Here is a 144,179-nt window from a genome sequence, read left to right on the forward strand (position 1 = left end):
GGACTACCTCATTATTTGCACTCCTCAAATCAATGGTTTTCCTTTTGCGATCCACCAACGCATCATGTCTGGTCACCAATCCATACCAAGAATAACATCGAATTCATCAAATGGTAGAAGCATCGGATCGGTAGGAAACAAGCATTCTCGAATTATTAGGGGCATCTCTTGCACACTTTATCAACGAGTGCGTATTGACCCAAAGGGTTTGACACTCGAATTACGAACTCGAGAGACTCAACGGTAGAGTCTTCTTGGATGCTAAAGTTTCACATAGTCAATCAATGCAATCACACTAGTATCAAAGAGAGTAAAAGTACCGGTGATAACGTCGGGGAGGATGCCTCCTCTCGTCTTGCGGATGGCATATGCTCTAGCAGAGCTCGGGTCTCGGATCGAACAGCCGTATTAGTGGCTCCCCTCGATTACCACCCCTACCTCCTGAAACCCTCGGGGTCTACCTCTAGTCATCGCCCCCTTGGATCTCGCACCTTGCATCTTATTCTTCTCATCTAGCTCGTGCAATCCCTAATGAAGTGGTCCTTCAAACCACATCCGTAACAGGCCCGGTTAACAGACTTCCCCAACATTCACCTAGGTGTCATCTTCCACATTGGGGACATTCAGGTCTCTCTTGACGATTATTGCCGACACTAGCTACCGATGTAGCTCGGGAGTCCGTCAATGGTCGGGCTCTAATGGAAATTCCCGATCGCCCTCGACTTCTTGGTGTCCTCCACGAACCTCTTTACTGATCGAGAACGGAGCTTTACTCGTTGATCTTTTACGGTAATCTCTTGCTTCAAATTCAGCCTTCTTCTTCTCCTTCCCAAGTTCTTCCGCCTTGCGAGGCTCGTTCGACTAGTGTCACGAACTCCTTTATCTCCAAAATTCCCACTAGTAACTTTAACTCTTCATTCAATCCTTCTTCAAATCTTTTGCACATAGCAACCTCATCAGCCACACACTCCGAGCATACCGACTAAGTCTTACGAACTCATGTTCAGATTGAGATCTGATCATACGGCCTTGCTTGAGTTCCAGAACTCCTTACGCTTCGATCGATGAACCGTTGACTAATATATTTCTTCCGAAATTCGTTTGAAAGAAATCCCAAGTAACTTGTTCCTTTGGGACTATGGAAATCAAGGTCCTCCACCAATAGTAGGTGAGTCTCATAACAAGGATATAGCACACTTAAGACATTCATCGGGTGTGCATGGCAGTTCATCAAACACTCTAATGGTGTTATCAAGCGAACTTCGGCCCTTTCGGCATCGTCGGTAACTATGGCCTTAAACTCCTCGCCCCACGCTTCCTAATCAAGTCCACAGATGGTTTACTCGGCCTCACGGGATCGATGAATCGATGGCATTACGGGCTCTTGGGGTGGATTATTTAAATTCGGGAATGGTTGGACAGCCGGATTGGTTCGGGCATATTCGCGACCCACTCATTCATCATGGTGAAGAAGGCTTGTTTCGCCCCTTCATTTTGATTATTCGCGGATGACCGAGGCTCAACAGCGGTGTCCCTTGCGAGGAGCAGCCGCTACACTTTCAACGTCATCCGCCAAGGGTCTCTCTATCCGGGTTCCATCGCTAATCAAAACAAAAATTTCAACCGTCGAAGTCATCACATTATTAAGCACTAACAATTTGGCATGTATAGCTAGACTCACACGCTCTATGGTAGTCCTAGAACCGACTAAACCATAGCTCGATACCAATAAAATTGTAACACCCTAACTCGTGACCGTCGCCGGTGTCGGACACGAGGGTTAACGCCAAATCCTCTCAAGGTACCAACCAATTTGACATTTCCAGTCAGGCTGGAAAACTGCGTCACCGTCGCCTTAAAAATCATATCTCGAGTTTCAAAACTCGGAAACTAGTTTCGTAAATTTTCCCTGAATTTAGACTCACATACCCATCCATGGATTTATTTCTAGAATTTTTGGTTGGGCCAAATGGTACAGTTTATTAGTTAAAGTCACCCATGTTACAGGGATTGACTGGTCTGACCTTCGCGCATTACAACTTGAATATCTCTCTGTACAGGGCTTTAATACTGGTACCGTTTGTTTCTAATGAAACTAGACTCAAAATGGAATCTGTACATATAAGGAATTACTCCTAATTCTTTCTGGATAATTTATGGTAAATTTTCAAAGTCGCGACAGGGGACCCAGAAACCGTTCTGGCCCTGTCTCACGAGAACTTTAATATTTCTCAGTATACTGCTCATATGGTCGTTTTGTTTTGTCCATATAAAAATAGATTCATCAAGGTTCAATTTCATAATTTACTCACTATTTAATTCTACTTCTACTATTTTTAGTGATTTTTCAATCTCATCTCACTGCTGCTGTCCGCAACAGTTACTGCAGTAGACTATGCCAATTTCATGAATCTTTCCTTGGCCTTAATCATCCATCATACATGACACAAATTATGGCCACCTTATCAAAATCAGAGTTTCTAAGACTCGTGGCTATAGGTTCTAGCATCCCACTCGACGACCCCATAGGCCATTTTCACATGGCTTAAAGTTTACAACCCACAATTCGACAAAATATAATAGCCTATACATGCCAAATGTTCTTCAACAACGAAAACAATACCACAAGATTTCAGCGGTGTGATGACTTCAACGACGGTCCCGATCACGCAAAAAATAAGAGTCCGAGAGACCTAAAATGGGTGACAAGAAAAACACCGAGTGAGTTTACAACTCAAGAAGTCATAAGCATTCATCAATCCACCGATAAAGTTACTACAACATGTACAACAAAGCGAGGCTAGGTACTCATCCATATCGAATCTATACCATAATACCTCGGACCTTTCGGTCCAATCTCGCACCAAGTCATACATCCACATTTCATATTCTACACAACAAGATAATCGAAGCATTTTACACATTAACTCATTTTCCAGCACAACCATACAATTTAAATCATCACATAGATTTAAAGCTTACCAAATTCAATCCCCAAGCATGAGCGAATTCTCTATTCGTCATGAGCTCGAGGTACTTACCCGATCCGCTGTCCATACTCAATTCAATGGAGACACACCCTCCATATATATAGCGTCACGCACACACAAGTGCTTACTACTCGATTTCGCACACTTAGTGCCACGCAAATTTAAGCCCGCACACATAGTGCCATACCCTTCGAGCTCGCACACCCAAAGGTCGTATTTTTCCAGCATGCACACTTAGTGTCATATATTTCCAGCACGCACACTTAGTGCCATATATTTCCAGCACGCACACTTAGTGCCATATATTTCCAGCACGCACACTTAGTGCCAATCTCGTCACCATACACACGTATTGCCAGACACATAGTGCCGAAAGCAAACTTTCTACACATTCCACTATTTCTTTTACATTCAACAATTATCCTCATTCCATACACATACAATTTCATTTATACATATATAGCATTCCATTAAACACAATTGCATAGATTTTCCAATCATTTAAGCAATATCAAACATATGTGCTTAATGACTTACCTTGTTTGGGGTAGAACGGTTCCAAATCGGCTACTCGTTTGCTTTCTCCTTTCCTTTGTCCAATCTAGTTCCCTTTGCTCTTGAGCTAAATCAAACAATTTACCTCTCCATCAAACACAAACATACGGCATTCACATGCATTATTATGGTTATTGCGAATACTTAACACAACTAAGCTGAAAATTTACTCAATCTCATCTTAATTTATTGCTACTTATTTGTCAAAGTTTCCAATACAAGGTATTTAACACCTATGCCCATTTATACCCCATATGGCGAATGCTTCATTCCTTACCCAATTAACCATCCAACAATTTTTTCAGCCTCATTACCACCCTTTTCATGTCTAATTGTTTAAATACTCTCAAGCTCATTCACAAGTACTATTATACTTCTCATTAAGAATTAATCATTTTGCAACATAAATTCTATAGCATGGCGAATACTCATGCACACACACACATAACAACAAGAACTCAATGGCACAAAATTTCCTTTTGTTAAACATTCGAACTCACTCATCTCCATGCTTTCATCACAACAACATTAAAACACTCACCAAGGAAGACAACATGCATGGCCGAATGTTCTAGTCACCTCAAAATCACAATTTCTAACATGGGTCACCTTATTTATGGCTTAGAAACCACATGGTTGCTCTCTTTTCTCCCTTGAATCGGCCAAGAAGAATCAAGAACAAGGACTTGTTTCTTTCACCCATTTCTAATTATTCCTTACATCATAAAGGCAACAACCATTTCCTTAAACATCCTCCATGGCGAACACTTGTATTACTACCACCTTCAAATTTTTTTTTGACATGAGCAAGTAAAGGACTTAGTAACTAGCTTCATACATGCAAAGATTTCAAAGACTAACATGGATTCCATACCTTAGTTCAAGCTCAAGTGACCGAATGCTAAGTCTTCCCTTTTCTTCTTGAAGGATCGGCTAAGCTAGGAGGAAGATGAGCCAAACTTCTCTTTTTTTTTCTTTGCTCAATACACGGCAATGGGGAGGGGGCAACCACACATACCCCTTTTTTTTTTTCTTCCTACTAACACCAATATAATAACCATTCTAACATCATCCATTAGCAAGACATGTTGGGAACATGTTTCCCCTTGCCCATAATTTGTCATGGCCGGCCATCCACCTTAGGAAATGGGATAATTGACATGCAACTCCATTTATTTCACTTCATGCATTATTAGGCCACTTCAACATTTGTCTATCTCATTTCTAAGTTTTCTCACACAAGTCCTTTCTAGTGAAATTCACCTTTATAACACTAAATCAATCATCATAAAATGTCATACATGAGCACACACATATTATAGGCATCAAAATAAATTTTTAATTATTTGTATGCCTCGGTTTTGTGGTTCTGAAACCACATTCCGACTAGGGTCAATTTTGGGCTGTCACATTGTAGGTGCGGGGGTTGCATTAGTCGGGAATGGAGGTTGTGGAACAGCCGTGTTAGTTCGAATGTATTGGTTAAACCAATCATTCATCACACTATAAAAGGCTTGCTTAGCCTCATCATTCGGATTGCTGGCAATAGGTTGAGAGTCCGCCGGCGCTGTCCCTTGCGTGGGAGCAGGCGCCACACTCTCTACATCATCAGCTATTGCTCGGTTGGGATCGGGATCCATTGCTATACACAAACACAAAGTCAAATGGTCAGAAATCACCACACTATCAATTCATCACTTAATGGCATGTATAGCTAGACCCCAAACATATCACGGTAGTCCTAGAATCGACTAAACCGTAGCTATGATACCAATAAAATTGTAACACCCCGAACCCGAGACCGTTGCCGGTGTCGGACACGAGGGGTTAACAAGCCAAAACCACTTATGGCACCGACCAATTTGACATTCCCAGGCAAGCTGGAAAACTTTGTCGCTGTCGCCTTAAAAAGCATATCTCGAGTTTCACAACTCGGAAACTGATTCCGTAAATTTTACCTTAATTTTGACTCATATATCCATCCATGGATTTATTTCTAGAATTTTTGGTGGGGCCAATTGGTACAGTTTATTAGTTAAAGTCGCCCATGTTACAGGGGTCGACTATACTGACCTTCGCGCGTTATAACTTGAATATCTATCTGTACAGGGTTTCAATACTGATACCGTTTGTTTCCAATGAAACTAGACTCAAAAAGGAATCTGCACATATAAGGCATGACTTCTAATTCATTCTGGATAATTTATGGAAAATTTTTAAAGCCGCGACAGGGGACCCAGAAACCGTTCCGGCCCTGTCTCACGAGAACTTTAATATCTCTCAGTATACTGATCATATGATCGTTTTGTTACTTTCATATGAAAATAGACTCGTCAAGGTTCGATCACATAATTTATTCACTATTTAACACCATTCCTACAAATTTTGGTGATTTTTCACATCCACATCACTGCAGCTGGCAGCCTCTGTTTTTAAGGTAGGCTTTACCTATATTGTAGTTCCCATGGACCAACTATAGTCTAGTCATACTTAGGTCCACATGTGATCATATTTAGCCATTCCAATGGCTGATCATGTGACCAACTCTCTCATTCCAAACCATAATCACATCATGAAACCAAATATAATTACAAACCACATATGGTCAAATTCCATACTCCACTTTTACGAACCATTTTCGCATGGCCGTACACATATACATCACAAGTACTTAAAAACAACCGAGGGTGGTCCTATAAATGCCATATCCGAACTCAACTAAAGGAGTACCAAAAAGGGTCTTTGATAGTGTGGTTGACTTCAACTTCTATGATCCCGAATCCGATCGCTAACGAGCAAAATCTATAACAGAGAAACAAAGAAACGGAGTAAGCAATTTATGCTTAGTAAGTTTGAGCCATAATATACACACAACCAAAGCATAGCATTCAAGTAGCTAAACAATAATTCATATGCACAATTTCTCAAAGACATGCTTACTTCACAATCCCAACTCTTATTTTCATACACAAACAACGGCTTAGTTAAGGCTGATAGCTCGTTTATCATTGGAGCGAATATTCAACGACTTACTCATAGTGTGCAAAGCACACACAAAACATACCTTGTTGGGAATTTCACAAGTGCATTAACTGAAAATTTTCCAGCAGCTTATAAATTTCGAATCACATACCTTGGAGTTTATCTGGATATAGCTACTCGTTCAAAACACCTTGGGACATAGCCCGGTTATGGTAACCCGCACAAATGCCTTGGGACTTAACCGGATATCACAACTCGCACAATTGCCTTGAGGCTTAGCCGGATATCATAGCTCGCACAATTGCCTTGGGCTTAGCCCGATATCTGGTCGCACAATTGCCTTGGGCTTAGCCCGGATATCACTCGAACATTCATGCACATCTTTGTTTCATTTTCACAACAAAACTTTTATGCACAATTCACTTAACAAAAATATCATTTCGGCTCAATGGCCATATACAAGGCAGAATTTCAATTGCTTATTACTTCATTCAATCGAATCAAAATCTAAGTTTCGATACTCAAAACTTACCTCGGATGTTGTCGAGCGATTCGATGGCTATTCGCTACTTTTTCCTTCCCTTTATCGGATTTGGTCCCCTTTGCTCTTGAGCTTAATTTAACAAATAATTTGATTCAATCATTTGAGTATCGAAAAGAAGAACTCAAGGCACTTAGCCCACATATATTCACTAGACATTAAAGTCACATAAGTACGGAATTCATGAATCGACTTAACACACAAAGCCTTCAACATGCTTACTCATGGATGAACAACACAACCTCTTAGGCACTCATTCATGGCCGATTATGCATGTTGATGTTGAGGCCAATTACATGTTTAACACCACACATGAATGGCACACATTTTACTAGCTAATGCTTTACATATTGTAGCTCAATACTTATAATATAGCATCAAGCACTCATATGTCCGATTATACTTAGTCATACTTGCACCAAATCAACAATAAATTCCAAGATTTTCACATCATATGTGTACTAGGCCGAATGTACTTGCAATTTCACAACCATTCTTCAACATTTTCTTCTTTAAGCAAACATATTTATCACTTACTTCATAACCAAAACATCATGTGCAAACTTATACACATATAGGTGCATGGCCGAATCTCAAGGTGTTCATAACCATCTAAAACACAAATTTTTTTACCATTCAAGTAACAAGCATAAATTATGCTCATGAATGCACCATGGCCGAATACATCACAACCATACCCTTTCAACTTTGGTCATGGTTAAACAAAGATTTCAATGCCCTACTCAAGAATACTAAAAAGAAATTTCAAGAGTAGTCAATCCATCATTACATGCATCATCAACAAGCTTCACATTTAGCATGCAATGGCTTTAACACAATATCAACCTTGGCCAAATACCATTTTCATGGCATAACAAGGATTTGAACCATGGCTAACATGCACATCAAGTTAGCAACCAAAACAAGAATGAACTTCATGACACAACCTCAAACATACCTTAATCTTGATACAAATATAGCCAAATCTCCTTCTTGTTCTCTTCCAAACCAAGCATGAAGCAAAACTCCTATCTCCTCCCTCGGTATTTTGGCCAAAAGGAAAGAACAAGGATGAATAATTTTTTCTTGTTCTTCTTTCACTTGCACGGCAATGGGGGAAATGCCACACTCACACACATTTTTTATTTCTCATCCAACATCATTAATTTTTTATCATTTAATACATCATGCATTAACAAAACATGTTTCAACATGTTTTCTTTGCCCATAAACCATGTCATGGCGGCCACTATGCCATCTTTGGGGAATTTGACATGCAAATCCCTTAATTTTGCATGCATTTTCAACTAGTCATCACACATTTCCCCATCATACTTTCAAAGTTTACTACTAGGTCCTTTCTAGTGAAATTCACCTTTATAACACTAAATCGAACCATCAAAAATGTCACACATGAATACACACATATTATAGGCATCAAAATAAATTTTAAATTATTTTTACGCCTCGGTTTTGTGGTCCCGAAACCACATTCCGACTAGGGTCAATTTTGGACTGTCACAACTCTCCCCCACTTAAGAAATTTTCGTCCCCGAAAATCTTACCGGTAAATAGGGTTGGGTATCGCTCTTTCATAGAGTTCTCGGTTTCCCAAGTAGCTTCTTCTATCCCGTATTTGAGCCATAACACTTTCACTAGCGGAACCGCTTGTTTATAACTCTTTCACTTCACGTGATAGGATACTGAACGGTTCTTTCTCATAACTCATATTGGCTTGAATTTCAACCTCCGATGGACTAACCACGTGCGATGGATTAGATTTATAGCGTCGAAGCATCGAAACATGAAAGACATCGTAAATCTTTTCGAGTTCAGGGGACAATATCAAATGAGACGCAACTGAACCGACTCGCTCGGATATCTCATTTGGCCCAATGAACCTCGGGCTCAACTTGCCCTTACGGCCGAATCTGAGTATCTTTTTCCAAGGCGAAACCTTGAGAAACACTTTATCTCCCCGATGCTCGATGTCTTTACGCTTGAGACCGCGTCGACTTCGGCGATCGAGGCTATCTTCGAACTTTCACGGATTACTTTCACTTTACATTCAGCATCTCTAATCAAATCCACCCGAAAATTTTGCTTTCACCGAGCTCGGTCCAAAACAATGGTGTACGACATTTACGACCGTACAAAGCCTCGTAGGGTGCCATCTTAATACTTGATTGAAAACTATTGTTGTAGCGAATTCAATCAAAGGCAAACACATTCCCATGAACCATCGAACTCGAGGATGCAACATCTTAACATATCCTCAAGTATCTGAATTATCCGCTCGGATTGACCATCGGTTTGGGGGTGAAAGGCGGTGCTAAAATGCAACTTGGTACCCAATGCTTCTTGCAACTTCTTCCAAAATCGCGAGGTAAATCTCGGATCTCTATTCGACACGATGGAAGTAGGCACCCCGTGTAATCTCACAATCTAAAAGCGTCTGATTCGGCTAGTTTGTCCATTGAAAAACCCGTACGTACGGGGACAAAGTGAGCCGACTTAGTCAATCTATCTACAACGACCCAAATCACATCCTTCTTACTTGCTGACAATGGCAGTCACAATAGACCTTGTATCCTACTTCCACTCGAGTATCGTGATCGGCTGAAGTAATCCTGAAGGCACTTGATGTTCCGCTTTCACTTGTTGACATATTAAACATCTCGAAACAAAGTCGGAGATGTCTCGTTTCATACCATGCCACCAAAATCGACGTTTCAAATCGTTGTACATCTTCGTACTCCCCGGGTGGTTCGCCATTCGGCTACAATGGGCTTCGTTCAGTATTATCGAAATAAGTTCTGAATTCTTTGGAACACACGACGACTCTCGAACCTTAAACAATCGTCATCATCGATTTGAAACTCGAGTCCTTGTTCGAACACACTCGGCCCGTTTTGCGACCAACTCGTCGTCGACTTTACGAGCTTCACGAATTTGATGTATCAATAATGGTTTGGCTTTCAATTCACTCTTGACACATTGTCGGATCGAGCGGACAAGTGCATATTCATCGCTCGTAAAGTGAATAATGATTTACGACTTAAGGCATCCTCAACCACATTCGCCTCCGGTGATAGTCAATGACCGATTCATAATCCTTTAACAGCTCGAGCCAACGTCTTTGTCGCAGATTTAAGTCTCTTTGAATCATCAAATATTTGAGACTTTTATGATCCGAATACACATGGCACTTCTCACCAAATAAGTAATGTCGCCATATCTTTAAAGGCGAATACGATGGCGACCAATTCGAGACCATGGGTGGGATAATTTTCTCATGTGGCTTTAATTGCCTCGACGCATAGGTCACAACTCGACCTTCTTGTATCACGCAACCTAACCCAAGTAGGGAGGCGTCACTATAGATGACAAACTCTTTGCCGATTCGGGTTGCACTAGAATTGGGGCTTTAGTCAAATAAGTCTTGATTGATCGAAACTTTTCGACATTTCTCCGTCCATTCGAACTTAACATCCTTTTGGAGTAGCCGTCATCGGGTGGCTATCGTTGAGAAACCTTATACAAATCGTCGGTAATAACAAGCAAGCCCCAAAAACTCGAACCTCGATAATATTTCTGAGGCTTCCAATTAAGTATGGCTGAAATTTTGTTGGGTTGGTTGGAATACCCGATGCGAGATATCACATGCCCCAAGAAGCTAACCTCTCTTAACGAACTCACACTTGCTTGAACTTAGCGTATAATTGCTTATCCGTAGAATTTGCGGCACTAACCTCGGTGTTCAGCATGTTCGGTCTCATTTCTTGAATAGACCAAGATGTCATCAATGAACACGACTACAAACCGATCCAAGTATGGTCTAAAGATCCGATTCATTAAATCCATAAATACCGCAGGGGCATTAGTAAGCCGAATGGCATCACTAGGAACTCGTAGTGACCATATCTCGCTCAAGGCGGTCTTGGGTACATCCGAATCTCGAATTCGCAATTGATAATAGCTCGATCTCAAATCTATTTTCGAGAACACCGAGGCTCCTTGAGTTGATCGAACAAGTCATCGTCTGTGATATGTATTTGTTCTTTATCGTCGCTTTATTAAGTCGACGATAGTCGATCTACGACCTCATGGTTCCATCCTTCTTTTCACAAACAACACTGGCGCACCCAAGGTGAAAAACTGGGTGAGCAACACCTCTATCCACCAATTCTTGCAAGCGAGCTTTCAACTCCTTTAATTCGTTGGTGCCATATGATACGGAGCTATCGAAATTGTAATGGTACCGGTACCAATTCGATGCCAAACTCTATTTCCGAGCAAGTGGTAAACCGGCAATTCTTGAGGAAAACATCCGGGTATTCACAAACCACGCGCAGATTCGGGTTTCTTTTCTAACTCCTTGTCATCTAGAACATACGCAAGGTATGCTTCACACCCTTTCTTACGTATTTCGAGCCAACATTGCGATATTACGGTGGCAATCCCTTTAAGTCCGTAGACTCAACCCGAATTAACTCGTTATTCGTGCACCTCAGATCAATAATCTTGCTTTTGCAATTTACAACCGCATCGTGCATGGTCAACCAATCCAAACCAAGAATAACGTCGAATGGCAAAAGCATCAAGTCCGCCGGAAAACAAGAACCTCAAAATACTAGGGGACTTTTCTTACACACTTTGTTGACGAAAGCACGTAATGACCCAAGGGTTTGACACCCGTATTACAAACTCGATGAGACTCAATGGGCAAAGTCTTCTTTGGATGCTAAGGTTTCGCATATATAAGAATGAGTAGAACCGGGGTCAATCAAAGCAATCACATTAGTATCGAAAAGAGTGAGGATACCGGTAATAACATCCGGTAAGGCGGCATCCTCGCGTGCGGCGTATGGCATAAGTCCTAGCAGAGCACGAGCCTCGGATCGATGGTGGCATCTCTAGATCCTCTCGACCGCCACTAGCGTTGCCGTGTTTCTAGACGGCCTACCTCGAGTTGTGGTAGCACCGGGTTCCCACTTTGATTTACGTTTTGTCCGGATAAGCTCGGGCAATCCTTAATGAAATGATCGACCGATCCGCACTTGTAACAGAGGCGGTCATGGAATCTACAACTCCCGAATGCCATTTGCCACAATATTGGCACTGTTCGTCTCGACGATCATTGCCAACACCGGCGATCGAAGTGACTCGCGTGCCCATAGGGGGTCGATTGCGGTCTCATCTAGAAAAGCCGAAATGTCTCTAGACCGGCCTAAGCCATCTCTAAATTTCTTTGATGAGTGTGGGAAGGGCTTCCCAAGACCTCTTCTGAAACTCCCTTGCTCCCACTTCACTTTTCTTTTCTCCATCTTGAGCTCCTCGGCTTTGCACGCTTCGCTCGACAAGAGCCACAAACTCTCGGATTTCCAAAATGCCAACATACGACTTTATATCATTGTTCATCCATCTTGAGCGTTACACATCATAGCTTCGAAGAAATGCACTCAGCAGCGTCTGGCTAAGCCTCGCAAATTTTTGTTCGTAGTCGATGGAATCGACACGGAACCTTGCTTAAGATCAAGGAATACGTTTCGTTTTGGTCCATAAATCTCGATCGATATACTTCTTTGAACTCGGTTAGAAAGAACTCCCAAGTTACTTGCTCTCTAGGCACTGTGAAGTCGAGTACTCCACCAATAGTAGGCGTAATCGTAGCAAGGAGATAGTACACTTTAAGCGTTCATCGGTGTGCAAGATAGCTCATCGAGCACCGGAAAGTCTTGTCCATCCAAAATTCAGCTTGCTCGGAATCGTCATCATCCGTAGCTTTAAATTCAGTGGCCCCATGTTTTGAATCTGAGGTGGGGCTTACTTGACCTTACTTGGTCGATTCTTGGAGGTATTGTAGGTGCGGGGTTGCATTAGTCGGGAATGGAGGTTGTGGAGCAGTAGTGTTAGTTCGAATGTATTGGTTAAACCAATCATTCATCACACTATAAAAGGCTTGCTTAGCCTCATCATTCGGATTCTTGGCAATAGGTTGAGAGTCCGCCAGCATTGTCCCTTGCGTGGGAGCAGCGCCACTCTCTACATCATCAGCTATTGCTCGGTTGGGATCGGGATCCATTGCTATACACAAACACAAAGTGAAATGGTCAGAAATCACCACACTATCAATTCATCACTTAATGGCATGTATATCTAGACCCCAAACATATCACGGTAGTCCTAGAATCGACTAAACCGTAGCTATGATACCAATAAAATTGTAACACCCCGAACCCAAGACCGTTTCCGGTGTCGGACACGAGGGGTTAACAAGCCAAAACCACTTATGGCACCGACCAATTTGACATTCCCAGGCAAGCTGGAAAACTGCATCGCTGTCGCCTTAAAAAGCATATCTCGAGTTTCACAACTCAGAAACTGATTCCGTAAATTTTACCTGAATTTAGACTCATATATCCATCCATGGATTTATTTCTAGAATTTTTGGTGGGGCCAATTGGTACAGTTTATTAGTTAAAGCCGCCCATGTTACAGGGGTCGACTACACTGACCTTCGCGCGTTATGACTTGAATATCTATCTGTACAGGGTTTCAATACTGATACCGTTTGTTTCCAATAAAACTAGACTCAAAAAGGAATCTGCACATATAAGGAATGACTTCTAATTCATTCTGGATAATTTATGGAAAATTTTTAAAGCCGCGACAGGGGACCCAGAAACCGTTCTGGCCCTGTCTCACGAGAACTTTAATATCTCTTGGTATACTGATCATATGATCGTTTCGTTACTTTCATATGAAAAAAGACTCGTCAAGGTTCGATCACATAATTTATTCACTATTTAACACCATTCCTACAAATTTTGGTGATTTTTCACATCCACATCACTGCAGCTGGCAGCCTCTGTTTTTAAGGTAGGCTTTACCTATATTGTAGTTCCCATGGACCAACTATAGTCTAGTCATACTTAGGTCCACATGTGATCATATTTAGCCATTCCAATGGCTGATCATGTGACCAACTCTCTCATTCCAAACCATAATCACATCATGAAACCAAATATAATTACAAACCACATATGGTCAAATTCCATACTCCACTTTTACGAACCATTTTCGCATGGCCGTACACATATACATCACAAGTACTTAAAACAACCGAGGGTGGTCCTATAAATGCCATATCCGAACTCAACTAAAGGAGTACCAAAAGGGCTTTGATAGTGTGGTTGACTTCAACTTCTATGATCCCGAATCCGATCGCTAACGAGCAAAATCTATAATAGAGAAACAAAGAAAGCGGAGTAAGCAATTTATGCTTAGTAAGTTTGAGCCATAATATACACACAACCAAAGCATAGCATTCAAGTAGCTAAACAATAATTCATATGCACAATTTCTCAAAGACATGCTTACTTCACAATCCCAACTCTTATTTTCATACACAAACAACGGCTTAGTTAAGGCCGATAGCTCGTTTATCATTGGAGCGAATATTCAACGCACTTACTCATAGTGTGCAAAGCACACACAAAACATACCTTGTTGGGAATTTCACAAGTGCATTAACTGAAAATTTTCCAGCAGCTTATAAATTTCGAATCACATACCTTGGAGTTTATCCGGATATAGCTACTCGTTCAAAACACCTTGGGACATAGCCCGATTATGGTAACCCACAAGCGCCTTGGGACTTAACCGGATATCACAACTCGCACAATTGCCTTGGGCTTAGCTTTGGATATCATAGCTCGACAATTGCCTTGGGCTTAGCCCGGATATCACAATTTGCACAATTGCCTTCGGCTTAGCCGGATATCACTCGAACATTCATGCACATCTTTGTTTCATTTTCACAACAAAACTTTTATGCACAATTCACTTAACAAAAATATCATTTCGGCTCAATGGCCATATACAAGGCGAATTTCAATTGCTTATTACTTCATTCAATCGAATCAAAATCTAAGTTTCGATACTCGAAAACTTACCTCGGATGTTGTCGAGCGATTCCGATGGCTATTCGCTACTTTTTCCTTCCCTTTATCGGATTTGGTCCCCTTTGCTCTTGAGCTTAATTTAACAAATAATTTGATTCAATCATTTGAGTATCGAAAAGAAGAACTCAAGGCACTTAGCCCACATATATTCACTAGACATTAAAGTCACATAAGTACGAATTCATGAATCGACTTAACACACAAAGCCTTCAACATGCTTACTCATGGCGAACAACACAACCTCTTAGGCACTCATTCATGGCCGATTATGCATGTTGATGTTGAGGCCAATTACATGTTTAACACCACACATGAATGGCACACATTTTACTAGCTAATGCTTTACATATTGTAGCTCAATACTTATAATATAGCATCAAGCACTCATATGGCCGATTATACTTAGTCATACTTGCACCAAATCAACAATAAATTCCAAGATTTTCACATCATATGTGTACTAGGCGAATGTACTTGCAATTTCACAACCATTCTTCAACATTTTCTTCTTTAAGCAAACATATTTATCACTTACTTCATAACCAAAACATCATGTGCAAACTTATACACATATAGGTGCATGGTAGAATCTCAAGGTGTTCATAACCATCTAAAACACAAATTTTTTACCATTCAAGTAACAAGCATAAATTATGCTCATGAATGCACCATGGCGAATACATCACAACCATACCCTTTCAACTTCGGTCATGGTTAAACAAAGATTTCAATGCCCTACTCAAGAATACTAAAAGAAATTTCAAGAGTAGTCAATCCATCATTACATGCATCATCAACAAGCTTCACATTTAGCATGCAATGGCTTTAACACAATATCAACCTTGGCCAAATACCATTTTCATGGCATAACAAGGATTTGAACCATGGCTAACATGCACATCAAGTTAGCAACCAAAACAAGAATGAACTTCATGACACAACCTCAAACATACCTTAATCTTGATACAAATATAGCCAAATCTCCTTCTTGTTCTCTTCCAAACCAAGCATGAAGCAAAACTCCTATCTCCTCCCTCAGTATTTTTGGCCAAAAAGGAAATAACAAGGATGAATAATTTTTTTCTTGTTCTTCTTTCACTTGCACGGCAATGGGGGGGGGAAATGCCACACTCACACACATTTTTTTATTTCTCATCCAACATCATTAATTTTTTTATCATTTAATACATCATGCATTAACAAAACATGTTTCAACATGTTTTCTTTGCCCATAAACCATGTCATGGCCGGCCACTATGCCATCTTTGGGGAATTTGACATGCAAATCCCTTAATTTTGCATGCATTTTCAACTAGTCATCACACATTTCCCCATCATACTTTCAAAGTTTACTACTAGGTCCTTTCTAGTGAAATTCATCTTTATAACACTAAATCGAACCATCAAAAATGTCACACATGAATACACACATATTATAGGCATCAAAATAAATTTTAAATTATTTTTACGCCTCGATTTTGTGGTCCCGAAACCACATTCCGACTAGGGTCAATTTTGGGCTGTCACATGGCTACTATATTTTTGAATTCGTTTCGACCAAGTTACGACGTCCTAAAGCCCCGTATGAACCTTAGGAATAGCTAGGATACATATGTCATGACATAGGATTACGATATGTGATGTGTGAGTATGACCATGGCATCAATATGTGATTTGATATATGTGTGCCAGTAAGACCCTGTTTGGGACAGTGGCATCGATATGTGATTACACGTAAGACCACGTCCGGGACGTTGGCATTTTACGATATATGTTTGATAATCCGAGTGTCCTATCCAATTCTGAATGGTTTATCGGGCAAAGGTAAGTTGTGGTCGAAGGTGTAATATGAGCTAAATGGCCAGGTATGAATTAGCTTATTGTCTACTTGAAATAAGGTAAGTAAATAACTTGATATTTGTTACAAATTGTGTGTGCTGCAAATGAAGAATATATGTGAATTTGGTAAGTGTATCCAACCTTGTGAATATTATTGAAATGTATTTTAAGTATGTGCATATATGATCATGTGTATTCGGTCACATAACTAGTATATGTATATGAAGTTATATTGTGTTACAGGAGTTTATGTATTTGAGTGAAAGTGGACTAGGTTTTATAATGGCTATTTGGCTTTGGAAATTGAATAATAACATGTTAGATACTATGTGGGCATTCGGCCAAGGTAGAAATAGTGTATGAAAATGTATTACTTATGAGATTTGTAAGTTTGAAACTAAGCATGGTAACGTTAATGTAATTCGGTTTAGCTTAAATGAGTTGATTATATCATTGGTTTGTTTATTTGCTTATGACTTACTAAGCTGTGATAGCTTACTCTGTGTGTTTACTCTATTTTATAGATTTTGGATCAAGTTACGAGCTCGAGGATCGTCAGCAAAGTTTATCACACTATCTACTGTTTCGGTATTTAATAAGTTGAACTTGAATTATGGCATGTATAGGCTGGAGCATATTTTTGGAATGTTGGATTTTGGTTATATGTAATCTAAACCATGCGAAAATGGCTTAACTTTTATGTTTGAATTTAGTTATATTGCTTATGGTTTATATGCATGCTGGTTATGATGTCATGTACTATGAATGCATAGTATTTGTGGTAGGTATTATATGTTTGAAATGGTTGATGACTTTGGGTATACATGAGAATGGTTAGGCTAAGGTTTTGTATGGATAGAAGCATATGTGAATTTGTTTACCATAGTGTCTTATATAATTTGTGTATTTTATCATGCAATTTGGCTTGAAAATAGTAAAAGATGTGCCTTTATGTTCGGGTAGTGAAGGGTGAAACATATACATATGCTATGACATTGTAACACCCCTTGTAACCGTCCGGTTTTGACCCTAGTCGGAATAGTGATTTTGGGACCACAAATCTGAGTTCGAAAAATATTTTAATATTATTTTCTATGTCTGTGATATGTGAATTTACATCTGTGAAAATTTCTGTGATTTAATTTGTTTGTTTCTGTGCTTAATTATGAAAAAGGATTAAATTGCGTAAAGTGTAAAAGTTAAGTGCTAGATTCTAAAGCACCTATTTGGCCTGGCTTTTAAAATAAAGGTCGTTGCATGTCAATTGGACCATTTTACTAATGCATGGACAAATATGGACATGAGTTGGTAGAAATTAATGTTATGTCATTAAGGGTAAAATGGTAAAAGGTGATTATAATGTTATAATAATAAAATGAAAACATGAAATTGGCCATATTTTCATGCATATAGCCGAAAATAAAAGAAATAGAAAAAGGAGAAATCTATTTTAGGTTTCGACACTTTGATTGCTTGATTGAGGTACGATTTTAACTTGGTTTTTGATAATTCTATGTTTCTGTGATCGTTGCTTCATGTTCTTCAAAAGCCATGTCTGAATTTCTGTTTCTGTTAAATATTTCATGAAATGCCATTGTTGATATCATGAGTTTTGTGATGTTTTTGAATGAATTATGAAGGCTTGGTAGATGGTTCATAAGTTTTGTCTTTGAGTTTTTGATAAAATTGAGCTATTTGGGTTAAATTTTGAAAATAAGATTTAGGAGGACTAAATTGTGAATTTAACATGTTGTATAGGCTTACATAAAAGCCATGAAAATTCGGCTAGCCCTTGTTGCAAAGAAATTTTTCATATTGGTGATTTTGTGAAAAATGGACTAAATTGTCAAAGTGTGAAAATGTAAGGGCTAAAATGTAAAGTGCCCTAAATATGCGTATATGGATTAAATTGAATGAAATGAATGATTGAATGGTTGAATTTGTATTGTATTAGATCAAGAACAAAGAAAATCAAACTTAGATCCGGGGAAGTCCAAAACAGTTGAATAGACGACTCGTTTTATCCGAAATCCGTCCGAGGTAAATTAAATTACAATTACGTGTTAATTGAAATAAATTCTACACCTGTAAATTGTAATCTGTATTGGATGGCCTTGAGTGCCTGATGAATATATTTGGAGTAAAGTAAGATAATATGTTAGTATCTGAAAACCTCTGTATGTTTCTAAGAAAAGTTGACATCTGTCTGAGACATTGTGTAAGACTGTGTCTGAGACACAGGTCTCGATTGAGATTTACGTATAAGACCATGTCTGGGACATTGGCATCGTATTTGATTTCGTGTAAGACCCTGTCTGGGATAGAGGCATCGATATTGAATTACATGTAAGACCACGTCCGGGACGTCGGCATTGTACTTGTTTATGAGCCTCTATATCGTTTCTGACCCGTCTGATGATAGCGTACAAAATCTGAGACTGAGTATATGAAATGTATAACCTATGCAGGTACGTTTGTATCGTACTAAATTTCTTAATATGAAAAACTCTGTCTCTGTGAAATATGTATAGAATTGGAAATGAAGCATGACATATATGCAAACAAAGGTGCATGGTTAAGTATGAATTATTCTATGAAATGGTTATGAATCTTTATGGTTAAATTGTACTTATATGTTTTCATAGTTAGACCAATTGTATTTGGCATACTAAACTCTTTGTAGCTTACTCTGTGTGATTACTATATGTTTTACAGTTATTGTAGCTACTGAAGGCTCAGGGATAGTCGAGGATCGTCACCACACAATCGAACTCATTTTGGTACTTTTGAAAGTGTAAATATTTTAAAGTATGGCATGTATAGGCTAGAAGGTCTATGTATATAAGTTTTGATGTATATATATTATGCCATGAGAGTTTTCTAGCAAATGAAATGTTGTATATAGTTTTAGTATTTGGTTGATGGTGCCAAATGGTGTATGGTTGTGGTGTTTTATGAGCTAAAATGTTTTTGTTATAATGAAGCATGTTATGAGTATGGAATTGGTTGAAAATTTTAGGTACAAATGTTGTTTATTATGGCTTGTAGGGATGACCTTTAAAAACGGGTGGCAATTTGGCTTAAATCAAGCCTGCATGGTGCCACACGGTCAGGGGACATAGGCATGTCATGTGGCTGTGGGCTAAAGTCAATAGCTTGCTAAGTATCACACGGCTGCAACACATGGGCGTGTTTGTTGGCCATGGGTGAAAGTCAGTATGGTTACCCTGGTTTGGCACGGCTAGTTCACATGGGTGTGTCTGATGCCGTGTAAGGCACACGGCCTGGACGTACGGGCGTGTGACCTTAATAGAATTGTAATATTTTTTATGTTCTAAATTTTATGAATTTGTTTAGTTTAACTCTAACCGTTCTTAAACGTATGTTTTAGGTCTCGTAGAACATATTTAGAGATGATTGCTTATGAAATGATGTTAAATAATACCTGTGATTCTGAATTGGTCCCAATTGTTCTATTTGTTTGGTAATGACTCGTAACCCTAATCCTATGTCAGATACGGGTTAGTGGTGTTAACCCCTAACCCGTATACATTGCCGAATTAGGGTTATGACGCATTACCAATCAAAAGCACAATTCTAGATATTGATATATACACATGAACAAGTCTCGAAAATCAATCAAAATTTATTTCATGAACTAACATAGCACTTAAATTTGAAACATTTCATATCATATAGATACATACAGTCATATCATTCACATACAATAAAATGAATTATAACATTCAAATATTAAAGCATTTACGGACTCTGACAAGGATATGATATAAACTTAAATGATTATTCAACTATTATAAATACATGAGTATATAGTAACTTTCCAAATTCACTGCTAATGATATCATTACTCAACCCTAACTCAAGCATCATTTTAATATCTAATATCAATTGAATTTATACTTAAATTCACATGTAACACATTATACAAACAAATATCTTAATAAATATTTGCAGAATGATTAACCTAGTTAGTACCGAATATCTAATTTCAAAGAAAACAACCACATAAGTCACATAATTTTGCCAAGCATTTATGCATGCTAATACCATGTAATAGTTCATTTATGAAACTAAACTTTATGACTTAAATGGATGTTTTATCATAGTAACCAAATACATATGACTAAATATATATATATACATATATATATTTCATACTTGTCAATGAACATAGACTACAACCAAACTCCCAATCCCTATATTCTAAATCATTTTATCTTATAAAAATTTAATTCAAATAATACATCAAACCACTTCATTACATGTATAATAAAAATCTGAACCCTAGGTAGCTCAAAATAATATTCAGTATCTCCCATCTCATAACCGAATACCATTTCTACAATAATATTCATTTAACTAATTTATATAAATATTTTAGTAACATGAATTTTCCCATATCATAATAATAAACATATTAAGACAATGGTATATCATATTCGGACATGATCAACCAACCTGTAATATCAAATCATGTTATGTCAAACCACTTACACAACAAAAATTACCATCACTAAATTATCAAAAACTAAACTCATTAGATATTATAGCTAAGAACTTATTAGATCAAAACTAAGCATAATAAGAAAATTCACATGTATACTATATCTTAGTATAAAACACATCCTAACCAAACAAACATATTTAGCCGATTCATTCATGCCACTTCCAAAGTCATTAACCAACTTTAATACCCTAACTAATGTCACTATCCAACCATTTCCATAATGTATAACATCTATCACCTATGCCATTCACTCATAACTCATAGCATCATCACCAAAAACAATTTAAACCATAATTGAGCAGAATCAAAAACTAAACTTAAAAGTAAGCCATTTTTGCATGGCTTTAAATTTACATAACCAAAATTCAACATCTCAAGCATAGTTCAGCCTATACATGCCTGAATCCGAGTTTAACTTATAAAGGTACCAAAATAGATGATAGTGTGATGAAACTTTGCTGATAGTCCCTGAGCTCGTAGCTTGACTCCAAAATCAATAAAACTGAAACACACATATACATAGAGTAAGCTATTTGTAGCTTAGTAAGTCATAAGGAGATGAGCAACCCAAAAATATCATCAATTTAATTAAACTAAGCCAAAGCACATTATTATAAAACATTTAGATTTAAACATATAAAATCTATATTATATATATATTCATTCATATTTGTCACTTTGACCGAATTCTTATATAGCCATGTTAACATATTATCAATTAACTTCCAAAGCCAAATAATTAAGATCAACCTAGTTCACATGCACAAAAATACACAAACTAATGTGTCATCATATAGTTTCATATACATTTTAGTTATGTAGCTATATTCATGTATTCATACATATGTATAATTTAAACTCATTTTAATATATTCAAAAGGCCGAGTACACTTACCTAATTCACATATAACCTTCAATTGCATTATGCATAATTTGAAATAAGTACCAAATTACCCACTTACCTTGTTTTAAATAACAACAAGCCAATTTGTACCTAGACATTTAGCTTATCTTACACATTCAAGCACAACTTGTCTTTGCTCGATGAACCATTCGGAATTGGATAGGACACTGAGATGATCACACATAAATCGTACAATGTTAACGTCCCAGTCGTGGTCTTACATGTAATCACATATCAATGCCACTATCCCAAATAGGGTCTTACTCGAACACATATATCAAAATCATATATCGATGTCATGGTCTTATTCGCACACATAAATCAGAATCCTATGTCATGACATATGTATCCTAACTATTCCTAAGGTTCATACGGGGCTTTCGGACGTCGTAACTCTGTCGAAACGAATTCAGAAATATAGTAATCAAGCTTATTCACATTCGACTATAGCATATAATAATTCATACATATCAATTCAGCATATATACTTTGCATTTATTTGAAATTGAGTACGAGTATTTGTTTATAAACTTACCTTGGACTATGTATAACGGAACGGGACAGCTAGTCGACAACTTTTGCTTTCCCCCAATCCAAATCTGATTTCTTTGTTTCTTGATCTAAACATATTCAAATTAAGCTCATTTAAATATATTTTCATTCAATTTAGTCCAAAAACACATGAATGGAAAATTACAACTTTACCCTGACATTTATAATTTTTACAATTTAGTCCCTATTACACAAAACACAAAATATGCAAAATTTCCCTATACCCATGTTTGGTCGAATCTTATCCCTATCCATACAAGTCCATAAATTTCATTTATTTCACATTTTAGTCCCTCTAATTATTATTTTTGCAATTTAGTCCTAATTACTCAAAATCATCAAAAACTCCAATGCAGAAGATGTTAATCTAAAACATATCTTTCATATTTCATCATCAAACAAAAAAAAATCAAAAGCTCTCATCAATGGCATAACTCAAAATATTCATCAAAATCAAAAATTCAATCATGGGTCTTGAAGATAACTTAGCAAAGATCTCAAAAACGTAAAAATTATAAAAAAACCGAGCTAGACTCATACCTTGATTAAGCTTTAAAGATGGCCGAAACCTAGCTCATGTTATTTCTTTTTCTTTTGTTTAGTCTCGGTCAAGAGAGAATGAATGAACATGTTTTATTTTAATTTTTATTATAACATATATTAACATTTTTACCTAATTACATTTTTAACCTTAATATAATTATAATAAAACCATATAATATATATGCCTATTACCGTCCGCCCTTTCTTTTAATGGGCTAATTGTAAAATAAATGCTTCCATTAATAAAGCCAATAGCAATTAGGCCCTTTTTAGAAATAACCACCAAATTTTCATTTTACGCGATTAAGTCCTTTATTTAATCAGACGTCCAAACAACAAAATTAAATCACGAAAATTTCACAAATATAAGTTCACACAAAATAAACACAAAAAATAATTTTTAAATGTTTTTTGACTCAGATTCGTGGTCCCGAAACCACAGCTCCGATTAGGGTCTAAAGCGAGCTGTTACAACTCTCCCCCTTAGGGATTTTCGTCTACAAAAATTTACCGGTAAATAGGTTCGGGTAACGTTCTCTCATTACCTCCTCTGGCTCCTGTGTTGCTTCCTTAACTCCGGGTTTATGCCACAATACTTTATCTAATGGAATGTTCTTATTCTGCAACTCTTTAATCTCGCGGTCAGAATATGAATCGGTTCTTCCTCGTCTGTCATATCGGGCTTAATCTCAATATCAGACAGACAAATCACATGTGAAGGATCAGATTGATATGTACGAAGCATGGAAACATGGAATACATTGTGGATCTTTTCTAGCTCAGATGGAAACAATAGTCTGTAAGCAACCGGCCCGATGCGTTCTATTACCTCATACGACCCAAAAAACCTCGGACTCAATTTGCCTTTGCAACCAAATCTTAGTATCTTCTTCGATGGTGCGACTTTCAAAAAGACTTTATCTCTGATCTGAAACTCTATATCTTTATATTTCAAGTCTGTATATGATTTATGAAGTTCTGATGCTGCTTTTAGACTTTCACGGATCACTTTCACTTTCTGTTCAGTTTCTATGATCAAGTCAACCCCGTGTATCTTATTTTCACTAAGCTCAATCCAATATAATGATTTACGACATTTACGACCGTACAAAGCCTCATAAGGTGCCATTTTGATACTTGCTTGGAAGCTTCAGAGGTAGGTATCATTTTCACGTACCTTCGAACTCGAGAATGCAGCATCTCAACATATCATCAAGTATCTGAATGATTTGCTAAGACTGACCATCTGTTTGGGGATGGAAAGTAGTGCTAAAATGTAATTTCGTACCTAGTGCATCTTCCAGTTTCTTCTAAAACTGTGATGTAAACCTCGGATCTCTATTCAAAAAAATAGATATAGGCCCACCATGTAATCTCACAATTTGAAAAACACACAATCCAGCCAGCTTATCAAACGAGTACTCTGTACGTATCGGAACAAAATGAGCCGATTTAGTCAATCTATCCACAATAACCCAATTGCATCTTTCTTGCTCTGTGTCAACGATAAACCAGATACAAAATCCCTAGTAACTCTGTCCCATTTCCACTCAGGTATCATAATCGGCTGAAACAATCCAGAAGGTACCTGATGCTCGACTTTTACTTGTTGGTAGATTAAGCATTTTGAAACAAAGACAGAAATGTCTCATTTCATACCATGCCACCAGTAAAGCTATTTCAAATCATTATACATCTTCGTACTACCTGGGTTAACAGATAACCGACTGCTGTGAGCTTCATTCAAAATCATCCGAATCAACTCTAAATTTTTCGGAACACATATTCGGTTTCTAACTCTCAAATAGTCATTCGCATCAACTAGAAACTCAGAATCAGCATTTGAATCACATTGAGCTCATTTTGCTATCAACTCATGATCAACCTTCTGGGCATCACAAATATGTTGAACAAATAAAGGTCTTGCCTTTAATTCAACTATTATCGAACCATCATCAGACATAACCATATGCACATTCATCGCACGCAAAGCAAGCAGTGATTTTCATCTTAGAGCTTCAGCAACAACATTAGCTTTTCCCGGGTGATAGTCAATCACAAGCTTGTAGTCTTTTAACAATTCTAACCATTGACGTTGTCTCAAATTTAGATCTTTCTGAGTCATCAAGTATTTCAGGCTTTTGTGATCAGAATAAACATGACATTTCTCACCGAACAGATAGTGGCGCCATATCTTCAATGCAAACACGATAGCTACTAATTTTAGGTCGTGTGTCGAATAGTTCTTTTCATGTGGCCTTAACTGTCTCGAGGTATAAGATATAACTCTTCCTTCCTGCATCAAAACACAGCCCAAACCATTTAAAGATGCATCACTATAGATAATGAATTATTTACCCGATTCTGGCTGAACTAGTACTGGAGCTTTAGTCAAAAGGGCTTTCAACTAACACTTTTCTGACCACTAGAACTTTTCTGACACTTTTCTGACCACTCGAACTTAACATCTTTCTACAATATCTTTGTCATCGGAGATGCAATCAGAGAGAACCTTTCGAAAATCGCCTATAATAACCAGAAAGTCCCAGAAAACTTCAGACTTTAGATACATTCTTCAGAGGTTTCCAATCAAGTATAGATGAAATTTTATTCAGATCAACCCGAATACCCGATACTGATACAACATGGCCCAGAAAACTAACTTCGCTTAACCAGAACTCACATTTACTGAACTTTGCATACAACTATTTATCTCGCAAAGTCTACAACACAAGTCTTAGATGTTCAGCATGTTCGGTTTCATCCCGTGAGTAGATCAAAATGTCATCTATGAACACAACTACAAACTAATCTAGATACTGTCTGAAGATCCGATTCAGCAAATCCATTAAAATAGCAGGTGCATTAGTAAATCCGAAAGGCATAACCAAAAACTCATAGTGTCTGTACCTCATTCAGAAAGCATTTTTTGGCACATCAGAGTCTTTATCTCGCAATTGATAGTAGCCTAATCTCAAATCTATCTTCGAAAACACTGTAGCCCCTTTTAGTTGATCAAACAAATCATCGATCCATGGCAATGGGTATTTATTCTTTATAGTCACCGTATTGAGCTGTTTATAATCAACACACATTCTCATAGTTCCATTTTTTTTTCACAAATAAAACTAGCGCACCTTAGGGTGAGAAACTCGATCGCACGAAACCTCTATCTGTCAACTCTTGCAACTGAGCGTTCATTTCTTTTAATTCAGTAGGTGCCATTCTGTATGGAGCTATGGATATCAGAGTCATCCCAGGCATTAACTCAATACCAAACTCTACTTCTCGAATAGGTGAGAAACCCGGTAATTCTTTAGGAAACACATCCGGATACTCACAAACAACTGGTATTGATTCAATGTTTCTTTCGGCCACTTTACTGTCAAGAACATAAGCAAAATAAGCTTCACAACCTTTCCTCACATATTTCTAAGCTCGTATCAAAGAAATCACTGCTAGTAAACCATTCAAACCACTAGATTCAATTCGAATAAACTCATCATTCTAGCTCAGTAGATCAATGGTCTTCCTCTTGCAGTTCACAACGGTAGCATGCAAAGTCAACTAGTCCATACCTAGAATTATGTCGAACTTATCAAATCGCAACAACATCAAATCAGCCAAAAAGCACAAATCTCGAATCATGAAAGGACAATTCTTACACACTTTATCAACCATAACACACTGGCCTAAGGGGTTTGACACTCTAATCATAAACTCGGTAGACTCAACAAGCAGAGTCTTACTGAATACTAAAGACTCACAAACATAAGAATGAGTTGAACCAGGATCAATCAATGCAATTACATTAGTATCATAAAGAGTGAATGTACTAGTAATGACATCTGGGGATGAAGCCTCTTCTCGTGCGCTTATAGCATAGGCTCTGGCAGGTGCACGAGCCTCAGATATGGCTGTTGTATCTTTAGTCCCTCTCTGACTGCCACTCACATTACCCTCATTTCTGGGTGGTCTACCTCGAGCTGCAGTATTACCCGATCTCGTATTCTACACTGGATTTTCTTCAGCTAACACTAGGAAATCACGAATATAATGATCCATCAAGCCACATTTAAAATAGGCCCAATCATGCAATTTGAAACAATTGGGATGTCTTTTGCAGTAATGTTTACACTCGGGTTGATTTGATCTGACATTAACCACACTAGCTACTAAGGTAGCTCTCGAGCTCATAGGTGGTCTACTCTAATCCCGTCTAGAATAACCCAAAGTGGCTTTGGAATGGCTGAAATCATCTTGGAACTTCTTTGGTGCTGACTGGAATAACTTACCAGATGTTCTTTTATGTGCATCTCTAACTTCAAAGTCAGCTTTTCTTTTCTCTTTCCTGAGCTCTTCAGCTTTGCAGGCTCCTCAACTAGCACTACGAACTCTTTTATCTCAAATATGCCAAGTAATAGTTTAATGTCTTTGTTCAGTCCATCTTCAAATCTTTTACACATTATAGCTTCGGTAGAAACACACTCTCGAGCATTCTGACTGAGTCTCACAAATTTTCATTCATACTGTGTCACGGTCATTCGACCCTGTTTTAGCTATAGAAATTCTTTACGCTTCTGATCAATAAATCTCTAGCTAATATATTTCTTACGGAACTTAGTCTGAAAGAATTCCCAAGTCACCCTCTCGAAACCACTGATACTAGGGTATTCCACCAGTGATATGCTGTGGCTCGGAGCAAAGATATGGCACATTTCACACACTCATCTGGGGTACAGGATAACTCATCAAATACACGGATAGTATTATCAAGCCAGAACTTAGCCCGCTCAGCATCATCATCATCAGTAGCTTTAAACTCTTTAGCCCCGTGTTTTCTAATTTTATCAACAAGTGGCTTATATAATCTCAACGAATCACTTACTTAAGGTACAACAGGCATCAAAGATGGATTATTCTGGGGTGGAGGTTGTTGTGTAGCCCAATCATTCATCATTTGATAAAAGGCTTGTCTAGCCTCTCATTCTTGATTACTCGAAATCGGTCGAGAATCAACCGATGCTGTCCCTTAGGCGGAAGCAGGCGCTACACTATTGACATCATCAGCTATAGCTCTGTCCGGATCCATTTACTATATGAAAACATATTTTCAAATGTCAGAAGTCATCACACTATCGTAGTATATAATATGGCATGTAGAGCTAGACTCACACACGCTACGTTAGTCCTAGAACCGACTAAACTGTAGCTCTAATACTAATAAAATGTAACACCCCTAACCCGTATACGCCATCTAATTAGGGTTATAAGGCATTACCGATCAAAAGCACAATTCCAAATATTGATATATACACATGAACGAGTCTCGAAAATCAGTCAAAATTTATTTCATGAACTAACATAGCACTTAAATTTGAAGCATTTCATATCATACATATACAAACAGTCATATCATTCAAATACAATAAAATGAATTATAACATTCAAATATTAAAGCATTTACGGACTTTAACAAGGATATGATATAAACTTAAATGATTATTTAGCTATTATAAATACATGAGTATACAGTAACTTTCCAAATTAACTGCTAATGATATCGTTACTCAACCCAAACTCAAGCATCATTTTAATATCTAACATCAATTGAATTTATACTTAAATTCACATGTCAACACATTATACAAACAAATATCTTAATAAATATTTGTAGAATGACTAACCAAAGTAGTACCGAATATCTAATTTCAAAGAAAACAACCACATAAGTCACATAATTTTTGCCCAACATTTATGCATGCTAATACCATGTAATAGTTCATTTATGAAACTAACCTTTATGACTTAAATAAATGTTTTATCATAGTAACCAAATACATATGACTAAATATATATATACATAAATATATTTCTTACTTGTCAATGAACATAAACTACAACCAAACTCCAAATCCCTATATTTTAAATCATTTTATCTTATAAACATTTAATTCAAATAATACATCAAACCACTTCATTACATGTATAATCACAAATACCAAACCCTAGGTAGCTCAAAAGTAATATTCATATCTCCCATATCATAACCGAATATCATTTCTACAATCATAGTCATTTAACTAATTTATATAAATATTTTAGCAACATGAATTTTCCCATATCATAATAATGAACATATTAAGACAAAGGTATATCATATTCGAACATGATCAACCAATCTGTAATACCGAATCATGTTAATTCAAACGACTTACACAACCAAAATAACCATCACGAAATTATCAAAACTAAACTCATTAGATATTATAGCTAAGAACTTATTAGATCAAAACTAAGCATAATAAGCAAATTCACATGTGTGACAGCCCAAAATTGACCCTAGTCGGGAAGTGGTTTCGGGATCGCTAAACCGAGTCACCGAAATGTTTGAATGTAATATGTATTGTCTAGAATATGTATTTATGAATGTGTGAAAATTTCAAGCTTCGATTTAGTCGATTGCATGTGAATTCAGTTACTAGGACTTGTGTGACACTTTTGAAATGTGATAGGCTAATCTATAAGGACCTAATAGTGCATGTAATCAAAGCGGGGACTTGCATGTCAAATTTCCCCCTAATAGCTAGTGGCCAGCCATGACAAGGATTATGGGTAAAACATGTCATAAAACATGTTGGGACAATGGTGTATGTAAGAAAAAAATAAAATAATGAGCATGGGAATTTAATAATGAAAGGGAACAAAAAAAAAAAAGGAGAATAGTGAGTGTCCCCCCCCTTTGCCGTGAGTTGAAGAAAAGAGAAGAAAAAAATTTGTTGTTCATCCTTTTTTTCATTTCTTTGAGCTGAAATTCTAAGGAAGAAGGAAGGGGTTCTTGCTTCATGCTTGGTTTGGACGAGGATTAGGAGGAGGTTTGGCCATACTTATGTCTAGATTAAGGTGTGTTTGAGGTTGTGCCATGAGATTCATGCATGTTCTTAGTTGCTAGCTTGAGTTCTAATTAGTCCATGGTTCAAAACTTTGCTATATCATGGGGATGATATTCGGCCAAGGTAGATTTTGTGTTAATGTCATTGCATGTTAAATATGAAGCTTGCTAATGATACATGTGATGGTGGATTGATGGCTCTTGGACTTTCTTTTTAGCATTTTTGAGTAAGACATTAAGTTTTGGAATTGATGGAATGGAGAGTATGCTTAAGTTGTGTTATGAACAACTATGTGTTAAATCGAGGGTTGCTAAGCTAGCTATTAAGGTGAAGTGCAATGTTAGTGATTGATTAATAGTGTATATACATGTATGCATATTCGCCATCAAATTAAGCGCATAGGTGATGATGAGTCTATGCTTTGTACATTCGGCCATATATATATATATATGCATGTGTGATTGGATTATTGATAGTAGGGCTATAGCATATGGTTATGAGCCGAATAGCTAAGAGCATGAGGTAGCAAGATAAAAATTTTACCATGCCGTTCGTATGTCATAAAATCATTAAAATGTGAATATCAATATGTGTAGCAAAGCGGTTGAATGAGTTAATTTATTTGTTTAAGCTCAAGATCCTAAAGGAGAGGTGTCCAACAAGGGGAAATCGAAGGTCATCGAGTAGCCGACTTGGAATTATTTTACACCACACAAGGTAGGTCACTAAGCATATATTTTGTATTGATTTAAATAGACATAATGTCTATGTAATTATGCCAAAAGGAATGATAAATTTATATACATGTATGTATGTGGTGATGAAAGTATTGAATGAAAAGAAAATAGGTGAGATGTATTGAGTTGTTGATTTCGGCACTAAGTGTGCGGGTATAAACATTTGTGATCATGAGAATGGCACTAAGTGTGCGGGTTTAAAATTTGTACAGCACTAAGTGTGCGAGTTTGATCATATAGCACTAAGTGTGCGAGTTGATTATATAGCACTAAGTGTGCGGACTCACTATATGCTTCTGAATCACTATTGACACTGAGTGTGCGACATTATTGAGTCGATCACGGACAGCGGATCGGGTAAGTGCCTTGAGTTCATGGCTAATAGGCGCTATGTTTATATTTGGAGTTGAGCTTGGTAAGTTTCAAACCTATGTGACAATTTAAATTGAAGTCACGTACATAAGAATTATCGTGGAATAAGTGAAAGGTCATGTAGATGTATGATTGTAACGAAAACAAAATGGTGTATAAAATGCTTCAAATATCCTCTTGATTAGTATATGGAATGTGAATGTGTAACTTGGTATGAGATTGAATCGAAGGTCTAAGGAACTATGGTATAGTTCGGTTTGAATGGAGTAATTAGCCTCGTTCCATTTTGTTTCCTCTTGCGATAATGTTATTAATGGTTTGTAGTGCATTGCTTATGACTTACTGAGTTATATACTCATTCGGTGTTTGCTTGTCACCTATTTTAGGTTTCTTGGACTCGACTTTTTGCGTATTCAGGACCGTCATCGAAGTCATCACACCGGCTAACAACTTTTGGTATTTTCTTCATAGTTGGTCTAGGAGTACATTTCGGCATGTATAGGCTGTTATGCTTTGTTGAAATTTGGTATGTAAACTTTTAGCCATGCGAAAATGGCATAAATTTTCGGTTGCAATTGGTTGTGTGATGTTTGGACACAAGTCATGGTTATAATTTGGGACATGCATGATGAATTATTAGTTAAATCAAGGAAAAGTCATGAAATAGGCATAGTTTGTTTTAGTAACAGATGCTGACAGCAGCTGTGGTGTGGACGTGAAAAATCACTAAAAATAGCAGGAATGGAATTAAATAGTGAATAAAATATGTAAATGATCCTTAACGAATCTAATTTCATATGAAAGAAACGAAACGGTCATATGAGTTGTATCCTAAGAGATATTTAGGTATTCGTGAAATAGGGCTAGAACGGTTTCTGGATTCCCTGTCCCGACTTTGGAAATTCATTATAAATTAACCAGAGATAATTAGGAGTAATACCATATATGTATAGATTCCTGTTTGAGTCTAGTTTCTATAGAAATAAACAGCATCAGTATTGAAGCCCTGCACAGGGAGATATTCAAGTTGTAACGCACGAAGGACAGTGTAGTCGACCCCTGTAACATGGGAGAATTTAACTAATAAACTGTACTAATTGGCTTGACCAAAAATTCTAGAAAAAAGTCTGTAGATGGAAATATGAGTCTAGTTTCAGGGAAAAATTACGAAACTGATTTTCGAGTTTTGAACTCCAGATATGATTTTTTAAGGCGAAAGTGATGCAGTAACCAGCTTGTGTGGAAATTTTTTTTATGGACTGTGAAAACAATTAAGTTAAGTCTGTGTGCACCTTGTATTCGACTCCGGTAACGGATTCGAGTACAGGGTGTTACAATTTTATTGGTATCATAGCTATGGTTTAGTCGGTTCTAGGACTACCATAGCACGTATGAGTCTAGCTATACATGCCTTAATGTTAATGTTTAAATGTGTGATGACTTCTGACGGTTAAAATTTTTGTTTTGATTTGTAAATGGATCCCAGTGTAGAGAGAACCTTGGCGGATGACGTTGAAAGTGTAGCGGCTGCTCCTGCGCAAGGGACGCCGCCTGTTGAACCTCAGTCATCTGCGAATAATCAAGGTGAGGGGGCTAAACAAGCCTTCTTTACCATGATGAATGAGTGGGTCGTGCAATATGCCCGAACCAATCCGGCTGTCCAATAGTTCCCGAATTTGAGTAATCCACCCCAAGAGCCCGTAATGCCATCAGTTACTGATCCTGTGAGGCTGAGTAAGCCACCTGTAGACTTGATTAGGAAGCGCGGGGCTGAGGAGTTCAAGGCCATAGTTACTGATGATGCCGAAAGGGCCGAGTTCTGGCTTGCTAACACCATTCGGGTGTTTGATGAACTGTCATGCACACCCGATGAATGTCTAAAGTGTGCTATATCCTTGTTGCGAGACTCAGCTTACTATTGGTGGAGGACTTTGATTTCCATAGTCCCAAACGAACGAGTTACTTGGGTTTTCTTTCAAATAGAATTTCGAAAGAAATATATTAGTCAACGGTTCATCGATCAAAAGCGTAAGGAATTCTTGGAACTCAAGCAAGGCCGTATGACAGTATCTGAATACAAACATGAGTTCGTAAGACTCAGTCGGTATGCCCGGGAGTGTGTGGCTGATGAGGTTGCTATGTGCAAGAGATTTGAAGAGGGATTGAATGAAGATTTAAAGGTACTAGTGGGTATTCTGGAAATAAAAGAATTTGTAACACTAGTTGAACGAGCCTGCAAGGCGGAGGAACTTTGAAAGGAGAAGAAGAAGGCTGAATTTGAAGCTAGAAACTATCGCAAAAGATCGGCGGGTAAAGCTCCGTTCTCGGCTGTAAAGAAGTTCAGGGAGGACACTAATAAACCGAGGACGACTGCGGGAATTTTCATTAGAGCACGACCATCGACGGACTCCCGAGCTACTTCGGTAGCTAGTGTGGGCAATAACTGTCAAGAGAAACCTGAATGCCCCCAATGTGGGAGAAGACACATAGGTGAATGTTGGGGTAAGTCTACCAACAGGGCCTGTTACGGATGCGGTTCGAAGGACCACTTCATTAGAGATTGCAAGGAGCTTGATGAGAAGAATAGGATGCAAGGTGCAAGACCTAGTGGAATGACAGCTAGAGGTAGACCACCGAGAATTTCAGGAGGTAGGGGTGGTAGTCAGAGAGGGGCCTCTGATACGGCTGTTCGATCCGAGACCCGTACTCCTGCTAGAGCATATGCCATTCGCGCACAAGAGGAGGCATCCTCCCCGATGTTATCACGGTACTTTCACTCTCTTTGATACTAGTGTGATTGCGTTGATTGACCACGCTCTACTCATTCATATGTATGTGAAACCTTAGCATCCAGTAAGACTCTACGTGTTGAGTCTACTGAGTTCGTAATCCGAGTGTCAAATCCCTTGGGTCAATATGCGCTTGTTGACAAAGTGTGTAAGAGATGCCCACTAATGATCCGAGAATCCTGTTTTCCGGCCGATTTGATGCTTTTACCATTTGATGAATTTGATGTTATTCTTGGTATGGACTGGTTGACCGTATATGACGCAGTGGTGAGTTGCAAAAGAAAAACCATTGATTTAAGGTGCGCAAATAACGAGATAATCCGAGTTGAGTCTACGGACTTAAAGGGGTTGCCAGCTGTAATATCATCAATGTTGATTCAGAAATATGTAAGAAAGGGGTGCGAAGCATACCTTGCGTATGTACTTGATGACAAAGAGTTAGAAAATAAACCCGAATCATGCGGTGGTTTGTGAATACGGATGTTTTTCCGAAGAATTACCGGGTTTACCACTGTTCGGAAGTAGAGTTTGGTATTGAGCTTGTACACGGACTACGCCAATTTCGATAGCTCCGTGATCGTATGGCACCAACCGAGTTGAAGGAGTTGAAAGCTCAGTTGCAAGAGTTGACGGATAGAGGTTTCGCTCGACCAAGTTTTTCACCTTAGGGTGCACCTGTGTTGTTTGTGAAAAAGAAGGACGGAACCATGAGGTTGTGCATCGACTATCGTCAGTTTAATAAAGTGACAATAAAGAACAAATATCCGTTACCGCGTATCGATGATTTGTTCGATCAACTGAAGGGAGCCTCAGTGTTCTCAAAAATAGATTTGAGATCGGGCTATTATCAGTTGCGAATTCGAGATTCGGACATACCCAAAACTACCTTCAGAACGAGATATGGTCACTACGAGTTCTTAGTGATGCCATTTGGGCTCACTAATGCCCCTGCGGTATTTATGGATTTGATGAATCGGTTCTTCAGACCATATTTGGATCGGTTCGTAGTTGTGTTCATTGACGACATCTTGGTCTATTCAAGAGATGAGACCGAACATGTGGAGCACCTGAGATTAGTGTTGCAAATTTTACGGGATAAGCAGTTATATGCTAAGTTCAGCAAGTGTGAGTTCTGGTTAAGAGAGGTTAGCTTCTTGGGTCATATGGTATCTGCATTGAGTATTCGAGTCGACCGAGCAAAATTTCAGCCATACTTAGCTGGAAGCCTCAGAAATATTCTTGAGGTTCGAGCTTTTTGGGACTTGCCGGTTACTACCGACGGTTTGTGAAAGGTTTCTCGATGATAGCCACACCCATGACGAAGCTACTTCAAAAAGATGTTAAGTTCGAATGGACGGAAAAATGTCAGAAAAGTTTTGATCAACTGAAAACTTATTTGACGGAAGCTCCAATTTTAGTGCAGTCCGAATCAGGCAAAGAGTTTATCATCTATAGTGACGCCTCCCTACTTGGGTTGGGTTGCGTATTGATGCAAAAAGGTCGAGTTGTGGCCTATGCGTCGATACAATTAAAGCCACATGAGATAAATTATCCGACCCATGATTTCGAACTAGCTGCCATCGTATTCGCTTTGAAAATATGGCGACACTACCTATTTGGGGAGAAGTGCCATGTGTATTCGGATCACAAAAGTCTCAAATATTTGATGACTCAAAGAGACTTGAATCTGCGACAAAGACGTTGGCTCGAGTTGTTAAAAGATTATGAGTTTGTCATTGATTATCACCCGGGAAAGGCTAATGTGGTTGCGGATGCCTTAAGTCGTAAATCACTGTTTGCCTTGCGAGCGATGAATGTACACTTGTCTGTTCTATCCGAAAATGTACTAGTGGCGGAATTAAAGGCCAAACCCTTGTTGATTCGTCAAATTCGTGAAGCTCAGAAAGTCGATGATGAATTGGTTGCAAAACGGGCTGAATGTGTTCCGAATGTGGAATCAGAGTTTCAAGTTGATGATGACGATTGTTTGAGGTTCAGAAATTGTTTGTGTGTTCCAAGAAATTCAGAACTCATTTCGATGATTCTGAATGAAGCTCATTGTAGCCGAATGTCAATTCACCCGGGGAGTACGAAGATGTACAACGATTTGAAACGTCAGTTTTGGTGGCATGGTATGAAACGAGACATCTCCGGCTTTATTTCGAGATGTTTAATATGTCAACAAGTGAAAGCGGAACATCAAGTGCCTTCAGGATTACTTCAGCCGATCAAATATCTGAGTGGAAATGGGATCGAGTCACAATGGACTTTGTGTCCGGACTGCCATTGTCCGCAAGTAAGAAGGATGCGATTTGGGTTGTTGTTGATAGACTGACTAAGTCGGCTCACTTTATCCCCGTGCGTACGGATTTTTCATTGGATAAACTAGCTGAATTGTACGTTTCTCAGATTGTGAGATTACACGGGGTACCGATTTCTGTTGTGTCGGATAGAGATCCGAGATTCACCTCGCAATTTTGGAAGAAATTACAAGAAGCTTTGGGTACCAAGTTGCATTTCAGCACCGCCTTTCACCCCCAAACCGATGGTCAATCCGAGTGGATAATTCAGATACTTGAGGATATGTTGAGATGTTGCATCCTCGAGTTCAGTGGTTCATGGGAACGGTACTTACCATTGATTGAATTCGCTTACAACAATAGTTTTCAATTAAGTATTAAGATGGCACCTTACGAGGCTTTGTACGGTCGTAAATGCCGTACACCATTGTTTTGGACCGAGCTCGGTGAAAGTAAAATTTTCGGAGTTGATTTGATTAAAGATGCTGACAGAAAGTAAAGGTAATCCGTAAAAGTCTGAAGGCGGCCACAGATCGCCAGAAATCGTACGCGGATCTGAAACGAAAAGACATTGAGTATCAGGTGGGAGACAAAGTGTTTCTTAAAGTTTCACCTTGGAAAAAGATACTCAGATTTGGCCGTAAAGGCAAATTGAGTCCGAGGTTCATCGGGCCATATGAGATATCCGAACGAGTCGGTCTAGTTGCGTATCGTTTGATTTTGCCCCCTGAACTTGAAAAGATTCACAACGTCTTCCATGTTTCGATGCTTCGACGTTATAGATCTGATCCGTCACACGTAATTAGTCCATCAGAGGTTGAAATTCAAGCCGATATGAGTTATGAAGAAGAACCGATTCGTATCCTAGCTCGTGAAGTGAAGGAGTTACGAAACAAAAGGGTTCCGTTAGTAAAAGTGTTATGGCTCAAACACGGGATGGAAGAAGCTACTTGGGAACCCGAGAACTCTATGAAAGAGCGATACCCAAACCTATTTACCTGTAAGATTTTCGGGGACGAATATTTCTTAAGTGGGGGAGAGTTGTGACAGCCCAAAATTGACCCTAGTCGGGAAGTGGTTTCGGGACCGCTAAACCGAGTCACCGAAATGTTTGAACGTAATATGTATTGTCTAGAATATGTATTTATGAATGTGTGAAAATTTCAAGCTTCGATTTAGTCGATTGCATGTGAATTCAGTTAGTAGGACTTGTGTGACACTTTTGAAATGTTATAGGCTAATCTATAAGGACCTAATAGTGCATGTAATCAAAAGGGGGGACTTGCATGTCAAATTTCCCCTCCTAATAGCTAGTGGCCAGCCATGACAAGGGATTATGGGTAAAAACATGTCATAAAACATGTTGGGACAATGGTGTATGTAAGAAAAAATAAAATAATGAGCATGGGAATTTAATAATGAAAGGAACAAAAAAAAGAGAATGGTGAGTGTCCCCCTTGCCGTGAGTTGAAGAAAGAGAAGAAAAAATTTGTTGTTCATCCTTTTTTCATTTTTTGAGCTGAAATTCTAAGGAAGAAGGAAGGGTTCTTGCTTCATGCTTGGTTTGGAAGAGGATTAGGAGGAGGTTTGGCCATACTTGTGTCTAGATTAAGGTATGTTTGAGGTTGTGCCATGAGATTCATGCATGTTCTTAGTTGCTAGCTTGAGTTCTAATTAGTCCATGGTTCAAAACTTTGCTATATCATGGGGATGATATTCGCCAAGGTAGATTTTGTGTTAATGTCATTGCATGTTAAATATGAAGCTTGCTAATGATACATGTGATGGTGGATTGATGGCTCTTGGACTTTCTTTTTAGCATTTTGAGTAAGACATTAAGTTTTGGAATTGATGGAATGGAGAGTATGCTTAAGTTGTGTTATGAACAACTATGTGTTAAATAGAGGGTTGCTAAGCTAGCTATTAAGGTGAAGTGCAATGTTAGTGATTGATTAATAGTGTATATACATGTATGCATATTCGGCCATCAAATTAAGAGCATAGGTGATGATGATTCTATGCTTTGTACATTCGCCATATATATATATATATGCATGTGTGATTGGATTATTGATAGTAGGGCTATAGCATATGGTTATGAGCCGAATAGCTAAGAGCATGAGGTAGCAAGATAAAAATTTTACCATGCCGTTCGTATGTCATAAAATCATTAAAATGTGAATATCAATATGTGTAGCAAAGCGGTCGAATGAGTTAATTTATTTGTTTAAGCTCAAGATCCTAAAGGAGAGGCGTCCAACAAGGGGAAATCGAAGGTCATCGAGTAGCCGACTTGGAATTATTTTACACCACACAAGGTAGGTCACTAAGCATATATTTTGTATTGATTTAAATAGACATAATGTCTATGTAATTATGCCGAAAGGAATGATAAATTTATATACATGTATGTATGTGGTGATGAAAGTATTGAATGAAAAGAAAAGAGGTGAGATGTATTGAGTTGTTGATTTCGGCACTAAGTGTACGGGTATAAACATTTGTGATCATGAGAATGGCACTAAGTGTGCGGGTTTAAAATTTGTACAGCACTAAGTGTGCGAGTTTGATCATATAGCACTAAGTGTGCGAGTTGATTATATAGCACTAAGTGTGCGGACTCACTATATGCTTCGAATCACTATTGACACCTTGAGTGTGCGACATTATTGAGTCGATCACGGACAGCGGATCGGGTAAGTGCCTTGAGTTCATGGCTAATAGGCGCTATGTTTATATTTGGAGTTCAGCTTGGTAAGTTTCGAACCTATGTGACAATTTAAATTGAAGTCACGTACATAAAAATTATCGTGGAATAAGTGAAAGGTCATGTAGATGTATGATTGTAACGAAAACAAAATGGTGTATAAAAATGCTTCAAATATCCTACTGATTAGTATATGGAATGTGAATGTGTAACTTGGTATGAGATTGAATCGAAAGGTCTAAGGAACTATGGTATAGTTCGGTTTGAATGGAGTAATTAGCCTCGTTCCATTTTCTTTCCTCTTGCGATAATGTTATTAATGGTTGGTAGTGCATTGCTTATGACTTACTGAGTTATATACTCATTCGGTGTTTGCTTGTCACCTATTTTAGGTTTCTTGGACTCGACTTTTTGCGTATTCGGGACCGTCATCGAAGTCTTCACACCGGCTAACAACTTTTGGTATTTTCTTCGTAGTTGGTCTAGGAGTACATTTCGACATGTATAGGCTGTTATGCTTTGTTGAAATTTGGTATGTAAACTTTTAGCCATGCGAAAATGGCGTAAATGTTCGGTTGGAATTGGTTGTGTGATGTTTGGACACAAGTCATGGTTATAATTTGGGACATGCATGATGAATTATTAGTTAAATCAAGGAAAAGTCATGAAATAGGCATAGTTTGTTTTAGTAACAGATGCTAGCAGCAGCAGTGGTGTGGACGTGAAAAATCACTAAAAATATCAGGAATGGAATTAAATAGTGAATAAATTATTTAAATGAGCCTTGACGAATCTACTTTCATATGGAAGAAACGAAACGGTCATATGAGTTGTATCCTAAGAGATATTTAGGTATTCGTGAAACAGGGCCAGAACGGTTTCTGGATTCCCTGTCCTGACTTTGGAAATTCATTATAAATTAACCAGAGATAATTAGGAGTCATACCATATATTTATAGATTCCTATTTGAGTCTAGTTTCTATAGAAATAAACGGCATCAGTATTGAAGCCCTGCACAGGGAGATATTCAAGTTGGAACGCACGAAGGTCAGTGTAGTTGACCCCTGTAACATGGGAGACTTTAACTAATAAACTGTACTAATTGACTTGACCAAAAATTCTAAAAAAAATCTGTAGATGGAAATATGAGTCTAGTTTCAGGGAAAAATTACGAAACTGATTTTCGAGTTTTGAAACTCCAGATATGATTTTTAAGGCGACAGTGATGCAGTAACCAGCTTGTCTAGAAATTTTTTTTATGGACTATGAAAACAATTAAGTTAAGTCTGTGTGCACCTTGTATTCGACTCCGGTAACGGATTCGGGTACGGGGTGTTACAACATGTATACTATATCTTAGTATAAAACATATCCTAACCAAACAAACATATTTATCTGATTCATTCATATCACTTCCAAAGTCATTAACCAACTTTAATACCCTAACTCATGTCACTATCCCACCATTTCCATAATGTATAACATCTATCACCTATGCCATTCATTCATAACTCAAAAAATCATCACCAAAAACAATTCAAACAATAATCGAACATAATCAAAAACTAAACTTAGAAGTAAGCCATTTTCGCATGGCTTTAATGATACATAACCAAAATTCAACATCTCAAGCATAGTTCAACCTATACATCCCATAATTCGAGTTTAACTGATAAAGGTACCAAAATAGCTGATAGTGTTAAACTTTGCTGACAGTCCCCGAGCTTGTAGCTTGACTCCAAAATCTATAAAACAAAAACACATATACATAGAGTAAGCTATTTATAGCTTAGTAAGTCATAAGCAGATGAGCAACACAAAATTATCATCAATTGAATTAAACTAAGCCAAAGCACATTATTATAAAACATTTAGATTTAACCATATAAAATCTATATTATATATATATTCATTCATATTTGTCACTTTGACCGAATGCTTATATAGCCATGTTAACATATTATCAATTAACTTCCAAAGCCAAATAATTAATATCAACCTAGGTCACATGCACAAAAAAACACAAACTCATTTGTCATCATATAATTTCATATGTATTTTAGTTATGTAGCCGTATACATGTATTCATGCTTACGAATAATTTAAACTCATTTTAATACTATTCAAAAGGCCAAGTACACTTACCTAATTCACATGTAACCTTTAACTGTATTATGCATAATTTGAAATAAGTTCCAAATTACCCACTTACCATATTTTAAATAAACAACAAGGCAATTCGTACTTGGACATTTAGCTTATCTCATACATTCGAACACAACTTGTCTTTGCCTGATGAACCATTCGAAATTGGATAGGACACTTAGATGATCACACATAAATCGTACAATGCCAAAGTCCCAGACGTGGTATTACATGTAATCACATATCGATGCCACTATCCCAGACATGGTCTTACTAACACACATATATCGGAATCACATATCAATGCTATGGTCTTACTCACTCACATAAATCAGAATCCTATGTCATGACATATGTATCCTAACTATTCCTAAGGTTCATACGAGGCTTTCGAACATCGTAACTCGGTCGAAACGAATTCGAAAACATAGTAATCAAGCTTATTCACATTCGGCTATAGCATATAATAATTCATACGTATCAATTCAGCATATATACTTTGGGTTTATTTAAAATTGAGTACGTGTAACACCCCGAACTCATGGCTGTTACCGGAAATCGAACACGAGGTGTTACCGGCTTACTACATTTATTTCCCCCTATTTTTTTTGTTCCAGGCAAGCTGGCTACTGTATCGTGGTCGCTTTAAAAATCATATAGTGAGTTCTGAAACTCGAAATCCAATTCCGTAAATTTTCCCTGAAACTAGACTCATATATCTATATGGGGGAATTTTTGTAGAATTTTTTTTTTGGGCCAATTAGTACAATTTATTTGTTAAAGTCTCCCCTGTTTCAAGGTTCGACTACACTGACCTCTGTACCTTACGATTTAAATATCTCCCTGTACAGGGATTCAATGCCTATGAAGTTTGTCTCTAATGAAACTAGACTCGATAATGAATTTGTACATATAAGGCACGACCTCTAATTATCTCGATAAAATTTACGGTGAATTTTCTAAATCAAAACAGGGGATCCAGAAATTGCTCTGGCCCTGTTTCACAAGAATTTAATTAACTCCTAACATACAGCTCATATGGTGTTTTCGTTTCTTCCATATGAAAATAGACTCATCAAGCTTCGATTTAATAATTTATTCATTATTTAATTCCATTTCTACTATTTTTAGTGATTTTTCAATCTCACATCATTGCTGCTGTCAGCATCTGTTACTAAAACAAACTATGCCTATTTCATGATTTTTCCTTGATCTAACTAATAATTCATCATACATGTCACAATTTATGACCATGACTAGCCATGCCAAAGGCTAATCATCACCGAGCATCTCCCCACTACACTATTATCAAATCATGAATTTAACACCGAAAATAATCAGCCATGACATATGGCATAATAATCGAGTAGGCCTCTACCAATACTCAACCAAAACCGAATTACCAAGACTTGTGTCCAAACATCATAGATTTTCAAGAATCATTCAATACATACCTCATTCTAGCCATCTTCCAAGCCAAAATCAAATAACCAAATCTCCCTTCCTTCTCCTCACTCACGGCAATAGCCAAAGAAAAAAAAAAGATGAGCACTCCCTCTTCCCTCCTTATTTTATTCATCTTTTCCTTTTTAATTCCTTTCTTTAATTTATTTTAATTTACTTACCAATATTAAATAATAAACAACATAAACTTGGAGGAATGGAACCATGCTTGGCTGGCCACTTAACATGAATTGGGCACTTTGACATGCAAACCCAAACTTTCCTATTTTACTACTATTTGGTCCTTACTTATTTACCTATCATAATTTTCTAAGTCTCTCAACTAGATCCTTTCAAGCAAAATTCACATTCCTAAGATAAAATTAAAACATCAAATTTTTATACAAGTATTATCACACATATAAGATGTGCAATTAAAATTTTAACTAAATTTTATGACTCGGTTTTGTGGTCCCGAAACCACATTCCGACTAGGGTCAAATTAGGGCTGTCACAGTACGTCTATTTGCTTATAAACTTGCCTTAGACTATCCATAACAGAACGAGACAGCTAGCAAACAACTTTCACTTTCCCCCGATCCAAATCCGATTTCTTTGGTTTCTGATCTAAAAATATTCAAATTAAGCTCATTCAAACATATTTTCATTCAATTTGTCCAAAAACGCATAAATGGGCAAATTACAATTTTACCCTTAACATTTACAATTTTTACAATTTAGTCCCTCTTGCACAAAACACAAAATATGTAAAATTTCCCTATACCCATGTTTGGTCGAATCTTACCCCTATCCATACAAGTCCAAATATTTCATTTATTTCACATTTTAGTCCCTTAAATTATTATTTTTGCAATTTAGTCCTAATTACTCAAAATCATTATCAAAAGCTCCAATACAAAACATGTTAATCTAAAACAAATCTTTCATATTTCATCATCAAACAACATAAATCAAAAGCTCTCATCAATGGCATAATTCAAAATATTCATCAAAATAAAAAATTCAAGCATGCGTCTTGAAGATAACTTAGCAACGATCTCAAAAACGTAAAAATTATCAAAAACCGAGCTAAACTCATACCTTGATTGAGCTTTAAAGATGGTCGAACCCTAGTTCTTGTTATTTCTTTTCTTTTTTTTTTAGTTTTGGTCAAGAGAGAATGAATGAACATGTTTTATTTGAATGTTTATTATAACATATATTAACATTTTTACCTAATTACATTTTTAACCTTAATATAATTATAATAAAACCATAAAATATATATGCCTATTATCGTCCAACCTTTCTTTTAATGGGCTAATTGCAAAATAAAGGCTTCCATTAATAAAGCCTATATCAATTAGGCCCTTTTTAGACATAACCACCAAATTTTCATTTTACGCGATTAAGTAGTCCTTTATTTAATCAGACATCCAAATGACAAAATTAAATCACGAAAATTTCACAGATATGAATTCACACAAAATAAACACAGAAAATAGTTTTTAAATATTTTTCTGACTTGGATTCGTGGTCTCAAAACTACCATTCCGATTGTGGTCTAAATCAAACTGTTGCAGACATGATGTTTATGGCTGAGTAATAAAGAGCCAAGTTGCCAGTGGAATGATTTATAATTATAAGTACTAAAAATATGTAGTAGTAAATTCGGTTTGGATGTGTGATTTATTTATTAGGCATGTGACTTGGTATTAGTGTGACCAAATGAGGTTATACTTGATAACCGATCAAAGGATTAGTTAACATGTGCATTATGAAGATATAAACTTGTTATTATATAAGCAGATTAGGTATACAACGATAGGTTAATTATGGTTAAGAGTCGGGTTATGGATATTATAATTTACGCATGATTTGGTATTGAGTTATTATATGTGTCCAAAAATGGTTTAAGTCAATATGGTGAAATGTGTTTGGGCTTGGTGAAACATAGTTGCATCTCTTAGGTGTTGGTTGCTTATTACCATAAATATGACTTGCTATAAAGCTTTATTCGAATGTGATTAAGTGCCTTTATATATATATATTCGAATGGATGTATTAACTTGTATTAATGTATGAAATAAGTAAATTCATGTTAACTAATGTAATCATGCCGCAGAAATGAAATTTTGAAACTTGTTTTGTTTGACTTGTAATTTGCACATACATAAGTCTTTTAAAATAAAAATATAATAGGTCTGATATTAAATTAATAAAGTTGTTGGTTTGTTTTAACATATGTTAGATCATGTTTCAATTATGTTGTGTTATGAATGATATGATTGGTAATGCATCATAACTCTACTCCGACGATGGATACGAGTTAGGGCTGTTAAATTTTATTGGTATCAGAACTACAGTTTAGTCAATTCTAGGACTAACGTAGTGCGTGTGAGTCTAGCTATACATGCGATATTATATACTATGATAGTGTGATGACTTCTGACATTGGAAAATGTGTTTTCATACAGTAAATGGATCCCGACAGAGCTGTAGCTGATGATGTCGGGAGAGTAGCACCTGCTCTTGCGCAATGGACAGCACCGGTTGATTCTCGACCGACTTCGAGTAACCAAGAGGGAGAGGCTAGACAAGCCTTTTACCAAATGATGAATGACTGGTTTACTCAGTATATCCGGACTAACCCGACTGCACAACAACCTCCACCCCCGACTAATCCATCTTTGATGCTTGCTATGCCTCAAGTAAGTGACGCGTTGAGATCACATAAGCCACCTATTGATAAAATCAGAAAATACGGGGTTGAAGAGTTCAAAGCTACTGATGATGATGCTGAACGAGCTAAATTCTGGCTTGATAATACTATCTGTATGTTTGATGAGCTGTCCTATACCCCGAAGGAATGTTTGAAATGTGCTATATCTTTGTTACGAGACACTGCATGTCACTGGTGGAATGCTCTAGTATCGGTGGTTCCGAGAGAGTGAGTGACCTGGGAATTTTTTCAGATTGAGTTCCAAAGAAATATATTAGCCAGAGATTTATGGACCAGAAGTGTAAAGAATTTTTGGAGCTGAAACAGGGTCGGATGATCGTGACAGAGTATGAGCGAAAATTCGCGAGACTCAGTCGGTATGCCCGAGAGTGTGTTTCGACCAAAGCTAAAATGTGGCAAAGATTTGAAGATGGGTTGAACGAAGACATTAAACTATTAGTTAGCATACTTGAGATAAAAGTGTTCGTAGTACTGGTTGAGAGAGCTTGTAAAGCTGAAAACCTTGGAAAAGAGAAGAAAACAACTGATTTTGAAGCTAGAGATTAATGTAAAAGATCATTTAGTAAGTCATTTCAGTCAACACCAAAGAAGTTCCAAGATAATTTTAGTCGTTCTAAGGCTACATTGGGTTATTCTCGACAGGATTAGAATAGATAACCTGTGAGTTCGAGAGCTACTTCAGTAGCTAATATGGGTAATGTCAAATCAAATCAACCCGAGTGTAAACATTGTGATAAACGACATCTCAACAGTTGCAGTTGCATGATCAGGCCTGTTTTAAATGTGGATCGATGGATCATTATATTCTTGATTGCCTAGAGTTAGCCGAAGAAAATCCAGTGTAGAATACAATATTGGGTAATACTATAGCTCGAGGTGGACCACCTAGAAACACGGGTAATGTGGGTAGCATTCAAAGAAGGACTAAATATACAGTAGTCATATTTGAGGCTCGTGCACCTGCTAGAGTTTATGCTATTCGTGCACGTGAGGAGGCTTCATCCTTAGATGTTATTACTGGTACATTCACTCTCTATGATACTAATGTAATTGCATTGATTGATCCTGGTTCGACTCATTCTTATGTGTGTGTGACTTTACTATTCAGTAAGACTTTTCCTGTTGCGTCTACTGAGTTTGTGATTAGAGTATCAAACCCTTTGGGCCGGTGTGTTATGGTGGATAAAGTCTGTAAGAATTGCCCTTTGGTGATTCGAGATTCGTGCTTTTCGGCTGATTTGATGTTATTGCCATTTGATGAGTTTGACATAATTCTGGGTATGGACTGGTTGACTTTGCATGATGCTATTGTAAACTGCAAAAGAAAGACTATTGATTTACGGTGCCAGAATGATGAGATTATTTGGATTGAATCCAATGATCTGAATGGCTTACCAGTAGTGATATCTTCGATGTTAGCTCAGAAATATGTGAGAAAAGATTGCGAAGCTTATTTTTCCTATGTGCTTGATAGTAAAGTGGCTTAAAGAAACATTGAATCAGTACATGTTGTGCGCAAGTATCCGGATGTGTTCCCTGAAGAATTATCTAGTTTGCCACCTATTTGGGAAGTAGAGTTTGGTATTGAGTTAATGGCAGGGACTACTCCGATATCGATAGCTCTGTAGAGAATGGCACCTACTGAATCAAAAGAATTGAAAGCTTAGTTGCAAGAGTTGACAGATAGAGGTTTCGCGCGATCGAGTTTCTCTCATTAGGGTGCACTAGTGTTATTTATGAAAAAGAAAGATGGAACTATGAGAATGTGCATTGATTATAGACCACTCAATAAGGTGATTATAAAGAGTAAGTATTCGTTCCCATGGATTGATGATTTCTTTGATCAACTAAAAGGGGCCTTAGTGTTTTCGAAGATAGATCTAAGATCAGGCTATTATCAGTTGCGAGTTAAAGACTTCGATGTGCCAAAGAATACTTTTTGAATGAGGTACAGACACTATGAGTTTTGGTTATGCCTTTCAGACTTACTAATGCACCTGCTATTTTCATGGATTTGATGAATCAGATGTTCAGATAGTATTGGATCAGTTTGTGGTTGTGTTCATAGATGACATACTAATCTACTCTCGAAATGAAATTGAACATGCTGAACATCTGAGACTCTTGTTACAGACTTTGCAGGATAAATAGTTGTATGCAAAATTCAGTAAATGTGAGTTCTCGTTACAAGAAGCCAGTTTTCTAGGCCATGTTGTATCAGCATTGGGTATTTGGGTTGATCCGAGTAAGATTTCAACTATACTTGATTAGAAACCTCCGAGAAATGTTTCTAAAGTCTGAAGTTGTCTGGGACTTGTCGGATACTATAGAAATTTTTTGAAAGGTTTCTCTATGATTGCAGCCCCAATGACGAAGCTGTTACAGAAAGATGTTAAGTTCAAGTGGTCAAAAAAGTTCCAGAAAAGTTTGGATCAGTTGAAAGCCCTTTTGACTGAAGCTCCAATGCTGGTTCAGCCAGAATCGGGTAAAGAATTTGTTATCTATAGTGATACATCTTTAAATGGTTTGGGTTCTGTTTTGATTCAGGAAGGCAAAGTTATAGCTTATGCCTCAAGACAGTTAAAGCCACATGAAAAGAACTATCTGGTACACGACCTAGAATTGGTAGCTATTGTGTTTACATTGACGATTTAGCGTCACTATCTGTTCGGGGAAAACTTTCATGTTTTTTCTGATCACAAAAGCTTGAAATACTTGATGACTCAAGAAGATCTAAATTTGAGACAACGGCGATGGTTAGAGTTGCTAAAAGACTACGAGCTTGTAATTGACTACCATCCGGGAAAGGCTAATGTTGTTGCTGATGCTCTAAGCCAAAAATCACTATTTTCTTTGTGTGCAATGAATGCGCATATGGCTATGTCTGATGATGGTTCAATAATAGCTGAATTAAAAGTAAGACCGTTATTTGTTCAACAATTTTGTGACGCTAAAAAAGTTAAGGATGATTTGTTACCAAAATGAGCTCAATGTGATTCAGATGTTGATTCAGAGTTCAGAGTTGATGTTGATGGTTGTCTAAGGCTCAGAAATCGAATATGTGTCCTAAGAAATTCAAAGTTGATTCAGATGATTTTGAACAAAGCTCATAGTAGTCTGTTATCTGTTCACTCAGGTAGTACAAAAATGTATAATGATTTAAAACAGCTTTGCTGGTGGCATGGTATGAAACGAGACATTTCTAACTTTGTATCGAAATGTTTAGTCTTTCAGCAAGTAAAAGCCAAGCGTCAGGTACCTTCTAGATTACTTGAGCCGATTATGATACCTGAGTGGAAATGGGAAAAAATCACGATGGATATTGTATCTGGTTTACCATTGACACCGAGCAAGAAAGATGCAATCTGGGTCATTGTGGATAGATTGACTAAGTCGCCTCATTTTGCTCCGATTCTTACAGATTTCTCACTTGATAAGTTAGTTGAATTGTATGTTTCTCAGATTGTTAGATTATACGGAGTACTTATTTCTATTGTTTCGGATAGAGATTCGAGGTTTATATCGCGGTTTTAGAAGAAACTACAATATGCACTAGGTACTAAATTACATTTCAACACTACTTTCCATCCGCAAATAGATGGTCAGTCCGAACGAATCATTCCAATACTTGATGATATGTTGAGATGTTGCATTCTCGAGTTCGATAGTACGTGGGAACAATACCTACCTCTGACTGAATTTTCGTATAATAATAGCTTTCAATCGAGTATCAAAATGGAACCTTATGAGGCTTTGTACGATCGTAAATGTCGTAAACCATCGTATTGGACTGAGCTCAATGAAAATTAGATACACGGGGTTGATTTGATTAGAGAGACTGAGCAAAAAGTAAAAGTGATCCGTGAAAGTATAAAAACAGCGTCAGATAGTCAAAAATCGTATGCGAACTTAAAACAGAAAGATATAGGATTTTAAATCGAAGACAAAGTCTTTTTGAAAGTTTCACCGTGGAAGAAAATACTCAGATTTGGTCATAAATGCAAATTGAGTCCAAGATTTATTGGGCCATATGAGATTATAAAGCGTATCCGGCCAGTTCCTTATAGACTGTTGTTATGTGTGAATTTCTTTGTGTGAAGTTTTCGTGAGTTAATTTTGTCGTTTAAGTGCCCGATTAAATAAAAGGACTTAATCACGTAAAATGAAAATTTGATGGTTATATATGTAAATTAAATGTTAAGTTATATTATATCATAAAACATAAAAAAATAAAGCCATGTTCATCTTTTATCTCTTGACCGAATAACAAAATAACAAAGAAAAAAAGAAAAGAAGCTAGGGTTCGACCATAAACAAGCTTGATTAAGATCAAGAACCAAAGAAATCGGATTTGGATCGGGGGAAAACAAAAGTTGTTGACTAGTCATCCCGTTCCATTTTACATCATTCGAGGTAAGTATAAGCAAATAGACGTACTTAATTTTAATTAAATACAAATTATATATGCTGAAATGAAATATGTGATTTTATATATACAATAGCCGAATGTGAGTAAGCTTGGCTACTACATTTTTGAATTTATTTTGACCGAGTTACGATGTCTGAAAGCCCCATATGAACCTTAAGAATGGCTAGGATACATATGTCATGACATAAGATTACGATATGTGATGTACGAGTAAGACCATGGCATCGATATGTGATTCCGATATATGTGTGTGAGTAAGACCCTGTCTGGGACAGTGTCATCGATATTAAGACCAAGTCTGGGACGTTGGCATTATACGATATATGTATGATAATCCGAGTGTCCTATCCAATTCTGAATGGTTCATTGGGCAAATATAAGTTGTGATCAAATGTGTAATATGAGCTAAATGGTTAGGTATGAATTAGCTTATTGTCTACTTGAAATAAGGTAAGTTAATAACTTGATATTTGTTACAAATTATGTGTGATGCAAATGAAGAATATATGTGAATTTGGTAAGTGTATTCGGCCTTGTGAATATTATTGAAATGTATCTTAAGTATGTGCATATATGATCATGTGTATTCGGTCACATAACTAGTATATGCATATGAAGTTATATTTTGATACATGAGTTTATGTATTTGAGTGTATGTGGACTAGGTTTTATAATGACTATTTGGCTTTGGAAATTGAATAATAACATGTTAGATACTATGTGGGCATTTGGCCATGGTAGAAATTGTGTATGAAAAAGTATTATTTATGAAATTTGTAAGTCTGAGACTAAGCATGGTAATGTTAATGTAATTCAGTTTAGCTTAAAATGAGTTGATTATATCATTGGTTTGTTTATTTGCTTACGACTTACTAAGCTATGATAGCTTACTCTATGTGTTCATGTTTACACAGTTTTATAGATTTCGGATCAAGTTACGAGCTTAGGGATCGTCAGCAAAGTTTATCACACAATCTATTGTTCCAGTATTTAATAAGTTGAACTTGAATTGTGGCATGTATAGGCTGGAACATATTGTCTTATTGTCTTAAATAAGATGTGTATTTTATCATGCAAGTTGGCTTGAAAATAATAAAAGATGAGCCCTTATATTCGGCTAGTGAAGGGTGAAACATATACATATGCTATGGCATAATGTTTATGGTTTGGTAATTAAGAGTCAAGTTGCTAGTGGAATGATTTATGATTGTATGTACTAAAAATATGTAGTAGTAAATTCGGTTTGGATGTGTGACTTATTTATTAAGCATGTGACTTGGTATTAGTGTGACCGAATGAGGTTATATTTGATAACTGATCAAAGGATTAGTTAACACGTGCATTATGAAGATTTAAAATTATTATTATATAAGAAAATTAGGTATAAACGATAGTTTAATTGTGGTTAAAAGTCAAGTTGTGGATATTATAATTTGTGCATGGTATTGAGTTATTATATGTATGCGAAAATGGTTTAAGTCAATATGGTGAAATGTGTTTGGGCTTGGTGAAACATAGTTGCATCTCTTAGGTGTTGGTTGCTTATTAAACCATAAATGTGACTTGCTATAAAGCTTTATTCGAATGTGATTAAGTGCCTTTATATATATATATATTCGAATGGATGTATTAACTTGTATTAATGTATGAAATAAGCAAATTCATGTTAACTAATGTAATCATGCTGCATAAATGAAATTTTGAAACTTGTTTTGTTTGACATGTAATTTGCACATACACAAGTCCTTTAAAATAAAAATATAATAGGTCTGATATTAAATTAATAAAGTTGTTGGTTTGTTATATGTTCTGTATATATATATAGTTTGTTTTAACATATGTTGGATCATGTTTTAATTATGTTGTGTTATGAATGATACGATCGGTAATGCCTCATAACTCTACTCTGGCGATCGATACGGGTTAGAGGTGTTACAATCTCTATTCAAAATGATCGACAAGGGCACTCCGTGAAGTCTCACAATTTTGGAAACATACAAATTAGCCAATTTTTCAAGCAGATAGTCTGTACGCACTGGTATTAAAAGAGATGACTTTGTTAGTCTATCAATCACAACCCATACATCATCTTTCTTCCTTGGCATCCAAGGCAACCCGAACACAAAATCCATAGTAATATGGTCCTATTTCCATTCGGGGACCATCACAAGCTGAAGTAAACCCGAAGGTACTTGGTGTTCGGCTTTCACTTGCTGACAATTTAGGCACTTAGAGACAAACTCCGAAACGTCTATCTTCATTCCCGACCACCAGTAAATTTTCTTCAAGTCATGGTACATTTTCATACTACCTAGATGGATAGACATACAACTGCTTTCTGCCTCATGCTGTAACACCCCTAACCCGTATCCGACGCCGGAACAAGGTTTCAGAGCATTACTCGGATTTACATTTCATTTAGCAAAAATTTTCGTTAAATACTTACCGGTTCAATGCATCCTATAGATAAATATATTATCATTCAATCAATAGCTTGGCACTTGTCTTAGCATCAATCAACATTGTTAGTATACTTACGCATATTTTATATAAACTCAACATTGATATACTCATTTTCTCAACACGTCACACTTGAGTTTAATAATTGTCTCCACCTACATAATTTCCTTGTATCAATAAATCAAAGATAATCATATATGTGCATGTCATGAAATATATCATTCTCTTACCATTTAAAATCATTTATTTCTTTATATTAAAATTTCATGTACCATAATTTCCATATATTTCACGTATATTTATTCGATAATAATTCATATCAAACTTAACATAAATCAAATTCTATATGCACATATTTTCCACACCATGTGTCCAGATAACATGTACAAATCATTATATATATACTTCAAGCATATATGGTAATAATTCATTTCAGTATTCATATTGTTTCATATTATATGGATGTACTAATATTTCACATTCAATCCAAAGATAACATACAATTTAACATATTTTCATGCTCAATTATGATACACAAATTTACCTAACAAAATTGCAAAAATAACCAGATTTAGGGGCATTTTGGTAATTTTTCATTTTTCCCGATTTTCATCCGATCTTGATCTAAATTGATATTTCCATTCAATTTATTAATTTAGACAATAAGTCATTTCATTTCCTTCAAATTGGTCATTTTTATATCCTTACAAAATTGCCCCTAAAATTTTACTTTTATTCAATTTAGTCTCTGGGCCTAAAACATACAAATTAGCCATGCTAGCTGAATATTCATACATATTCTCATCCTCCTCCTCTCCATTCCTCATCCTTAATTTATATAACATGCTACAAGTAACATTATCAATACTTTCACTATTCACTTATATGTATATTCAAAAATGTCCATTTGCGTCATAGTCACTAAATTATTTATATCTTGAGCTACAGACCTTACAATTAAGATCAGGTAACTTTCCCTAAAACTAGAATTGTATATCTTCTTACCATAAAATTTTCAGAATTTTGGCTTAGCCAATAAGTACAGTTTATTCTTTAAACTCACTTCCATTCTCTTGTCTCACAGTTCGACCCTTCTTTACTAAAATTAATTATCTCCTCGTACAGGACTCAAATGATGTTCTCGTTTATTCCTCTTGAAAATATACTCATCTAGGATTATAAACATATAAATTTAAGCCCCTAATTATATTTCTCCAATTTTTTATGATTTTCCAAAGTCAGAACAGGGGAACCAGAAATCATTCTGACCTTGTCCCACAAAATTTATCGTATTTCATGATTTAAAATATCATTTCTTACACCATTTCTTCTATAAGAAACTAGAATCAATAAGATTTAATTTCATGTTTTATTCAACCTCTAATTCAACTTTCACAATTTTTGGTGATTTTTAAAATTTAGCCAACTGCTGCTGTCCAAAACTGTTTTAGTGCAAGATATTATTTACCATGTTTATAACACCCTTATTCCCTTTCTCTACAATATTTCCCATCATTTTCTCCTATTTCCCTTTACTAACTCATCAAGATCATAGAGCCTTATATAAGAAGACTCTACTATAACATTATTTCCATGTTTTCTCAATAATAACAAACTTAAAAATATATTGAAATATTGATGTACTTACCATGTTCTATTGATTCCAATCTTTAATTTGATTTTCTCTCTCCTCCAACTTCTATTACTTGAATCCAATTTGATATTCTAACTCCGCATAGTCTCCTTAACATTTTTCTCCCTTGGTAGCTATGGAAATTCTTTTGATTTCTAGGTGAAAATGGTGAATTTTTGGTAGAAGGACTAAATTGTAAAGAATGAAAAGTTTCTTTCTTCTCTTCTCTTCTTCCTAACGTGAATTCATGGAAAATGGATGAAAATTTCCTCATCTTTCTTTCTTTATATATACTAATAAAATAATAATAAAATAATAAAATATCATATAAAAAAATCAAATTAAAATATTAATAACTAATAATTAATTAATTAATTAATCTAAAATATCTCCAACATCATCATTACTTTCTAGATTTCTATCTCTTCAAATTAACCATTTTGCCCTTCAAATTTTTCATATTTGTACTTTAATCCCTCAAATTTTGAGTATTTACTCTTGGGCCACAAAACTTTTCTCACTTCTACAATTTAGTCCTTACTTGAATCAATATGTCATAATATATTTCCCAGTGACAGAACTCAATTATCCTTTTCTTGTCACTTTATTTCCTTATTTTACTATATTAAGAGTAATATCTTACTGTATAAATTTTCGGGGTGTTACATTTCTCTCCCCCTTTAAAGAAATTTCGTCCTCGAAATTTCCTTATTTTATTTTGATCATGAACTTTGTTATTTTTATAATTCTATGGTTTCTTTCTGCACATATTTACCTAGTTTATTATTTATATCTATTCTTTATCCTTTCGTTTCAGAAATTATTTTAATTAATATTTCACATTTGCTTTTTAGAGCTTCCACCAACATAAATTAGATGATAATATCATATGAATTTTAGTATCGAGTATTCTATCACATATGTTGGCTTGGAAAACCAAAGAGAGATAGTGTGATATTGTGAATTAATCAGACTTGCAAAAATTTCTGTATGTTTGCATATTTATACAAACCTTCCGTATAATGGTTATAGCATCCAAACATGAACAGTTATATATACCTCTGAAAATATCAGTACATATAAGACACCCATATAAAATCCCAAATATCTACTGTAATATACCCAATTATAATAGTTATATTCAAATATTTTTGCAATTTATTCACTAATTCCATTTACTAGTATAGTTATCAAAAATTTCATATCATTCAGTTTACTCAAGAAGCTAATTCGGAAGAAATTTTCAGTTAACCATTCTGTAAATACCTTATCTGAATAAATCAATTTTCCTATAATTAACTTCTTTCTTTAGCAGTGGTATTGTATATCCCAAGTAATTTTCAAAAATCTAATATCTCTATCCGAACCCATCTTCACTTATTAACTCATTCTCAGTTTTGACTGCATTATCCATTGCTCAACTATTGAACTTTTTCACTTTTACCGTTTTGAACTTAATCAATATAAATCTCATAAATTTCATTGTATATAAATTAATCAATATAAAGCCTCATAATTTAATTTTCATGTATTTTCACTTAATCGATTTCCCGTTGAACTCATCAGAATATAATCGAATACAACGTAATGCATGCACATAAGTGTTATGCTCGCGGCTAAACCAAACTCAATAGTCCATGAATATGTAGCTCAAGCTACCATGTAACCCGCCCATAAGTGAACTCGGACTCAACTCAACGAGTTTGGATGCCTAGCTACATCTAACGAACTCGAACTCAACTTAACGAGTTCGGATACCTAATTATATCTCACGAACTCGGACTCAACTCAACGAGTTCGGAACTCAAATATCCTAGTGACATGTCAGTTGTATCCTCATCTATTCCTAAGGTTCAAACGGGAAATCTTTCTCTTCAACTTTTAATAATCTCGTTCCTAGTCTACGTCATTTTGCAAGTTTCATTAAATAATTAGTCTATAGGCGACCGCATCTCATATGATAACAAAATATAACAACATAAAAAGAATCGATAATTTATTTATATACAAACTTATTCATTTTATTTATTCAATCAATGCAGATTTCAATTAATCACACATATTCTTAATTCAATGCATTTCACTGTACCTTTCAATAACAAATATTCAAATTTCACAATAATCACTTATTCATATTTATCAAGTAGCTCACATAATTTGCACATTACTAAATAATAACCACAAAGCATAATATTTCATGATATTAATCATCATATCATACAAATATCATTAAATTACTTAAAATGACAATTATGTTACCACATTTGCACATAAATTTAAATGTAATATTTATTCATACCTTTACAAGTTCCGACTTGTCATAATCAACTTTTACTCATATATTCAAATATCGGTTTCAACATTATCAGAATTAGCTCGGTTAGGATAGCATCTTTATCTTTAAGTAAAATAAATCTCATCAGGGTTGGAAGATATCATATTATCTTATCATAGGTTACATAGTTGCATGTATTTCCAGACTTCACATATGCTACATTCGGCCCGAGAACCGACTAAACCTTAGCTTTGATAGCACTAAATGTAACACCCCTAACCCGTATCCGTCGCCGGAACAAGGTTTCAGAGCATTACTCGGATTTACATTTCATTTAGCAAAAATATTCGTTAAATACTTACCGGTTCAATGCATCCTATAGATAAATATATTATCATTCAATCAATAGCTTGGCACTTGTCTTACCATCTATCAACATTGTTAGTATACTTACGCATATTTTATATAAACTCAACATTGATATACTCATTTTCTCAACACGTCACACTTGAGTTTAATAATTGTCTCCACCTACATAATTTCCTTGTATCAATAAATCAAAGATAATCATATATGTGCATGTCATGAAATATATCATTCTCTTACCATTTAAAATCATTTATTTCTTTATATTAAAATTTCATGTACCATAATTTCCATATATTTCACGATATTTATTCGATAATAATTCATATCAAACTTAACATAAATCAAATTCTATATGCATATACTTTCCACACCATGTGTCCAGATAACATGTACAAATCATTATATATATACTTCAAGCATATATGGTAATAATTCATTTCGTATTCATATTGTTTCATATTATACGGATGTACTAATATTTCACATTCAATCCAATATAACATACAATTTAACATATTTTCATGCTCAATTATGATACACAAATTTACCTGACAAAATTGCAAAAATAACCAGATTTAAGGGCATTTTGGTAATTTTTCATTTTCCCCGATTTTCATCCGATCTTGATCTAAATTGATATTTCCATTCAATTTATTAATTTAGACAATAAGTCATTTCATTTCCTTCAAATTGGTCATTTTTATATCCTTACAAAATTGGCCCTAAAATTTTACTTTTATTCAATTTAGTCTCTGGGCCTAAAACATACAAATTAGCCATGCTAGCTGAATATTCATACATATTCTCATCCTCCTCCTCTCCATTCCTCATCCTTAATTTATATAACATGCTACAAGTAACATTATCAATACTTTCACTATTCACTTATATGTATATTCAAAAATGTCCATTTGCGTCATAGTCAGTAAATTATTTATATCTTGAGCTACAGACCTTACAATTAAGATCAGGTAACTTTCCCTAAAACTAGAATTTTATATCTTCTTACCATAAAATTTTCAGAATTTTTGGCTTAGCCAATAAGTACAGTTTATTCTTTAAACTCACTTCCATTCTACTGTCTCACAGTTCTGACCCTTCTTTACTAAAAATTAATTATCTCCTCGTACAGGACTCAAATGATGTTCTCGTTTATTCCTCTTGAAAATATACTCATCTAGGATTATAAACATATAAATTTAAGCCCCTAATTATATTTCTCCAATTTTTTATGATTTTCCAAAGTCAGAACAGGGGAACCAGAAATCATTCTGACCTTGTCCCACAAAATTTATCGTATTTCATGATTTAAAATATCATTTCTTACACCATTTCTTTTATAAGAAACTAGACTCAATAAGATTTAATTTCATGTTTTATTCAACCTCTAATTCAACTTTCACAATTTTGGTGATTTTTAAAATTTAGCCAACTCTTCATTGTCCAAAACTGTTTTAGTGCAAGATATTATTTACCATGTTTATAACACCCTTATTCCCTTTCTCTACAATATTTCCCATCATTTTCTCCTATTTCCCTTTACTAACTCATCAAGATCATAGAGCCTTATATAAGAAGACTCTACTATAACATTATTTCCATGTTTTCTCAATAATAACAAACTTAAAAATATATTGAAATATTGATGTACTTACCATGTTCTATTGATTCCAATCTTTAATTTGATTTTCTCTCCTCCAACTTCTATTACTTGAATCCAATTTGATATTCTAACTCCCCATAGTCTCCTTAACATTTTTCTCCCTTGGTAGCTATGGAAATTCTTTTGATTTCTAAGTGAAAATGGTAAATTTTTGGTAGAAGGACTAAATTGTAAAGAATGAAAAGTTTCTTTCTTCTCTTCTCTTCTTCCTAACGTGAATTCATGGAAAATGGATGAGAATTTCCTCATCTTTCTTTCTTTATATATACTAATAAAATAATAATAAAATAATAAAATATCATATAAAAAAATCAAATTAAAATTGTGACAGCCCTAAATTGACCTTAGTCGGAAAGTGGTCTCGGGACCACTAAACTGAGTCATAAAAATAATTAGCCGTCATAGTTGATGCTCATTATATGTACATATGCATGTGTGAAAAATTCATGTTTGAATTTTGTTAATTGTAAGTGAATTTTATCAAATAGGACTTGTGTGAGAAAATTTAGAAATGTGCTAGGCAAATGTAAAGTGGCCTATTAATGCATGATGTGAAAATGATGGGCTTGCATGTCAAATTTCCCTAGATTAAAGCCTAGTGGCGGCCATGACAAAGGGGATGGGCAAAACATGTCATAAAACATGTTGTGTAAGTGGTTTATGTTGGAATAAATAAAATAAGGTGTATGGGTAATAAAGAAATGAAAAAAAGGAAAGAAGGTGTGTGATCCCCCCATTGCCGTGAGTTGAAGAAAAGAGAAAAAAATTTGTTCATCCTTTTCATTTTCTTTTGGCGAAAATTCTAAGGAAGAAGGAAGGAATTCTTACTCCATGTTTGGTTTAGAAGAGGATTAGGAGGAGGTTCGCCATACTTGTATCAAGATTAAGGTATGTTTGATATTGTGCCATGAGATTCATGCATGTTTTAGTTGCTAGCTTGATGTTCTTATTAGCCCATGGTTCAAATCTTTGCTATGTCATGGGGATGGTATTCGCCAAGGTGGATTTTGTGTTGATGTCATTGCATGCTAAATGTGAAGCTTGTTAATGATGCATGTGATGGTGGATTGATAACTCTTGAATCTCCTTTTAGCATCCTTGAGTGAGACATTAAGTTCCTTGTTCAACCATGACCAAAAATTGAAATGGTAAGGTGTTGTGATGCATTCGCCATGGTAGGATATAGAAGAGAAATAAGGTTGTTGTTAGATGAAGTAGAGTCTAACAAATGAGCTCGTATGTGCATTGGTTGCTAGATGGAGAAGAATCGGCTAGCAAGTTGTGTGCTAAGGCGAATGTAATTTGGTATATTATGGGTAATGCATGTGTTGAATTAGTGTAAAGGAGAGGATGCTTTAATAGTGTATATATGTGTATTAGCCAAGTTTTGAACTTGAAACAAATGGTGTTTAGTCAACACAAGTGACCATACTTGTAGAATGTATTAAGTGTTGCAATCGGCCTTAGCATAGATGTGTATGTTCGGCCATTGGTAGCCTATTGATGGCTTTAGCTTGACTTAGAAAATTCAGCTAAGGGGAAATATTAGCTAGTATGTTGAATTCGATTCGTGATTTCGTACATATGTGACTCTAATGTCTAATGTATATATATATGGGCTAAGTACCTTGAACTTCTCTTTTGATGTTCGAATGAATTGTATTAAATTGCTGATGTGATTAAAAATGCGTATGATCATTGTGTATTTGAGCTAAAGGGTGGCCATATGACCTATCAAACTCCTTGTCATATTCGGCCATAAGCTAGCAAAATGAGACTTTGATAAGTTAAATTTGTTTGAATTAGCTCAAGAGCTTAGGGCACCACAGTTGGATAAGGAAAGGAAAAAGTGATCGAATAGCCGTTGAAGCCATTCGACAACATCCGAGGTAAGTTTTCGAGTAATGGAACTTAAATTATGATTCGATTAGATTATGTCTTAAGTAAATCAAAATCATGCTCTTTGTATGTGGCTATTGAGCCGAAATTGTAAATATGATAAGTGTCTTGTGTTGAGCTTTGGTAATGAAAATGAAATATGGATGTGTCATGATTTATTGATATATGTGTGCATGGTTCTTCAAATGATGTCCGGGCTAAGTCCCGAAGGCTTTGTGCTAAGTTACTAAATCTAGACTAAGATCCGAAGGCAATTGTGCGAGTTACTAAATCCGGACTAAGATCCGAAGGCATTTGTGCGAGTTACTAAATCCGGGATAAGTCCCGAAGGCATTTGTGCGAGCTACTATAACCGGGCTATGTCCCGAAGGTATTTGAACGAGTAGCTATATCCGGTTAAACTCTGAAGGTCCGTGATTCGGGAATGAATGAACTTGCTGTAAAAATTTCAGTTAATACGCTTGTGAAATCCCGATAATGAGGCATGTTTCGTATGTGCTTTGAATTAGTCGAGCCCTTACAAATAAGTATTCGCTCAGTTGATAAATGAGCTACCGGCCTTTGGCTAAGTTGATCTTTTGTGTATGAACATAAGGGTTGGTAATATGAAGTAAGTATGATATTGAGAATTTGTGCATATGAAATTATCCGTTTAGCTATCTGAATGCTATGCTTTTGTTGTGCTGAATCCTTGCTCAAAACTTACTAAGCATAAATTGCTTACTCCGTTTCTTTGTTTCTCTGTTTTATAGATTTTGGCTCGTCACTATCGGACTCGGGATATTTGGAAGTCAAGTCTCCCACACTATCAAAGCCCCCTTTTGGTTCAATTTTGGTTGAACTTTGAAATGGCATGTATAGGACTACCCTTTTTGTTGTTGGTCATGTACCCATGGATTTTGTGTAAATTTGGATAACCATGCGAAAATAGCTTATATACATTTTTAGCATAGTACTATAATCGTTTTGTATGTTGATCACTAAGAGGTATGGAAATGTATAGAAACGATTAGCCATTGGAATGGTTAATCATGATTATACTTTGTGCTATGTATGCAAAAAGGGCTAATTGAATCATGGAAACTATGAAATAGGTAAAGTCTACCTTAAAGGCAGATGCTGACAGCAGCAACGATGTGGATGTGAAAAATCACTAAAAATAGTAGGAATGGAATTAAATAGTAAATAAATTATTTAAATGAACCTTGATGAATCTACTTTCATATGGAAGAAACGAAACCGTCATATGAGTTGTATGTTAAGAGATATTTAGGTTTTCATGAAACAGGGCCAGAACGGTTTCTAGATTCCATGTTCCGACTTTAGAAATTCATTATAAATTAGCCAGAGATAATTAGGAGTCATGACATATATGTATAGATTCCTCTCTGAGTCTAGTTTCTATAGAAACAAACGGCATCAGTATTGAATCCCTGTACAGGGAGATATCCAGGTCGTAATGCATGAAGGTCAGTGTAGTCGCACCCTGTAACAGGGGAGACTTTAACTAATAAACTGTACTAATTGGCCCGACCAAAAATTCTAGAAACAAATTTGTAGATGTATATATGAGTCTAGTTTCATGGGAAAATTACGAAACTGATTTTCGAGTTTTGGAACTCAAGATATGATTTTTAAAGTGACAGTGATGCAGTTAGCCAACTGCTTGGAAAATTTTTAAAATGGACTGTGAAAATGAATGGTTTAAGCCGTTAACCCCTCGTGTTCGACTCCGGCAGCGGTCTCGGGTACAGGGTGTTACAAAAATATTAATAACTAATATTTAATTAATTAATTAATCTAAAATATCTCCAACATAATCATTACTTTCTAGATTTCTCTCTCTTCCAATTGACAATTTTTCCCTTTAACTTTTTCATATTTACACTTTAATCACTCAAATTTTGAGTATTTACTCTTGGGCCACAAAACTTTTCTCACTTCTACAATTTAATCCTTTCTTGAAACAATATGTCATAATATACTTCCAAGTGACATAACTCAATTTTCCTTTTATTGTCTCTTTATTTCCTTATTTTACTATATTAAGAGTAATATCTTACTGTATAAATTTTTGGGGTGTTACGCATGCAAAATTTTCAGAATAAGCACCTCATCCATGGATCACACATCCTGTCTCGAAACATTAAACAGCCACCTGAACCAATTTGAAAATCTGATTCTATACCCGTCTCGCACTGAGTTTTCTTAGCTTGCAATTTTTATGACCTTTCTGAGCTTCATAAATCTCTTGCAAAAACATTGTTTTCACTCTCAACTCGGTTGAAATTGAACCATCGCCGGTTACTAACAACTGAGTGTTCATAGCCCTCAAGGCAAACAATGACTTCCTACTTAAAGCATCGGCGACCATGTTCTCCTTCCCCGGGTGATAGTCGATCACCAGTTCATAGTCTTTTATGAGCTCTAGCCATCTTCGTTGGTGAAGATTCAGTTCCTTTTGTGTCATCAAATACTTTAGACTTTTATGGTCTGTGAATACTTGGCATCTTTCGCCATACAAATGGTGTCTCCAAATCTTCAGTGCAAACACTATGCTGGCTAACTTTAAGTCGTGAGTTGGATAATTTTTCTCATGCGACTTCAATTGTCTCGAGGCATACTCTATTACCTTACCTTCTTTCATGAGCACGCATCCCAATCCATTCAAGGATGCATCATTTTACACCACGAATTATTTTCCCGGTTTCGGTTGTAGTAAAATTGGAGCTTCAGTTAACAACGCCTTTTCTTGAAACTCTATTGCCATTCTTTCATCCATTCGAACTTGACATCTTTGTATAGTAATCTCGTCATCGGAGTAGCAATTATGGAAAATCCTTTAACAAATCATCTGTAGTAACCCGCTAAGCCTAGAAAGCTTCTAATCTTCGATACATTCCTTGGTGGTTTCCACTCAACAATAGTCGAGATCTTACTCAGGTCAACTCTAATTCCATCACCCGACACGATGTGTCCTAAGAATCCAACCTCTCAGAGCCAAAACTCACATTTACTAAACTTGGCATACAACTGCCTATCTCTTAAAGTCTGCAAAACAGTTCTCAAATGCTCCACGTGTTCATTCTTGTCACGAGAATAAATTAATATATCATCAGTAGAAACAACAACAAACTTATCCAAGTACGATCGAAAAATATGGTTCATTAAGTCCATAAATACTGCAGGAGCATTTGTTAAGCCAAAGGGCATGACAAGGAACTCATAATGGCCATACGTCGCTCGAAATGCCATTTTCGACACATCTTGCTCCTTAACTCTTAACTGGTAATAACCAGACCTCAAGTCTATCTTAGAAAACAGAGTGGCTCCTTTCAATTGGTCAAACAAATCATTGATCATTGGCAAAGGATACTTGTTCTTCACAATCACCTTGATGAGCTATCTGTAGTCTATATATAACCTCATCGAACCGTCCTTCTTCTTCACAAAAAGTATCAGAACACCCTACGGAGAATACCTCGGTCTCACAAAACCCTTATTCATTAACTCTTGTAGCTGAACCTTTAACTCTTTTAACTCCAACAGTGCCATCCTATACAGGGCAACCGAAATAGGCATTGTACCAGGGACCAACTCAATACAAACTCGACTTCCCTAGTTGGAGGCAATTTGGACAACTCTTCTGAAAACACATCCAAAAACTCACATACCACTGCCACTGAATCAATCTTTACTTTCGACACTTGGGTATTCAACACAAATGTGAGATAAGACTTGTACCCTTTTCTCATATATTTTTCAGCAATCATAGAAGAAATCACTACTGGTAAGCTATCTAGTTCACCTAATTCAACCCCAAGAATATCCCCATTTTCACATTTTAGTTCAATGAATTTCTTTCCACAATTCACTATAACATCATGGGTAGACAACCAATCCATACCAATGATAACGTCAAATTCATCAAACGGCAATGACATGAGGTTAGTTGGAAAACACTGACCTCTAATTGTCAAGGGAAAATTTCTACATACTTGGTCAACTAATACATGCTTACCTAATGGGTTTGACACCTTTACCATAAATTCTGTAGACTTGACAGGCATATTCATGCTAGACACCAGTTTCACACAAGCATACGAATGGGTAGATCCTAGATCAATCAAAGTACCAACAGAAACATCATGAAGATAAAAGGTACCCGTAATCACATCAGGTGACGATGCCTCTTCGCGAGTGCAAATGGCATAAGTCCTTGCAGGTGCTTGGTCCTCTAACCTTACGACAGAATCTCGATGCACACCTCTATTTCTAGCCTTACTTCCTGGTTCTTCTGTGGTCTACCACTCGAAGGAGCATTACTCGATCTCACATCTTAGTTTTTCTCTTTGTCATCCATTTCAGGACAGTTTCGAATGAAATGGTCTAATGAACCGCACTTGAAACAACCTCTATCATTTCCTCGGTACTCACTGAAATGACGCCTGCCACAATGTGAATACTCTAAAAGAAAACATGGTTTTGATGTCAGCCAATCGAAAAAATTTTATTCAATCCACAAATTTGAACTGTTAGAGTTAGAAGTCAAATAATTTGTGCAACCCAAGTTGTCAATCGAATAACCACCTAAACTCGAACTAAAGGTACTTCCTTCCCATTTGAAATACATTTATTTAGGTGACTGTTCTACTTTTCCTGTGATTATTTTAGCAAAACCGATGAAAGATCAAGAGGAGCAACTAATTGCTGTTCTAAAAAAATTTAAGAAAGCAATTGGTTGGACCATAGCTGATATTTGAGGTATAAGCCCTTATTTTTTTATGCATAAAATTATTTTGGAAGAAGGTGAAAGAGCTCGAATTGATGGGCAAAGGAGGCTCAATCCTATTATGAAAGAAGTTGTGATAAAGGAAGTGATCAAATGGTTAGATGCAAGAATAATCTATCCTATTTCAGATAGTTCGTAGGTAAGTTCGGTACAGTATGTGCCGAAGAAAGGTGGAATCACAATTGTCAAAAATGAGCATAATGAGTTAATTTCAACGAGAACTGTTACCAGCTGGAGAATCTATATTGATTTCAGAAAATTAAACAAAGCCACTCGGAAGGACCATTTTTCGTAGCCTTTTATGGATTAGATGTTAGATATACTGGCAGGTAATGAATTCTATTATTTTTTAGATGGCTATTCGGGATATAACCAAATAGTTGTAGCTCTAGAGGACCAACATAAAACAACCTTACTTGTCCATACGATACATTTACTTTTAGGCAAATGCCTTTTGGTTTATGCAATGCACCTGCAACCTTTCAACGATGCATGATGACAATATTCACTGATATGGTTGAAAATTTTGTTGAGGTTTTCATGGATGATTTTTCTATTTTTTGTAACACTTATGATATTTGTTTGAGTAATTTGGCTAAGGAACTAAAGAGATACGAAGAGGAATCTTGTCCTTAACTGGGAAAAATTTCATTTTATGGTCAACGAAGGGATTGTCTTAGGACATAAAATCCCGTAAAGAGGAATTGAAGTCGATAAAACAAAGGTGGACGTATGTAATAGCCCGGTTTAGACCCTAATCAGAATAGTGGTTTTGGGACCACAAATCTAAGTCAAAAAAATATTTTAAATTATTTTTGGTGTTTATACTATGTGAATTGATATGTGTGAAAGTTTCGTGTGAAAATTTTATCGTTTGTGTGCTCGATTTAATAAAAAAGACTTAACCCCTTAAAATGAAAAAGTTGGCTACTAATTGTTTAAGTGTCAAATTGTTATGTGCTTTATATTTTGGGGTCCATATGTTGCAATTTGACCATTGAAATGATGCATGGACGGTAATGGGCTTATATTATAAGGTTTTATCATTAAAATCATTAATGTTAGTTTTGTAAATTAGTTAAATATGTTAATATAATAAAACATAACATAAAAATTATATATATGCTTGTTCATCTTTTGCATGACCGAAACTTGAGAAAGAAAAAAAGAGTTTATAAGCTTTTGTGTATTCGGCCTTTTCCAAGCTTGATTATGGTAAGTGTTTTGCTCAGTTTTTGATAATTTTTATGTTTTTGAGATCGTTGCTTCGAGTACTAGCTAGCCCATGCTTGAATTTTTGAATTTGATAATAAATTTGAGATTTTTCATTGTTGATAGCTTGATGATTTTTGTGTCTGATGATGAAAAATAAATATATGTTGTTAGATTGTCAAGTTTAATTAAGTGAAATTTAGTAAAAATGCCTATTTAGGATTAAAATGTGAATTTTGTAAATTAAGGGGTCAAAATGTGAAATAAATGAAAGAAATGGGCTGCTAGGGACCTTAGTGAAATTTGGCCATGCATGGGTGTGGTGAAATTTTGAATATTTTGTGTTTTGTGAAATAGGGACTAAATTGTGAAAAATGTGAAATGTTAGAGGCAAAAGTGTAGTTTGCCCATTTATGTTTTTTTGGATGAATTTGAATGAATATATGATTAAATAAGTCGAATTTGTATTAATTTAGATCAAGAAAAGAGGAAATCAGATTTGGATCGAAGGAAATCTAAAGTTGTCAAATAGTCGCTCCGGTCCGTTCGTCCTTGTCCGAGGTAAGTTCATAAGTAAATTGTAACACCCCTAACTCGTGGCCGACGCCGGTGTCGGACACGAGGGGTTAACGAGACAAATCCTCTTAAAGTACCGACCAATTTGGCATTTCTGGACAGGCTGGAAAACTGCGTCACCGTCGCCTTAAAATTCATATCTCGAGTTCCAAAACTCGGAAACTGGTTTCGTAAATTTTCCCTGAATTTAGACTCATATATCCATCCATGGATTTATTTTTAGAATTTTTGGTTGGGCCAATTGGTACAGTTTATTAGTTAAAGTCACCCATGTTACAGGGATCGACTGCTCTGACCTCCGCGCGTTACAACTTGAATATCTTTCTGTACAGGGCTTTAATACTGGTGCCGTTTGTTTCTAATGAAACTAGACTCAAAATGGAATCTGTACATATAAGGCATGACTCCTAATTCTTTCTGGATAATTTATGGTAATTTTCAAAGTCACGACAGGGGACCCAGAAATCGTTCTGGCCCTGTCTCACGAGAACTTTAATATCTCCCAGTATACTGCTCATATGGTCGTTTCGTTTTGTCCATATAAAATAGATTCATCAAGGATCAGTTCCATAATTTACTCACTATTTAATTCTACTTATACTATTTTTAGTGATTTTTCAATCTCATCTCACTGCTGCTGTCCGCAACAGTTACTGCAGTAGACTATGCCAATTTCATGAATTTTTCCTTGGCCTTAATCATCCATCATACATGACACAAATTATGGTCACCTTAACAAAATTTGAGTTTCTAAGACTCGTGGCTATAGGTTCTAGCATCCCACTCGACGACCACATAGGCCATTTTCACATGGCTTAAAGTTTACAACCCACAATTCGACAAAATATAATAGCCTATACATGCCAAATGTTCTTCAACAACAAAAAAAAGTAATACCACAAGATTTCAGCCGGTGTGATGACTTCAACGACGGTTCCGAGCACACAACAGTACGAGTCCCAGTGACCTAAAATGGGTGACAAGAAAACACTGAGTGAGTTTACAACTCAGTAAGTCATAAGCATTCATCAATCCACTAATAAAGTCACTACAACATGTACAGCAAACGAGGCTAGGTACTCATCCATATCGAATCTATACCATAATACCTCGGACCTTTCGGTCCAATCTCGTACCAAGTCATACATCCACATTTCATAATCTACACAACAAGATAATCAAGCATTTTCACACATTAACTCATTTTCCAGCACAACCATACAATTTCAATCATCACATAGATTTAAGGCTTACCAATTCAACCCCAAGCATGGACGTATTTTCTATTCATCATGAGCTCGAGGTACTTACCCGATCCGCTGTCCGTGATCAACTCGATAATATCGCACACTCAGTGCCAATAGTGATGCAAAAGCATATAATAAGTCCGCACACTTAGTGCTATATAATCAGCTCGCACACATAGTGCTATATAATCAAATTCACACACTTAGTGCTGTACAAATTTTAAATCCGACACTTAGTGCCAATCTTGTCACCGTGTCCATTTATACCCGCACACTTAGTGCCAAGACCAATACGTTATGCATTTTACTACCTTTATACATTCAACAATGGCATCATTCCATACACATACATTTCCACTTACACATCAATTCATTAAACACAATTGCATATATATATTATGATCATTTAAATCAATGCCAAATATATGCTTTATGACTTACCTTATATTGGATGAAACGATTTCCAATCGACTACTCGATTATCTTTCCTTTGCCTTTGCTTGATTCTCCACCTCTAGCTTCTTGAGCTAAATTTAACAAATAAATTGGTTTTATCATTTGAGCATCGGAAGAGGAATTCAAGATGCCTAGCCAATATATAAATATCTACTCATTAGGCATCAAAGTCGCATATGTACAAAATCATGAATCGAACTCAACACCTTAGTTAGTATTCCTCTTAGTCAATTTTCTAAGCCAAGAATAGGCATCAATATGCTTGCCTCTAACCGAATGCATGCACACCAATTTCCCTCATGTGGCGAATATGCATGCCCATGTTGAGGCCGATTATGCACTTAATACCACACAAAACAGCATGCATTTTACTAACTAACGATTACATATTGTAGCTCAATACACATCTCTCATGTACTACATAACCGAAAACATCATCCCAAGCAAATATATACCTTGAAATAGTATATATGTCATACCAATTCATCATGTGCAAACACATATTCAAAGCTCAAATCTTACCTACCATGCAACATGCATGAATCATACTTGTGGATATACCATGACCGAATACATCACAACACCATCATTTTGGTCATGATTAAGCAAAGAACTTAATGTCTCACTCAAAAATACTAAAAAGAAAGTCCAAGAGCCATCAATCCCCATCACATACACCATTAACAAGCTTCATATTTAACATGCAATGGCATTAACACAAAATCCACCTTGGCCTAATACCATTTCCATGGCATAACAAGGATTTGAACCATGGCTAACATGCACATCAAGTTAGCAACCAAAACAAGCATGAATCTCATGACACAACCTCAAACATACCTTAATCTTGATGCAAGTATAGCCAAATCTCCTTCTAGTTCTCTTCTAAACCAAGCATGAAGCAAAAATCCTCCCTTTTCCTTAGTATTTTCGCCAAAGAAGAGAAAAATGGATGAACAAAATTTTCTTTTCTCTTCCACAATGCACGGCAAGGGGGGGTTTCACTCACACACACATTTTTTTTTTCTTTCTTTATTACCCATACTCATTTGTTTATTGTTTCTCCCTAGTGCACCAACAAAACATGTTTCATGACATGTTTAGCCCATGAGTCCTTGTCATGGCGGCCACTTCATGTTAGGGGAAATTTGACATGCAAATCCTTATTTTTGCATGCATTATCAACTAGTCATCCCACATTTCCCCATCATACTTTCAATGTTTACTACTAGGCCCTTTCTAGTGAAATTCACATTTATAACTCTAAATCGAAACATCAAAATGTCACACATGAATTAACACATATTATAGGCATCAAAATAAATTATAAATTATTTTTATGCCTCAGTTTTGTGGTCCCGAAACCACATCCCGACTAGGGTCAATTTTGGGATGTCACAACTCTCCCCCACTTAAGAAATTTTCGTCCCCGAAAATCTTACCAGTAAATAGGCTCGGGTATCGCTCTTTCATAGAGTCCTCAAGTTCCCAAGTGGCTTCTTCAATTCCGTGTTTATGCCATAACACCTTCACTAACGGGATTTTCTTATTGCGTAACTCTTTTACTTCACGCATCATAATGCGAACCGGTTCCTCTTCATAGCTCAAATTAGGTGAATCTCAATCTCGGATGGAGCAATTACGTGCGATGGATCGACCTATATCGTCAAGCATCGAGACATGAAAACGTTGTGAATCCTTTCGAGCTCGGGGCAAAATTAATCGATATGCGATCGCCCAACTCGTTCGGATACTTCATATGGCCCGATAAACCTCGGACTCAATTTGCCCTTACGACCAAATCTAAGCACCTTCTTCCAAGGTGAAACTTTGAGAAAGACCTTGTCTCCAACCCGATATTCAATATCTTTTCTTTTCAAATCCGCATACGACTTTTGGCGATCCGGCGACTTTCAAACTTTCACGAATTACTCGAACTTTTGCTCGGCATCCTTAACCAAATCAACCCAAGAATTTACCTTCACTAAGTTCACCAGAATAATGGGGTACGGCATTTACGATCGTATAAAGCCTCGTAAGGCGCCATCTTAATGCTTGATTGAAAGCTATTGTTGTAGGCGAATTCAATCAAAGGTAAATACCGTTCCCATGAACCACTAAACTCAAGGATGCAACATCTCAACATATCCTCGAGTATTTGAATTATCCGTTCGGATTGACCATCGGTTTGGGGATGAAAAGCGGTGCTAAAATGCAGCTTGGTACCCAAAGCATCTTGCAATTTCTTCCAAAATCGCGACGTGAATCTTGGGTCTCTATCCGACACGATAGAAATAGGCACCCGTGTAATCTCACAATCGAGAAACGTACAATTCCGCTAATTTGTCCATTGAAAATCCGTGCGTCACGGGGATAAAGTGAGCCGACTTAGTTAGTCTATCGACAACGACCCAAATCGCATCCTTCTTACTCACTGACAATGGCAGTCCGGATACAAAGTCCATTGTGACTCGATCCCATTTCCATTCGGGTATCATGATCGGCTGAAGTAATCCCGATGGCACTTGATGTTCCGCTTTCACTTGTTGACATATCGACACCTTGAAACAAATTGAAATGTCTCGTTTCATACGGGCCACCAAAATTGGCGTTTGGTCATTGTACATTTTAGTACTACCGGGTGGATTGACATTCGACTACAATGGGCTTCATTTAGAATTATCGAAATAAGTTCAATTCTTTGGAACACATGACGACTTCTAAACCTTAAACAATCGTCATCATCAATTTGAAACTCGATTCCTTGCTCGTAACACACTCACCCGCTTTTGCAAGCAACTCCTCATCAACTTTTCGAGCTTCCGAATTTGATGAGCCAACAATGGTTTGGCCTTCAATTGGCTACTAACACATTGTCGGGTAGAATAGACAAGTGTACATTCATCGTCAGTAAAGCAAACGGTGATTTCGACTTAAGGCATCCGCAACCACATTGGCCTTTCCGGGTGATAATCAATAACGAGTTCATAATCTTTTAACAACTCGAGCCATCGTCTTTGTCGCAGATTTAAGTCTCTTTGAGTCATCAAATATTTGAGACTTTTGTGATCCGAATACACATGGCACTTCTCACCAAATAAGTAATGTCGCCATATCTTTAAGGCGAATCGATGGCGACCAATTCGAGATCATGGGTCGGATAATTTTTCTCATGTGGCTTTAATTGTCTCGACGCATAGGCCACAACTCGCCCTTCTTGCATCAATACGCAACCCAACCCAAGTAGGGATGCGTCACTATAAATGACAAACTCTTTGCCCGATTCGGGTTGCACTAGAATTGGGGCTTCATCAAATAAGCTTTCAGTTGATCGAAACTTTTTCGACATTTCTCCGTCCATTCGAACTTAACATCCTTTTGGAGTAACCGTCATTGGCGTGGCTATCGTCGAGAAACCTTTACAAATCGTCGGTAATAACCGCAAGCCCCAAAAGCTCCTAACTTCGGTAACATTCCTTGGTGGTTTCCAATCGACTATGGCTGAATTTTGTTCGGGTCTACCTCGACACCGATCACGGACACCACGTGCCCCAAAAAGCTAACCTCTTTCAACCAAAATTCACATTTCTTGAACTTTGTGATAATCGCTTATCTCGTAAGATTTGCAACACTAGCCTCGGTGTTCAAAGATGCTCGGTTTCATCTCTCGAATAGACCAAAATGTCATCGATAAATACAACTACGAACCGATCCAAGTATGGCTGAAAATTCTATTCATTAAATCCATAAACACCGTAGGGCATTAGTGAGCCCAAACGGCATCACCAAGAATTCGTAGTGACCATACCTCGTTCTAAAAGCGGTTTTGGGTATGTCCGATTCTCGAACCCTCAACCGATAGTACCCGACCTCAAATCTATCTTTGAAAACACCGAGGCTCCCTTTAATTGATCAAACAAATCGTCAATTCGTGGCAATGGATATTTATTCTTTATCGTCACTTTATTGAGTTGACGATAGTCGATGCACAACCTCATGGTTCCGTCCTTCTTCTTCACAAACAATACAAAGCGCCCCATGGAGAAAAACTCGGTCGAGCGAAACCTCTATCCGTCAATTCTTGCAATTGAACCTTCAATTCCTTTAATTCGTTAATGCCATACGACACGGGGCTATTGAAATCGGCGTAGTACCGGTACAACCGATGCGAATTCCACTTCTCGAACCGGTGGCAATCCGGTAACTCCTCGTGAAAACATCCGAATACTCACAAACCACGGTACCGATTCGAGTTTCCTTTCCGTCTCTTTACTCCCAAACACATACGCAAGGTATGTTTCACACCCCTTTTTCACATATCTTCGAGCGGTCATAGAAGATATTATTGCTGGCACTCCCTTTAAATCAGTAGACTCGACTCGGACTACCTCATTATTTGCACTCCTCAAATTAATGGTTTTCCTTTTGCAGTCCACCACTGCATCATGTACGGTCAGCCAATCCATACCAAGAATAACATCGAATTCATGAAATGGTAGAAGCATCGATCGGCGGAAAACAGATTCTCGAATTATTAGGGGCATCTCTTGCACACTTTATCAACAAGCACGATTGACCCAAAGGGTTTGACACTGAATTACGAACTCAGAGACTCAACGGTAGAGTCTTCTTGGATGCTAAGGTTTCACATACATATGAGTGAGTAGAGTCGGGGTCAATCAATGCAATCACAATAGTATCAAAGAGAGTAAAAGTACCGGTGATAACGTCGGGGAGGATGCCTCCTCTCGTGCGCGGATGGCATATGCTCTAGCAGAGCACGGGTCTCGGATCGGACGGCCAGATTAGAGGCTCCTCTCGATTACCACCCCTACCTCCAGAGATTCTGGGGCCTACCTCCACCGTCGTTCCACTAGGTCTTGCACCTTGCGTCTTATTCCTCTCATCTAGCTCGTGCAATCTCTAATGAAGTGGTCCTTGAACCGCATCCATAACAGCCCTATTAATGACTTACCCCAACATTCACCTAGGTGTCGTCTTCCACATTGGGGGCATTCAGTCTCTCTTGACGATTATTGCCCACACTAGCTCTGAAGTAGCTCGGGAGTCCGTCAATGGTGGGGCTCTAATGGAAATTCCATGATCGTCCTCGACTTCTTGGTGTCCTCCCGAACCTCTTTACACCGAGAACGGAGCTTTACTCGTCGATCTTTTACGGTAATCTCTTGCTTCAAATTCAGCCTTCTTCTTCTCCTCCCAAGTTCTTCCGCCTTGCGAGCTCGTTCGACTAGTGTCACGAACTCCTTTATCTCCAAAATTCCCACTAGTAACTTTAACTCTTCATTCAATCCTTCTTCAAATCTTTTGCACATCGCAACCTCATCACCACACACTCCCGAGCATACCGACTAAGTCTTACGAACTCATGTTCAGATTCGATCTGATCATCCGGCCTTGCTTGAGTTCCAAGAATTCCTTACGCTTCTGATCGATGAACCGTTGACTAATGTATTTCTTTCGAAATTCGGATTGGAAGAAATCCCAAGTAACTCGTTCATTTGGGACTATGGAAATTAAAGTCCTCCACCAATAGTAAGTCGAGTCTCTTAACAAGGATATAGCACACTTAAGACATTCGTCGGTGTGCATGATGATCATCTAACACTCTAATGGTGTTATCGAGCGAACTCGGCCTTTTCGGCATCATCAAGAACTATGGCCTTGAACTCCTCGCCCCACGCTTCCTAATCAAGTCCACGGTGGTTTACTCAGCCTCACAGGATCGATGAATCGGAGGCATTATGAGTCTTGGGGTGGAGTATTTAAATTCGGGAATGGTTGGACAGCGGGTTGGTTCGGGCATATTGCGCGACCCACTCATTCATCATAGTGAAGAAGGCTTGTTTCGCCCCTTCATTTTGATTATTCGCGGATGACTGAGGCTCAACAGGCGGTGTCCCTTGCGCAGGAGCAGCCGCTACACTTTCAACGTCATCCGCCAAGGGTCTCTCTACCCCGGGTTCCATCGCTAATCAAAACAAAAATTTCAACCGTCAAGTCATCACATTATTAAGCACTATCAATTTGGCATGTATAGCTAGATTCACACGCGCTATGGTAGTCCTAGAACCGACTAAACCATAGCTCTGATACCAATAAAATTGTAACACCCCTAACTCGTGGCCGACGCCCGTGTCGGACACGGGGTTAACGAGACAAATCCTCTTAAAGTACCGACCAATTTGGCATTTCTGGACAGGCTGGAAAACTGCGTCACCGTCGCCTTAAAATCATATCTCGAGTTCCAAAACTCGGAAACTGGTTTCGTAAATTTTCCTGAATTTAGACTCATATATCCATCCATGGATTTATTTTTAGAATTTTGGTTGGGCCAATTGGTACAGTTTATTAGTTAAAGTCACCCATGTTACAGGGATCGACTGCTCTGACCTCCGCGCGTTACAACTTGAATATCTTTCTGTACAGGGCTTTAATACTGGTGCCGTTTGTTTCTAATGAAACTAGACTCAAAATGGAATCTGTACATATAAGGCATGACTCCTAATTCTTTCTGGATAATTTATGGTAATTTTCAAAGTCACGACAGGGGACCCAGAAATCGTTCTGGCCCTGTCTCACGAGAACTTTAATATCTCCCAGTATACTGCTCATATGGTCGTTTCGTTTTGTCCATATAAAATAGATTCATCAAGGATCAGTTCCATAATTTACTCACTATTTAATTCTACTTATACTATTTTTAGTGATTTTTCAATCTCATCTCACTGCTGCTGTCCGCAACAGTTACTGCAGTAGACTATGCCAATTTCATGAATTTTTCCTTGGCCTTAATCATCCATCATACATGACACAAATTATGGTCACCTTAACAAAATTTGAGTTTCTAAGACTCGTGGCTATAGGTTCTAGCATCCCACTCGACGACCACATAGGCCATTTTCACATGGCTTAAAGTTTACAACCCACAATTCGACAAAATATAATAGCCTATACATGCCAAATGTTCTTCAACAACAAAAAAGTAATACCACAAGATTTCAGCCGGTGTGATGACTTCAACGACGGTTCCGAGCACACAACAAAGACGAGTCCCAGTGACCTAAAATGGGTGACAAGAAAACACTGAGTGAGTTTACAACTCAGTAAGTCATAAGCATTCATCAATCCACTAATAAAGTCACTACAACATGTACAAGAAAGCGAGGCTAGGTACTCATCCATATCGAATCTATACCATAATACCTCGGACCTTTCGGTCCAATCTCGCATCAAGTCATACATCCACATTTCATAATCTACACAACAAGATAATCAAGCATTTTCACACATTAACTCATTTTCCAGCACAACCATACAATTTCAATCATCACATAGATTTAAGGCTTACCAATTCAACCCCAAGCATGGACGTATTTTCTATTCATCATGAGCTCGAGGTACTTACCCGATCCGCTGTCCGTGATCAACTCGATAATATCGCACACTCAGTGCCAATAGTGATGCAAAAGCATATAATAAGTCCGCACACTTAGTGCTATATAATCAGCTCGCACACATAGTGCTATATAATCAAATTCGCACACTTAGTGCTGTACAAATTTTAAATCCGACACTTAGTGCCAATCTTGTCACCGTGTCCATTTATACCCGCACACTTAGTGCCAAGACCAATACGTTATGCATTTTACTACCTTTATACATTCAACAATGGCATCATTCCATACACATACATTTCCACTTACACATCAATTCATTAAACACAATTGCATATATATATTATGATCATTTAAATCAATGCCAAATATATGCTTTATGACTTACCTTATATTGGATGAAACGATTTCCAATCGACTACTCGATTATCTTTCCTTTGCCTTTGCTTGATTCTCCACCTCTAGCTTCTTGAGCTAAATTTAACAAATAAATTGGTTTTATCATTTGAGCATCGGAAGAGGAATTCAAGATGCCTAGCCAATATATAAATATCTACTCATTAGGCATCAAAGTCGCATATGTACAAAATCATGAATCGAACTCAACACCTTAGTTAGTATTCCTCTTAGCCGAATTTTCTAAGCCAAGAATAGGCATCAATATGCTTGCCTCTAACCGAATGCATGCACACCAATTTCCCTCATGTGGCGAATATGCATGCCCATGTTGAGGCCGATTATGCACTTAATACCACACAAAACAGCATGCATTTTACTAACTAACGATTACATATTGTAGCTCAATACACATCTCTCATGTACTACATAACCGAAAACATCATCCCAAGCAAATATATACCTTGAAATAGTATATATGTCATACCAATTCATCATGTGCAAACACATATTCAAAGCTCAAATCTTACCTACCATGCAACATGCATGAATCATACTTGTGGATATACCATGACCGAATACATCACAACACCATCATTTTGGTCATGATTAAGCAAAGAACTTAATGTCTCACTCAAAAATACTAAAAAGAAAGTCCAAGAGCCATCAATCCCCATCACATACACCATTAACAAGCTTCATATTTAACATGCAATGGCATTAACACAAAATCCACCTTGGCCTAATACCATTTCCATGGCATAACAAGGATTTGAACCATGGCTAACATGCACATCAAGTTAGCAACCAAAACAAGCATGAATCTCATGACACAACCTCAAACATACCTTAATCTTGATGCAAGTATAGCCAAATCTCCTTCTAGTTCTCTTCTAAACCAAGCATGAAGCAAAAATCCTCCCTTTTTCCTTAGTATTTTCGGCCAAAGAAGAGAAAATGGATGAACAAAATTTTCTTTTCTCTTCCACAATGCACGGCAAGGGGGGGTTTCACACACACACACATTTTTTTTTCTTTCTTTATTACCCATACTCATTTGTTTATTGTTTCTCCCTAGTGCACCAACAAAACATGTTTCATGACATGTTTAGCCCATGATTCCTTGTCATGGCGGCCACTTCATGTTAGGGGGAAATTTGACATGCAAATCCCTTATTTTTGCATGCATTATCAACTAGTCATCCCACATTTCCCCATCATACTTTCAATGTTTACTACTAGGCCCTTTCTAGTGAAATTCACATTTATAACTCTAAATCGAAACATCAAAAATGTCACACATGAATTAACACATATTATAGGCATCAAAATAAATTATAAATTATTTTTATGCCTCAGTTTTGTGGTCCCGAAACCACATCCCGACTAGGGTCAATTTTGGGATGTCACATAAATAGTTGTTGTTAAATTCATATGAAATTGTATTTAACTGTGCCGAATTGAATTTTAGTAACTATATATGTGTGTCGAATTGATTTATAATGAATATATGTGTATATGCTGATGTGAATTAAGCATGAGAGAATTAATTACGAGCTTGAATCAATTGAAGTACGAGGTCCGTAAGCCCCATACGAACCCTAGGAATAGTTAGGATACATATGTCATGACATAGGATTACGGTATGTGATTTCGTGTAAGACCACGTTGGGACGTTGGCATCGATTTGAGATTTACGTGTATGAACATGTCTGGGACATTGGCATCATATATGATTTCGTGTAAGACCCTGTCTGGGATAGTGGCATCGATAGTTGATTACTTGTAAGACCTCATCTGGGATGTAGGCATTGTACGAGCTTTTCGAGCTATCCGAGTATCCTTATTGATTCCGAATGATTCAACGGGCAATGTTAAGTTAAGATCGAATGTGAAATCGAGTTAAATGGTTCCGGTACTTGCAAAGTTATGTTCATGAAATTAAGGTAAGTTTAGTACTTGAAATGATGATATAAATTATGCATGTTATAAATGGTGATTTATATGTACATGTGATTGTTTAAATTCAGCCAAACGATATTATAATGTTAATATTCATGTGTTGATATATTAGCTTATGACTTACTAAGCTGTTCAAGCTTACTATGTGTGTTTATTCATTGTTATATAGATTTCGGAAAGCTAGTTACGAGCTTGGGGATTGTCAAGGAAGTCTGTCACACTACCGATCGTTATTTCAGTATTTTATAAGTTTGAAACTTTGAACTTATGGAATGTAGAGGCTTGTTATATTATGTTTGATTTTGTGTTGTATATATTAGGCCTTCTGAGACTGGCTTAATCATTATGCTTAACTTCGATTATATATGTTCATGGTTAATATGTTTGATGTATTTGGTTTTGGTGATTTGGTAATGAGTAATGCAAGGCATGATGCATATTAGGCCATGAAATTAGCTTAATTTAGAAGGTGTGTTTTTCTTTGAGTGTTTGGTGTGATGTTTGGACTTATAATTTGGCTTGGTAATGAGATAACAGATGAATGTATGTTCGGTATATGGTATTTATTAAATTGGTTAAGTACTATATATGTCATTGTTGGTATTTGGCTATTAGGTTTGGTTAGTGAAGATAAGAAATGAATATGCTACTTGCCTATTTTGGTTAAGTGTTTTAGTATAATTTCAAATGGTAATTTAGGATTATGATTTAGGTATGTTTTGGTTAGCTTATAACGAAATATTTAAAAGTGTAAAATATGATGTTTGTATTCGATTAATGATAGGCAAACTATGCATAAATAAATATATGACATGTTTTGTTTGTGATTCGGTTTTTCCGTCAATTTGATTAGTTTAAGGTTTGATTATAATTATGTGTAAAGCACTAGATGAATTAGTAATAATATGGTCCCATGGAATCGGTTTTTTATTAATGAAATTATAAATGGTGCACATTCATATTCGGCTAAAGATAAGTAATTGAATATATTTATAAATGATGCATATGACATGTTTGCATATGATTCGGTTTGTAATGACAAGGAAAATATTTGTGTCATGACTGTTGGTTGATTATTTGAAATATTATAATGTACGTACATAGGTATATATTCGATTATGGAATAAGATGATTTGGTTTGATTACGTGAATGATATTTGTAACGCCCCAAACCCGGCCTAGATATTTGGCCGTATCCGGCATGTTACATTGGAGTGTTTTAGTGAAAACCGTGTTTTCATTGAAAACCCTTCTTAAAATAAAAGAACATCTTAAAAATAAACTCCTTTCAATCACTTGTTTGAAACATAAGATTTGATGAAAACTTGTGACTTAAAAATTTAGTTGTAGAAACATAGAAAAGACATACTATAATTTAATAAATCCATGTTCAACTTCTCGTAATTACAATGAAAATAATAATAATAATTCAAGTAATAATAACATAATGAAACCCTTATTACAATCTAATCTGAACACACTTAAAAAGAAATGAAAACTGAAATGCTTAAAAAAAACCAAGTCCGGTAGGATTCCAGAGAAGAGGAGGTGAGTCATTAAGACCGCTTAAGTACTAAGCTCTCCCTAGATCGAATCCTAGACATGCATATACCCGTTGCCACACCTTAACCATATGACTTGTCCATGGTCGCAATATATTAATTAAGTTTTATGTAGTTATCATATACTAGGCCCAAAACCCCTACATACATGCATATGGCCAACTTGGCCCAATCTCATTTATATGGCCCATCAGGCCCAATTCACATTTCATATGGCCCATCAGGCCCAAATCACCTTTATATGGCCCATTAGGCCCAATCTCATTTATATGGTCCATTTGGCCCAAATCACATTATATTCATGCTCACGCACAAATTTTCTATCACATAGCATCACTTATCAAATTTTGGCCTATTATGGGCCCAATAGCCCATCGGGCCCATTAGCCTATTTCGACCCATTTGGCCTATTCACAACCCAAGTCCATGGAATCGCCCATGGGCCTTAGGCAACCTATCAGTTTCCCCCTTACGAGTGTTCGTGCACTCGCAAGACTGCCATAGCCAAACTTTCAGCTTTTTGACATTTTGGCTTTTGCCGATCTACTTGTCTTTGTAGTGTATGTACACACCTGGTAAGCAAGCGTGCCGCGATTCCCTTAGTCACCAACCTACAATGATATCACCCTTCCATTAATCGTATGTTTAATCCGTATTCTACCCAAAAACCGAAACCTCACCTTAACCTTACCTTGAACACCAATCCTTAATAGCTTTCCTTGATCACGTACTCCCTATGTAATATCCTGGTAAGATTTTCGGGGACGAAAATCCCTGAAGGGGGGAGAGTTGTAATATCCTGATTTTGGGCCTAGTCGGAATAGTGGTTTCGTGACCACAAAATTCGAGATATAAATAATTATTTTATGATTATTTTAAGGTCTATGATATGATTGCATGATTGTGTGAAAATTTCGTGAAGAAATTTTATGCATAAAGTGCTTAATTTGAAATTTGGGACTAAATTGAATAAATTGCAAAACTTGTGTTCTAGAAGTATTTTGCATAAAATTGAATTAGATTATTAATTAGAGGTCCTTAAAGAGTAATTTTACCAATTTCTAAGTCTATGGACAAAAATTGGACATGGATGGAATTTTTGGAAAGTTTAGTAGTAAGGGCATTTTGGTCATTTAGGGTAAAATGAATTAAAATACAAAATTAAAAGCCAATTTTGCTCATCTTCAACCCCATGGCCGAATATAGCAAGGAGAAACCATGGCTAGGGTTTTCAAGCTTCCAAGCTCGATTGTAAGTTCGTTCTAGCCTCGCTTTTAATGATTTTACGCTTTTGGAGTCTCGGTAGCTCGATTTAGCTTATGCTAGCAATAATTTAACCTAGGGTTTATATTTGGAAAAATACCCATAGGTGAAATTTGTGTATTTTGGTGTTTTATGATAGAATATGAGGCTTTAAATTATGTTAGATAACTTGTGCTACTCGGTTTTAAGTGAAAACGAGCAAAAGGGCTTAATCAGTAAAAATACCTAATAGTCATAAGTACATGTTAGAGTGAGAATTTGATGTTGCCATAGAAGGAAAAATTATCAGCATGTCATAAAACATAAGAAAATAGGCTGAATTTTAATTTACGAGCTTTGGGGCAAAAGTGTAAATATGCAAAAGTTTAGGGCAAAATTGTAATTTTTCAAAAATATGATTTTGGGTCAATTTGAATAATGTGAGTCCTAATTAGACTATATTTTAAATGATAGAGCAAGGAAAACTGAAATTGGCTAAAATGGGAAAATACCAAGTTGTGGACGAAATGGTAAAATAGCCATTTTCGCATACGAGGTAAGTTCATATGTAAATGTTGGTAACATAGTTATTATTTTAAACGTTTTAATGTTTTTTAAATGATATGATAATTATTATGAAATATTATACTTGTGATAATTGTTTGATAATATGTCAAATTATGTGATATACTTGGAAAATGTGAAATACTACCGAGTATCCAGATCGGCATTCCGTAGGAGATGGTTGAGACACATGATTGGGAAAAGGTCCCGTTGAACCTTAGGAATGGATTAGGATACAAGTGACATGTCACTGGGATATTTGGGCATCCGAACTCGTTGAGTTGAGTCCGAGTTCACTTATGGATGCGAGCGTCCGAACTCGTTGAGTTGAGTCCGAGTTCGTGAGATGTAACTAGGCATCCGAACTCGTTGAGTTGAGTCCGAGTTCACTTATGGATGCGAACGCCCGAGCTCGTTGAGTTGAGTCCGAGTTCACTTATGGGCGGGTTACATGGTAGCTTGGCTACATATGTGGCACTTATGTGCAAACTTTCCATGTATCCGAATTATATTCCGATGTGTTCAACGGGTAAAGTTCTACTCAAATGGAGGAATACTCAAGATGAAAGGGACGATTGGTAAGTGTTGTGAAATGGATACTTTGAACAGGTATGTACTTAACCCTCGGGTTGAAAACTCGATATAACAACAATATGGTAAGATGATAAATGAAAAGGTGATATGAATGTCTTGGTGATGATTATGCAAATGATGTTTTATGTTTGCTTATATGGTTATGTTACTTGCTATTTGCATGTGAGCTTACTAAGCATTTATGCTTACTCCTCCTTTTCATTCCTTGTAGTGTTGACAAGCCAGCTCGAAATCGGAAACGGTCGGAGGCACGCCACACTATCCGTATACCATCTTGGCATAATGGCTTGTATATTTTGAGTATGGCATGTATAGCATTATAATCATTTTATATGTATGGTCTTATGATATGGTTATTGAGTGGTATGGAAATAGAAATGCTTGGTAATGATTAGCCATTGGAATGGCTAATCATGATCATATTTGGTATTATGTATGTCAAATTGCTAGCTAATCCATGGAAACCATGAAATAGGTAAAATTTACCATAAAATAGATTCAGACAACAGCAGTGACGTGAGTTTGAAAAATCACTAAAATAGTAGAAATGGAATTAAATAATTAATAAGTTATGGAATCGAATCTTGATGAGTCTATTTTCATATGGAATAAGCAAAACAGGTATATGAGCTATATTTTATGAGATGTTTAAATTTTTGTGAAACAGGGCCAGAGCGATTTTGGATCCCCTGTTCTGAATTTGGAAATTCACCATAAATTTTACAAAGATAATTAGAAGTCATGCTTTATATGTACAGATTCCTTATTGAGTCTAGTTTTATTAGAGATAAACGGCATAGTCATTGAAGCTCTGTACAGGAGATATCTGATTCGTAATACACTGAGGTCAGAGTAGTTGAATCCTGAAACAGGGAGACTTTAACTAATAAACTGTACTAATTGGCCCAACCAAAATTCTAGAAAAAATTAGTAGATATATATATGAGTCTAGTTTCAGGAAAAATTTACGGAATTGGATTTCGAGTTTCGTAACTCGAGATATGATTTTTAAAGCGACTGTGATGCAGTTAGCCAGCTTGTCTGGAAATTTTAAAATGAATTGTATGAGCTGTTTAATTAATGAATTAAGTCCGTTAACACCTCGTGTTCGACTCCGCAACGGTCTCGGCACGGGTGTTACATTTAGTGGTATCGAGCAGGTTTAGTCGGTTCTCGGACTAACCTAGCATGTGTAAAAGTTTAGCTATACATGCCAACGATCCGTGATAGTGTGATGTCTTCCGACGCGTATAAGTACCGCCTTATTTAGACAGGTACTCTCCAACCGAGCTGCGCCAACCATGTTTAATGTTAAGTAAAGGTATTTGAGTAAAATTATGATTATGATAAGTCTCGGTTCAGAAAAGTATGAATAAAGGTTTATGATACATATGTGATAATATGTGAGATGAAAGTTCATGTTGTGATAAATATTCATATTTGCTTAATGCTCATATGATGTAGTGTATGTGGCTTACTTGATAAGATGAACGGAATAAATAGAAAGTAGTAGAGGTATGAATAAAGGTCATAATATTATGATACTGAATGAAAATGTCCTTGTCTTGATTGGATGTCGAATGTTGATGAATGTTAATGGTATATAATTTTATGAGGTAAAGGATTATAATGAAATGAACTTATCTATGTTAAATTGTTGGACTGAATTATATGATTGTAATGATATGTACATGATGATGCACGAAATGAAAGTTGTGATTGTGATGCAAATATCTATGTTTGTTTGGCCTTATATAATGTCATGAGCATGAATTAATTTAATTAATTGAATGGATAAGTAAAGCTATCTAGAAAACATAGAATGTATGCATAAGTATATTGTCTAAATGGGACAATAGGAAAATTGGTGTAAGCCAACATGAATGAATGATATGATTTTGATGATGTTACTATGATGATGGAAGTTGTGTCATATGTGTATGTATAAGAAAGTCGAGTCAGAGGTCCTACAACCCCTCCCCCTTACCAAAGTGGTGCTTATAATGGAATTTCATGAGATTTGTATTGAATAAGTTTTCGGTTGAGAACCCAGAGAGTTCAGTGATAGAATAATTATAAGTATGATCCGAGATTGAAAATGAGCTGATAAGTTAAGTCAGAGCCAGAAAGTATCGGATTGACGTAAAAATTATTGGAGTTATGCATCGTCCTAGTTAGAAAAGGAATTCTCCTTGGTAAATCGAATTACTCAAGTGCAAGGTCGAGAAAAGTGTAAATCAAATTTATTCAGAATTGGCCTTTTTAGTGAATGGTTTAATATAAAATTTGTGACGGCAGAACTAGTTGGGGAAATGATATTTCAAATGTGAATTATCCGAGTGTGACAGCTTATGACCGGACAGATTTAAGATCTCTTTTGAGATGTTCTATGTGTTCACCCGTTCTCGTAAATATTTCTATGGCTATTGATCTTCGAAGAAATTCTTGTTATATGGGAATGTCTTCTAATTAGGTGTTGGATGAAAGCATTGGTAGTCCTGATGGTTTATAATTTATATTGCTCTATTTCATCGGGTATTCTATTTCATTTCGTTCGATAAGAATTGATGAGAGAATTCATATGATATTATGATTCTGCTTTCTTCTACTTGATGCTTCATCCGATATATATGTATGGGAAGATATATTGATCTTGTTATATTTGATTTCAGTGGGATTAAATGATGTTTTCTTTTGGACTTTCTTTCTTTGAAGAATTATCGTGGTATTCTCGTATTTTCTCTATGAATTTGGTTTTCGATTCTCCGGCATAGTATCGTATCTTGGGTTTCTTTATCCCGGATCTCTTTATTCGGATTTCTTTATTCCGGTTTTCTATCTTGGATTTCTTTATTCGGTTTTCTTGTTATCTTTGTTCCATAATTTGTCAATTACGACTCATGTTCGAAGTACGTTCTTTAGCTCGTGATAATCATGTCAAATATGACTATACTTCTAATTTGATCTTGGTAATGTGGTGATTTTAGTATTGGGATTTTTCTAATTTCTATGTAAGGATTTGACATCAAGAAGGCATAGGTGATAAAAGCGCGAGTTTTAGTCGGTATGGTAAATTATTTATTTGAAAGATTTCATGTGACAATTATGTCGGATTATTTTCCCAAGTCCGATAATAGAATTTCATTTTGTACGTATAAAAGAGTAAATAGTTTGAACGAGAAGTGTATATTTATTAGAAAGAGTTGAATATTAGTTTAAGTCACTACGAATGATAAGGTTTCCATCTTGTGAAAGCTGAAAAGTTTATTACATGTTGACAGAGTTCGGATAGATGAGAATATTGGTAACCAAAGCGTCTGAACTAGACTAGTCTACATTGAGCAAAGACTTCCTGACTTTCAGTAATGTATTGTTGTATGAATTGTGATGTGTTTCAAGACAGTGAGGTAATGTGATAGTTTAGAGCATCCGATGTTACATAAAATCGGAGTTGTTAAAGGGTTAAAGCCGAGCATTGGGATCTATCAAAATTATCCTTGTCAATGTTGATATTGGGATGGAAATGAGAAGGATTATTCTTGAGGCCATATCGTAATTATTTCTATGGCGGAAAAAGGAAAATGGGATGTATCCTATTGTTAAATGTTTGGCGAGATCTATAAATCACATCTCAGTATTGAATGAATTCCTACTCATCGATTCATGGAATTTCGTGTCTCTTTAATTGTCGAATTTCTTGGAATTCGGTCTCCATTAAATCAAGTTGAGATCCGTGTTTTATGTCATGATATCATGGGAAATTGAGAAGGGTTGAAAATTTAAGAACAGCTTGAGAGTTGAGACTGTAAGCTTTTAGATCATATGAGAAATTGAAGAGATGTATTGGAGGTACAGTCTAAGTGCAAGTTCTTGGCACCAAATATGAGATTAAAAGTGAAGACCACTTTTTCCGGTAAGATTTTCGGGACGAAAATCCTCAAGGGGGGAGAGTTGTAATATCCTGATTTTGGGCCTAGTCGGAATAGTGGTTTCGTGACCACAAAATTCGAGATATAAATAATTATTTTATGATTATTTTAAGGTCTATGATATGATTGCATGATTGTGTGAAAATTTCGTGAAGAAATTTTATGCATAAAGTGCTTAATTTGAAATTTGGGACTAAATTGAATAAATTGCAAAACTTGTGTTCTAGAAGTATTTTGCATAAAATTGAATTAGATTATTAATTAGAGGTCCTTAAAGAGTAATTTTACCAATTTCTAAGTCTATGGACAAAAAATTGGACATGGATGGAATTTTGGAAAGTTTAGTAGTAAGGGCATTTTGGTCATTTAGGGTAAAATGAATTAAAATACAAAATTAAAAGCCAATTTTGCTCATCTTCAACCCCATGGCCGAATATAGCAAGGAGAAACCATGGCTAGGGTTTTCAAGCTTCCAAGCTCGATTGTAAGTTCGTTCTAGCCTCGTTTTAATGATTTTACGTTTTTGGAGTCCCTAGCTCGATTTAGCTTATGCTAGCAATAATTTAACCTAGGGTTTATATTTGGAAAAATACCCATAGGTGAAATTTGTGTATTTTGGTGTTTTATGATAGAATATGAGGTTTTAAATTATGTTAGATAACTTGTGCTACTCGGTTTTAAGTGAAAACGAGCAAAAGGGCTTAATCGGTAAAAATACCTAATAGTCATAAGTACATGTTAGAGTGAGAATTTGATGTTGCCATAGAAGGAAAAATTATCAGCATGTCATAAAACATAAGAAAATAGGCTGAATTTTAATTTACGAGCTTTGGGGCAAAAGTGTAAATATGCAAAAGTTTAGGGCAAAATTGTAATTTTTCAAAAATATGATTTTGGGTCAATTTGAATAATGTGAGTCCTAATTAGACTATATTTTAAATGATAGAGCAAGGAAAACTGAAATTCGGGCTAAAATGGGGAAAATACCAAGTTGTGGACGAAATGGTAAAAATAGCCATTTTCGCATACGAGGTAAGTTCATATGTAAATGTTGGTAACATAGTTATTATTTTAAACGTTTTAATGTTTTTTAAATGATATGATAATTATTATGAAATATTATACTTGTGATAATTGTTTGATAATATGTCAAATTATGTGATATACTTGGAAAATGTGAAATACTACCGAGTATCAGTATCGGCATTCCGTAGAAGATGGTTGAGACACATGATTGGGAAAAAGGTCCCGTTGAACCTTAGGAATGGATTAGGATACAAGTGACATGTCACTGGGATATTTGGGCATCCGAACTCGTTGAGTTGAGTCCGAGTTCACTTATGGATGCGAGCGTCCGAACTCGTTGAGTTGAGTCCGAGTTCGTGAGATGTAACTAGGCATCCGAACTCGTTGAGTTGAGTCCGAGTTCACTTATGGATGCGAACGCCCGAGCTCGTTGAGTTGAGTCCGAGTTCACTTATGGGCGGGTTACATGGTAGCTTGGCTACATATGTGGCACTTATGTGCAAACTTTCCATGTATCCAATTATATTCGATGTGTTCAACGGGTAAAGTTCTACTCAAATGGAGGAATACTCAAGATGAAAGGGACGATTGGTAAGTGTTGTGAAATGGATACTTTGAACAGGTATGTACTTAACCCTCGGGTTGAAAACTCGATATAACAACAATATGGTAAGATGATAAATGAAAAGGTGATATGAATGTCTTGGTGATGATTATGCAAATGATGTTTTATGTTTGCTTATATGGTTATGTTACTTGCTATTTGCATGTGAGCTTACTAAGCATTTATGCTTACTCCTCCTTTTCATTCCTTGTAGTGTTGACAAGCCAGCTCGAAATCGGAAACGGTCGGAGGCACGCCACACTATCCGTATACCATCTTGGCATAATGGCTTGTATATTTTGAGTATGGCATGTATAGCATTATAATCATTTTATATGTATGGTCTTATGATATGGTTATTGAGTGGTATGGAAATAGAATGCTTGGTAATGATTAGCCATTGGAATGGCTAATCATGATCATATTTGGTATTATGTATGTCAAATTGCTAGCTAATCCATGGAAACCATGAAATAGGTAAAATTTACCATAAAATAGATTCAGACAACAGCAGTGACGTGAGTTTGAAAAATCACTAAAAATAGTAGAAATGGAATTAAATAATGAATAAGTTATGGAATCGAAGCTTGATGAGTCTATTTTCATATGGAATAAGCAAAACAGGTATATGAGCTATATTTTATGAGATGTTTAAATTTTTGTGAAACAGGCCCAGAGCGATTTATGGATCCCCTGTTGTGAATTTGGAAATTCACCATAAATTTTACAAAGATAATTAGAAGTCATGCTTTATATGTACAGATTCCTTATTGAGTCTAGTTTTATTAGAGATAAACGGCATAGTCATTGAAGCTCTGTACAGGAGATATCTGATTCGTAATACACTGAGGTCAGAGTAGTTGAATCCTGAAACAGGGAGACTTTAACTAATAAACTGTACTAATTGGCCCAACCAAAATTCTAGAAAAAATTAGTAGATATATATATGAGTCTAGTTTCAGGAAAAATTTACGGAATTGGATTTTGAGTTTCGTAACTCGAGATATAATTTTAAAGCGACTGTGATGCAGTTAGCCAGCTTGTCTGGAAATTTTAAAATGAATTGTATGAGCTGTTTAATTAATGAATTAAGTCCGTTAACACCTCGTGTTCGACTCCGGCAACGGTCTCGGGTACGGGGTGTTACACCCTAGATCTGCATTAATCTTACTCGTTAAAACCAGAATAATAGATGACTCGTATCCAACACAAGTCCCCTTACCTTAACTATGAATATTCGGCCACCTTAGCTAATGGGAGAGGAATACTTACCAATACCGCAACACCTAAGGAGTAATTCGGCAATGAGCTAAGATCCGAGATCAGATACTAATTCCCTACCACAGTTGATTAGAAAGAGTGAGAGACAATATTCGATACTTAGCAAAGAAAACCGATTGGAAGAGTAACACTTCCACTAGATTCTGTCAAAGAGTATTCGGCTCTAGAGATTTGAATGGCAACAGTTGCTTATTCGGCACCAAGGGAGAGAGGAAGAAGAATCGGCTAAACCCAAAAGTGAAAAAAAGAAATCGGCACAAGGAAAATAAAAAGGAGAACAAGGGTTTTTGGCTTTTGGAGAAATCGGCAGAAAGAAAAGGAAGAAAACAAAAAGGTTTTTGGCTTTTAGGGAAGAGGGTTTCTGGCAACAAGGTGAGAAAAAGATTTCAGCATTAGCCTCATACCCTTGTATTCGGCACCTATTTATAACCCTTATGGCCGAACTCCTCAAGCCCAAGTTCCCATTTCAGCTTTACTTGCTCGTCACTTCTCATCCCCTCATTTTTCTCCCTGATAACCCATTGATGCTTTCCTCAAATTTCTCTCCTGAACACTTCCCTTGGAGTCCATTTCCACGCCACTTCCAACCTTCTAGAAGGCCAAATTTAAACTTCTGAAAACACTAAGCTAGGATTGGAACCTTGGACCTCCTTCCTAGCTATTAACGCCACCTCCCTTCACTCTAAGTGGCGTCACTTAGCCACTCCTCCACAAGGCTTTTTGATGCTATTTTCCCCTATCTTTATTTAAAAGCCCAACTACTTGCCAACCCTGATTCTTTTAACAATTAAATTATAATTTCTTCTACCCCTTAATTCGAACTCAAACCTTGCCCAAGACCTACCCTTGTGTAATTAACACTTAACCAGAATTGCTAAGTACAAAAAAAAAATTTAAGATTTCGGGATTTTTGGATTTCGGGATTTTTGGGGCATTACAACTCTATCCCCTAAAAGAAATTTTGTCCTCGAAATTTTACCTGTAACGCCTCCACGCCTGAGACCGTCGCCGGAGTCGAGTATGAGGTGTTACTAAGCTTAATTTAACATATTTAGAACTTTGGATTATTTATTTCTACATTCACAGCTTTTAAGCTACTTGCATCACAGTCACAAGAAAAATCATATCTCGAGTTACGAAACTTGCAATCAAGATCCGTAAATTTTCCCTAAATCTAGACTCATATACCTATCTACTAATTTTTTTTTAGAATTTTTTGTTCGGCCAATTAGTACAGTTTATTAGTTAAAGTTACCCCTGTTTCAGGACTTGACTGGTCTGACCTCTGTTTACTACGAACCACATTTCTCTCTGTACAAAATCTATATGACTATGAGGTTTATTTCTCCTGAAACTAGACTCAATAAGGATTCTGAGAATATAAAATAAACTACCTAATTATATCTTTACAATTTATGGTGAATTTCTAAAGTTGGAACAGGGGATTCAGAAACTGCTATGACCCTGTTTCACTAAAATTAAAATATCTTCTAATATATAATTCGTTTACCTGTTTCATTTGTTTCATGTGAAACTAAAATAATAAGCTTCAATTTGATATGTAGTCCATCACCAAATTCAATTGCTATGATTTTAGTAAATTTTCAAACTCGCATCAGTGTTGCTGCAGATTCATTTATGGCAAATTTCATCCTTTTATGAGTTTTTATGCACTAAGTATCTTAATAGTTTTCCTTAACATCAAACATAATCTACACTAACCATTTTCATAATTTATCATGATCAAGCATTTCCTCAACCATTCCACAACCATACCATAAGATCATTTACACAAAATAGGTATATTGCTATACATGCCATACTTAAATTTACAAGCCATTTACCAAAAGTCTTCCGGATAGTGTGACTGAGCCTTCGACCTATCCCGACTCTTGAGCTGGCTTGTCCAAAACTACAATGAGTAAGAAGGAGGGAGTAAGCATAAATGCTTAGTAAGTTCATATGCAAATAATAAGTAACATAACAAACAGTCATACCAATCAACATTAGCATGTATCACTAAAACACATATCACATTTTTAATCATTTTTCATCATCTTATTACCTTATCGTAGTTGTATCAATACTCAACCCGAGGGTTAAATACATACCTGTCCAAAATATCCATTTCACATCACTTACCAATACGTCTCTTTACATCTCGAATATTCCTCCATTTGAGTAGAACTTTACCCGTTGAACACATCGGAATATAATTCGGATACATGGATAACTTGCACATAAGTGCCATATATGCAATCAAGCAATCATGTAACCCGCCCATAAGCGAACTCGGACTCAACTCAACGAGCTCGGGCGTTCGATCCATAAGTGAACTCGGACTCAACTCAACGAGTTCGGATGCCTAGTTACATCTCACGAACTCGGACTCAACTCAACGAGTTGGACATTCGCATCCATAAGTGAACTCGGACTCAACTCAACGAGTTCGGATGCTCAACCATCCTAGTGACATGTCACTTGTATCCTAATCTATTCCTAAGGTTCAAACGGGCTTTTTCCTCGAACACTTATTCTTGCCGTCTTCCGTAGAATGCCAAATCAATACTCAGAACAATTATTTCACATAATTTACATATTATTTGAAATTAACCACAAAGCATACATTTCATAATGAAATTCAGCATAACACATAATTAATATCAATAACTTAAAATAACAATTATGCTACATTATTTACACATGAACTTACCTTGGTACCAAAATACAAAGATTTTGCAATTTAGTCCACAATCTTTTCTTTTCCTCGATTGAGGTCGATTCCACGCCTTTCTTGATCTAAAATAACACATTTAGCTTATTTAATACTCACATTATCAAGTTAATCCTTTACTCAAATTTTGGCAAAATTACAATTTTACCCCTAAACTTTTGCATATTTACATTTTTGCCCCTAGGCTCTGGATTAAACTTTATTCCTTATTCTTATGTTTTACAACATGCTGATCACTTTTCTCTTCTATGGCAACATCAAATTCTCACTCTAACATGTACTTGTGACTATTAGGTATTTTTACCGATTAAGCCCTTTTACTCGCTTTTTGCTTAAAATCGAGTAGTACAAGTTGTCTAACATAATTTAAAACTTCATATTCTATCATAAAACATCAAAATACACAAATTTCACCTATGGGTATTTTTCCAAATATAAACCCTAGGTTAAATTATTGCTAACATAAGCTTTATTGAGTTACCGGGATCTCAAAAACGTAAAAATCATTAAAAACGGGGCTTGGAATCACTTACTATGGAGCTTGGAAGCTTGAAACAAACCCTAGCTATGGCGAAACCCTTGAAATTTCGGCCTAATGAAGAAGATGGACAAAAATTGGCTTTTAATTTTGTTTTTAATTCATTTTAATAACTAAATGACCAAAATACCCTTACTACTAAACTTTCCAAAATTCCTTCCATGTCCTAATTTTGTCCATGAACTTAAAATTGGTCAAATTTCTATTTAAGACCTCCTCATTAATATTCCAAAACAATTTCATACTAAAACTTCTAGAATGTAAGTTTTGCAACTTATTCGATTTAGTCCCTACTTTCAATTTAAGCACTTTAGGCATAGAATTTCATCACGAAATTTTCACACAATCATGCAATCATATCATAACCCTCAAAATAATTATAAAATAATTATTTCTATCTCGAATTTATCGTCACGAAACCACTATTCGATTAGGCCCTAATTGGGATATTACAACTCTCCCCTTTAAGGATTTTCGTCCTCGAAAATCTTACCAAGAAATGATGTGGGTATTGATTTCTCATAGTTTCTTGGATTCCCATGTAGCTTCTTCTACTCCATGCCTTTGCCACAACACCTTCACAAGTGCAACATTTTATTCCTTAGTTGTTTGACCTCTAGAGCTAAAATCTTAATCGGTTCTTCTTCGTAGGTCATATCTGGTTGTAGTTCAATTTCTGTCGGTGAAACTACATGTGAAGGATCCGAACGATACCGACGTAACATAGATACGTGGAACACATCATGAATCTTCTCTAATTCTGGTGGTAATGCTAGCCGATATGCTACCGGTCCAACTTTTTCAATTACTTCATACGGCCCAACAAAACGCGGACTTAATTTGCCCTTCCGTCCAAATCTAAGGACTTTCTTCCACGGAGTCACCTTTAAAAATACTTTATCACCAACTTGAAATTCAATGTCCTTTCGCTTTAGGTCTGCATAAGATTTCTGTCTATCTAAAGCAGCTTTCAAACAATCTCGAATTACCTTTACTTTTTCTTCAGTTTCTTTTATTAGATCAACTCCATAAATCTGATTTTCCTTGAGTTCAGTCCAATACAAAGGCGTTCGACACGTACGACCATATAATGCTTCATAAGGTGCCATTCTATATGGAGCAATCGAAATCGGAGTTGTTCCCGGTATCAAATCAATACCAAATTCTACTTCCCTGACTGGAGGCAAACCCGGCAATTCTTCTGGAAATACGTCCGCAAATTCACACACAACCAAGATCGATTCAACTTTCTTTTAACTTCTTTTGTATTAATTACATACGCCAAATAAGCTTCATAACCCTTTCTCGATAACTTTGAGCCGACATTGAAGAAATCACACTAGGCAATGCCTCGATTTATATCGATTCAACCCGCAGAGTTTCACCATTTTCACACTTTAATTCTATAACCTTTTCTTTGCAATTTATTTTAGCATCATGCAATGTCAACCAATCCATACCCAAAATAACATCAAACTCATCAAACGGCAACAACATCAAGTTGGCGGAAAGTAATGATCCCAAATCATTAAAGGACATTTCTTACATACTTTATCAACAAATACACATTTACCTAACGGATTCGACACTCTAATCATAAATTCGTGTTCTCAACAGTATATTCATACTAGACACCAATTTCATGCACACATATGAATGAGTAGAACCGAGATCAATCAAAGCAATAACATTAACATTATAGAGGAAAATGTACGGTAATCACATCGGTGAGGAAGCATCTTCACGTGCTTTAATAGCATAAGTTCTAGCCAAGCCCTTCCTTCAGTCTAACGGTGCATCCTCGGCTACATTCTTACTGCTTGTTTCACTTCCAGCTTTTCTCGGATACCTTCCCCTCGAGTCTGCACCACTAGCTTTTACATTATGAAATTTTTCTTTCTTAGCTCTCTCTGGGCAGTCTCTAATAAAATGATCCGGAGAACCACATCGAAAACATTCATTTGCTCGCACGGACCAAAATGATTTCTACCACATCGGCGGCACTCGGGTTTAACAAATCTCGAGTTCCCTACACCGGTAGCAGTATATTCGAGATTTAGGACCCACATTTTGCTTCTTATAATTCCTATATGATTGTCCAATGAAGCTTGGGAACAAGGATTCATATTCCTTGACTTTCTAGGTTCTTGTGAAAATGAACTACTTATCGGTCTTTTCTTCCAATTTCTAGTCTCACCTCTACCTTTTCTTTTCTTTAAGTAGTTCTTCACCTTGCAAACTCGATCAACCAAGACTACCATTTCTTTTGGTTCAAGGATCCCGACAAATACTTTAATGTCTTCGTTGAGCCCGTCTTCAAATTGTCGGCACATCTTGGCTTCAGAGGAACATATTCCCCGCATACTTACTCAATCGAACAAACTCTCTTTCATATTTCGAGACTGTCATATTACCTTGCTTCAGCTCAAGAAACTCTTTACATTTCTGATCAATAAACCTTTCACTAATATATTTGTTTCAAAACTCTTCTTGAAAGAATTCCCAGGTTACCCTCTCTTTTGCTACCACCGAAATCAAAGTCTTCCACCAATTATAGGCTGAATCTCTCAACAAAGATGTAGCACATTTCAAACATTCTTCGTGTACAAGATAATTCATCAAATACCGGATAGAATTTTCAAGCCGTAACTCGCTTTCTCGCATCATCATCAATATTTGCTCTAAATTCTTCAGCCCCTTGTTTACTTAATTCATCAACGGGGTTCTATGAAATTTTATCATATCCATACCTTGAGGCATCGGGGTACAGGTTGAGGAATTGGGGAGGTGGGGAGGTCGACATTTGGGTTCGTCTGAACGAACTCAAGATGTACCATGCACTCATCATTTGGAGAAAGGCTTTCGATCCCTTTCTCCTCCTCCCCGACCAACAAGTAGGGGTGGGTTTTCGTCATTGCTCCTTCACCGGAGCTGGCGCATTACTCTCTACTTCATCTGCCACACTGGATCGAGATCCATTTACTATATAAAAACTTCATTTAAAAGGTCAAGTCGTCACACTATCACAATTCATACATATGGCATGTATAGCAAAATCCGTACATACAACACGAGTCCGAGAACCGACTAAACCTGCTCGATACCACTAAATGTAACGCCCCACGCCGAGACCGTCGCCGAGTCGAGTATGAGGTGTTACTAAGCTTAATTTAACATATTTAGAACTTTGGATTATTTATTTCTACATTCACAGCTTTTAAGCTACTTGCATCACAGTCACAAGAAAAATCATATCTCGAGTTACTGAAACTTGCAATCAAGATCCGTAAATTTTCCCTAAATCTAGACTCATATACCTATCTACTAATTTTTTTAGAATTTTTGTTCGGCCAATTAGTACAGTTTATTAGTTAAAGTTACCCCTGTTTCAGGACTTGACTGGTCTGACCTCTGTTTACTACGAACCACATTTCTCTCTGTACAAAATCTATATGACTATGAGGTTTATTTCTCCTGAAACTAGACTCAATAAGGATTCTGAGGATATAAAATAAACTACCTAATTATATCTTTACAATTTATGGTGAATTTCTAAATTTGGAACAGGGGATTCAGAAACTGCTATGACCCTGTTTCACTAAAATTAAAATATCTTCTAATATATAATTCGTTTACCTGTTTCATTTGTTTCATGTGAAGCTAGACATAATAAGCTTCAATTTGATATGTAGTCCATCACTAAATTCAATTGCTATGAGTTTTAGTAAATTTTGAAACTCGCATCGTGTTGCTGCAGATTCGCTTATGGCAAATTTCATCCTTTTATGAGTTTTTATGCACTAAGTATCTTAATAGTTTTCCTTAACATCAAACATAATCTACACTAACCATTTTCATAATTTATCATGATCAAGCATTTCCTCAACCATTCCACAACCATACCATAAGATCATTTACACAAAATAGGTATATTGCTATACATGCCATACTTAAATTTACAAGCCATTTACCAAAAGTCTTAGGATAGTGTGACTGAGCCTTCGACCTATCCCGACTCTTGAGCTGGCTTGTCCAAAACTACAATGAGTTAGAAGGAGGGAGTAAGCATAAATGCTTAGTAAGTTCATATGCAAATAATAAGTAACATAACAAACAGTCATACCAATCAACATTAGCATGTATCACTAAAACACATATCACATTTTTAATCATTTTCATCATCTTATTACCTTATCGTAGTTGTATCAATACTCAACCCGAGGGTTAAATACATACCTGTCCAAAATATCCATTTCACATCACTTACCAATACGTCTCTTTACATCTCGAATATTCCTCCATTTGAGTAGAACTTTACCCGTTGAACACATCGAATATAATTCGGATACATGGATAACTTGCACATAAGTGCCATATATGCAATCAAGCAATCATGTAACCCGCCCATAAGTTTAACTCGGACTCAACTCAACGAGCTCAAGCGTTCGCATCCATAAGTGAACTCGGACTCAACTCAACGAGTTCGGATGCCTAGTTACATCTCACAAACTCGGACTCAACTCAACGAGTTCGGACATTCGCATCCATAAGTGAACTCGGACTCAACTCAACGAGTTCGGATGCTCAACCATCCTAGTGACATGTCACTTGTATCCTAATCTATTCCTAAGGTTCAAACGGGCTTTTTCCTTGAACACTTATTCTTGCCGTCTTCCGTAGAATGCCGAAATCAATACTCGGTAACAATTATTTCACATAATTTACATATTATTTGAAATTAACCACAAAGCATACATTTCATAATGAAATTCAGCATAACACATAATTAATATCAATAACTTAAAAATAACAATTATGCTACATTATTTACACATGAACTTACCTTGGTACCAAAATACAAAGATTTTGCAATTTAGTCCACAATCTTTTCTTTTCCTCGATTGAGGTCGATTCCACGTCTTTCTTGATCTAAAATAACACATTTAGCTTATTTAATACTCACATTATCAAGTTAATCCTTAACTCAAATTTTGGCAAAATTACAATTTTACCCCTAAACTTTTGCATATTTACATTTTTGCCCCTAGGCTCGGGATTAAACTTTATTCCTTTTTCTTATGTTTTACAACATGCTGATCACTTTTCTCTTCTATGGCAACATCAAATTCTCACTCTAACATGTACTTGTGACTATTAGGTATTTTTACCGATTAAGCCCTTTTACTCGTTTTTGCTTAAAATCGAGTAGTACAAGTTGTCTAACATAATTTAAAACTTCATATTCTATCATAAAACATCAAAATACACAAATTTCACCTATGGGTATTTTTCCAAATATAAACCCTAGGTTAAATTATTGCTAACATAAGCTTTATTGAGTTACCGGGATCTCAAAAACGTAAAAATCATTAAAAACGGGGCTTGGAATCACTTACTATGGAGCTTGGAAGCTTGAAACAAACCCTAGCTATGGCGAAACCCTTGAAATTTCGGCCTAATGAAGAAGATGGACAAAAATTGGCTTTTAATTTTGTTTTTAATTCATTTTAATAACTAAATGACCAAAATACCCTTACTACTAAACTTTCCAAAAATTCCTTCCATGTCCTAATTTTGTCCATGAACTTAAAATTGGTCAAATTTCTATTTAAGACCTCCTCATTAATATTCCAAAACAATTTCATACTAAAAACTTCTAGAATGTAAGCTTTGCAACTTATTCGATTTAGTCCCTACTTTCAATTTAAGCACTTTAGGCATAGAATTTCATCACGAAATTTTCACACAATCATGCAATCATATCATAACCCTCAAAATAATTATAAAATAATTATTTCTATCTCGAATTTATCGTCACGAAACCACTATTCCGATTAGGCCCTAATTCGGGATATTACAACTCTCCCCCCCTTTAAGGATTTTCGTCCTCGAAAATCTTACCAGTAAACAGATGTGGGTATTGATTTCTCATAGTTTCTTCGGATTCCCATGTAGCTTCTTCTACTCCATGCCTTTGCCACAACACCTTCACAAGTGCAACATTTTTATTCCTTAGTTGTTTGACCTCTAGAGCTAAAATCTTAATCGGTTCTTCTTCGTAGGTCATATCTGGTTGTAGTTCAATTTCTGTCGATGAAACTACATGTGAAGGATCCGAACGATACCGACGTAACATAGATACGTGGAACACATCATGAATCTTCTCTAATTCTGGTGGTAATGCTAGCCGATATGCTACCGGTCCAACTTTTTCAATTACTTCATACGGCCCAACAAAACGCGGACTTAATTTGCCATTCCGTCCAAATCTAAGGACTTTCTTCCACGGAGTCACCTTTAAAAATACTTTATCACCAACTTGAAATTCAATGTCCTTTCGCTTTAGGTCTGCATAAGATTTGTCTATCCAAGCGACTTTCAAACAATCTCGAATTACCTTTACTTTTTCTTCATTTTCTTTTATTAGATCAACTCCATAAATCTGATTTTCCTTGAGTTCAGTCTAATACAAAGGCGTTCGACACTTACGACCATATAATGCTTCATAAGGTGCCATTCTATATGGAGCAATCGAAATCGGAGTTGTTCCCGGTATCAAATCAATACCAAATTCTACTTCCCTGACTGGAGCCAAACCCGGTAATTCTTCTGGAAATACGTCCGCAAATTCACACACAACCGGCACTGATTCAACTTTCTTTTTGACTTCTTTTGTATCAATTACATACGCCAAATAAGCTTCATAACCCTTTCTCAGATATCTTTGAGCCGACATTGAAGAAATCACACTAGGCAATGCCTCTGATTTATCTGATTCAACCCGCAGAGTTTCACCATTTTCACACTTTAATTCTATAACCTTTTCTTTGCAATTTATTTTAGCATCATGCAATGTCAACCAATCCATACCCAAAATAACATCAAACTCATCAAACGGCAACAACATCAAGTCGGCGGAAAGTAATGATCCCGAATCATTAAAGGACATTTCTTACATACTTTATCAACAATACACATTTACCTAACGGATTCGACACTCTAATCATAAATTCTGTGTTCTCAACAGGTATATTCATACTAGACACCAATTTCATGCACACATATGAATGAGTAGAACCGAGATCAATCAAAGCAATAACATTAACATTATAGAGGGAAAATGTACCGGTAATCACATCAGAGAGGAAGCATCTTCACGCGCTTTAATAGCATAAGTTCTAGCGAGCCCTTCCTTGAGTGTCTAACGGTGCATCCCGGCTACATTCTTATCGCTTGTTTCACTTCCACTTTTCTCGGATACCTTCCCTCGAGTCGCACCACTAGCTTTTACATTATGAAATTTTTCTTTCTTAGCTCTCTCGGGCGTCTCTAATAAAATGATCCGGAGAACCACATCGAAAACATTCATTTGCTCGCACGGACCAAAATGATTTCTACCACATCGCCGGCTTTCGGGTTTAACAAATCTCGAGTTCCCTACACCGGCTGCATAATATTCGAGATTTAGGACCCACATTTTGCTTCTTATAATTCCCATATGATTGTCCAAATTGAAGCTTGGGAACGAGGATTCATATTCCTTGACTTTCTAGGTTCTTGTGAAAATGAACTACTTATCGGTCTTTTCTTCCAATTTCTAGTCTCAGCCTCTACCTTTTTCTTTTCTTTAAGTAGTTCTTTAGCCTTGCAAACTCGATCAACCAGTACTACCATTTCTTTTGGTTCAAGGATCCCGACAAATACTTTAATGTCTTCGTTGAGCCCGTCTTCAAATTGTCGGCACATCTTGGCTTCTGTAGGAACATATTCCCGCATACTTACTCAATCGAACAAACTCTCTTTCATATTCGAGATGTCATATTACCTTGCTTCACTCAAGAAACTCTTTACATTTCGATCAATAAACCTTTCACTAATATATTTCTTTCAAACTCTTCTTGAAAGAATTCCTGTGTTACCCTCTCTTTGGTACCACCAAATCAAAGTCTTCCACCAATTATAGGCTGAATCTCTCAACAAAGATGTAGCACATTTCAAACATTCTTCGTGTACAAGATAATTCATCAAATACCGGATAGAATTTTCAAGCCGAACTCGCTTTCTGCATCATCATCAATATTTGCTCTAAATTCTTCAACCCCTTGTTTACTTAATTCATCAAGGGGTTCGTGAAATTTTATCATATCCATACCTTGAGGCATCGGGGTACAGGTTGAGGAATTGGGGAGGTGGGGAGGTCGTACATTTGGGTTCGTCTGAACGAACTCGGTGTACCATGCACTCATCATTTGGAGAAAGGCTTTCCGATCCTTTCTCCTCCTCCCCGACCAACAGTAGGGGTGGGTTTTCGGTCGTATTGCTCCTTCAGCCGGAGTGGCGCATTACTCTCTACTTCATCTGCCATACTGGATCGAGATCCATTTACTATATAAAAATTCATTTAAAAGGTCAGAGGTCGTCACACTATCACAATTCATACATATGGCATGTATAGCAAAATCCGTACATACAACACGTAGTCCGAGAACCGACTAAACCTGCTCTGATACCACTAAATGTAACGCCCCCACGCCCGAGACCGTCGCCGGAGTCGAGTATGAGGTGTTACTAAGCTTAATTTAACATATTTAGAACTTTGGATTATTTATTTCTACATTCACAGCTTTTAAGCTACTTGCATCATAGTCACAAGAAAAATCATATCTCGAGTTATGAAACTTGAAATCAAGATCCGTAAATTTTCCCTAAATCTAGACTCATATACCTATCTAATAATTTTTTTTTAGAATTTTTTGTTGGGTCAATTAGTTCAGTTTATTAGTTAAAGTTACCCCTGTTTCAGGACTTGACTGGTCTGACCTCTGTTTACTACGAACCACATTTCTCTCTGTACAAAATCCATATGACTATGAGGTTTATTTCTCCTGAAACTAGACTCAATAAGGATTTTGAGAATATAAAATACACTGCCTAATTATATCGTTACAATTTATGGTGAATTTCTAAATTTGGAACAAGGGATTCAGAAACTGCTATGATCCTGTTTCACTAAAATTCAAATATCTTCTAATATATAATTCCTTTACCTGTTTCATTTGTTTCATGTGCAATTAGACATAATAAGCTTCAATTTGATATGTAGTCCATCACCAAATTCAATTTCTCTGATTTTTAGTAAATTTTCAAACTCGCATCAGTGTTGCTGCAAGATTTCATTTATGGCAAATTTCATCCTTTTATGAGTTTTATGCACTAAGTATCTTAATAGTTTTCCTTAACATCAAACATAATCTACACTAACCATTTTCATAATTTATCATGATCAAGCATTTCCTCAACCATTCCACAACCATACCATAAGATCATTTACACAAAATAGGTATATTGCTATACATGCCATACTTAAATTTACAAGCCATTTACCAAAAGTCTTCCTGATAGTGTGGTGAGCCTTGACCTATCCCGACTCTTGAGCTGGCTTGTCCAAAACTACAATGAGTAAGAAGGAGGAGTAAGCATAAATGCTTAGTAAGTTCATATGCAAATAATAAGTAACATAACAAACAGTCATACCAATCAACATTAGCGGTATCACTAAAACACATATCACATTTTTAATCATTTTCATCATCTTATTACCTTATCGTAGTTGTATCAATACTCAACCCGAGGGTTAAATACATATCTGTCCAAAATATCCATTTCACATCACTTACCAATACGTCTCTTTACATCTCGAATATTCCTCCATTTGAGTAGAACTTTACCCGTTGAACACATCGAATATAATTCGGATACATGGATAACTTGCACATAAGTGCCATATATGCAATCAAGCAATCATGTAACCCGCCCATAAGCGAACTCGGACTCAACTCAACGAGCTCGGGCGTTCGCATCCATAAGTGAACTCGGACTCAACTCAACGAGTTCGGATGCCTAGTTACATCTCACGAACTCGGACTCAACTCAACGAGTTCGGACATTCGCATCCATAAGTGAACTCGGACTCAACTCAACGAGTTCGGATGCTCAACCATCCTAGTGACATGTCACTTGTATCCTAATCTATTCCTAAGGTTCAAACGGGCTTTTCCTCGAACACTTATTCTTGCCGTCTCCGTAGAATGCGAAATTAATACTCGGTAACAATTATATTTAACAAGTAGTTCACATAATTTACATATTATTTGAAATTAACCACAAAGCATACATTTCATAATGAAATTCAGCATAACACATAATTAATATCAATAACTTAAAAATAACAATTATGCTACATTATTTACACATGAACTTACCTTGGTACCAAAATACAAAGATTTTGCAATTTAGTCCACAATCTTTTCTTTTCCTCGATTGAGGTCGATTCCACGTCTTTCTTGATCTAAAATAACACATTTAGCTTATTTAATACTCATATTATCAAGTTAATCCTTAACTCAAATTTTGGCAAAATTACAATTTTACCCCTAAACTTTTGCATATTTACATTTTTGCTCCTAGGCTCAGGATTAAACTTTATTCCTTATTCTTATGTTTTACAACATGCTGATCACTTTTCTCTTCTATGGCAACATCAAATTCTCACTCTAACATGTACTTGTGACTATTAGGTATTTTTACCGATTAAGCCCTTTTACTCGTTTTTGCTTAAAATCGAGTAGTACAAGTTGTCTAACATAATTTAAAACTTCATATTCTATCATAAAACATCAAAATACACAAATTTCACCTATGGGTATTTTTCCAAATATAAACCCTAGGTTAAATTATTGCTAACATAAGCTTTATTGAGTTAAGGGATCTCAAAAACGTAAAAATCATTAAAAACGAGGCTTGGAATCACTTACTATGGAGCTTGGAAGCTTGAAACAAACCCTAGCTATGGCGAAACCCTTGAAATTTCGGCCTAATGAAGAAGATGGACAAAATTGGCTTTTAATTTTGTTTTAATTCATTTTAATAACTAAATGACCAAAATACCCTTACTACTAAACTTTCCAAAAATTCCTTCCATGTCCTAATTTTGTCCATGAACTTAAAATTGGTCAAATTTCTATTTAAGACCTCCTCATTAATATTCCAAAACAATTTCATACTAAAAACTTCTAGAATGTAAGTTTTGCAACTTATTCGATTTAGTCCCTACTTTCAATTTAAGCACTTTAGGCATAGAATTTCATCACGAAATTTTCACACAATCATGCAATCATATCATAAACCTCAAAATAATTATAAAATAATTATTTCTATCTCGAATTTATGGTCACGAAACCACTATTCTGATTAGGCCCTAATTCGGGATATTACATTACCTGATTCAAACAGTTGAGGATATTGACGTTGCATCACTTCCTTGGGTTCCCAAGTAGCCGTCTCAGCCTTATGATTCCTTCAAAGCACTTTGACTAATGGAATGAATGTCCTTCTCAGTTCTTTGACATCTCAACCAATTATTTGTATGGGCTCTTCCTTGAAAGTTAGGTCTAGCCTGACCTCGATTTCTTCAACCGCCACGACGTGTGAAGGATCTGAGCGATACCGTCTCAGCATGGAAACATGAAACACATCGTTGATCTAGCTTAGTTCAAGAGGTAATTCTAGCTGATAAGCGACTAGCCAAATCCACCTTAGAACCCGATATGGCCCAATGAACCTTGGGCTTAGCTTCCCCTTTCGTCCAAACCTTAATACCTTCTTCCACGGAGAGACCTTAAGGAAAACTAAGTCCCCCACTGCAAACTCTATTTCTCGATGCTTAAGGTTAGCATAGGACTTCTGCCTATCCAGGGCCTCCTTCAACCGATCTCGAGTCAATTTTACCTTATTCTGAGTATTAGCTACTAACTCAGGGCCCAAAACTCTTCGTTCGCCCAACTCCGTCCAACATGCTAGAGTTCGACACCTTCACCCATACAGTGCTTCGTATGGAGCTATCCCAATGCTTGCTTGGTATCTATTATTGTACACAAATTTGGCTAAAGGTAAATAGTCCTCCCAGCTACCTCGGAACTCAATCACGCATTCCCTCAACACATCTTTCAATACTTAGATCACCCTTTCCGACTGTGCATCAGTTCAAGGGTGGAAAGCCGTACTAAAGTTCAGCCTAGTACCCAATGCCTCATACAGCTTCTTCCAAAATTGCAAAGTGAAATGTGGGTCCCTATTAAATATTATTGATACCGCACTCCATGCAATCTTACAATCTCTACCACATACAGCCTAGCTAGCTTTTACAATGAATAGTCAGTACGAACCGGTACGAAATGGGCAGACTTTGTTAACCGATCCACTATAACCCATATCGAGTCTTTCTTAGTAGGCGTTAAGGGTAGCCCACTAACAAAGTCCATAGTGATCCTCTCCCACTTCTAGAGTGGAATCTTCATTGGCTGAAGCAATCCCGAAGGTAGCTGATGCTCCACCTTTGCCTTTTGACAAACCAAGCACTTACTTATGAATTCTGTAACTTCGCGCTTAAGTCCAGGCCACCAGTAAAGCTCCTGCAAGTTCTGATACATCTTGTTTCTGCCAGGATGCATAGCATAGAGGCTGCTATGTGCTTCTCGCAGAATAGAGTGTCTTAGATCACTATCCTTAGGTATACACATTCTCCCACGGGAACACAACACTCCTTCACTATTTATCCAAAAGTCTGATGTCTCCCCATTCTCTACTTGTCTAAGACGAGCACCCAAGGTCTCATCCATCAACTGCTCCTTATCTACTCAATCCACACTCGCTTTACTTGAAACTCAGCTAACAAGCTACCATCTTCCAACAAGCTTAATCGGGCGAGCATAGCACTCAAGTCTGACTTAGCCCTATGACTCAATGCATCGGCTACCACATTCGCTTTGGCAGGGTGGTATTCAATCATACAATCATAATCCTTCAATAATTCCACCCACCTATGCTGCCTAAGGTTTAGCTCCTTTTGGGTAATGAGGTACTTCAAACTCTTGTGGTCTGAATAAATTATACACTTCTCCCCGTATAAGTAATGCCTTAATATCTTTAGTGCGAAAACCACTACAGCTAGCTCCAAATCATGGGCTGGGTAGTTTACCTCGTGAGTCTTAAGTTGCTGTGATGCATATGCAACCACCTTTCCTTCTTGCATCAAGACACATCCTAAGCCCATATGTGACGCGTCACTATAAACTGTAAATTCCTTCCCAGGAACTGGCCGAACCAACACAGGGGCCTCAGTTAAAACTTTCTTAAGTTTTCCAAAACTCTCCTGCTGCTTGTCCGTCCAAACAAATGGTATTCCCTTCCTCAAAAACTTAGTTAAGGGTGTAGCAATTACTAAAAAGCCCTCAACAAACTGCCTATAGTATCCTGTCAAGCCCAAAAAACTTCAAATTTCCGACACTGACTTGGGTGTTTTCTAGTCTAACACCGCTTCAATTTTTCAGGGATCCACCTTAATCCCCTCGGCCAACACCACATGTCCTAGAAAAGTAACCTCCCTTAGCCAAAATTCACACTTACTGAATTTGGCATACAGTTGTTTCTCCCTCAAAGTCTGCAACACAATCCTTAAGTGTGCATCATTCTCCTCCTCATCGTTTGAGTACACCAGAATGTCATCTATGAAGACTACTATGAACCGATCCAAGTAGGGTTGAAAGACCTGATTCATGAGATCTATGAAAGCGGTAGGTGCATTTGTCAGCCCTAATAGCATCACCAAGAACTCGTAGTGCCCATAACGAGTTCTGAAAGCTATCTTATGCACTTCTGCCTCCTTAACCCTTAATTGGTAGTACCCCGAACGCAAGTCAATCTTCAAGAACACCGAAGCTCCCCTAAACTGGTCAAAAAGATCATTGATTCTCGGCAGAGGGTACTTGTTTTTAACAGTTAACTTGTTTAACTGTCGATAGTCAATGCACACTCGCAATGTTCCATCCTTCTTCTTTACGAACAACACCGGTGCTCCCTATGGAGACACACTTGGTCGTATGAATCCTCGATCCAACAATTCCTGAATCTGTGCCTTAAGTTCTACCAACTCCTTTGGTGCCATCTGATAAGGAGCGATAGACACTGGAGCCACCCCAAGTAACAACTCGATTCTAGATTCTACTTCTCTGCTAGGTGGCAACCTAGGCAGCTCCTCGGGAAATACATATGAAAATTCCCTAACCATTCTCAACTCCTTAACAGTAGGGCTTTTAGCCTTCGCATCACTAATATAAGCCAAAAAGGATTCACATCCCTTTCGTACTAACTTTTCAGCCTTCAAAGCCGAAATCACATTCGACAGGTAATTCCGGCATTCACCAATTACCACCACCTCCTTATCCTCCGTCGTTCTTAATACCTTTTGCTTTGCAGTGCAATCCAAGGTGGCTCGGTGCTTCACCACCCAATCCATACCTAAGATTAAGTCAAATTCGCTAAATGGCAACTCCATTAGATCTACTAAAAAGGTAACCCCTTAGACTACTAAGGGTACCTCCCTAAACAACTTATTCACTCCTATAGACTGCCCTAATGGACTTATCGCAATCATCTTATTTGCAATAATCTCAAACATATCACCCAAAGGCTTAGTCTTATTGCATGCAACATATGAATGCGTCGAGCCAATATCAATCAAGGTTGTGTAAGGTAACTCATATTTAAGAAACATACCTGTTATCATATCTGGGGCATCCCCGTCCTTTCGGTGACGAGAAGCATAAACCAAAGCTGGCTGTCTTGCCTCAGCATGGCCTATATTTCTGCCTGGTGTTCCACGTCCTCATCCATTACCGTTACCGCCTCTAGCCTGTCCATGACCCCTTGGCGGCAGCTATCCACCCCTTGGTGGCTGAGCACCACCTTGACCCACTACTGGCTCTCGACCTAGCGTTTGAGGGCAATCTTTGATCCTATGCTCTATAGACCTACAAGCGAAACAAGCTCCCGTTCTCTTCCAACACTCGCCTCCATGTTTTCTTTCGTAATCAGCACGAGGTGGTACCCCTGGATTAGTAGCAGGGGGGCCTTGCTCTAACTGGCCCATAACTCTGGCCCTAGCCCTAGGTTTCTATCCAACACCAGACGTCTCAACCTCCCTTTTATCCCTACCACTTTCTTTTTCCCAATTTAAGCGCTCAGTGCGCTTAACCTCCTCCGCTATCTTTGCCTTCTCCACCAACTCTGAGAAAACTCACTCCCTTTGTAGAGCTATCAGCACCCTGAGGCTATCTCTAAATCCATCCTCAAACCTAACTCCACACTCATAGTCCGTTGCCACCATTACTCTTGGATACCTACCAAGGGGTAGAAACTCCACCTCATACTCTGCCACCGATCTGTTTCCTTAGGTCAAGTTCAAAAACTCCTTCCTTCTAGCATCCACGTAGCTCTCACCTATATATTTCCCTTGGAATGCAACTTTGAAAAAATCCCAAGTGACCCGCTCCGGTTGGGTGCCCTCTTTCACAGTCAACCGCCACTTGTAGGCTTCTTCCTTAAGCAGTGACACTGCCCTTTTCAGCTTTTACTCCGGTGAGTAGTCCAAGTCCTCCATTATCCTTTTAGTGGCCTCCAACCAATATTCCGCCACGTTAGGAGCCACATCAGCCACACCCTTAAAGATCTCAGCCCCGTTCGATCAAAGTCGCTCTAGAATGGACCCCCGATTTCCAGTACCATTTTTGGGCCCAGCGACCCTCTTCAAAATCCTTAGCATTGCCTGGGACAATGCATCACCTCATGTGGCCTAGTTGAATTGTCCATTCCCAACTACAGGTGAGGCCGGAGCTCTTCTACTCCAACATCGGGCATATGGCTCAATGCCGACGATTCAGCCCTAACACTTTTGCGGCCTCGGCCACAGCCTCTTGCACCTCTTCTAGCACTTATCGTTGATTTGCGTATTATCTGAATTGGAAATTTTTATGAATTTTTAGTTAGTTTCAATATTTAACCCGATGTCTTATGAAAGTATTTAGGGAGAATATCATTTTCAAAAATCCTCTACAGTTTCAGAATCCTACGGGCTTCGGTTCCACTCTAAATCATCTAAAGTAGCCCTCTAACTATCTACTGTATAACAATTTAAACAAATTTAAGAATAAAATTACTTACTTGGTTCAACGTCAGAGACTCGGTGTGCCGCTCAGCAAGACTTCCCTTTTTCTATTTTTTTTAAAACACAAAAAGAAATCAAGTAAACTTTTGCAACCTGGGCTCTGATACCAGTAAATGTAACAGCCCAAACCTAGCACAGACATTATGGCCGTATCTGGCGTGTTACATTGAATTGTTTTAGCAAAAACCATGTTTTTATTAAAAACCCTTCTTAAAATAAAAGAATATCTTAAAAATAAACTCATTTCAATCACTTGTTTGAAACATGTCACTTAAAAATTTAGTTGCGTTAGGGTAGCTTATTAAATTAAGGCAATATACCCTATAGTTTTGACACAGCCTAGACACATGGGCGTGTGGTCGGTCGTGTGACCCAAGTCAATTTTGACCATGGCCAAGACGCACAGGCGTGTCTCCGGCCGTATGGATAAGTTAGTATGTATACCCTATTTTGCTACGGATTAGACACACGAGCATGTTTTGTGACATCCCTAATTTGACCCTAGTCGGAAAGTGGTTTCGGGACCACTAAACCGAGTCTTATAAGTAATTAAAAGTTATATTCTATGTTTATGATGTTAGTAAATGCATGTGTGAAAGTTTCATGCATTAATTTGATCATTTCTATGTGAATTTATTAAAATGGACTTCTATGAAACATTGTTGAAAGGTGATAGGCTAATCTTACAATGGTCTAATAGTACATGCATGCAAAAGAGTGGTTTTGCATGTCAATTTGCCCAAAAAAAGGGAAGAGTGGCCGGCCATGACAAGTTATGGGCAAGGGGAAACATGTTTCAAACATGTCTAGTTAATGGATTATGTAAGGAGGAATAAAAAAAAAAAAAAAGGAAGCATGGGGAATAAACTAATGAAAAATTAAAGGAAGAAAACAAAGAAAAAAAAAATGTGTCCATCATTCTCATACATGACCAAAAAAAAAAAAGGGAGAAGGAAAAGGCTTCATACTTTGGTTCTTCTTAGCCGTGTAGAAGAGGGAAAAAGAGGAAGAAATTTAGCCACTTTGAGCTGGAAATTAAGGTAAGAATTCAAGTTAGCTCTTTAAATCTTAGCATGGTTTTAAGCTAGATTCTAAGCCCTTATTTAACCATGCGAAATCTTTGAAAATTATGGTGATATGAACGTTCGCCATGGTAGATGTTAAAGAAGATGGTGGAAATGTTGTACACATTTGATTAGTAAGTTAGATGGATGAGATTTGAACTAGTTATCAAGTTCTTTAGGTAACCCATGTTGAAATCTTGGTTTTTGAATAAGTGAGGTTTTCGGCTAGGGTGACTAACAAGGGTGATGATTGTTGTTTCATGCTGAATCTAGATGAACAATAGTTTAAGAGGAGCACTCGGCCATGATATGAGATTGTGATGTTAGTGCGAATATGAAGATGATGAACTTGAATAAGAAATATTCGGCTAGCATGATAAGTATGAATTATTAAGTAGTTGTGATAATTGATGAGTGAAGTGGCTAATGGGGACTCTTAATGAAATTATGCTAAGGCCGAATGTATCAAATGCTAAATGTGCTTATATGTGTGTGTGTGTCGTTAGTAGCTAATGGCATTCGGCATTGTTTAACTAAAATTAGAAATGAATGCTTGAAAGTTAAATATGGTCGCCCTAGTGACCAAATGCGTTAAAAGCTAATATATGAACAAATGATACTGAATAAATTGACCTTTGAAATGTATATGGTTGCCGTGTGTTTGTGTCTCGATTGAGAAGTAAATTTGTTTGATTTAGCTCAAGATCTTAAAGGAGAGGCGTCCAACAAGGGAAATCGAAGGTCATCGAGTAGCCGACTTGGAACTATTTTACCTAACACAAGGTAAGTCATTAAGCACATATGTTTGATATTGCTTAAATGATTGTAAAATCTATGCAATTGTGTTTAATGGGATGCTATATATATATAAATGAAATTGTATGTGTATGGAGTGATGACAATTGATGAATGTAAAAGAAATAGTGAAATGTGTAGAAAGTTTGCTTTGAACTAAGTGTCTTGGGCAATACGTGTGTACGGTGACGAGATTGGCACTAAGTGTGCGTGTTGGAAATATATGGCACTAAGTGTGCGTGCTGGAAATATATGGCACTAAGTGTGCATGCTGGAAATATATGGCACTAAGTGTGCGAGCTCAAGGGTATGGCACTATGTGTGCGGGCTTAAATCACATGGCACTAAGTGTGCGTAAATCGAGTATTAAGCACTATGTGTGCGCACTCTATATATATATATATAAATATCTCCGATCGAACAATTATATGGAGGGTGTGTCTCCATCGAGTTGAGTATGGACAGCGGATCGGGTAAGTACCTTGAGCTCATGACGACTAGGTAATATGTTCATGCTCGGGGTTGAGCTTGGTAAGCTTTAAATCTATGTGTTGATTGCAATTGTATGATTGTGGTGAAAATGAGTTGGTGTGTAAAAATGCCTCAAATATCTTATTGTATAGAATATGAAATGTGGATGTATGACTTGGTATGAGATTGAACCGAAAGGTCCAAGGAACTATGATATAGTTCGATATGGATGGAGTACTTAGCCTCGTTCATTATTTCATGTTGTAATAATTTTGTTAATGGATGGTTGTGGAATGCTTATGACTTACTGAGTTGTAAACTCACTCGGTGTTTTCTTGTCACCCATTTTAGGTCTCTTGGACTCGATTGTTGCGTGCTCGGAACCGTCGTTGAAGTCATCACACCGGCTGAAATCTTGTGGTATTGTTTTGTTGTTGAAGAACATTCGCATGTATAGGCTATTATATTTTGTCGAATTGTGGGTTGTAAACTTTAAGCCATGTGAAAATGGCCTATGTGGTCGCCAAGTGGGATGCTAGAACCTATAGCCACGAGTCTTAGAAACTCAAATTTTGATAAGGTGGCCATAATTTGTGTCATGTATGATGGATGATTAAGGCCAAGGAAAACTTCATGAAATTGGCATAGTCTACTGCAGTAACTGTTGCGGATAGCAGCAGTGGGATGAGATTGAAAAATCACTAAAAATAGTAGAAGTAGAAATAAATAGTGAGTAAATTATGGAACTGAACCTTGATGAATCTATTTTTATATGGACGAAACGAAACGACCATATGAGCAGTATACTGAGACATATTAAAGTTCTCGTGAGACAGGGCCAGAACGGTTTCTGGGTCCCCTGTCGCGACTTTGAAAATTTACCATAAATTATCCAGAAATAATTAGGAGTCATGCCTTATATGTACAGATTCCATTTTGAGTCTAGTTTCATTAGAAACAAACGACACCAGTATTAAAGCCCTGTACATAGAGATATTCAAGTTGTAACGCGCGAAGGTCAGAGCAGTCGATCCCTGTAACATGGGTGACTTTAACTAATAAACTGTACCAATTGGCCCAACCAAAAATTCTAAAAATAAATCCATGGATGGGTATATGAGTCTAAATTCAGGGAAAATTTACGAAACCAGTTTACGAGTTTTGAAACTCAAGATATGATTTTTAAGGCGACGGTGACGCAGTTTTCCAGCCTGTCCAGAAATGCCAAATTGGTCGGTACTTTAAGAGGATTTGTCTCGTTAACCCCTCGTGTCCGACACCGGCGATGGTCTCGGGTTTGGGGTGTTACATGTTTGGTAGCCGTGTGAGGCACACAGCCTGGTCACACGGGCATGTGACCCATGAAATGTTGAAAATTTTCTAAGTGTTCAGAAATTTTTATAAGTGATCGTTTAGTCCCGAACCACTTCTAAGAATGTTTAGAGACTGAGATGATCCTAGTAAGGGACAATATGATTGTGATTGATAAAATTTTTGATTTGCATACAAAAATTATAATTTAGATACGTAAAAATGTTGTGTTGTAAGTCCGGTAACGCCTCAAACCCTATTCTAGCGTCAAATATAGGTAAGGGGTGTTACGAAGTCTTAGTTGCAAGAGTTGACTGATAGAGGATTCACAAGACTGAGTTTCTTACCTTGGGGTGCTCCTATTCTATTTGTTAAAAAGAAAGATGGAACAATGAGAATGTGCATTGATTATCGTCAGTTGAACAAAGTGACTATCAAGAATAAATATCCTTTACCCATAATTGACGATTTGTTTGATCAATTGAAAGGAGCTATCGTGTTTTCAAGGATAGATCTCTGATCGGGTTATTGTCAATTGAGAGTAAAAGATTCAGACATTCTGAAAACTGCTTTCTGAGAGGTACGGACACTATGAGTTTTTAGTTATGCCTTTCGAGTTAACGAATGCACCTGCTGTTTTTATGGATTTGATGAACAAAATTTTTATACCATATTTAGATTGATTTGTTGTCGTATTCATTGATGACATTTTGATTTATTCGTGTGATGAAACCGAACATGCTGAGCATTTGAGAATAGTGTTATAGACTTTGTGTGATAAGCAGTTATTTGCAAAGTGCAATAAATGTGAATTCTGGTTACGGGAAGTTGGTTTTCTGGGACATATTGTGTCAGCAACAGGTATCTGAGTTGATCCAAGAAAAATTTCAGCTATTTTAGATTGGAAGCCTCCGAGAAATGTTACTGAAGTCCATAGTTTTCTGGGACTTGCCGGTTATTATAGACAATTTGTGAAAGTCTTTTCTATGATTGCTACTCCATTGACAAAATTGCTTCAGAAAGATGTGAAATTTGAATGGTCTGAAAAGTGTCAGAAAAGTTTTGGTCAGTTGAAAGCCCTATTGATAAAAGCTCTGGTGTTAGTACAACTAGAATCGAGTAAAGAATTTGTAATATATAGTGATGCATCGTTGAATGATCTGGGCTGTGTTTGATGCAATAAGGCAAAGTCATAGCTTATGTCTCTATACAGTTAAAGCCGCATGAAAAGAATTATCCGACACGCGATCTGGAATTGGCGACTATTGTGTTTGCTTTGAAGATTTGGTGCCACTATCTGTTTGGTGAGAAATGTCATGTTTATTTTGATCATAAAAGTTTGAAATATCTGATGACTCAGAAAGATTTGAACCTGCGATAGAGAAGATGGCTTGAACTACTAAAATATTATTAGCTTGTTATCGATTATCATCTGGGAAAAGAAAATGTTGTTGCTGATGCTTTGAGTTGGAAATCATTGTTTGCATTGTGTGTGATGAATACTCTTTTAGTTCTGTCCGATGATGGTCCAATTTTAGCCGAATTGAAAGCAAGACCAATGTTTTTACAACAGATTATTGATGCTCAAAAAGTTGATAATGAGATAATAGCAAAATGAGCTCAGTGTGATTTGGATTCAGATTCTGAATATCGAATTGATAATGATTATTGTTTGAGATTTCGAGGTCGAATTTATGTTTCCAAAAATTCAGAGTTAATTCAGATAATTTTGAATGAAGCTCACAACAGTCGTTTATCTTCACATTCGGGTAGTACGAAAATGTATAATGATCTAAAACATCATTATTGGTGGTCTGGAATGAAAAGAGATATCTCTGACTTTGTTTCAAAATGTTTGATCTATCAGCAAGTTATAGCTAAACATCAGGTGCCATCTGGTTTGCTACAATCGATTATGATTCCAGAATGGAAATGGGATAGAATAACGATGGATTTTGTTTCAGGTTTACCTTTATCTCTGAGAAAGAAAGATGTGATTTGGGTTGTAGTTGACTGATTGACGAAATCAGCTCATTTTACTCTAGATTGATTTGATTATGCACTTGATAAATTAGCTGAGTTATACATTTCCGATATTGTAAGATTGCATGGGGTGCCATTGCCTATTGTGTCAGATAGAGATTCAAGATTCACTTCGCGGTTTTGGAAGAAACTACAAGAGGCTTTACATATGAAATTACACTTCAGTACTGCTTTTCACCCGCACATGGATTGTAACACCCCTAACCCGTACCCATCACCAAACTAGGCTTAAGAGGCATTAGTGAACATATCGGAACATTTCACAATCATTTCATAGTCAAAAGTCATGCATCATCATATCCTAGTCAAACATCAACATTAAGTCCCTTTCTTAGCTCAATGAGACCATAAACATGCATTAGGAAGAGGTCGGGACTAAACTGAACACATACAAAAATTTTTCAAAACTTGAACATTTTTCTAAGTTATAAAGGTCACATGCCCGTGTGATCAGATCGTGTGCCTCACACGGCATTAGACACGCCCGTGTGTCTAGGCCGTGGCGAAACAGAGCATAAATACTGACTTATCCACAAGGCCACAAGACACGCCCGTGTGTCTAGGCCGTGGTCAAAACAGACTTGGCCACGTGGCCTGGCACATGCCTGTGAGTGCGTGACCGTGTGGTCTGCCCAGGCTCATTTCAAAATGGCCCCCAAACAACATGGTAGAAACACACGTCCGTGTGTAACACCCCTTACCCATGTTCGACGCCAGAATAAGGTACGAGGCATTACCAAACTTAAATATACACATTCATCCAAAAATCAGTCCATAAAATCTCTTTTAATTCAAAACCTTTCAGACACATGCATGTCGAATGTAACACCTCTAACCCGTAACCGACATCAGATTAGGGTTAGGAGGCATTACCAGATAGACAGAACATTTCGAACCAATTCAGAATCACAAATACTATTTAACATCATTTCATAAACAATCATCTCTAATTATTGTCTACGAGACCTAAAATATACATTTAAAGAAAAGTCAGAACTAAACCGAACTTATTCAGAATTTTTAGAACTTAACCAATTCTTCCAAACTGTCGAGACCGTGTGATTCTTAGAAGAATACTGTTTTTCTTACAAATCCACAAGGCATGCTCGTGTACGTTGACCGTGTGGCACCAAGCAGGCTTGGTTAAAGCCAATTTGCCACCCCTTTTTGGGTCCAATCCTACAAACAATAATATACAACATTTATACCAAAATTTCCAACCAATTCCATGCTTAAGAATGACCAAAACACATTAGAACTTAGCACATTACAAACATACACCAAATCTATACACAACTCATCATTGTTAGCCAACTCCCATGGCATAATATATACACATCAAAACTTATATACGTAGACCTTCTTGCCTATACATGCCATACTTTCAAATATTTACACTTTCAAAAGTACCAAAATGAGATCGATAGTGTGGTGACGATCCTCGACTATCCCCGAGCCTTCAGTAGCTACGATAACTATAAAAGACACAGTAAACACAAAGAGTAAGCTACAAAGAGCTTAGTAAGCCAAATACAATTGGTATAATTACTAAAGCATATATGTACCATTCAACCATATAGATTCATAACCATTTCATAAAATAATTCATAAACTTAACCATGCTCCTTTGTTTGCATATATGTCATGCTTCATTTCTGTACATATTTCACAGAGACAGTTTTTCATATTCAGAAAATTTAGTATGATACCAACGTACCTACATCGGTTATACAATTCATATGCTCAATCTCAGATTTCGTACGCTATAATCAGACGGGTCAGAAATGATACAGATGCTTATAATCAAGTACAATGCTGACGTCCCAAACGTGGACTTACATGTAATTCAATATCGATGCCTCTATCCTAGACAGGGTCTTACACGAAATCAGATACGATGTCGATGTCCCAGACATGGTCTTATACGTAAATCTCAATCGAGGCTTGTGTCCCAGACACAGTCTTACACGATGTCACATACAAATGTCAACTTTACATAAGAACATACAGAGTTTTTTAGATATTAACATATTATCATACTTTGCTCCAAAGATATAGATCAGGCACTCAAGGCCATCCAATACAGATTACAGTTTATATGTGCAAAATTTATTTCAATTAACACGTAATTGTAATTTGACTTACCTCAGACGGATTTCAGATAAAACGAGTCGTCTATTCAACTATTTTGGACTTCCCCCGATCTAAGTCCGATTTTTTTGTTCTTGATCTAATACAATACAAATTCAACCATTCAATCATTCATTTCATTCAATTTAATCCATATACACATATTTAGGGCACTTTAGATTTTAGCCCTTACATTTTCACACTTTAACAATTTAGTCCATTTTTCACAAAATCACTAATATGCAAAATTTCTTTACAACAAGGGGTAGCCGAATTTTCATGGCTTCTATATAAGCCCCTACAACATGTTCAATTCACAATAAATCAACAATTCTAGGCAGAGGGTATTTGTTCTTTACAGTCACTTTATTAAGCTGTCTGTAATCAATACACATTCTCATTGTGTCATCTTTCTTTTTTAGAAACAGAACAGGAGCACCCCAAGGTGAGAAACTCGGTCTAGCAAATCCTCGATTGGTCAATTCTTGCAACTGAAATTTTAATTCCTTTAACTCGGTCAGAGGCATTCTATACGGAGCTATTGAAATTGAAGTAGTACCAAGTACTAATTCAATTTCAAACTCAACTTCTCGAATCGAAGGCAAACCAGGTAGTGCTTCAGGAAACACATCAGAGAAGTCACAAACAATATGCACTGATTCAACTTTCTTATCATTCACATTTGAATCTAACACATAAGCTAAGTAAGCTTCACAACCTTTCTTCACATATTTTCGTATTTTCATTGCAGATACCACAACTGATAGTCCATTTAGATCAATAGACTCAATTTGGATTATTTCATCATTCTTACACCTTAAATCAATGACTTTTCGTTTGCAATTCACAATAGCATCATGCAGAGTTAACCAATCAATTCCCAAAATTATGTCAAATTCATCGAAAGGTAAAAGCATCAGATCAGCAGGAAAACAGATATCTCAAATCATTAACGGGCAATTCTTGCATACTTTATCAACCAAGACACTTTTGCCTAAGGGATTCGATATTCTAATTACAAATTTCGTAGACTCTACAGACAAAGTCTTACTGTGCACTAATTTCATACAAATATAAGGATGCGTTGATCCAGGGTCTATCAATGCAATCACAGAAGTATCATAGAGAGTAAAAGTACCAGTAATCACATCTGGAGATGAGGCTTCCTAACGAGCTCGGATAGCATAGGCTCTGGCAGGTGCTCTGGCCTCGGATCTAACAGCCATATCTCTAGTAGCTCTTTGACCACTACTTGCATTTCTTGCATTTCTGGAAGGTTTACCTCTAGCTGAGGTATTACTCGGTCTCGGATTCTATACATTCTCTTGCTTAACAAGTTCAGAACAATCTCTTACAAAATGATCCAGAGATCCGCATCGAAAACAGGCTCGGTTATTCAACCTACAATTTCCCTGATGTCTTTTACCACAGTGTTTACATTCAGATCTCTCAGATCGGACATTCCCGACACTTGCAACAGAAGTAGCAATAGTTTTGAAATTAGAATGCGATCTAGCTCAATCTCGATTCAAATGTCCTAAATCAGCCTTTGAACGGCTATAATCATCTCAGAATTTCTTAGGTACAGACTGAAATTATCTACTCGAAGATCTCCTTCTAACATCTCTAGCTTCAGAATCAACTTTTCTTTTCTCTTTACTTTATTCTTCAGCTTTACAAGCTCGCTCAATGAGCACAACCATTTCTTTAATTTCCAGAATTCCAACTAACAGACGGATATCTTCGTTTAGTCCATCTTCAAACCTTTTGCACATTATTGCTTCATTCGATACACATTCTCGAGCATACTGGCTCAATCTCACAAATTCACGTTTGTATTCAGTAACATACATACGACCCTATTTAAGCTCGAAAAACTTTTTACATTTCTGATCAATGAATCTCTGATTGATATATTTCTTCCGGAATTTAAATTGAAAGAAATCGAACATAACTCGTTCACTCAAAACCATAGATATTAAAGTTTTCCACCAATGGTACGTCGTATCTCTCAGAAGTGAAACAGCATATTTTACACATTCCTCAAGACTCAGAGACATTTCATCAAACACTCTTATTGTATTTTCCAACCAGAATTATGCTCTGTTAGCATCATCATTCGTTGTAGCTCAGAACTCTTCAGCCCCATACTTTCTAAACTTATCAACTGGTGGTCTACTCAACTGTACTAGATTCACTCGTGGCATATCAGGAGTTTGAGAAGGATTAACCGAGGGTGGAGGTTGTTGTCTAGTCGGATTGGTTCTAATGTATTGGGTGAACCATTCATTCATCATCTGATGAAGGCATGCTTAGCCTCACCAACACGGCTACTCGTAGCCGGTCTAGAATCAACTTGCATCATCCCTTGCACTGGAGCAGGTGCGTTGCTTTCTACATCGTCAACTACAGCTCTATCGGGATCCATTTGCTATATAAAAGCACATTTCAATGTCAGGAGTCATCACACTATCACAGATTCAGATATATGGCATGTATAGCTAGACTCACATACACTATGTTAGTCTTAGAATGGACTAAACCATAGCTCTGATACTAATAAAATGTAACACCCCTAACCCGTAACCGACATCGAATTAGAGTTATGTGGCATTACCAGACAGACAGAACATTTCGGACCAATTCAGAATCACAAATACTATTTAACATCATTTCATAAACAATCATCTCTAATTACAGTCTATGAGACCTAAAATATACATTTAAAGAAAGGTCAGAACTAAACCAAACTTATTCAGAATTTTTAGAACTTAACCATTTCTTTCAAACTGTTAAAGTCACACACCCGTGTGGTACACACGGGCACTAGACACACCTATTTGAACTAGCCGTGCCAAAAATAGGTCTTATACTAACTTTTTCACATGGCCAATACGTACGCCCGTCTGATACTTAGCCAGCTACTAACTTTAGCCCACGACCATATGACATGCCCGTGTATCGAGACCGTGTGATTCTTAGAAGAATACTGCTTTTCTTACACGGCCACAAGGCACGCCTGTGTACCCTGTGACAGCCCAAAATTGACCCTAGTCGGAAGGTGGTCTCGGGACCACAAAACCGAGGCATAAAAATAATTAAAAATTTATTTTGATGCCTATAATATGTGTGTGCTCATGTATGACATTTTATGATGATTGATTTAGTGTTATAAGGGTGAATTCCACAAGAAAGGACTTAGTAATGAACTTTGAAAGTATGATAGGAAATGTGTGATGACTAATTAAAGCATGCATGCAAAATAATGGACTTGCATGTCAAATTCCCCTTTATAGGTGGTGGCGGCCATGACAAGGAGGATGGGCTAAACATGTCATGAAACATGTTTTGTTGGTGCATTAGGGTGAAATAATAAACAAAGGTGTATGGGTGATAAAAAATGAAAAAAATGTGTGTGAGTGTGGTAATCCCCCCATTGCCGTGAGTTGTAGAGAAGGAAAGAAAAAATTTTGTTCATCCTTTCTTTGAGCCAAAACTAAGGAAGAAGGAGGATTTTTGCTTCATGCTTGGTTTGGAAGAGATCTAGAAGGAGATTTGGCTAAGTTTGCATCAAGATTAAGGTATGTATGAGGTTGTGTTAGGAGTTTCATGCATGTTTTGGTTGCTAACTTGATGTGCATGTTAGCCATGGCTCAAATCTTTGTTAAGCCATGGAAATGGTATTTGGCCAAAGTTGTTATGGTGATAAAGCCATTGCATGCTAAGTGTGAAGCTTGATGATGATGCATGCAATGATGGATTGTCTACTCTTGAGTAAGATTTTGAGCTTTCTTTTGTTTTATCATGATTGAAGTTGAAAAGGAGCATGATTGTCATATTCGCCATGATGCATTCATGAGCATGGTTCATGCTTCTTGCATGTTAGTTAAAATTTGTGTTTTGGATGGCTATGGACACCTTGAAATTCGCCATGCTCATATATGTATATATATATGTTTGCACATGATGTTTTGGTTATGAAGGAAGTGATGAATAAGTTTGTTTAAAGAAGAAGATGTTGAAGAATAATTGTGAAATTGTAAGCACATTCTGCCTAGCACACATATGAGTGCTTGATGCTATATTGTAAGTTTTGAGCTACAATATGCAAAGCATTAACTAGTAAAATGCATGCTGTTTTTGTGTGGTATTAAGTGCATAATTGGCCTCAACATGGACAAGTATATTCGGCCTTGGGTAGCCTATTGAAGGCCTTAGCTTTTCCTTGATGCTCGAATAAATTGTATTGAATTGCTTGATGTAGTATAAAATGTGCATGACCATTGTGTATTCAAGCTAAAGGGTGGCCATATGACCATTTAAATTCCTTGTCATATTCGCCATAAGCTAGCACAATGAGGTTTTGATAAATTGAATTTGTTTGAATTAGCTCAAGAGCTAAGAGGGCCACAATTGGACAAGGGGAAGGAAAAAGTAATCGAATAGCCGTAAAAGCCGTTCGACAACATCCGAGGTAAGTCCTCAAGAAGTGACCTTACTTGAATTATGTGGAATGAAATATGGATGTATTGATTATTAATTTATGTGTGTATGAGTATTGAATGATACCGGGCTAAGTCCGAAGGCGATTATGTTAGTGATTATAATTGTGTTTGAGCCTTAGTAACGAAAATAAATATGTATGTCCAATGATTATTGATGTATGTGTGCATGAGAAATTGAATGATATCCGGGCTAAGCCCCGAAGACAATTATGCTGGAAATTATAACCGGGTTAAGACCCGAAGGCAATTGTGCTAGTGGCTACATCCGGGCTAAGACCCAAGGCATTCGTATGAAGTCATTCTATCCGGCTAAGACCAAGGCATTTGTGCAAATCGTGATATCCGGGCTAAGTCCCGTGAGGCCTTGGTGCGGGTTACCATAACCGGGCTATGTCCCAAGGCGATTGATCGAGTAGCGACATCCGTTAAACTCAAGGTATGTGATTTGAAAATTATAAGCTTGCTGGAAAATTTCAGCTAATGCACTTGTGAAATTTCCCAATGACAAGGTAAGTGCGGTGTGTGTTTATGCGCTAGGAGTAAGAGCGTGTGAATATCCGCTCCTATGATGGAACGAGTTATCGGCCTTAATGAAGCCGTTATTTGTGTATGAACATAAGAGTTGGGATGGTGAAGTAAGTATGATTATGTGAATGTGCATTAATGAAATGATGCATTTAACTATGTGAATGTATTGCTGTAATTAGAGTTGATTATATTCCTTGAGACTTACTAAGCATAAAAATGCTTACTCCGCTGCTTTGGCTCTCAGTTTTCTAGATTTCGCTCGATAGCAATCGGATTCGGGATCGTTGAAGTCGAAGTCATCCACACTATCAAGCCCCCATTTTGGTATAAATTCTTGGTTGAACTTGAAATGGCATGTATAGGACTACCCTTGTTGGTTTAAATATGTTATGATGTATATGTGTACGGCCATGCGAAAATGGCTCGTAATAGTGAAGTATCAACTTAAACTATTTGCGGTTTGTATATATATATATGGTGTCATGATGTGACTATGAATTGGAAATGGGAATGTTGGTCACATGATCAGCCATTGGCATGGTTAAAATGATCATATGTGGACCTATGTAAGGCAAGACTAGTTGGTTCATGGAGACTACAAAATAGGTAAGACCTACCTTAAAACAGATGCTGCCAGCTGCAGTAACGTGAATGTGAAAAATCACCAAAATTTGTAGGAATGGTATTAAATAGTGAATCAGCTATGTAAATGAACATTGATGAGTCTATTTTCATATGGAAGAAACGAAATGGTCATAGGAGTTACATGTTAAGAGATATTAAAGCTATTGTAAGACAGGGCCAGAACGGTTTCTGGGTTCCTGTCGCAACTTTAAAATTTACTATAAATTATCCAGAAAGAATTAGGAGACATACCTTATATGTACAGATTCCATTTTGAGTCTAGTTTCATTAGAAATAAACTGCACCAGCATTAAAGCCCTGTACGGAGAGATATTCAAGTTAAACCGCGCAAAGGTCAGAGCAGTCGATCGATGTAACATGGGTGACTTTAACTAATAAACTGTACCAATTGGCCCGACCAAAAATTCTAGAAATAAATCCATGGATGGATATATGAGTCTAAATTCAGGGAAAATTTACGAAACCAGTTTCCGAGTTTTGAAACTAGAGATATGATTTTTAAGGCGACAGTGACGCAGTTTTTCCAGCCTGACTGGAAATGTCCAATGGATGGGCAAAACAAGTGAACTTGGCTTGCTAACCCTCGTGTCCGACACCGCGATGGTCTCGGGTTCGGGTGTTACAATTTTATTGGTATCGAGCCACGGTTTAGTCGATTCTAGGACTACTGTGAGGTGTTTGGGGTCTAGCTATACATGCCATTAAATGATGAATCGATAGTGTGGTGATTTCGACAATTTGACTTTGAGTTTGTTTATAGCAATGGATCCCGATCCCAACCGAGCAATAGCTGATGATGTGGAGAGTGTGGCGCTGCTCCGACAAGGGACAGCGTGGCGGACTCTCAACCTATGGCCAGCAATCCGAATGATGAGGCTAGGCAAGCCTTTTATAGTGTGATGAACGAATGGTTTAATCAATACATTCGAACTAACACTACTGTCCCACAACCTCCATTCCCGACAAATGCAACCCAAGACCTACAATACCTCCCAGAATCGACCAAATAAGGTCAAGTAAGCCCCGGTCGATAGGATTCGAAAACATGGGGCCACTGAATTTAAAGCTACGGATGATGATGATGCGAACGAGCTGAATTTTGGTTGGACAACACTATCCGGTGCTCGATGAGCTATCTTGTACACCGATGAGTGCTTAAAGTGTACCATCTCCTTGCTACGTGATTCCACCTACTATTGGTGGAGTACTCGACTTCGTGGTACCTAGAGAGCAAGTGACTTGGGAATTCTTTCAAACCAAGTTCCAAAAAAAAAAAGTATATCAGTCAGAGATTCATCGACCAAAAGCGAAGGGAATTTCTTGATCTTAAGCAAGGTTCTATGTCGGTTACCGACTATGAACGAAAATTTGTGAGGCTTAGCCGATACACGCGAGAATGCATTTCGTCCAAGCTATTATGTAAACGCTTGAGGATGGGCTGAATGATGATATAAGGATGTTCGTTGGCATTCTCGAAATACGAGAGATCGTAGTACTTGTTGAGCGAGCTTGTAAAGTCGAAGAGCTTAGAAAGGAGAAACAAAAAGCTGATGTGGGAAATGGAGAATTCCGAAAGAGGTCCTCGGGAAAGTCTCTTCAATAGGCACCTAAGAGATTTCGAGATGATGTGAACCGGTCTAGAGGCGCTTTGGGCTTTTCTAGACGAGGACGCGATCGACCCCCTGTGACCACACGAGTCACTTCGATCGCTGATGGTGGAAATGATCGCCGAGAGAGGCGGAGTGTCAACATTGTGGCAAATGGCATTCGGGAGCTGTTGGTTTCGTGATCGCTCCTGCTATAAGTGTGGATCGGCCGACCACTTTAGGAAGGATTGCCCGAGGATGCTTGAGCAGAATGTGAGTCGAGTGGAAACTCGGGTGCTACCATCGCCGAGGTAGGCCACCTAGAAATATGGGCAATGTCGTTGGCGGTCGAGAGGATCTAGAGATGCTACCATCGATCTCGAGGCTCGTGCTCCTGCGAGGACTTATGCCATACGCCGACGCGAGGATGCTTGCCTCTCCGGATGTCATTACGGTGCTTTCACTCTTTCAATACTAATGTGATTGCTTTGATTGACCCCGGTTCTACTCAATCTTATATATGTGAAACCTTAGCATCCAAAGAAGACTTTGCCTATTGAGTCTCTGAGTTTGTAATTCGGTGTCAAACCCTTGGGTCATTACGTGCTTGTCAACAAAGTGTGCAAGAAAAGTCCCCTAGTGTTCCGAGGTTCTTGTTTCCGCCGGACTTGATGCTTTTGCCGTTCGATGAATTCGACGTTATTCTTGGTTTGAATGGGTTGACCATGCTCGATGCGGTCGTAAATTGCAAAAGCAAGACTATCGATTTGAGGTGCGCGAATAACGAGATAATTCGGGTTAAGTCTACGGACTTAAAGGGTTGCCACCGTAATATCGCAATGTTGGCCCAAAAATATGTAAGAAAAGAGTGCGGCGTACCTTTGCGACGCTTTCGATGACAAGGAATCGAAAAGAAACCCGAATCTGCGTCGTGGTTTGTGAATACCGGATGTTTTCCTCAAGAATTGCGGGTTTACCACTGTTCGGAAATAGAATTTGGCATCGAATTGGTACCGGTACCACTCCAATTTCGATAGCTCCGTGATCGTATGGCACCAACGGAATTAAAGGAGTTGGAAGCTCGATTGCAAGAATTGGTGGATAGAGGTTTTGCTCGCCGAGTTTTTCGCCTTAGGGTGCGCGGTGTTGTTCGTGAAAAGAAGGATGGAACCATGCGGTACGTGCATCGATTATCGTCGACTTAATAAAGCGATAATAAAGAACAAATATCCGTTGCCACGATCGATGACTTGTTCGATCAACTAAAGGGAGCCTCGGTGTTCTCGAAAATAGATTTGAGATCGGGCTATTATCAATTGCGAATCCGAGATTGGACGTACCCAAGACCGCCTTGAAGCGAGATATGGTCACTATGAGTTCCTAGTGATGCCGTTTGGGCTCACTAATGCCCTGCGGTATTTATGGATTTAATGAATCGGATCTTTAGACCATATTTGGATCGATTCGTAGTCGTGTTCATTGATGACATCTTGGTCTATTCAAGAAATGAGACCGAACATCTGAACACTGCGGTTAGTCTGCAAATTTTACGGGATAAGCAATTATATGCTAAGTTCAACAAGTGTGAGTTCGGTTAGAGAGGTTAGCTTCTTGGGTCATGTGGTATCTCGATCGGTATTCGAGTCGACCGAATAAAATTTCAGCCATACTTAATTGGAAGCCTCAGAAATATTCCGAGGTTCGACTTTTTGGGGCTTCTAGGTTATTACCGACGATTTGTAAAGGCTTCTCAACGATAGCCACGCCGATGACGGCTTACTCCAAAAGGATGTTAAGTTCGAATGGACGGAGAAATGCCAAAAAGTTTCGATCAATGAAAACTTATTTGATGAAGCCCCAATTCTAGTGCAACCCGAGTCCGGCAAAGAGCTTGTCATCTATAGCGACGCCTCTCTACTTGGGTTAGGTTGCGTATTAATGCAAGAAGGTCGAGTTGTGGCCTATGCGTCGAGGCAATTAAAGCCACATGAGAAAAATTATCCGACTCATGATCTCGAATTGGCCGCCATCGTATTCGCCTTAAAGATTTGGTGACATTACTTATTTGGTGAAAGGTGCCATGTATACTCGGATCACAAAAGTCTCAAATATTTGATGATCCAAAGAGACTTAAATCTCGACAAAGACGTTGGCTCGAGCTGTTAAAGGATTACGAGCTGGTCATTGACTATCACCCGGGAAAGGCGAATGTGGTTGCGGATGCCTTGAGTCGTAAATCATTATTCGCTTTACGAGCGATGAACGTGCACTTGTCTGTTCGATCCGATAGTGTGTTAGTAGCTGAATTGAAAGCCAAACCACTATTGATACATCAAATTCGAGAAGCTCAGAAAGTCGACGACGAGTTGGCTGCAAAACGGGCTGAGTGTGTTCCAAACAAGGATTCAGAGTTTCAAATCGATGATGACGATTGTTTGAGGTTCAAAAGTCGTCTGTGTTTTCCAAAGAATTCGGAACTCATTTCGATAATTCTGAATGAAGCCCATTGTAGTCGAATGGCAATCCACCCGGGGAGTACGAAGATGTACAATGATTTGAAACGTCGGTTTTGGTGGCATGGTATGAAGCGAGACATCTCCGACTTTGTTTCGAGATGTTTAATATGTCAACAAGTGAAAGCGGAACATCGGTGCCTTGAGATTACTTCACCAATCACGATACCCGAGTGGAAATGGGATCGAGTCACAATGGACTTTGTATCCGGACCGCCATTGTCGCAAGTAAGAAGGATGCGGTTTGGGTCGTGGTAGATCGATTGACTAAGTCGGCCCACTTTGTCCCGTCGACGCACGGATTTTTCAATTGACAAATTAGCTGAATTGTACGCTTCTCGATTGTGAGATTACACGGGTGCCTATTTCCATCGTGTCGGATAGAGATCCAAGATTTACCTCGCGATTTTGGAAAAAGTTACAAGAAGCTTTGGGTACCAAGTTGCATTTCAAAGACCGCCTTTCACCCCAAACCGATGGTCAATCCGGCGGATAATTCAGATACTTGAGGATATGTTAAGATGTTGCGTCCTCGAGTTTAGTGGTTTATGGGAACGGTATTTGCCGTTGATTGAATTCGCTTACAACAACAACTTTCAATCAAGTATTAAGATGGCACCTACGAGGCCTTGTACGGTCGTAAATGCCGTACACCATTGTTTTGGACCGAGCTCGGTGAAAGCAAGATTTTCGGTGGATTTGATTAGGGATGCTGAATGAAAGTGAAAGTAATCCGTGAAAGTCTGAAGATAGCCTCCGATCGTTAGAAGTCGTACGCGGACCTGAAGCGTAAGGATATCGAGTATCAGGTGGGTGATAAAGTGTTTCTCAAGGTATCGCCTTGGAAAAAGATACTCAGATTCGGCCGTAAGGGCAAGTTGAGCCCGAGGTTCGTTGGGCCATATGAGATATCCGAGCGAGTCGATCCAGTGGCATATCGTTTGATTTTGCCCCCTGAACTCGAAAAGGTTCACGATGTCTTTCACGTTTCGATGCTTTGACGCTATAGATCCGATCCATCGCACGTGATTAGTCCATCAGAAATTGAAATTCAAGCTAATATGAGTTATGAGGAAGAACCGATTCATATCCTATCACGAGAAGTGAAAGAGTTGTGAAACAAGCGGGTTCCGCTAGTAAAAGTGTTATGGCTCAAGCACGGGATAGAAGAAGCTACTTGGGAGACCGAGAACTCTATGAAAGAGCGATATCCAAACCTATTTACGGTAAGATTTTCGGGACGAAAATTTCTTAAGTGGGGAGAGTTGTGACACCCAAAATTGACCCTAGTCGGAAGGTGGTCTCGGGACCACAAAACCGAGGCATAAAAATAATTAAAATTTATTTTGATGCCTATAATATGTGTGTGCTCATGTATGACATTTTATGATGATTGATTTAGTGTTATAAGGGTGAATTCCACAAGAAAGGACTTAGTAATGAACTTTGAAAGTATGATAGGAAATGTGTGATGACTAATTAAAGCATGCATGCAAAATAATGGACTTGCATGTCAAATTCCCCCTTTATAGGTGGTGGCGGCCATGACAAGGGAGGATGGGCTAAACATGTCATGAAACATGTTTTGTTGGTGCATTAGGGTGAAATAATAAACAAAGGTGTATGGGTGATAAAAAATGAAAAAAAATGTGTGTGAGTGTGGTAATCCCCCATTGCCGTGAGTTGTAGAGAAGGAAAGAAAAAATTTTGTTCATCCTTTCTTTGAGCCAAAACTAAGGAAGAAGGAGGATTTTGCTTCATGCTTGGTTTGGAAGAGATCTAGAAGGAGATTTGGCTAAGTTTGCATCAAGATTAAGGTATGTTTGAGGTTGTGTTAGGAGTTTCATGCATGTTTTGGTTGCTAACTTGATGTGCATGTTAGCCATGGCTCAAATCTTTGTTAAGCCATGGAAATGGTATTTGGCCAAAGTTGTTATGGTGATAAAGCCATTGCATGCTAAGTGTGAAGCTTGATGATGATGCATGCAATGATGGATTGTCTACTCTTGAGTAAGATTTTGAGCTTTCTTTTGTTTTATCATGATTGAAGTTGAAAAGGAGCATGATTGTCATATTCGCCATGATGCATTCATGAGCATGGTTCATGCTTCTTGCATGTTAGTTAAAATTTGTGTTTTGGATGGCTATGGACACCTTGAAATTCGGCCATGCTCATATATGTATATATATATGTTTGCACATGATGTTTTGGTTATGAAGGAAGTGATGAATAAGTTTGTTTAAAGAAGAAGATGTTGAAGAATAATTGTGAAATTGTAAGCACATTCGGCCTAGCACACATATGAGTGCTTGATGCTATATTGTAAGTTTTGAGCTACAATATGCAAAGCATTAACTAGTAAAATGCATGCTGTTTTTGTGTGGTATTAAGTGCATAATTGGCCTCAACATGGACAAGTATATTCGGCCTTGGGTAGCCTATTGAAGGCCTTAGCTTTTCCTTGATGCTCGAATAAATTGTATTGAATTGCTTGATGTAGTATAAAATGTGCATGACCATTGTGTATTCAAGCTAAAGGGTGGCCATATGACCATTTAAATTCCTTGTCATATTCGGCCATAAGCTAGCACAATGAGGTTTTGATAAATTGAATTTGTTTGAATTAGCTCAAGAGCTAAGAGGGCCACAATTGGACAAGGGAAGGAAAAGTAATCGAATAGCCGTAAAAGCCGTTCGACAACATCCGAGGTAAGTCCTCAAGAAGTGACCTTACTTGAATTATGTGGAATGAAATATGGATGTATTGATTATTAATTTATGTGTGTATGAGTATTCGAATGATACCCGGGCTAAGTCCCGAAGGCGATTATGTTAGTGATTATAATTGTGTTTGAGCCTTAGTAACGAAAATAAATATGTATGTCCAATGATTATTGATGTATGTGTGCATGAGAAATTGAATGATATCCGGGCTAAGCCCCGAAGACAATTATGCTGGAAATTATAACCGGGTTAAGACCCGAAGGCAATTGTGCTAGTGGCTACATCCGGGCTAAGACCAAGGCATTCGTGCGAGTCATTCTATCCGGCTAAGACCAAGGCATTTGTGCAAATCGTGATATCCGGGCTAAGTCCCGTAGGCCTTGGTGCGGGTTACCATAACCGGGCTATGTCCCAAGGCGATTGATCGAGTAGCGACATCCGGTTAAACTCAAGGTATGTGATTTGAAAATTATAAGCTTGCTGGAAAATTTCAGCTAATGCACTTGTGAAATTTCCCAATGACAAGGTAAGTGCGGTGTGTGCTTTTGCGCTAGGAGTAAGAGCGTGTGAATATCCGCTCCTATGATGGAACGAGTTATCGGCCTTAATGAAGCCGTTATTTGTGTATGAACATAAGAGTTGGGATGGTGAAGTAAGTATGATTATGTGAATGTGCATTAATGAAATGATGCATTTAACTATGTGAATGTATTGCTGTAATTAGAGTTGATTATATTCCTTGAGACTTACTAAGCATAAAAATGCTTACTCCATTGCTTTGGCTCTCGGTTTTCTAGATTTCGCTCGATAGCAATCGGATTCGGGATCGTTGAAGTCGAAGTCATCCACACTATCAAGCCCCCATTTTGGTATAAATTCTTGGTTGAACTTGAAATGGCATGTATAGGACTACCCTTGTTGGTTTAAATATGTTATGATGTATATGTGTACGGCCATGCGAAAATGGCTCGTAATAGTGAAGTATCAACTTAAACTATTTGCGGTTTGTATATATATATATGGTGTCATGATGTGACTATGAATTGGAAATGGGAATGTTGGTCACATGATCAGCCATTGGCATGGTTAAAATGATCATATGTGGACCTATGTAAGGCAAGACTAGTTGGTTCATGGAGACTACAAAATAGGTAAGACCTACCTTAAAACAGATGCTGCCAGCTGCAGTAACGTGAATGTGAAAAATCACCAAAATTTGTAGGAATGGTATTAAATAGTGAATCAGCTATGTAAATGAACATTGATGAGTCTATTTTCATATGGAAGAAACGAAATGGTCATAGGAGTTACATGTTAAGAGATATTAAAGCTATTGTAAGACAGGGCCAGAACGGTTTCTGGGTTCCCTGTCGCAACTTTAAAAATTTACTATAAATTATCCAGAAAGAATTAGGAGACATACCTTATATGTACAGATTCCATTTTGAGTCTAGTTTCATTAGAAATAAACTGCACCAGCATTAAAGCCCTGTACGGAGAGATATTCAAGTTAAACCGCGCAAAGGTCAGAGCAGTCGATCCCTGTAACATGGGTGACTTTAACTAATAAACTGTACCAATTGGCCCGACCAAAAATTCTAGAAATAAATCCATGGATGGATATATGAGTCTAAATTCAGGGAAAATTTACGAAACCAGTTTCCGAGTTTTGAAACTAGAGATATGATTTTTAAGGCGACAGTGACGCAGTTTTTCCAGCCTGACTGGAAATGTCCAATGGATGGGCAAAACAAGTGAACTTGGCTTGCTAACCCCTCGTGTCCGACACCGGCGATGGTCTCGGGTTCGGGGTGTTACATACCCTGACCATGTGGCACCAAGTAGGCGTGGTTAAAGCCAATTTGCCACCCTTTTTGGGTCCAATCCTACAAAAAATAATATACAACATTCTTACCAAAATTCCCAACCAATTTCATGCTTAAGAATGACCAAAACACATTAGAACTTAGCACATTACAAACATACACCAAATCTATACACAACTCATCATTGTTAGCCAACTCCCATGGCATAATATATACACATCAAAACTTATATACATAGACCTTCTATCCTATACATGCCATACTTTAAAATATTTACACTTCCAAAAGTACCAAAATGAGATCGATAGTGTGGTGGTGATCCTCGACTATCCCCGAGCCTTCAATAGCTACGATAACTGTAAAACAGATAGTAAACACACAGAGTAAGCTACAAAGAGCTTAGTAAGCAAAATACAATTGGTATAATTACTAAAGCACATATGTACCATTCAACCATATAGATTCATACCATTTCATAAAATGATTCATAAACTTAACCATGCTCCTTTGTTTGCATATATGTCATGCTTCATTTCCGTACATATTTCACATAGACAGAGTTTTTCATATTCTGAAAATTTAGTACGATACCAACGTACCAGCATAGGTTATACAATTCATATACTCAAACTCAAATTTCATGCGCTATAATCAGACGGGTCAGAAACGATACAGATGCTCATAATCAAGTACAATGCTGACGTCCCAAATGTGGTCTTACATGTAAATCAATATCGATGCCTCTGTCCTAGACAAGGTCTTACAAGAAATTAGATACGATGCTGATGTCCCAGACATGGTCTTATACGTAAATCTCAATCGAGGCCTGTGTCCCAGACATGGTCTTACACGATGTCATATACAGATGTCAACTTTGCTTAGGAACATACAGAGTTTTTCAGATATTGACATATTATCATACTTTACTCCAAAGATATACATCAGACACTCAAGGGCATCGAATACAAATTACAGTTTAGATGTACAAAATTTATTTCAAATAACATGTAATTGTAATTTGACTTACCTCGGACGGATTTTGGATAAAACAAGTCGTCTATTGAACTATTTTGAACTTCCCCCGATCTAAGTCGATTTTCTTTGTTCTTGATCTAATACAATACAAATTAAACCATTCAATCACTCATTTCATTCAATTTAATCCATATACACATATTTAGGGCACTTTACATTTTAGCCCTTACATTTTTACACTTTAACAATTTAGTCCAGTTTTCACAAAATCACCAATATGCAAAATTTCTTTACAACAAGTGCTAGCCGAATTTTCATGGAAGCCCCTACAACATTTTCAACTCACAATTTAGACCTTCAACACCTCATTTTCAAAATTTAACCCAAATAGCTTAATTTCATCAAAAACTCAAAGACAAAACTTATGAACCATCTACAAAGCCTTCATAATTCATTCAAAAACATCAAAAAACTCATGATATCAATAATGGCATTTCATGAAATCTTTAACAGAAACAAAAATTCATACATGGGCTTTGAAGAACACGAAGCAACGATCACAGAAACGTAGAAATTATCAAAAATTGATCAAAAGAACATACTTAATTGATGCTTGTAAGTGTCGAAACCCTAAAGCTCTTTTTCTTTTATTTTTTTTCCTTTGATTTTCGACAAACATGCCCTATTATGAACACATTTCATGTTTTATTTTTATTTAATTATACATTATAAACTGTTTTCCAATTTTGCCCTTTAGTTAACAAATAAAAATTCTATCTACTAATGTCCATACTTGTCCATGCATTAGTACAATGGTCCAATTGACATGCAAGGACCTTTATTTTAAAAGCCAAACCAAATAAGTGCTTTAACATTTAGCACTCAACTTTTACACTTTACGCGATTTAATTATTTTTCATAATTAAGCACAGAAACAAACAAATTAAATCACAGTAATTTTGCAAATATAAATTCACATATCTCAGACACAAAAAATAATATTAAAATATTTTTTAGACTCAAATTTGTGGTCCCCAAACCACTATTCCAACTAGGGTCAAAACCGGACTGTTACATCGTCCCTTATTTAGGTCTACGAAGCCCAAAATATTCATTGGAATTGATTCAGGACTAAACCAAGAACTTTCAAAAGTTTTAGGAAAACTTAAAAAATTTACCATGAAATAGGGTCACACGCCCGTGTGCCTTTGGCACGCCCATGTCCTCAGGCCGTGTGTAACGCCCCAAATTTGGGCCTTGAAGGAATGGGCCTTGAGTGTGGGAATGCATAAAAATTTAGGTGTGCGAGAAATATCACAAATTATGTGTAGCTTTAGTGGCTAAGTATTTGGGCATATGTGGAAGTGCTTGAGAAGCCTAGTTTCAAGTTTGGGTGTTTGCAAAATTTTAATTTTTGGGCTCTTAAGTGAACCTGGATGTTAGTTTATAGGGCTTATAATAATTAGTATTTTTTTATGACACATAGAGTAGTGGTAAGGTGGCGCTACATGTGTGGTAAGGAGTCTGAGGTTTGAGGCATGGCGTGCGCAATTGTATGTTTATTTTGCTGCTTGAGCTAGGGAGGTGTTGGAACTGGACTGGAACTCTGTGTTTGAATTGGTCATAAGAATTTGAATTGAATTTGAATGGGGAGTTGGAAAATCAAGGAGAAAATTCGGTGGAGGGATTGGTGGAGTTTTTGAAGGATTTTGAAATGGGAGAAGTTTGAGCTGATTGGGGGAGTTTGTTTACGCAAATTCGGCTAAGGGTCCATTATGGTGCATTTTTTGGCAATTTGGGGGTGTTGGGGTATCAAATTAGTATAGGTCATTAAGTAGTTTTCCATTTTGTTTCGGGAGCATTTCTTTTGGAGCTTTTTCATTCTAGTTATTGTGTATTTTGCGTTTTGACCATTCGTGTCTTTCTCCTTCTCTGGTTAGTAATATTCAAATTTCCATTGGTCACTTTGCCGAAACCCAAGTCATAAGGTGCAGATTTCCTTTCCTTCTTGTTTTCAATATTGCTTCTCTTGTTACTATATTGTTGCTTAGCCGAATTATATTTCTTTTCGTGCACTTCTTCTTCTTTTTCTTCCTTTACCTAAACTGATTTCTTCCCATTGGCTTTCTTTATTCTCTTCTCCCTGTTTCCTATTCTTCTTAATGTGAGCCAAACTCAACCTCTCTTTCTCTGCCTTCATTCTTTTTTTCCCTTTTCTATTGATCAAACGTTTCGACCTACAAGCGTTCTGACGAATCGGTATTACTAAGAAGTGAACGACACAGAACGTTCTCGAAGCATCAAAACCTGATCTTCCAATATTGGGTTAAGGTAATTTGGGTACCTTGTTGGTTTGGGTATAGGCCAATTTCTCTTAGTTCTTTAAGTATTAACTTTATGGGTTTTAGGATATTTCTTAATGGGTACTATCTATTAATCTCTTATGTGTGCAGTTAAGTGTCAAGGTACATGTCATCGGCTTTAACCAATCTTGGTGTAGTTAGCCACACTCCTTTCGGTCAAGGCTGTAGGTGTGAGAAGTTCCCTTGACTTCACAAGAGGTGTGTAACCATATGCCTTGTTTTGATTTTCAGCCGAAAAGGTGTATGTTGTTTACTCTGCTATGACTATAGATCAGCAAAACGCTGAAAAGCCTGAAATATGGCGTATGGTGCCACATGGGCGTGCGATCGTGCGTGTGGTGAACCGAGCACACGAAACGTGGGTGTACAATGAGGAAGGCCACCATGAGCAAATTCGTAGGCTTCGGCCTTAGAGGGCCACTTGGGCCACAAAATGGGCTGAATAGGCCCAATGGGCCCGTAGGCCCTCTTGTGTCAAATCAACTGCTAGGTGGAATATGGTTGGGCCTATTTAACCCTTACATGGCATAGGCCGTTATGGGCCATGTTGGGCCGGACTGGGCCGTGTGGGCCCACACTGATAAAATGTATTTTATGTGGTAAGTTTTGGATTGGGCTACGTCGTTCGTAGAGCTGTGAATAGTTCTGGGTTAAATGGGTCATGTGGGCCTAATGGGCTCGTGGGCCCCCACATGGATAAATGTATGTAATGTGGTAAGTGCTGTTTGGAGTGTGATGTTTGCATAGCTGTGGTTGTTTTTGGGCTAAATGGGCCACACGAGTGTATGGGCCCACTTAGGCCGAGTAATAGGCCTTGGGCCCACTTACACGATTATGTCCGTTTAGGTTACTTAAGTCGCTTGAGGCAGCGGTGGACCATCTATTGGGTCGTTAGGCCCTCAGTTTGAAAATTACCGAAATACCCCTAGTTTGTAAAATTATCGAAATACCCCCGATTTGTAAAATTACTGAAATACCCTTGGTTTGAAAAATTATCAAAATACCCCCAATTTATAAAATTATCGAAATACCCATGTAGTGTAAAAGTACCGAAATACCCTTGTAGCGTAAAATTACAGAAATACCCCTGTAGGGAAAAATGACTGTTTTACCCTTGTGGGTAAATGACTGGCTTAGACTATGAATTTGACTGGTTTGAATGTGATTATATGACTATGTTTTAACTGACTTAACTGCAGTTGTAAAACTGATATGCTTATAATATATGTTTAAATGATTGTTACTGAGCATGGCCATTCTGCATACATGTGTGATGATTGAGCATGACATACACGACATATTGCATAGGGTTAGGACATTGATATGGAGGAAGTACTATTCTGATGGGTCACACGGGTCGCAGAAGATGACTCTGGATCAAGTATTGATCTGTTAAGGTCGCACAGGTCGCACGAGACGACTGTGGATCGGCGGACGGCTTAATGCCACTTAATCTGTTTATGGCTCTGTGCCAGCCTAAATATGGCTCTATGCTATCTTGATTATGGCTTTGTACCAACTGTATTTACCTGTGGCTATGTGCCTATCATATTTATTGATGACTTTGTGTCGATCATATTTACCCATGGCTGTTTGCCGATTATATTACCGTTACTGATGGCTATGTACCAAACATAATACAATTACCGATGGCTTTGTTCCAATTATAATACCGCTACTGAAGGCTTAGAGCCGTATATATACTAGCAGCTTTGCTGCGATTTTGGTTAGTGCCGCAATCGGTGCTAACATTGGTGTGCTGGCTAGGTGGGTCGATTTTATCCCCACGTAAGTTTAGGGTTGGTAAGGATGGTATGTTGGTTGGATCAGGGTGGGATCCATCCTCATACAGTTGCATATCTGTTATGGGCTGTGACCTAAATGATATTGTAGTGGGTTTCGACCCATGTATGCTCTGAACTAGACTGTATTGTTCTCAAGTAAAAGGGCTTTGGCCCGGCATTCGGTTTACATTTTCAGATAACGACTTCTACTCTAGTAAGGGGATTACAGGCTGAGTTTTCATAAACTCACTCTGTTTATTAACTGTGCAGGTAATCCTCAGCATTAAGAGGATCGGTGCTGCGAGGGACTCGGAGATGGCCACACGAATGACTTTGGACTTTATTCATGTTTTAGATTCCGTTTTGGGTTTTCAACTATTGCATTAAGGCCTCTTAAAGTTTTTGGATTTTAAATTTGGGTTTTAATTACTTCGATTTATAAGTTTTTTTAAACAACACAACGTTTTCGCAACATTCTCAGAATGGTTTCACAACTTAGTTTTTAATGTCACATTTTCGTAAATCAGTTACTTTTAAAATTAGCTTCCATAACTAAAATGAAATTTCAGGAATAGAATTAATAACTTTTCAATGTACCACTTTATAAAATAAACTAACGTAACGGGGATTTTGCTCAAGTTTTCAAATAAGAAGGGTTTTCAATGAAAACATGGTTTTTGAAAAACACTTCAATGTGACATGTTAGATTCGGACCTAACTTTTAGGCTGGGTTTAGGGTGTTACACCGTGTAACACTTTGTTTATGATGTCAGCATGCACATCGAACCGCACGACCAAACCACTAGCTCGTGTCTCTAGGCTGTGTCCCTCACACGGTTGAGACACAGGGTCGTGTCTCAGCCCGTGTGGCCAACACTTAGGCTATTTTCCAAGCCTTCATATTACTCATAATCTCTTACAGCCTTATGCACATCAAAATCGCAAATCCTGGCATCATTTTAGTGATATCTTTATGAAGACATATTCTTAACATTATCATGTCCTCTTACAAGTAATGCATCTACTCATGCAATACCAAGTCTAGATTCCTTATTTCACATTTATAATACTTGGCATTTTGATTACCACTTTTACCATTATATTATGGTTACCAACTTATCCATCAAGCACTCATGTTCAAATCATTATCACATTTTGTTTATAACATGCAATTATTACATGACTATGACCACCTCAATTGGTCCTAGAGCATACATCCAACACACATGTCATATTACTAACCATGCATGGCAAACAAAATTAATCACATTATAAACATTAGACATGACATGAATAGCTAGGCTTACCAGCCATAATCAATACGAGCCACATCTTATGGCCATATACATATAACTCAATATAAGCCAACACATTTGGTCAAAGAAAAATGATACATGTCAATCAACTAGATCCCTATACATGCCACTCACTTGAAATTTCTAATATATACTTCATTACACCAAAGGTAGTGACTTGATAGTGTGAAGTTGCCTCCGACGATCTCCAACCCCGAGCTAACCTGATAACACTAAAGGAAAGGAAAAGAAGGGAGTAAGCTTTATAGATTAGTAAGACCGTATGAAAATAATAATCAATTTATCAACTTGCTTCTCATAGTAATACAACCCTATTTGAATTTTTACTCATGTTCCAGTCAAGTTATTTTCTTGAGTCACAGTCACTAAATTATTTATATCTGGCGCTACGGAACTCCAAACTACATTCTGCTAACTTTCCTTGAAACTAGACTCACATCTTCTTACCATAAAATATTTAGAATTTTGGTTCAGCCAATTAGTATAGTTTATTCCTTAAAATTACCTTTTTTTTTGCTGTTTGACAGTTCTGACCCCTCTTCACTAAAAATTAATTATCTCATAATACAGGACTCGAATAATGTTCTCCTTTATTTATCTTGAAAATAGACTCATTAAGAATTCTAAGCATATAAATTATACCATAACTATTTTTTTACAGTTTTCAATTATTTTCTCATATCAGAACAAGGAATTTTGAAGTCATTCTGACTCTATCTCACAACAATTTAAATATTTCATAATATGAAACTCTTTTGCTTACATCATTTCTTCTATGTGAAACTAGACTCGTTAGGCTTTAATTTCATATTATATTCAGCCTTTAGCTCAATGTCCACAATATTTGGTGAATTTTCAAATTCAGACTATGGCTGTTGTCCAAAACTGTTTTTGTGTAAATTAACGATACTAAGTTTATCACACCATATTAATTCATTTTCACCACATTGGTAAGGTTACATATTCAGACATCATAAGTATAGACCTATAATCACAAGGTCATCACAAAATCATTCTCATAATCATGAATTACCTATTTACATCTTCACTAAATGTGCATCAAAAATTGAAATCATTTCTCATGAGCTTAGCATACATACCTGTGTTACTCAACATGCTTATATTCAATCCTTACTAATCATATAACATCAATTGAATTTGAATTTCATTAATTTCATGCAAGTACCTGTACCACTCACAATATGGTCATTACCTTCCTCATTTAGCTTAAACTGTAACTCTCACCATTGAACCATTTAGAAAGTTATCGGATATTCACTAAGCCTCAAACATAGGGTATAATGCCGATGTGATGTCCCAGACATGGTCTTACACTGACTATCGAAATCAAGGCCGACGCCATGTCCCAGACATGGTCTTACACTGACACATCTCGTAACCGATGCATATCCCATACATGTCTTACACTAGCTTACATCTCGAGGCCAACGCATGTCCCAGACATGTCTTACATTGACAACACAAATAACCCGAATGTCATGGCATGAATATCCGAATTGTTTCTTAAGGTTCAAATGAGAATTCTACTATCTCAATATTCGAAAAACATAATCATTTCCACAACCAAACAATTCATGTTGTATCAATTTAAACACATCTAACAACAATGTAGTTGTATTATTTACATACAACTTACTCGTTTCAATGGAATATCATATTCCATCAAATCTCCAAGCATTCAATCAACACATAAATGTTATTTACATTTGACATCAATTTCTCATATACAATATCATCAACCTAAACTTTAATACAATCATTGAAAGATAGATTTTCAAGTATAATAACAATGGCATAAATATCATGCTCATTTAATCATATGGACTTACCTCAAATGCAATTTTGGCTAATTATTCTCTTTTTTGTCTTTAACCATGGACTTTCTCAATTTAAGCCCAAATCTCGATTTTCTTGATCTACCATGATGAAATTCACTTATTTAATCACTAAAAAAATTTGGACAATCAAAATTTACATTTTTGGCAAAATGACCATTTGCCCCTAGACTTTCTCAAAATGACCATTTTACCCATAGGCCCGAAAATCAATTTTTATCAAATTTATCTATTAGCTAAGCGTAACCGACAAATTACTACTCTTATGACAACCCCAAATTTCCACTATTTCACATAATTACATCCTATTTTATAACTTTTACAAAATGGCCCTTTTAGGTGTTTTCCATGAAAATCCTTTCACAAAAGTTGTTTATTACACAACCAAGACTCATTTTATTGCATAAAAATTCAGCAAAAAACATAAATCCTTTCAAGGAAAATCCCTAGACTATCAACCATTTCACAAAATAGTCCTCCCATTAGCTAGTTCATGCTACAAGGGTCCCAAAAACGCAAAAATCAACAAAAATGATCATCAAAATCACTTACTTGCAAGGGATGGAAGTTGCTGAAATTTTGAGCTTTCAAAACTCCTATTTTGCTGGTACTTTTGGTGGGGGAAGGAAGAAATTTGAAAAGATGACATCTTTTTCTTTTTGTTTTATTTTAAAGCCAAATAAACTACCTAATACCCACAACTTTGACTTTTCAAACCCTTTCTCTCTATGGCTAGCCAAGCACCCTATTTAGTGCCTATTTGCACTTTAAACACCCCAAATTTTGGTTCTCTAGCCATTTAACATATTTACCTTGCAAAACAAAACTTTTTCCCTTCATGCGATTTAGTCCTTTTTCGCAATTAAGCTTGAAATCGCTAAAATTATTTCACCAAAACTTTCATGCAGTCATATAATCATGCTATAACACATAAAATATCATTAAAAATAATTTCTCTGGCCCTGGAATAGTGGTTCTAAAACCACTATTCAGACTAGACCCAAAATCAGGCTGTTACACCGTGTAGGCAAAAATAAGCCATTTACAAGGCCAATATGCCACCCATTTGGGTCCCCCCTACAATTCCAAAATTCAAGCATCATATATGAAAATTTTCAGTCAAATTCAACCCCAAACATCTATCAATCAATTTATAATATCACCAACCAATTTCATGCTCATTCTCTATATCAAAGCATATTAAAATCACATGCTAAACATTACCAAATTCCCAACTATGAACATACCAAAATGACCATTTCACTTGGCCATATACATATATATAACTCTAAACATATCACATTATTTTCCTTTTTAAACTGCATTCAAATAACGAATGCATCATCAATGTTATACTCATCATTTTACGTATAGGGATATGAACCATAAGTAAAAAATACAACCAATATTTCACCTCAATGCTCAAGCCAAATCATATAACCAATTACACCATACATATAAACCATGAATCATACTTCCCAAAATGAGCTCAATACATAACCAAATATACACCATATTAGCCTCGTAATTAATCCATTTTCCATGGCTATATAAATATACAAACCAAAATGATCCATTTCAAAACTAGCCTATACATGCCACATTAACAAAACTCAAAGGTTCTATTCACTGAAGTGATAACCAGATAGTGTGATGACGTCTCCTACGACTTCCAACCCGAGCAAGTTTCTAGAACTCTATAGACGTAGGAAAAACACACAGAGTAAGCTTTGAAAGCTTAGGAAGCCATAAGCAAATAAATCATTTCAATAATATCTATAAACCAATATTACTAAACCGAATTTATAAAATCTCAATCACGTATACATTTGTTGTACTTGTAGATTCATTTAACCACATTAAAAAACTCCACTTATCTTATTTATCAATGAGAGTATAAAGATGTTTTCAAATTCAAATAACAACTGTTAATTCAATCATATAAGTTAAGCTCACACATATTCATTACATCGCCAAACAGACTATGTTCATTTATTACAAATCATACATAAGATTATATCAACTTCTTTATAAACACTTCCAAACTCGAACATCCATAATTCCCTTATTCATATAAACTAAATTTGCACATATTAACCATATAGATGACTCAACCATTTTAATTTCATTAACTATTCAAGTTTTTGAACAAAGAAATCATACATCAAGACCATGTTTCATATTTCATAAATCACATGTCCGGAACATAGAACCACAATTTCATATAACGAGCATATATAACACATCATTCATTTATACATATTCATATCATTCCTTGTTATATATTTCACATATGGTCATGTGATACATACTCACCTTTCATTTCTGAATTTCATAACAAATCACACGTACATGAATCGGATGCAATTTCACATGGTTATTCATTTCTCGGAATGCCCGTTGAACCGGTCAGAACCAATAAGGATATACTCAGATAACTCATAAGCTCGTATAATGCCAACGTCCCAGACGTGGTCTTACATGTAATCAAATATCGATGCCATTATCCTAGACAGGGTCTTACACAAAATCATTTATGATGACAATGTCCCAGACATGGTCTTACACGTAAATCAAAAATCGATGCCAACGTCCAAGACATGGTCTTACACGATAACACATATCAGAATCCTATGTCATGACATATGTTAACTATTCCTATGGTTTGTACGGGGCTTTTCAGACATTGTCACATTATCAGAACTTTTTCAATTTCACCTATTCGAACAATCCATGATCGAAACAGATTCCCAAAGCTCGATTCAAGTCGGCATCACATATATATGTTTCTTTACAACTCAATTCAACACATATATTGCTCATACATTTCAATTTAACAACATTTATTTACTTATGAACTTACTTCGTAGTAATACGAACGGACCGGAATGACTACTCGATAATTTTTTACTTTCCCCGATCCAAATTCGATTTCCTCATTTCTTAATCTAATTGAATAGAAATTCGACTTATTTAATCATATACTCAATCAAATTCGTCCAATAACACATAAATGGGCTAATTACACTTTTACCCCTGACATTTCACATTTTTTGCAATTTAGTCATTATATCACAAAACACAAAATATTCAAAATTTGACCACACCCATGCTTGGCTGAATTTCACTAAGGTCCCTAGTAGCACATTTCTTTCATTTATTTCACATTTTGACCCCTCAATTTACAAAATTTACAATTTAGCTTAAATTACTCAAATTCATCAAAAATTCAAATACAAAACATATCTATCAATCATCAAGCTTCCATATTTCATCAATTAACATTTCAAAACTCACAAAATCAACAACGACATAACTCAAAATCACCATCAAATTCAGAAATTGAGGCATGGGCTTGATAGAATACAAAGCAACGATTACAAAAACTAGAAATTATCAAAAACGGATTAAAAATCACATACCTTATTGATCTTCAAAATGCCAAATGCTTAAAACCTAAAATGGTTTTTTTTTTCTTCTTCAATATTTAGCTACACAAGGTGTTTTTGCATGCTTTTGTTTTTTTTTCTTTATTAAAATACATATTAACATATTAATTACTATTTTAACCTTATTTCATAACATTAAAAATTCCACTATACTAGGCAATTGTGTCCATCCATTATTCCAATGGTCCATTTACATCTTAAGGGCCTCATATTTAAAAAGACACATCAATTCAGCACTTTATCAAATAGAAGGCCAATTTTTCATTTTACGTGATTAAGTCCTTTTTATAAAATTGAGCACACAAACGATAAAATTTTCATACAAAAATTTCACACATAACAATTCACATAATTTAAGCATGGAATATAATATTAAAGTATTTTTTGACTCGAATTTGTGGCCCAGAAACCACTGTTTTGACTAGGGTCTAAACCGAGTTGTTACATGAATGGTCAATCTGAGCAGATTATTTAGATTTTCAAGGATATGTTAAGATGTTGCATTCTTGAGTTTAAAAATATGTGGGAATAGTATTTTCCATTGATTGAATTTTCTTATAATAATAGTTTTTAATCGGGCATTAAAATGGCATTGTACGAAGCCTTGTATGGTAGAAAATGCCGTACACCATTGTATTGGTCAGAGCTTAGTGACAATAAGATACATGGGATTGACTTGTTAAAAGAGACAGAATAGAAAGTAAAACTAATCTGAGAAAGTCTGAAAGCAGCTTCCGATCGTCAAAAATCATATGCAGATTTGAAATGAAAAGATATTGAATTTGAGATCAGCAACAAAGTATTTTTGAAAGTGTCTCTGTGGAAAAAATTACTTCTGTTCGACTGTAAAGGCAAATTGAGTTCGAGGTTCGTCGGGCCGTATGAGATTATAGAGCGTATCGGACCGACTGCATATAGATTGTTATTGCCACCTGGGTTAGAAAAGATTCATAATGTGTTTCACGAATCGATGCTTTAACAATATATATCTGATCCCTTGCATGTGATTTCCCCACCTGAGATAGAAATTCAGTCTGATATGACTTATGAAGATGAACCGATCCGTTTCTTGGCTCGCGAGGTTAAAGAACTAAGAAATAAGAAAATTATGTTAGTAAAAAAAATGTGGCATCGACACGGTGTTCAAGAGGCTACGTGGGAGCCCAAAGATGCTATGAGACAACAATATCTGAATCTGCTCAACGATAAGATTTTCAGGGATGAAAATCCCTAAGAGGGAGAGTTATAATAACCCGATTTAAACCCTAGTTAAAATAGTGATTTCAGGACTACAAATCCGAGTACAAAATATTTTAATATTACTTTTTGTGTTTTCAGTATGTGGTTAAGCATGTGTGAAAGTTTTGTATAAAAAGTCAATCATTTGTGTGCTTAATTTGCAAAAAGCACTAAATTGCAGAAAATGCAAAAGTTGTGTGCCATTTGATTAAGTGCCAAATTGATGTGTCTCTTTAAATGTGAGGTCCTTACATTGTAAATGGGCCATTAAATTCATGAAATGACATGGTTGGACATTAGTTAGTGGATTATTAATGATAATAATAAGGTTAAAAATGGAAATTGATTAATTAGGTTATAATTAATAAAACAAATGCATGAAATTTGTCGTTTTTGTTCATCCTTGCCGAAAATACAAAGGAAAAAGAAAAGAAAAAGGGTTTTTAGGGTTCGACACTAATCTTGGAAAATTGAGGTATGATTTTTAATCCGTTTTCGATAATTTCTATGTTTTCGTGATCGTTGCTTAGTAATCTTTCAAGCCCATGCCTTAATTTCTGAATTTGATTATGATTCTAAGATGTTCCATTGTTGATTTTGTGAGCT

Source organism: Gossypium arboreum, chromosome 4, assembly GCF_025698485.1.
Source record: "Gossypium arboreum isolate Shixiya-1 chromosome 4, ASM2569848v2, whole genome shotgun sequence".
In the NCBI taxonomy this organism is placed as follows: domain Eukaryota; kingdom Viridiplantae; phylum Streptophyta; class Magnoliopsida; order Malvales; family Malvaceae; genus Gossypium; species Gossypium arboreum.